This window comes from Neoarius graeffei, chromosome 7, assembly GCF_027579695.1.
Source record: "Neoarius graeffei isolate fNeoGra1 chromosome 7, fNeoGra1.pri, whole genome shotgun sequence".
Taxonomy (NCBI): domain Eukaryota; kingdom Metazoa; phylum Chordata; class Actinopteri; order Siluriformes; family Ariidae; genus Neoarius; species Neoarius graeffei.
Window position 1 is genome coordinate 45,596,465 of NC_083575.1, and position 144,179 is coordinate 45,740,643.

Sequence of the window (144,179 nt, forward strand, 5' to 3'; positions counted from 1 at the left end):
CGCATACAAGTCTCATATAATTGGTAATGTGACCGGCCTAACAAAAAAATCGGATTTCACAACAAATCGGATATGGGTCGTTTCAGGTTGCAGTCTGAACGTAGTCTATGACAACAACCCAAACAAAACAAAGCCAAACAAAGCAAAACAAACAAAACAAAGCAGCAGTGGCAGGCTCAGCAGGGGTTGAAATGGTCTTGTTAATATCCGCCGGCCAATGTTAAAAACATGAAGGTGACACCAGCAGCATTGTCTCGAACCAGAGCCTGAACAGCAAGCTGCAAAGCCCGGAAGTGTAGCAGTAGTTATACAACACGCTGATACCTGCCTTTATACTCCAATATTAATAAGGTAACTCCTACAGCTGCCACACCAGAAATAAAGGGTAAGACTGACTTCGCCTGCTGGTTACACTTGCATTTGTGGATGCAGTGATGAACTGTCTTCACAGATGATGGTTTTCAAAAGTGTTCCTGAGCCCATGGACTGATTTCCACTAGAGACTCATACCTGTTTTTAATGCAGTGTCACCTGAGGGCCTGAAGATTATGGGCATCCAATGTTGGTTTTCAGCCGTGTCTCTTGCATACAGAGATTTATCTGGATTCTCTTAATCTCTTAATAATATTGTAGAACTTGCTTTGTGAAAGTGAGAGAGCACAGACAAACCCAGATTTCAATGCAAAAACGTGAGATTTTAATGAAAAGCAGGGAGTGGGGAAGTGCTGGAGAAGTGAGAGGTGAAATAATGTGCAGTCAGTGCAGACAGTGGGGAGTCCAACTGGCCTAGGGCGAGGTCGCTGGTAGGGGCTGGTTGCGCTGTTTGTTGGAAGTGATCTGGTGATAATGCGGGCTGCCAGCATGACATCTGTGGAGCTCGAGCTCATAGGGAGGGAACATAATCTCATCGCCCCCTACTGGATGCATTCCAACCTCTATGACAAAATGAATGGGAATATCTTTTCAAAAAATTACATTTCGGGTTACACTTCAAAGTTGAGACAATGGCTTCCATATGTTGTGCATGTCGGGCAGCTCTATCGATCCTGGTGATCATACTTTATTTTTTCCACCAATTTGAATTGTTTTGAATATTTTTTAATAAGCTGATCAAAGACTACACGGACCCGACGTCGCGTATGTGACGTCACAAGAAATGCATCCCTTGTGGGGATAACCATTACAGATCAGGGCATGTAGTCAACTGCCGCTATTCACAGGGAGAGCTGTCAGCACTCATAAGGGCTAGTATGAAGAACAAAACTTATCAAGCCTACTGCTGACGTAATATGAGCGACTCTGACTAGAGAGTTTGGTTGTAGTCCGTTTCTGACAGGTTAGGCACAATTTCAATCTTTTAAAAGACAGCAAAATTTTATGGAATCAGTTTTGTGCCAAAATGTTCATACAATACTTTTGAAATATCAAACAAAAATGACAAATCAAAATACAAAAAAACAAAAAAAAGTAAATTTTCTTAGACTGGCAAACAAATTATTTGTGTAATCGTGCAAAATATCAGTCTATTACTCTTCAGAAACCTTTTATTTTTGTTCCGCGTCTTTCTCAGTTTTGTTTGACATAATTTATTTTGGTTGCGATTCCAGCTTTCTCATTTGCGCTCCCTGACTTTTTGCTTGCGGTTTTGGCACAAACTTCACGTGTGTGGGCTGTCCAGGAATGCATTCCCATTGGGTAACTTGTGTTTGACTGACAGCTACACTCAGCCATTCCCCGGAGGCTGTTGCGGCCATTTCCTACTCGGATTCTGGAAGACTGTTTGACGAGTGACCGATCCATTGACGGTAAACAAGGATCAAGTGGACTTCAGTGGCGACTATGATATTGAATTAATTCAACAAAGTGTAAATTCAATATTATAGTCGCCACTGAAGTCCACTCGATCCTTGTTTACCATCAATGGATCGGTCACTCGTCAAACAGTCCGCCAGAATCCGAGTAGGGAATGGCTGAGCATAGCTGTCAGTCAAACACAAGTTACCCAATGGGAATGCATTCCTGGACAGCCTACCCACACGGGAATTTTGTGCCAAAACCGCAAGCAAAAAGTCAGGGAGCGCAAACAAGAAAGCTGGAATCGCAACCAAAATAAATTACGTCAAACAAAACTGAGAAAGACGCGGAACAAAAATAAAAGGTTTCTGAAGAGTAATAGACTGATATTTTGCACGATTACATGAATAATTTGTCTGCCAGTCTAAAAAAATTGACTTTTTTTTTTATTTTTTTGTATTTTGATTTGTCGTTTTTGTTTGATATTTCAAAAGTATTGCATGAACATTTTGGCACAAAATTGATTCCATAAAATTTCACCTGATACTTTCACAGTTAGTAGATAATCCCAACATATACAACATATTTTGGGGGGGTGTACAAGTTCCACATCATAACTTCGTGGGATTTTTTTAAAAATCGGGTCTATGGGATTTTCAATAGTATGGCTCTCGGCTTAGGAACGCTACCACTAGGATTGCTGTGTTTCACTTTCCCTCCCTATTGTCTTCATCTTCCGTCTTTGTGTAGTGGCCTGGGCACAGTGAGACAGAGAGAGAGAGAGCACATGAATTCTCAGCACGGAGCATGCTGACTAACCTGTGCTTAAATCACATTAACACTAACCTCTACCAAAGTGATGGAAAGGCCTAAGTATGGAGAAATAAAGGATCTACTCATGATTCAAAATCACACTAATGGTACATGGAATCAGCCATATAGAATAAATAGCACAGTATCTAATTTTATTTGTTTTTAATTTGTAAGCGTATCCATTTACTAGAAACTAGAAATATTAAATTCCTTTGTTCCATAATTTGTGAGTATCCAGATAAGGTATAATATATGAATGCTTTTTGCCTAATTTAGTCCGCCTTAAAATGCTTGAAGTGTTGTATACCCTGAAATATAAAATAGCAAACTGGACGTGTTTGATTGCCTCTTTAAAAATGAAAAATTTAATCTTAAAACGCTAGGTTATTTTATATATTTCTCATACATTCATGCTTTCAGAGCCTTTATTCCTGTCCTCCGTGTTTGAGACACTGAGCAGGAACTAATTATGGAAACGGACACTTTCCAGTGGAATACAATATCTCCTTACAGAAAGATCCTGAGACTATCCATCATCTGCACAGCTTTTTGCTACACTCATATAATATCTTTGTGCAGCTTGTACTTGTCAAAAACATCATCTTAAAAGCTCTTTCTGAATCTCTGACAGAATATCTAAGAGAAGCCAGAATTGTGGATGAGTGTTATTTATAGAGGAGTAAGGAGAGAGAAGCAGTAGCTGTTGTTCACTACTGCAAGAAGAAATGTGTTGAGAGGGAGGCACAGTGACACCCCACTCCAGCCTGCAGCTGTTACTGCATTCCACTGGGCTACTGAAGCATCACGTGAGCCTTCGCCTCAAACCCAGTTTCCTATTATTTACCTCACTTGAACTTCTATTCCCTGGTTGACATTATATGGAGGTGGAAAACTACCCAATATTAGGATGTTTTTTGTTGGTTCATTGCATTATCATTGTGTATTATTCTCAATATCAAAAACTGTTGATATGATTTATAGGTTTTGACCTCATCTGCTTTAAGTTGTCAGTATTTGTGAATCACATAGGAGCAGATCTAGACAGAGGCATATTTTGTTTGTTTTAACGTGACTTATTCTACAGACCAGGTGCAGCTGTTTGTTTCACATAAGATTATACTGGCTGAGTGCACTTCCAAAAATTCTCCACCCAAGCACTGTTTTAGGGCGGTGTTGGTTGAAGACCCTATCAGCAGTAAGGACATGGGCTCCACCTACTTATGATAACAATTGCAATCAGGCATTGGCTGGTTTAAAACACTCATCTGCAAGCTTGGCAGAATAACACATTGGCAGGATACATGCAAAGGAGGGAGGAAGCCAAGACCCTGTTGTTTTGCCACAGCAGGAGTCTAGGAGTTAAGGAGTAAAGTACAGAAGATTTATATGTGATATAAAACACAGAAATTATATTAGTTCAAAGTCCCCTTTCCAGTGACCAAGAACACTTTCATAATCTCATGATAAACAGTAATATATGGCATTACACTGGGCTGGGAAAGATTACTAACATTTTCAGTCAGTAAATATGTACATGTGATGCAACACAGCATTGAACTTTAGAAAACGGGGGACAGCTACCCATGTGTTCATTTGTCTATTCTGTTTTGCCAACATTGTAGTGCACTGAGATTGCTGTTAGATACCACCATGACCTCAGAGATCACTAATGGCTTTAGGCTTTACTGAAACTAGTAAAATTATATAAATTTCCTTGTAACGTTTGTAATCTACCAAAAATATTTGTTGTGTTCAGGGAGCAATATTCAAAAATATAACATAGTTAGATGAGAGTTTATCCTATTCTTATCTAAGAAATGTTGTACTTTGTATCATCTTCCAGCCTCATCATGCTTGCTGAGCATAGGTAAGGTCATAGTTTAAAGTTTAGATCAGTTTAAATCTAATGTAACATGACCATAGTTTGTGCAAGTGGAAATTTTGATGCCAATTATTCATATACAGTACAAACAATACAGTGTATCCATATGAAGGGATCATGGAAAAGTGTACTGTTTTTTAATTCTCTATGCTGACACCTAACCAGGTGAAATATTAACAAGCCCTTAGCATTGATATAGTTATCTTTCAATTCTGTATGTTCTGACTCTGTCTGTTCTGGAAAAAAAAATATTCAATTCAGTTAACGATCAGTTATTAACTTCCTGTTTTAGTGTTTGCATTCTCACATATTATTGTCCAAAGCATATGTTACTCAGGGTAGAGATGAGTGTTGTATATACAGTCCCCTCCAAAAGTATTGAAATGGCAAGGTTAATTCTCTCTCTCTCTCTCTCTCTCTCTCTAGCTCGACACTGAAAACATTTGGGTTTGAGATTTAAAAAAATGAATATGAAACAATAGATCAGAATTTCAGCCTTTATTTCCTGATATTTACATCTAGATGCGTTTAAAAATTTAGAACATGGGACCCAATATTATATATTTATATATGTACAATGTTTGAATCTACACATCTTCGAGTGATCAAAAATATTGGAACACGTGCTTGACATATTTCTTGTTGTTGCCCAGGTGTGCCCTGCTAGATTGATTGTTTAAAAAATAATACCTCTGGATGTCTACTCTTGGGCTGTTCTATGGGTTTTGCCTGTGAAGACTGCATTTGTTGTTGAAAAGGGTAAACTAACATGAAGATAAGAGAGCTGTTTATAGACCCTTCCCACGTGACGTCACGACAAACGCAGCCGCCATTTTGGACATGAACTACCAGTAGTCTACCACAGCCAACAACGAGGAACGACGGCGAAGCATCGAAAGGAATATAGCCATCAAAGAAAGTTTTTACTTTCAGCAAGACTTCCATCATGCCATTATATTGTTGTGCACCTGGATGTAGTAACCATCAACACACAAGGCAAGATTTATCATTTTATCGGATCCCGACAGATGCTGACCGACGGAGAAGATGGATGGTCTCTAAAATATTGGCAAAATGATGTTTATTGACATAGCAATCGTGTGTAACGGGAAGCATTTGCATATCCGAAGTGTTGTGTTTACATCAAAGATAAAATAAACCGATATGACAACGACTGCTGCTGCCAGGTTGGGGACACAAACTAGTAGAAAGGAAGTGTGCCAACACACTTCCTTTGTGGTCGATTCTGCTTTAAGGTAAGATGCATTTAATTATTCGTCTGCTGTGGGTTTGGAATCGGTAGCCTGACCGATTCGTTCATGTTTGTGGTGCCATTTGTTTGTTGACGCGTGTTGAAATGGAAGATTGGTTGTTGACATGATTTCCAGTGATGCTTTGGTGCTGCTGTGGATCAGATGTGTTGAGTAGCCTGACTGTTTTTTTTTCTTGCGTGTGGTATCATTGTTGACGCGAGGTTGTTTTTTGAACATGCCAATGCGGACACGATTTCCCCTGATGAGTTATGACTTCAGACGCGATGCGTGTGTGGAGGTGTGGAGTCCGCGTGATATGTGCGTAAGATAGGCTTCTCATGTGTTTGGAGATCCGTGCTCTGAGACAAGCGCAAGCACACACACACACACACACACACACACCCAGGGAAAAAAGGGACCCCCCCCCGAAAATATCGGCATAGTTCGAACATTGGGTTGGAGAAAGTAATGGCAAATAGTGAGTGCACAAACCATAGAAGGTAAACTGTACACAGCGCCAGGGCAGTGTGATGGTATGTCTACTTTTAGATTGTGTTAGCTTATCAATGAACACACTCGTCACTCGACGAGTTTCACGTCTTTACGACGGATACTTAAATGTGTGTTAGGTATTATTGTTGCAGTCTAAGCAGTCATTGTAGCAGCTAGATGAGTGAGAACCGAAAGGGTCTGTGCCATAAACCGTTATTTCTTCATGTCCAAAATGGCGGTCGCGTTTACGAAGGTCACGTGAGTGAAAAGGGTCTATAGGAGAAAGCCAAAGCTACTTTGAGGCTGATAAAAGAAGAACAATTAATTATAGTCGTTGCACAAGTATTGGGCATAGTCAATACAACAATTTGGAATGTACTGAAAAAGAAACAAACACCTGGTGCACTAATAAACAGATATCGAACAGGTTGGCCAAGGAACACAACAGCAGTTGATGACAAAGATTATGAGTACTGTGAAGAAAAACCAAAATACAATAGTCAGTGATATCCCCAACAACCTCCACAGGGCAAGGGTGAAGGTATCACAATCCACTATTTGAAGAAGACTTCAAGAGCAAAAATATAGAGGCCATACTACAAGATGCAAAGCATTCATCAAGGCTGTTTTGGAATTTACTAAGAAATATAGAGATAAAAGCCATAAAATTCTGGAGCCAAGATTAACCTCTCCCAAAGTGATGGAAAGGCCAAAGTGTGGAGAAAGAAAGGATCTGCTCATGATCAATAACATACAAGTTCATTAGTCATGCACGGTGGCGAAGGAATGTCAGGTTTTGGGCTTGCATGGCTGTTCCTGGAAAGGGCTCACTTATCTTTACTGATGATGCAGCTCATGATGGTAGCAGCAGAATTGATTCAGAGGTTTACAGAAATGTTCTGTCTGCTGATTTATAAAGAAAACTTTTTGTCAATTTATTTGAGAGGAAATTCACCATGCAGCAAGACAATGACCCAAAACACAGTCAAGACAACGAAAGATTTCATCAAGGGGAAAAAAGTGGAGCAGCATTTTACCTCCTGAAGAGGAGACTGAAGGAAGTATCCCCCTCCCCCGCCTAAAAAAAACAACAAAAAAAACCCTACAACTGAAAGAAGCTGCAGTATAAGCCTGGAAATATATCAGAAAAGAATAATGCAACAATTTAGTGATGTCAGTGGGTCATCGGCTTGATGTGTTTTTTGCATGCAAGAGATAGGCAACCAATATATGATGTCTCATCTCATCTCATTATCTCTAGCCACTTTATCCTGTTCTACAGGGTCGCAGGCAAGCTGGAGCCTATCCCAGCTGACTACGGGAGAAAGGCGGGGTACACCCTGGACAAGTCGCCAGGTCATTGCAGGGCTGACACATAGACACAGACAACCATTCACACTCACATTCACACCTACGATCAATTTAGAGTCACCAGTTAACCTAACCTGCATGTCTTTGGACTGTGGGGGAAACCGGAGCACCCGGAGGAAACCCACGCGGACACGGGGAGAACATGCAAACTCCGCACAGAAAGGCCCTCGCCGGCCACAGGGCTCAAACCCGGACCTTCTTGCTGTGAGGCGACAGCGCTAACCACTACACCACCGTGCCGCCCCAATATACGATGTATTTACTTTAATTTACTTTGACTATCTGTTCCTATACTTTTGCTCACCTAAAATTTGGGTGGGCTGCTACCAAAGGTGTCATGTTCATGTCTGAAATTCTCATCTATTGTCTCACATTTTGATTTCAAACATAAATGTTTTCAGTGCATAGTAAAAGCAAAATAACTGGCCTTACTGTTCCACTACTTTCTGAATGGACTGTATGAGTCTATAGCCAAATCAAATAGTGATGTCTTATTCAAAGCAGCAGAGCAGCAGAAAAAGCTTATTTAGCTTGGCAGGCTGACCAGTAACATACAGGATTTTATGCTCTGCAGTTTTCAACCAGTTTTTCACCACCAAAATAAATCTTGCTAAAGGATCAAGGTGTGTGCCAAAAGCTTTTAAAACCATTTGACACATAGCCACACCGTAGCATGACGTTCCTGTAACATAATCAATATTACATTTACCCCTGCCCCAGTTCAGTCTCATTTACCATCAAACGTATGTATTGTATAAATAGTCTTCAGGTAAAGATAAAACTGAGGACACCAGTGTGCAGCATTATCCTCGTCCTGCACTGTGACTACCTCAGGCCATTTCTCCAGCAGCTCAATGTCAGTCCGTCCATGAGCACTTTCAGCTGCCAGGTGGTCTGCAGTATGTAGGGCATGATTGGTGCTCTGGACATCAGCACCCTCTTCCAGGAGCATTTTCTTTTCTTCCCTGTCGACAGGTGGCCATCCTGACTCTCTAGGTGAAAGGAGGTGTAGATCTGAGCTGTGCATTGTTGGGTATTAGCATCATGGTTCAGCAGCAGGTGTACAGTGCATGTGTGGCATGTCAGGGTCATATCATTCATTGGCAAGCAAAAGTCTGGACCGATCTGCTGCATGGTGGTATCCAGCTCCACCAGCCCATGCACCGCCCCATCCTGGCCCATCCGAAACGCCAGATGTAGCAACATGCACCAGCAGCCGCCCCATGCCCACACCAGTGCCCACCCGCCAAGCTATCAGCCAGGAGACAGCAGAGTGTCAGCTCAATTGACACCACAGTTGTTAAGAGAAGGGAAATAATAATAATAATAATAATAATAGTTTTTTATTTTAAATTTTATATATATATATATATATATATATATATATATATATATATATATATATATACACACACACACACACACACACACACACACAAAATATAGACAGACACAGTATGATATTGTAATAGACACATTATATGGATAGATAGTGAGAATAGTGACGACAGCAATGGTACTAACACTGGGAGTTTATTAAGCTAATTTTTTAATATATCTGTGTGTGCATATAAGAAGATTTTTGTGTTTGAGTGGATGAGGACATGTGTATTGCATGATATATTTGTGTATGGTTAAGAAGGGGGTTGGGGAGAGGACACGTTTTCTGTATGCTGCTGCGCAATCAGTATGGTTGTGTGTGTGTGTGTGTGTGTATGGTTATGGGGTTGTATTATTGTTGGGGTACTTCTATGAAGGGATTTCAGATTTCTGTAAAAATTGCTATATTTTCCTTATGTATCACAATTTCTTTTTCAAGTGAAAAAGAGGGGAAAAAAGGAAAAGAGAGAGAGAGAAAAAGATAAATTCATGAATTGTGGTAATAAAGTAAGAATATGTTATTGTATTTGTGCATCTATATGTGTATGGAGCTTAGGGTGTGTTTATGTGTATTCTATGGGGTGTATGGGGTGTCAGGGAGGGGTAGCACCTCTGGTGGAGGACTCGTTGTGTCCTTTTTTGGATGGTTCTCTCACCCTTGGTCTCCACCTGATGCTCAGCTCTCACCAGTGGCTTCGAGTAGCTGTCAGCATGCAACACCGGCCACACCCCGGGCAACAGCCTCGACAGCCTGGCAAAACCTGGTGAGGGTAACTGTTGGGTGAAATATCCCTCAGTGAATCTTGGGAAATGCTCATCCCTGCATGCGAAGACTGTTCCGGCAGACTGGGTGGACAAAATCTCAATAGATTCAATGGCCAGAAAGATGGTTCAGCAGTACACTGTGGAGTGTAGAGGGCACATCAGAGCACTATAGAAGATGTGGCCATCCACTGCAGCCAAGGAGGTCTCCAGCCGTAACAACTCTTTGTACCACTGGATCTTGACTTCTGCGGTGGAGAGGGTGGGGTTGCTCCAGTGCAACAGCTTCTCCACCATAAACCAATTCAAGCACAGGTTTATTGTGCAGTTCTTCCAAGAGTCCTGTGGTGATGGGTGAGGGGCAAAGTGACAGGTAGAGGTTACTACTGGAAGCCATAGTTCCGAGCCTGCACGTAGGCAGCCTGTGGACCAGGGGTCGCTCTTCATTGCATCTGGGCGGCGATGGAGTTCGGCAGCATCCCAGGCAACTGAGCAGCCCTATTCAGGATGGCACTGCTCACCCTAGTAAGGGAGGGGACTAGAAAAGGTGTCCCAAAAATTGCCTGCCCTATAAAGTAACTGGCCAGCATGCCACTGCTGGCAGTTAACCCCACTCATGCGGTCAAAAATGCAGTAGAAAGAAGTTAACATTTGGTACGTGGAATGTACGGATGATACTTAATAGAGCGGACACATCAAGGCCTCATCGGAGAACGGCACTGATTGCCATGGAATTGGCATGCTACAATATCAATACTGCAACTCTTAGCGAGACAAGAGTTGCCGAGGAGGGATCGTTATGCGAACCCAAAGGCACGTTCTTCTGGAAAGGCAAAGCAGACCATGAAGACAGGATACATGGAGTAGGATTCACTATTCGCACTGCACTTCTTTGCCAGATGCCTGATCTCCCTACTGGCATAAACGAACGCCTCATGAAGCTTCGTTTTCCTATTGGCCAGTCTGGACATATGACAATCATCAGCGCCTATGCATCAACACTGACCAATAGTGAAGACGAAAAGGAGCAGTTCTACAAGAACCTTGACTCCATTGTGAAGTCAACTCCTTCAAATGACAAGCTCATTGCCCTTGGTGACTTCAATGCAAGAGTAGGCAGAGATCACAGTAGCTGGAAAGGCGTGCTGGGTACACAAGGCATTGGTAAGATGAATAGCAATGGTTTACTTCTGCTGACGTTCTGTGCTGAGAACATGCTCACCATCACCAATGCTTCCTTCAGAATGGCCAACAAGTATAAAACCACATCCCAGGTCCAAGCAGTGGCATCTCATTGACTATGTCATCATTCGTCAGCGAGACATCAGAGATGTTCAAATCACCAGGGCCATGCGAGGAGCCGAATGTTGGACCGATCACTGACTGGTCAGATCTATTCTTAGGCTCAATATCGTGCCTTCTCATATCAAGAAACCAAAACAGAAGAGGTTGAAGTTCAATATATCTAAGTTGAATCTCCCCCATGTAAAAGAGGAGTTCCAGTTCCATCTGGATGAAACCCTGACCGCAAGAGGACCATTGACTGGTGACCCAACTGAGAAGTGGAGCCAGCTCAAACAGGCTATGACAGAAACAGCAAAAACCATCCTCAGTAGAGTGGAACGGGTGCATCAAGACTGGTTTGATGAGAACAATGAAGATATTGACAGGCTGATGAAGGAAAAATGTCAAGCTTTTCTTGAATATCAGAATGATCCTTCCTCTACATCAAAGAGAGACCACTTCAAGCATCTACAAAGCAGGGCCTAGAACTACGTACAATACAAGACAAGGTGGGACAACAAAGCAGAAGAGGTCCAAGGCTATGCTGATACCAACAACTCCAAGGACTTTTACAGATCTCTGAAGTCTGTTTATGGTCCTCTAAAACCTAGCACTGCCCCTCTGCTATCCTCTGATGGAGCCACCCTGCTCAAGGACAAGAATGGCATTATTGAGCCTTGGAAAGAGCACTTCTCTGATCTCCTCAATTGACCGTCCTCAGTCGACCCTGCAGTTCTGAGACTCATTGAGCAGAGACCAACCCTGAATGACCTTGATCTTGCTCCTTCACTAGAAGAAGTTAAAAGAGCAATTAAGCAGACCAGCATTGGCAAAGCCTCTGGGATGGATGGTATACCATCGGAATTGTACAAGGCAGCAGGACCCGCAACCCTCAGCACTCTGCATGAGATAGTGACCAGCATCTGGGAAGAGGAAATTATGCTACAGGACTTTCAAGATGCCACTATTGTTCCCTTGTTCAAAAATAAAGGAAGCAAAGCTGACTGTGGTAATTACCGGGGCATCTTCCTTCTCTCAATCGCTGGCAAAATCCTTGCTAGAGTGATTCTAAATTGCCTTATCACAGCCGTCTCAGAGAACTCACTGCCAGAGTCCCAGTGTGGGTTCAGACCAGGGTGTAGCACCATCGACATGGTTTTCTCAGTGAGACAAGTGCAGGAGAAGTGTATTGAACAGAATATGGATCTCTACGCTGTCTTCATTCATCTAACAAAGGCCTTTGACACTGTTAACAGAGAGGCACTCTGGGTCATCCGTGATAAACTTGGATGTCCCAGCAAGTTCATCAGGATCATCTGCCTCTTCCATGACAGTATGACTGGGCTAGTCCTAGCCAGTGGTGATACCTCTACCCCATTTGACATCTCTAACGGAGTTAAACAGGGGCGCAGCCTGGCTCCCGTTCTCTTTAACCTGTTTTTCACTTGTGTACTGAATCATGCCCTTTGTGATCTTGATCGAGGAGTCTTCCTTAAGTACAGACTGGATGGATCCCTGTTTGACCTACACAGACTGAATGCCAGAACCAAAGTCATTGAGAGACTCATCACTGAGGCACTCTTTGCTGATGACTGTGCACTAATGGCCCACACTGAGTCTGACCTCCAAACGATTGTTGGCAGGTTTGCTGAAGCCTCTCATAACTTCAGGCTGACCATCAGTCTAGGGAAAACTGAAATCCTTTTCCAGCCTTTCCCAGGTGATGCAGCCCCTCCTCCTTGCATCACGATTGACAACACACAGCTGAAAACAGTGGAGCACTTCAAGTACCTCGGAAGCACCATCTCTTCAGATGGCTCTCTTGACAAGGAAATTGCCTCTCGAATCAGCAACGCCAGTCAGTCCCTTGGTTGTCTTCGCACCTGTATGCTGAACCATAAGAACATCAAGCTGTCTACAAAGATCAAAGTCTACAAGGCAGTCACTCTCACAAGCCTCTTGTATGGATGTGAGATGTGGACACTATACAAGAGACATATAAAGCAGCTTGAGCACTTCCACATGAGAGCACTATGGTCGATCATGGGCATCAAATGGCAGGACAGAGTGACCAACCTAGAAGTCCTCGACAGGGCAGGTCTAGTCAGTATCGAGGCCATGGTCATGAAAGCTCAGCTCCGATGGACAGGCCACATCATCCGCATGGACCCATGCAGAATTCCTCAACAGCTCCTCTATGGTGCACTGTCACAAGGCCACAAAAATCTTAGGCACCCTAAAAAGTGCTACAAGGATAACATAAAGGAAAGCCTTAAACATTGCGACCTCCCTGCCAAAGACCTAGAAGCCTGTGCTAGAGACAGAATCAAGTGGCACTCCAAGACAAAAGAGGCTTGTATGAACTTTGAATGGTTTAGACATGATAGAGTCCTAGGCACTAGAAAACGCAGGAAAGCCTCCACATCTGCAAGCCCTGCCACGTCATTCCAGTGCCCTCAGTGTCCCACTGTGTGTTATTCCAGAATTGGCCTCAGTAGCTATGCTTGTGCCCATCAACGAAGACTGCGCAACTGACATCATCAATACCGATGGTCAACCGAGGAAGAAGGATGTGTATCTATATGTGCCAAGAGTACAACCCCATTTCCAGAAAAGTTGGGATATTTTCCAAAATTCAATAAAAACAAAAATATGTGATTTATTAATTCAAGTGAACTTTTATTTAACTGACAAAAGTACAAAGAAAAGATTTTCAATAGTTTTACTGTCCAACTTAATTGTATTTTGTAAACATAAAGTTAGAATTTGATGACTCACTCAAAAAAAGTTGGGACAGAGGCATTATTATCATTGTGTTTCATCACCTTTCCTTTAATAAAATTTTTTAATCATATGGGATCTGAGGATACTAATTGTTGATGCTTTGCAATTGGAATTTTTGTCTATTCTTGTTTGATACAGGACTTCAGCTGCTCAACAGTCTGTGGTTGCCATTGTCTGATTCTCCTCTTCATGATGCTCTACATCCATCTACATTCTCAATAGGAGACAGCTCTAGACTGGCAGCAGGCCAGCCAAGCACACGCGCTCTGTGTCTACGAAGTCACACTGTTGTAGCCTGTGCAGAATGAGGCCTGGCATTGTCCTGCTGAAATAAACATGGACTTCCCAGGAAGAGACATTGCCTTGATGAATATGTCTCTCTAAAATCCCAGTATATTCCCCAATATACAGTTAGGTCCATAAATATTTGGACAGAGACAACATTTTTCTAATTTTGGTTCTGTACATTACCACAATGAATTTTGAACAGAACAATTCAGATGCGGTGGCACGGTGGTGTAGTGGTTAGCGCTGTCGCCTCACAGCAAGAAGGTCCTGGGTTCGAGCCCCGGGGCCGGCGAGGGCCTTTCTGTGTGGAGTTTGCATGTTCTCCCCGTGTCCGCGTGGGTTTCCTCCGGGTGCTCCGGTTTCCCCCACAGTCCAAAGACATGCAGGTTAGGTTAACTGGTGACTCTAAATTGACCATAGGTGTGAATGTGAGTGTGAATGGTTGTCTGTGTCTATGTGTCAGCCCTGTGATGACCTGGCGACTTGTCCAGGGTGTACCCCGCCTTTCGCCCGTAGTCAGCTGGGATAGACTCCAGCTTGCCTGCGACCCTGTAGAAGGATAAAGCGGCTAGAGATAATGAGATGAGATGAGACAATTCAGATGCAGTTGAAGTTCAGACTTTCAGCTTTAAGTCAGTGGGTTGAACAAAATGATTGCATAAAAATGTGAGGAACTAAAGCATTTTTTTAAACACAATCCCTTCATTTCAGGGGCTCAAAAGTAATTGGACAAATTAAATAATTGTAAATAAAATGTTCATTTCTAATACTTGGTTGAAAACCCTTTGTTGGCAATGACTGCCTGAAGTCTTGAACTCATGGACATCATCAGACGCTATGTTTCCTCCTTTTTAATGCTCTGCCAGGCCTTTACTGCAGTGGTTTTCAGTTGCTGTTTGTTTGTGGGCCTTTCTGTCTGAAGTTTAGTCTTTAACAAGTGAAATGCATGCTCAATTGGGTTGAGATCAGGTGACTGACTTGGCCATTCAAGAATATTCCACTTCTTTGCTTTAATAAACTCCTGGGTTGCTTTGGCTTTATGTTCTGGGTCATTGTCCATCTGTATTATGAAATGCCGACCAATCAGTTTGGCTGCATTTGGCTGGATTCGAGCACACAGTATGTCTCTGAATACCTCAGAATTCATCCGGCTGCTTCTGTCCTGTGTCACATCATCAATAAACACTAGTGACCCAGTGCCACTGGCAGCCATGCATGCCCAAGCCATCACACTGCTTCCGCCGTGTTTTACAGATGATGTGGTATGCTTTGGATCATGAGCTGTACCACGCCTTTGCCATACTTTTTTCTTTTTATCATTCTGGTAGAGGTTGATCTTGGTTTCATCTGTCCAAAGAATGTTCTTCCAGAACTGTGCTGGCTTTTTTAGATTTTTTTTTAGCAAAGTCCAATCTAGCCTTTTTATTCTTGAGGCTTATGAGTGGCTTGCACCATGCAGTGAACCCTCTGTATTTACTTTCATGCAGTCTTCTCTTTATGGTAGATTTGGATATTGATACGCCTACCTCCTGGAGAGTGTTGTTCACTTGGTTGGCTGTTGTGAAGGGGTTTCTCTTCACCATGGAAATTATTCTGCGATCATCCACCACTGTTGACTTCTGCTGGTGTCCAGGTCTTTTTGCATTGATGAGTTCACCAGTGCTTTCTTTCTTTCTCAGGATGTACCAAACTGTAGATTTTGCCACTCCTAATATTATAGCAATTTCTCGGATGGGTTTTTTTCTGTTTTCGCAGCTTAAGGATGGCTTGTTTCACCTGCATGGAGAGCTCCTTTGACCGCATGTTTTCTTCACAGCAAAATCTTCCAAATGCAAGCACCACACCTCAAATCAACTCCAGGCCTTTTATCTGCTTAATTGAGAATGACATAATGAAGGAATTGCCCACACCTGCCCATGAAATAGCCTTTGAGTCAATTGTCCAATTACTTTTGGTCCCTTTAAAAACAGGGTGGCACATGTTAAGGAGCTGAAACTCCTAAACCTTTCATCCAATTTCAATGTGGATACCCTCAAATGAAAGCTGAAAGTCTGGACTTTATGTCCATGTCCATTACTGTATATAACTATAACTTGAATATGTTTCAGTAAACAGGTTAAAAAAAAACAAAATTTGTGTCAGTGTCCAAATATATATGGACCTAACTGTATCAATGGTACCTTCACACACATGCAACTAACCCATGCCGTGGGCAGTGATGCTCTCCATACCATCACACCTTTTGTGATAACAAACTGGATGGTCCTGTTCACTTTTGGCACACGTTTCCACTGTCTTTTGGTCCATCTGAGATGAGTTTGGGCCCAGAGAAATCAGCATTTTTCTGCATAGAATTGATGAATGGCTTCCTCCTCACGTAATACAGTTTCAGGTTGCATTTCTGGACGCAACAACAGACTGTGTTAAGTTGCAATGATTTTCTGAGGTACTCCCGAGCCCATATGGCTATATTTGTCACATTAGCATGACGGTTTCTCAGGCAGTGCTGCCTGAGGGCTTGAAGGTCATGCACATTCAACAGTGTTTTCCGATCTTGCCCTTATTGCACTGAGATGTCTCTGAATTTCCTGAATCTTTTCACAATATTATAAATTGTAGACTTTGAAAGACCTAAAATCTTGCAATGAGAAATGTTCTTTTTGACTTAGCTAACAATTCTCTCCTGAATTTTGGCACAATGGAGTGACCCACAACCCATGTTTGCTTGCAAAGACTGAGCCTTTGGTGCATGCTCCTTTTATACCCAATCATGATAGCAATTAACCTGTTTATTGTGGAGTCTTCTAAAATGGTGTTATTTAAATATCCTATGAACTTTTTAGTCTTATTTTGCCTCTGTCCCAACTTTTTTTGAGTGTGTTGCAGGCATCAAATTCTAACTTTGTTTATATTTACAAAATACAATTAAGTTGGTCAGTAAAACGATTGAAATCTTTTCTTTGTACTTTTGTCAGTTAAATAAAGGTTCACACAAATTAACAAATCACATATTTTTGTTTTTATTGCATTTTGGAAAATATCCCAAGCTTTCTGGAAATGGGGTTGTATGTAAGAGTATGTAAGAGTGATGTTTGCTCACAGGCAAATTTAGAAAAGAAGTAATTGGTTTCCAGGTTTGCAAAAAGTACTCAGATTGTTTTTTTTTTAAGGAGGCTGTCATTTTTTTTCATGTAATATGTGTTCTGTAATTAAGTGAGCAGTGATAACATGTCAGAGGTATTGAAGCCCATTTTGTGCATTTTATGTTGAGTAAGACGTGCTCTGTGTAGTACTTTGTACTGTATTAATTGTATATTTGTAGATGAAGTCATTGTAAAAGTGTTAGAGCAGATTTATTCCCAAATGTTGGTATCAATAGATATGGATAAGTCATCTTCCCATTTGTTTTTGGATATGACAATGATTGGATCTATAGTAGATAGCAGTTTATATATATTTGAGAGCTGTTTCTTAGAGTCAGATATTGTAATCAATTCTTTGAGTAAAGGAGGTTGTTGGAGATTATTACAAGCAATGTTTATTTTTGTCTCATTCATAATCATGGCATTATTATAAATATAACCATAATGGTATGTGGTGTTATGTAAATTATCCATTCATCTATTATCTATACTGCTTATCTGTCACGGGTATGGGGGAAGCTGGAGTCAATCACAACTGACTTTGGGTGAGATGTGGGGTACACCCTGGATAGGTAGACAATCTATCGCAGGGCTAACACAGAGACAAACAGTCATTCCCACTCACATTCATACCTATGAGCAATTTAGAGTAGCCAGTTGACTTAATCCACATGTTTTTGGACTGCGAAAAGAAAACTGGAGCACCCAGAGGAAACCCAGGCAGACACTGGGAGAACATGCAAACATCACACAGTGTGGCCCCAGTCAGCCATGAGGTTTGAACACAGAACCTCCTTGGAGTGAGGTGACAGTGCTTTAACCACTGCACCACCTGGTTATGTAAACTGAAAAAGTAAATCTTCTCTTGTGCATATACTATCTGTGTGTGATTTGAATTGCAGTACAAGGGAGATTATAGCTGTCCTTGGATGCTGTGCCATGGATTAAACTCCATATGCATGGCAGGAGACTTGCTGATAAGCAGAATTTTTGAGTACTGTTCACTAGTTATATAGATAACATTGTCATGTGTAACTGAATAGTGAGGAAATCTCTCTCTGTTTTCTACCTCTGTCTGACTCTCTCTGTCGAGTTACATGTCAATCCTGAGATACCAGTGATGCTGGCCTCTCCTACTCTTCAGACCTGCCTGATCCATCCTGTTGTCCTACTTCTGGCTGGAGTCTCATCACATCACTCCTGTGGAGGATGGTCCCATATGGACAGTTGAAAGATACACTTAGAAGATGGCCCTGAACATTTACAGTTTTGCCACGATAGTTTATGACTGCAAATGACATGATAACTTTATGACTGCAGTTGTCATGAACAGTTTTGCACTCAAGTCTCCATCAATGAACAGTTGATAACTTCAACAGCATAGCTAAAACTACATTACATTAATGACATTTAGCAGATACTCTTATCCAGAGCGATGTACAACATATCCAGAGCAGTTAGGGGTTAGGTGCCTTGCTCAAGGGTACTTCACCCATTCCTGGTGGTTCAGGGAACCGGCAACCTTTTGGTCCCAAAGCTGCTTCTCTAACCATTATTAGGCCATGGCTTCCCCTCAAACTCATCTCATCTCATTATCTCTAGCCGCTTTATCCTTCTACAGGGTCGCAGGCAAGCTGGAGCCTATCCCAGCTGACTACGGGCGAAAGGCGGGGTACACCCTGGACAAGTCGCCAGGTCATCACAGGGCTGACACAGACACAGACAACCATTCACACTCACATTCACACCTACGGTCAATTTAGAGTCACCGGTTAACCTAACCTGCATGTCTTTGGACTGTGGGGGAAAACGGCGCACCTGGAGGAAACCCACGCGGACACGGGGAGAACATGCAAACTCCGCACAGAAAGGTCCTCGCCGGCCATGGGGCTCGAACCCGGACCTTCTTGCTGTGAGGCAACAGCGCTAACCACTACACCACCGTGCCGCCCCTCCCCTCAAACTATAAAACTATAATGAACTTCCTGGTTACACAATTGTATTTTGTGACTATATAGGACAGTTATAGAAGCAAGTTAAAGTGGTGCTTAAAAGTTTGTGAACCCTTTAGTATTTTCTATATTTCTGCATAAATATGACCTAAAACATCATCAGATTTTCACACAAGTCCTGAAAGTAGATAAAGAGAACCCAGTTAAACAAATGAGACAAAAATATTATACTTGGTCATTTATTTATTGAGGAAAATGATCCAATATTACATATCTATGAGTGGCAAAAGTATGCAAACCTCTAGGATTAGCAGTTAATTTGAAGGTGAAATTAGAGTCAGGTGTTTTCAATCAATGGGATGACAATCAGGTCTATTAAAGTCTGATCTTTACAACACATGTTTGTGGAAGTGTACCATGGCATAAACAAAGGAGATTTCTGAGAACTTCAGAAAAAGCGTTGTTGATGCTCATCAGGCTGAAAAAGGTTACAAAACTATCTCTAAAGAGTTTGGACTCCAGTCAGACAGATTGTGTACAAATGGAGGAAATTCAAAACCATTGTTACTCTCTCCAGGAGTGGTCGATCAACAAAGATCACTCCAAGAGCAAGGCGTGTAATAGTCAGCAAGGTCACAAAGGACCCCAGGGTAACTTCTAAGCAACTGAAGGCCTCTCTCACATTGGCTAATGTTAATGTTCATGAGTCCACCATCAGAACACTGAACAACAATGGTGTGCATGGCAGGGTTGCAAGGAGAAAGCCACTGCTCTCCAAAAAGAACATTGCTGCTCGTCTGCAGTTTGCTAAAGATCATGTGAACAAGCCAGAAGGCTATTAGAAAAATGTTTTGTGGATGGATGAGACCAAAATAGAACTTTTTGGTTTAAATGAGCAGTGTTATGTTTGGAGAAAGGAAAACACTGCATTCCAGCATAATAACCTTTTCCCATCTGTGAAACATGGTGGTGGTAGTATCATGGTTTGGGTCTGTTTTGCTGCATCTGGGCCAGTACAGCTTGCCATCATTTATGGAACAATGAATTCAGAATTATACCAGTGAATTCTAAAGGAAAATGTCAGGACATCTGTCCATGAACTGAATTGCAAGAGAAGGTGGGTCATGCAGCAAGACAATGACCCTAAGCACAAAAGTTGTTCTACCAAAGAATGGTTAAAGAAGAATAAAGTTAATGTTTTGGAATGGCCAAGTCAAAGTCCTGACCTTAATCCAATTGAAATGTTGTGGAAGGACCTGAAGCGAGCAGTTCATGTGAGGAAACCCACCAACATCCCAGAGTTGAAGCTGTTCTGTATGGCGGAATGAGCTAAAATTCCTCCAAGCCAGTGTGCAGGACTGATCAACAGTTACCAGAAATGTTTAGCTGCAGTTATTGCTGCACAAGGGGGTCACACCAGATACTGAAAGCAAAGGTTCACATACTTTTGCCACTCACAGATATGTAATATTGTATCATTTTCCTCAATAAATAAATGACCAAGTATGATATTTTTGTCTCATTTGTTTAACTGGGTTCTCTTTACCTACTTTTAGGACTTGTGTGAAAATCTGATGTTGTTTTAGATCATATTTATGTAGAAATATAGAAAATTCTAAAGGGTTCACAAACTTTCAGGCACCACTGTATTTACAATCACACTATCTATTATCACCCAAATGAGGATGGGTTCCCTTTTGAGTCAGGTTCCTCTCAAGATTTCTTCCTCATCTCTTCTAAGGGAGTTTTTCCTTCCCACCATCACCGCAGGTTTCCTCATCAGAGATAAATTAATTTATTAGAGTTAAAATAAAGGGTGGCATGGTTGTGTAGTGGTTAGCACTGTTGCCTCACGGCAAGAAGGTTCTGGGTTCGAACCCCAGGGCTGACGGGGCCTTTCTGTGTGGGGTTTGTATGTTCTCCCCATGTCTGCATAGGTTTCCTCCTGGTGCTCTGATTTCCCCCACAGTCCAAAGACATGCAGGTTAGGTTAACTGGTGGCTCTAAATTGACCGTAGGTGTGAATGTGTGTGCGAATGGTTGTTTGTCTCTATGTGTCTGCCCTGTGATGACCTGGCGACTTGTCCAGGGTGTACCCCGCCTCTCGCCCATAATCAGCTGGGATAGGCTCCAGCTTGCCTGCGACCCTGTAGAACAGGATAAGCGGCTACAGATAATGGATGGGGTTAAAATAAGTTCATATGTTTAAAGTCTTTATTTTTCTATAAAACTGCTATGTGACAATGTCTGTTGCTAAAACCGCAATACAAATAAACTGACTTGACCTGAAATATGTGGTAGCCATATTTTAGCATAGTAGAAATAGCAGTTCATGATAAATATGTTGCAAACCATTGGTACTGAAATACCACATATTTAAGAATGAATGAAAATCACAGAAGAGCTGCACTGATCATACCTGTTGTTTAAAACACTTGTGCTTAGTGCACAGTGCATGTCTGCATGCTATCAAGACAAAACCTCATGATGCCGGTAAATGTTACTGTGTAAGTTATTTTAAAAATGCAGTTATATTTACTTTGTAAAGGATGTATTACCTTTTCTCATTCTAAACAACTCAGTTTATAACATTAAAATACAGCAATGCTATTTTGAGATCGTCAGGAACCTGATCACAGGGCAAGGAATCCAACCATATAATGATATCCCACTGGTCTCCTTTCTACACTCTAGTTGGACAACAAAGGGTTAACAGAGTGCCATTGAACTCTGAATCCCTCCCACCAGCAACTCCCCCTGAAACATCATTCAACCTCACTGATTCATATATATAAAATGTGGGTGGGCGGGTGTGGGTGTGCGTTCATTCATTCGTTCATGTTCTCCTGGCCATAAATAGGAGCATGCTTACTTAGAGATATTCAGTGATTTGTATGTAGGCTCTGAGATCCTAAAATCTGAATGATATAAAGAATACATTTCAGCTGCACTTGGAAACCCTTTAAAAAGCTCTTATAGATATTGCTTTCTAGTTTATTTCTGAAGTTTTTAGATTTAGACTCCAAACACGGAAAAATGAATGACTTCACAGCTGATGGTTCTTTCATGTTCACGTCAGAGTCAGTGGGAGAAGGGCATCCAGGTGAGGCTTTCATTTCGCAATACATCTGTATTTTGTACTCATTTATTTGTGCAGTGATAATGGCTATTAAATGTCTTTTCTACACTGTTCTTTAAAATCGTGCTGTAATTTCCTAAACTGTGTAGCCCCACACATTCAAACAGACCAACAGCCACTTGCTGACACAGCAGTATACGTGCTTCAACAAATGCTCATTGAGAGGACTGGGTATTGCTTGCTAATCTCCCTCACATAACAGAAGAAAATGCAAAGAAAATACAGATTAGATTGCATATGGTGCTGTAATGTAGACTTTTAACTACTAACACTGACCATTTATGTCACTGTGTTTAAAATAGGATTTGTGCAAAAGGATTAAGCATGTGGTTAGTTTCAGGAGTTGCCTCAATTAAATGTACTTATCTGGTATTTTATTCAGTGAATACTTACTAAGCTGTTGCTTACAAACAGCTCACTTTTAGCACCTGGTGCATTTATTGCCACCTGAGAGGAGTACCTGAAAGTACTGTACTACTAAACTACTAAACATAATTCAACTTTTATCCACAATACACAGAATCTGCAAATTTGCATAATGCATTAAAATATGAGGTCCATCAGGTTTATAAGCAATTGTTCACAAGGTTCACAAAATTGACCTTGGCATTGACTGTGTTCATTTTTTTTTACTAAGAAAACACCTTTCTGAACTCTTGTGTGGGAATTAGCCAGACCTACAATTTATTATCAGTACAAGGGACTGTTCTTGGCTCATATCGTGTGTTCAGAATGACTGAAAGATATTACTGGATTGGACTTAATTACTCCAAAGAATTTTAAATATCAAATGCCAACTCGAATATGTAATAGAGTGAGTGATACATCTCTCATGAAGCCCCTGGGCCTCTTAGACAACCTTTGAAAATAAATAAGTAAAACGCAATGTGGGTTACTGATGTGGAGAAAAAAAACAGAATCTATGCATGATCTTTCTGGTTCACCCTAAAGCACACAGCATAGACATGACTCCATTGGTTCAGGTCTCAGGAAGCTTCAGAGTTGGTTTGCCGTCATTGTTTATGATGTAATGCATATAAGCTCTTGCCTCAGTGTAGAAAGGGATGACATGCAGCTGAAAGCTAGCCTGGGCCCGCTCATCCTAAGTGTGACGCAACACGAGGGCCTGTTGTGAGCTCAATAGCTCGTAGAGCTTTGAAGTCGCGTTAGCGAGGCTAGCTGAAAGCAGAGAAAGCATGAAAGTAGGAATGCATTCTCCTGCTCTTACTGGGACATTTTTCTGCAGTATTCTACACTCCATTAGTGTGTGTGCGTGTGTGTGTGTGTGTGGTGGTGGGGGGGACAGGAAATGTTTAACTGCCCAGAATAAGGGCATATAAAGCACAGATTAAGACATATGAAAGGGGTATAGCATTATGGAATGCCATTTAAGTCAGTCAGTCAGTCAGTCAGTCAATAAACAAACAAACAAACAAACAAACAAACAAACAAACAAGCAAGCAAGCAAGCAAATAAGCAAGCTTAAGAAATAAATATATATGAAATAAATATATGAATGAATCAGTATTGTTAAATAAATAAATGGGTTTTTATTTCAAAATGATGTTTTTAAGGATTTACTTAAAATTATTTCAGGGGACTTTTATTTAATAATTCAACATTTATTTATTTATTTCAGGGAACTTTTCTTTCATTATGCCACATCTATTTCCCAAATTTTTCCATCTGTTATTTTCCAATGAATGGAGCGTGGTTATCTCAGACATTTAGCCCAAAGCAATAGTACCAAAACAGCACTGAATCAGTGCAGGCCATCCAGTTGAGGCACTTGGCAGTGTCTCTCAATAATAATGAGATACTTTTCTCAGAGTCAGACATCGCACACAGTTGAAAAATGAGCAACAACCATGTAGACTATTGACCTTTGATTTACCAGAATTTTTCAAGGCCTTCTTGTATATTCAGTGCTACTGAATATATAGTGATTTGGTGCTGTTCTGGTGCTGTTGCTTTGGTTTGAATCTGTGAGATAACTACACTGCATTCATTTGAATATCCATCCATCCATTATCTGTAGCCGCTTATCCTGTGCTACAGGGTCGCAGGCAAGCTGGAGCCTATCCCAGCTGACTATGGGCGAAAGGCGGGGTACACCCTGGACAAGTTGCCAGATCATCGCAGGGCCTCATTTGAATATAACAGATGAAAATAAAAGAGCTGGGAAATAAATACGGATCGGCGCTGGCGTGAGAGATCTGTAATCTCCGGAGTGGATGTCCGGGGCGGAGCATGACAAACATGTTCAGTTAAATTTCAGTTAATTTCACAGGGCCTTAATAATAATTTGAAAACATTAAAACTACTTTTCTCTTACACATGGCTGTTCTTTAGTTTCTTTGTTTTATGTTCTATTGATTCAAATCATTCATGTGGCGAAAATGAAAACATTGCAAGTGATACAGACTCTGGAAGAAAATCCTGACTGCTAGTTTAAAATAGGCTTTATTTATTATTCTGTTTCTGCTTTCTGCAGACAAGATATGTGACCAGATCAGCGATGCTGTCCTTGATGCACATTTGAAGCAGGACCCTAATGCCAAAGTGGCCTGCGGTAAGTACATCAAAGGAATAAACTCTTGTTTCCTGCCTGTTACACAGTACTATTCTCTCTCAGTTCTAATAATAGTCACCAATGATTAGCCTTCTAATGTAAAACACAAACACCGGTCTTCATTCTGCTCCAGTGATTTTTTTCATTATTGTTGTAAATCATGGTATATTTTGTAGATTATGTCGTTTATCTTATATAATATATTAGAAACTGCTGTCAAGACCGGTATGGTGCTTCTGTGTGGTGAGATCACATCCAAGGCCAATGTGGACTACCAGAAAGTTGTGAGGGATGCCATCAAACACATTGGTTATGATAACTCTGATAAAGGTAAGAATACCCAGACAAATAGAGTTTCAGTCATTTGGAAAAATATTTTTATATTGTTTGTGCATAAGTTCTATCTGATCTTAGGTTTTGACTATAAGACCTGCAATGTACTGGTGGCTCTTGAGCAGCAATCTCCTGATATTGCAAAGGGTGTACACATTGATCGGAAGGAAGAGGACATTGGAGCTGGAGACCAGGTAAAAAACTGGAAGGGGAATATCATTGTGAATTAACTATAACTACAATGGATGACCACTCTACAACTGTTTTGGCAGGGTCTGATGTTTGGTTATGCCACTGATGAGACAGAGGAATGCATGCCTCTAAGCATTGTCCTTGCCCACAAACTTAATGCCAAGATGGCTGAACTGCGTCGTGCTGGCACTATTCCTTGGCTCCGTCCAGATTCCAAAACACAGGTTAGAATAAACTCTTGCATGCCCTCCAAGTGAATATTATACTACCTTTGTAGATGATTACTAAGAGTCCAGCTGAGCCAGGGACTGTATTTAGACTTAGACTAGTGCATCTCAAACAATTAGAATATCATGAAAATGTTCTCTTTTTTTGCAATTTAATTCAAAAAGGTAAACTTTCATATATTCTATATTCATTACATGTAAAGTGAAATATTTCAATTTTTTATTATTATGGCTTATAGCTCATGAAAATCAGAAATCCAGTATCTCAATTTATTAGAATATTTCTTAAGATCAATCAAAAAAGGATTTACAATACAGAAATGTCCAACTTCTGAAAAGTATGTTCAATTATACACTCAATACTTGGTTGAGGCTCCTTTACCATGAAATATTGCATCAGTGTGGCATGGCATGGAGGTGATCAGCCTGTGGTTCTGCTGAGATATTACTGAAGCCCAGGTTGCTTTGATAGCGGCCTTCAGCTTGTCTGTATTTTTGAATCAGGTGTTTCTCATCTTCCTCTTGACAATACCCCATAGACTATCTGTGGGGTTCAGGTCAGGTGAGTTGGCTGGCCAATCAAGCACAATAATATCATGGTCAGCAAACCATTTGGTAGTATTTTTGGCACTGTGGGCAGGTGCTAAGTCCTGCTGGAAAAGGAAATCAGCATCTCCATAAAGCTTGTGAGCAGATGGAAGCATGAAGTGCTCCAAAATCTCCTGGTAGACAGCTGCATTGACTTTGGACTTGATAAAACACACTGGAGCAACACCAGCAGATGACATGGCACCCCAAATCATTACAGACTGCAGAAACTTCACACTGGACTTGAAACACCTTGAATTCTGTGCTTCTCCACTCTTCCTCCAGACTCTAGGACCTTGGTTTCCAAATGAAATGCAACATTTACTTTCATCTGAAAAGAGAACTTTGGACCACTGAGCAACAGTCCAGTTCTTTCTCTCCTTAGCTCAGGTAAGATGCTTCTGATGTTGTCTCTGGTTCAGGAGTGGCTTGATATTAGGAATGTGACAGTCATGGCCACTTTCCTGAAGACGTCTGTGCGTGGTGACTCTTGATGCACTGACACCAGCCTCAGTCCACTCTTTGTGAAGCTCTCCCAAGTTCCTGAATTGACTTTTCTTGACAATCCTCTCAAGGCTACGGTCATCCCTGTTGCTTGTGCACCTTTTCCTGCCAGCCTTTTCAGCAATGACCTTCTGTGGCTTACCCTCCTTGTGGAGGGTGTCGATGATCGTCTTCTGAACAACCGTCAAGTCAGCAGTCTTCCCCATGATTGTGGTTGCATGTACTGAACTAGACCGAGAAATACACGGTATTTCTACTATTTCTATTTTACTCAAATAGAATACATGGTATAGAGATACATGATATTTCTATTTACTCAAACTCAAAATGAAATATTCTAATATTTTGAGATTTTTTTGAGAAATTAAAACAGAAAAATGCTTGAAATGTTTTAGTTTACATGTAATGAGTTTAGAATACATTACTTTTTCACTTTCTTAAATAGCTGATCGAAAATGTTCATGATATTCTAATTGCTTGAGATGCACTAGTTCATACACCGATCAGCCATAAAATTAAAAACACTGACAAGTGAAGTGAATTACATTGATTATGTTGTTACAATGGTACCTGTCAAGGAGTGGAATATATTAGACAAGCAAGAGAACAGTCAGTTCTCAAAGTTGATGTGTTGGAAGCTGGAAAAATGGGCAAGCAGAAAGATCTGAGCAACTCTGACAAAGACCAAATTGTGATGGCTAGATGACTGGGTCTGAGCATCTCCAAAATAGCATATCTTGTGGGGTGTTCCCGGTATGCAGTGGTTAGTACCTACCAAAAGTAGTCCAAGGAAGGGCAACCGGTGAACCGACGACAGGGTCATGGGTGGCCGAAGCTCATTGGTTCACCTGGGGCACAAAGGCTAGCCCATATGATCCAATCCCACAGAAGAGCTACTGTGGCACAAAAAAAAAAAAAGCTGCTGAAAAAGTTAATGCTGGTTAAACCAGAAAGGTGTCATGTGGACTAGCCTTCATGCCCCAGGCAAATCACTCTATATCCCACCCCTTGACAGGTGTCAGTGTAACAACATAATCAGTGTAATTCACTTTACCTGTCAGTGTTTTTAATTTTATGGATGATTGGTGTAGACCTATATTTAAACTTTTAGAACTTTCTGCAATAATGTGTAGTACACCGAGAGAACTCTTTTCATGAGAAAGATACACAGTGAATGTTCCTATAATATGCTTGGGGTTCTCTATACCTGCAGGTGACTGTAATTTACAAGGAAGAGAAGGGAGCCATGATTCCTCTGCGCGTGCACACTGTGGTCATTTCAGTCCAGCATGATGATGTCATCTCACTGGAGGAGCAGAGGAAGATTCTGAAGGAGAAGGTCATCAAGGCTGTAGTTCCAGCTAAGTATCTCGATGACAAGACCATATACCATCTACAGCCCAGTGGCCGCTTTGTCATTGGAGGACCTCAGGTGAGTTTCTTCATGACACATTCTTGTTTTTTTATTTCATGCTTACATTCACACAAGTGCATTAATGGCAGTGGGTTGACTGCTAATTTGGTTGAATCTCAGGGGGATGCTGGACTCACTGGGAGAAAGATCATTGTGGATACATATGGTGGATGGGGTGCCCATGGGGGTGGAGCCTTCTCTGGAAAGGACTGCACCAAGGTGGACCGGTCTGGAGCTTATGCTGCACGCTGGGTGGCCAAGTCTCTGGTTAAAGCTAAACTTTGCAAGAGAGTTCTGGTACAGGTGAGATAACACATTATCTGTGGAAAGGTTCTCCTTGAAACACAAATGCAACATATTTCAGTAATAGAAGGCACAGTGCATCAAACTGTGGTCTTGTATTCAGGATGAAAATAAATTATAAACCAGTTATAAACAATTATATAAAATATACAAATGAAGGCACTTTTTGTCTTTCTGTCCAGGTGTCTTATGCTATTGGAGTGAGTCACCCACTGTCTATCTCACTCTTTACCTATGGTTCATCTGAGAAGACAGAGAAAGAACTGCTTCAAATTGTTAACAAAAACTTTGACCTTCGGCCTGGTGTTATTGTTAGGTAAGCTGTCGTCTTCTACATGGTACTTTCTGGCCCAAACATTTATGTTAAATATAAGTAGCAGAAAAGACAAATGAAAGAGTAAGAGTTGATAGCATGATTTACAAGGCATTCAAAAAAAAAGCTACATTCACACAATATCGCACAATAATTCCAATATATAAGAAAAAAACTCACCAACACCCCCTGCACATGCTAATTTCATGCTGATGCATATTTTTCTTCCTATCATAAAATTGTACTGTAATATAGTTTCACTACCTTGCTTGAAATAGATTTAATAAGGTAAAATAACATTATTTTACTTTTCAGAACAACAATTTTTTTTACAAGAAATTAAAATGAAATGTTTTTTCTATCCACACTGTTAAAAAAAGAATATACAGATAGCAGAAGAGGCTATACTTAATTTTTAGCTTAACAAATTAAACATGTCAGTTTGGATTACAGATACTAACATTTAGAAGCCTTTGAATGTAGTGACGGTTCACTCTGTTGTTGGGAGATTGTGAGTTTGAATGATGCAACAGCCATCTGTTCCCCTGTTGATTAGAGTGATTCTAGCTTTGGTTTGTCTCTTCCCAGCATTTGTGGTTATAAGAATAATAAATTACTTCTGTTGACAGGGACCTGAATCTGAAGAGACCCATTTACCAGGAGACTGCCTGCTATGGTCACTTTGGCCGGTCTGGATTTACCTGGGAAGTTCCCAAGATCCTGGAATTTTAAGCTGAGCAAGGCTCAAGAGATGCTTCCAGAGCACAACCAGAAAAAGAAAGAAAAGCCATGTAAATCATATAACACTCCCATGGGTGCTGAACCAAAAGTAGTATATGTTGTGGCACATTAAATGAATGGAATGATCCAAACACCAAAATAAGCTCCCAATGAGAAGTTTCTGGCCAAAGTGATGTTTCAAGTCTCTGGACTCTTCCTCAGACTTATAGGGTTAACAGAGAGTCACCAATATTAATATAAAAATATATATAGACATAGACACATTCCAATAAAACCTCTGTCCAAATATATATATATATATATATATATATATATATATATATATATATATATATATATATATATATACACACACACACAGTTAGGTCCATATATATTTGGACACTGACACAAATTTTGTTTTGTTTTTTTTACCTGTTTACTGAAACATATTCAAGTTATAGTTATATAATGGACATGGACATAAAGTCCAGACTTTCAGCTTTCATTTGAGGGTATCCACATTAAAATTGGATGAAGGGTTTAGGAGTTTCAGCTCCTTAACATGTGCCACCCTGTTTTTAAAGGGACCAAAAGTAATTGGACAATTGACTCAAAGGCTATTTCTTGGGCAGGTGTGGGCAATTCCTTCATTATGTCATTCTCAATTAAGCAGATAAAAGGCATGGAGTTGATTTGAGGTGTGGTGCTTGCATTTGGAAGATTTTGCTGTGAAGAAAACATGCGGTCAAAGGAGCTCTCCATGCAGGTGAAACAAGCCATCCTTAAGCTGCGAAAACAGAAAAAAAAATCATCCGAGAAATTGCTACAATATTAGGAGTGGCAAAATCTACAGTTTGGTACATCCTGAGAAAGAAAGAAAGAAAGCACTGGTGAACTCATCAATGCAAAAAGACCTGGACACCAACAGAAGTCAACAGTGGTGGATGACCGCAGAATAATTTCCATGGTGAAGAGAAACCCCTTCACAACAGCCAACCAAGTGAACAACACTCTCCAGGAGGTAGGCGTATCAATATCCAAATCTACCATAAAGAGAAGACTGCATGAAAGTAAATACAGAGGGTTCACTGCATGGTGCAAGCCACTCATAAGCCTCAAGAATAAAAAGGCTAGATTGGACTTTGCTAAAAAACATCTAAAAAAGCCAGCACAGTTCTGGAAGAACATTCTTTGGACAGATGAAACCAAGATCAACCTCTACCAGAATGATAGAAAGAAAAAAGTATGGTGAAGGCGTGGTACAGCTCATGATCCAAAGCATACCACATCATCTGTAAAACATGGCAGAGGCAATGTAATGGCTTGGGCATGCATGGCTGCCAGTGGCACTGGGTCACTAGTGTTTATTGATGATGTGACACAGGACAGAAGCAGCCGGATGAATTCTGAGGTATTCAGAGACATACTGTGTGCTCAAATCCAGCCAAATGCAGCCAAACTGATTGGTCGGCGTTTCATAATACAGATAGACAATGACCCAGAACATAAAGCCAAAGCAACCCAGGAGTTTATTAAAGCAAAGAAGTGGAATATTCTTGAATGGCCAAGTCAGTCACCTGATCTCAACCCAATTGAGCATGCATTTCACTTGTTAAAGACTAAACTTCAGACAGAAAGGCCCACAAACAAACAGCAACTGAAAACCGCTGCAGTAAAGGCCTGGCAGAGCATTAAAAAGGAGGAAACACAGCGTCTGGTGATGTCCATGAGTTCAAGACTTCAGGCAGTCATTGCCAACAAAGGGTTTTCAACCAAGTATTAGAAATGAACATTTTATTTACAATTAGTTAATTTGTCCAATTACTTTTGAGCCCCTGAAATGAAGGGATTATGTTTAAAAAAATGCTTTAGTTCCTCACATTTTTATGCAATCATTTTGTTCAACCCACTGAATTAAAGCTGAAAGTCTGAACTTCAACTGCATCTGAATTGTTTTGTTCAAAATTCATTGTGGTAATGTACAGAACCAAAATTAGACAAATGTTGTCTCTGTCCAAATATTTATGGACCTAACTGTGTGTGTGTGTATATATATATATCCAACAAAGTCATTGCCAACAATGTCATTTCACATACAAAACTAAATAGGTTCATCATCTCCATATGGGACGAAAATACAATAGGCTATATAGAGCAGAATTACATGTTCCAATACAAATGTCATATATATGCTCAAATATCCATGCGGATTGTCATATACTGGTAAGACCACCAGAGCTTTAAAAACTAGGCTTTTTGAACACCGCTGTGCTATCAGAAACTACTTCACAACTAGTCTGGTGAATGTACACTTTTCTAAGGCCAGCACAACATTTCCACTCTTCGATACATGGGAATTGAGAGAATAAAACATCCTTGCAGAGGGGGAGACATCAACTCTATGCTTCTAAGAATTGAATTCTTCTAGATATATACATTCAGCACTTAAGACTTTGAAATTAGACCTTTTTTGTGATAAGTTACAAACTGTTTTTTCCTATTTTCCTATTTTCTCAGGCTGTATCCTCTTAGGCAGTGTTTTTCTTCTGTGAAGGTTCATATTTTCATACTTACCTATGGTGTTACTTTTTCCCTCAAGATAACTGTACTAAATATTATCTAAATAGATAATATTTATGATGGCTATTTAGCCTGAGTCCTGAATGGAACTATTGGGGTATTTGATTTGTAAAATGTGAACATATTGTAAATCTTGCATCTGTGTCTATATGCATATTGGATATTTTTTGAACTCACTATATCGGGATTGGAATGTACCAAGATATATTTTTATATTACTATTGAGGATTGTCTACAGGTGTCACGTTATGTGTAATGGGTATTTAAAATGGTGACTTTCTGTTATTCTCATAAGTCTGAGGAAGCGTCAAGAGACTCTAAATGTTACACTGGTAATACACTTCTCTGGGAGCCTATGTTGGTGTGCGGATCATTCCATTCATTTAATCTTTTCTGTGGGACAACTATAAATACTTCTAACAGAATAATTGAAAGCAATCCTGCCCTGTCCCATCCCGCTATCTGTCTTTACTCATCTCACCGTCTGAATTTCAATATATTCATCTGAAACAAGGCTCAATAGTGAATGAAAATTGTCTGATCCAGTGTAGGAGTCTGCTTTTTTAGAAGGAGCTGTCAATATAAAATCGACTATATGCCAAAATTTTGGGGACACCTGACCATCACACCATGTGCTTTTTGAAGATCACATTCCAGATTTTGTCCCACTTTGGTATTTTAGTAACTTCTGAGAAGGATTTCCACTAAATTTTAGAGCATGACCATGGGGATTTGTGCCCATTCAGCCACAAGAGCATTAGTGAGGTCAGGTCCTGATGGTGAGCGAGGAGGCTCGGGGCACAGATGCCATTCCAAATCATCCCAAAGGTGTTCAGTGGGATTAAGATCAGTGCTCTGTGCAGGCCGCTCAAGTTCTTCCCCTCCAATCTTGGCAAACCATGTCTTTATGAACTTCACTTTGTGCACAGTGGCATTTTTATGCTGGATCAGGTTTGGGCCTCTTAGTTCCAGTAAGGCTACAGTATACAAAGACATCCTATTCAGTTGTGTGCTTCTAATTTTGTAGCAACAGTTTGAAGAAGATCCACATGTACTGTAGATGTGATGGTCAGGTGTCCACAAACATTTTTGCCATATGGTGTATTTTCCGATTTTCCATATCTGTAGAAAATGAAGCATTTTTGTTCATCCCTGTTTTATTTTGACATGCAGAGTTAAGACTGTTGTGAAGTGCAATGGCAAGGATTTCCACAACTGCCTTTTAACAAATCCACCACATTGGAATTTGTGCTGCTCAGGGAATGAATGTAGTACCAGCTCTAATTCAGAGCCATTCATATCTTAATTGTCAGTGCAATATATAAGTAGTGTGGAATCACTTCACTGAGTGTGAGACATTACGTGTAATTGCAATATGGTATTCTGTTCATGTTGTGCAGCTCTATTTTATAAACCTGATACATGAGAAGTGCTTTTTACTTTTCTGTTGGTTTCAAGTGAAGCATAGGTATGAACTGGTGGACCATTACAGTATAATATTTAAAGTAAAATAAGTCTGGTGTGAATCAACTATTGATCTCAAAATATTACAGGCATCATATGTCTTAAGATATAAACTATGCATCTTATTTATTATGAAAAAAAAAGTTTTTAAACATGTGCTTCTTAAAAACAAATCCCTGAGTACGACGTGAAAAATGTAAAACAGTGTTATATGCAATAATATATCAACGTCTGCCTGTTTACAGATTCACTGTGGTATACAGTAAGAACATTGTTGACCAACAACTAGTGAATGAGTGTGTCAGTGTAATCAGCTAAAACCCAAATCATGCTGTATGACTGAGGTGTGCGAATTCTCCATTGTCCAAGCTACTCCGTTTTGTAACAAGCATTATAAGTCCTGCCTGTTCTCATCAGACAAGTTCTGTTCAAATGTGACCTGCCTTTGTCATGTCATTTTATCTGTGTGAATAATTGTGAATAATAATTTTTTTTTAAACCTGAAACAGCCATTTAATCAAAACTTCTATTATGCATGGCTATTCCATTCAAAAATGTCTATCTGATGGATTGCTAATGCAGAAATACCTACGTTCTTCAGAACTGTTAACAAACTCCTTCAGCCTCCTGTACTAACATGTCCTAATACAGCTAAGCAACGTGAGGAATTTTTACATTATCTTAATAACAAAACTGACCAAATCTTTTGCTCTTTTCCTTCTACTTCCCATTCATTCTTATCCAGTGATGTTCTTACTCTGCTTACAAAACTCTCTTTCTGTTACTAAGTTCATTAAGTCTAATCCTTCCTCCTGTCTGCTTGACCCCGCCCCCACCCTGCTACTTAAAATATGTTCATCTATAATTAATACTCCTATTGCCATACGTCTTTCTTCTGGCTCTATCCCTACTAACCTCAGAACTGCTGCAGTTACCCCTGTCCTGAAGAAACCTGAGTTAGATCCAATGTCTCTTTCCATTTATAGACCCATCTCAAATCTTCCCTTTCTAGTGAAAGTGATGGAAAGAGTGGTAGCTATGCAACTCCATACCTTTCCTATGAGCCCTTTCAATCTGGTTTTCGTACACATCACAGCACTGAGACAGGTCTTCTGCATGTTGTTCATGATCTCCACTGGTCTGCTGATGGTGGTCTTCTCAACATTCTTCTCCTCCTTAAGTGCTGCTTTTGATACTATTAACAACGATGTACTCATTTCTCATCTCTCTTCGACTGGTATCGCTGACATAGCCCTTCAGTTATTCAGGTCATATCTCACAGACAGACAACAGTTTATCAAACTAGGTTCACACAAGTCCACCACCTCTCCTGTTAAGTGTGGGGTCCTTCAGGGATTAGTTCTTGGACCTCTTCTCTTTTTAGTTTACATCCTACCTCTTGGTCAAATAATCTGTAGCCATGGCCTTAACTTTCACTGCTATGCTGATGACATTCAGCTCTATCTCAGTATAGACTCCCCTTCCAGTACACTGACTGCATCTCAGATATAAAACTTTGGTTGCAGGAAAACTTTAATACTGATAAAACTGAAATCCTACTGGTTGGTCCCAAATGCCTACTAAGTGAATCATCAAACTTTTCTATTAGTACTGATGGCGTGCTTGTTAAGCCTGCTCCTTTTGTCAGAAATCTTGGAGTACTGTTTGAGCCATCACTCAATTTTGATTTTCATATTAAGTTACTCACCAAACTTGCGTTCTTTTATCTCCGTAACATTGCTCATCTGTGTCTCCTTCTGACCAGTAATGTTGCACAAACTCTGGTTCATGCTTTCATTTCATCCTGTTTAGATTACTGTCATTCACTCTTCATAAGCCTTCCTGCAGTCTTTACAAAAGCTACAATATATTCAGAACTATGCATCTTGAGTTCTAACCCATACTAAACGCTCTGCTTACATCACCCCATCCTCTCTCAGCTACACTGGCTACCGGTTCTGGCCTGTATTAAATTTAAGATCTTGCTTCTCACTTTCAAAGCCTTGCATAATCTTGCTCTGACATAACTTAGGGAACTACTGACCCCCTACACCCCCACTTGCCCACTTAGGTCTTCTAGCAACAATTTACTTACTGTCCCATGCACCAGACTTTCCACCACAAGGGCAGGTCCTTCAGTGCCATTGCCCCCAAACTCTTAAATTTTCTTCCTCAATCTCTCCATGACTGCTCTTCTTTCTCTACTTTCAAATCTCAGTTGAAAACTTATCTTTTCCATGATCATTTCTGTTCCTCTCTTACTAGTCTTTTTTTCTCCCATCCCTTCTGTAAAGCGACCTGAGAACTATGAAAGGCACTATAGAAATTTAACATTATTATTATTAATTACATTTAGGCACAAATGCACCAAATATACACTGGAGTATAAAGTCTGAGACCAGTAGTGAAAATACTTCTATGTTGCCTTCTTTTCTAATTATTTTCATTACAGGCTATATTAAACTAGAGACAACAGTTCCCCTGGGGGAAACTGTGAGTGTGCTGCAGCGCGCTTAGCCAGGCCCTGTGAGCAGGGGCGCAGATAGGATTTTTGAACTGGGGGGGACTGAGCTGTCAGCAAATGATTCCATTTTGTGTGTATATATATATATATATATATATATATATATATATTTTTTTTTTTTTTTTTGTACATATATATATACACACACACACACTACTGTTGAAAAGTTTGGGGTCACTTCACTTTGAAATGTCCTTATTTTTGAAAGAAAAGCACTGTTCTTTTCAATGAAGATCACTTTAAACTAATCAGAAATCCACTCTATACATTGCTAATGTGGTAAATGACTATTCTAGCTGCAAATGTCTGGTTTTTGGTGCAATATCTCCATAGGTGTATAGAGGCCCATTTCTAGCAACTCTCACTCCAGTGTTCTAATGGTACAATGTGTTTGCTCATTGCCTCAGAAGGCTAATGGATGATTAGAAAACCCTTGTACAATCATGTTAGCACAGCTGAAAACAGTTGAGCTCTTTAGAGAAGCTATAAAACTGACCTTCCTTTGAGCAGATTGAGTTTCTGGAGCATCACATTTGTGGGGTCGATTAAATGCTCAAAATGGCCAGAAAAATGTCTTGACTATATTTTCTATTCATTTTACAACTTATGGTGGTAAATAAAAGTGTGACTTTTCATGGAAAACACAAAACTGTCTGGGTGACCCCAAACTTTTGAACGGTAGTGTGTATACATGTTATTTCACCTCCCTCACTGCCATCACCAGGAACTACCTGCAGGCCAGGACAATGATCACATTTTAACATAGCCTATGGAAATCCAAAGTTTACACATTATCATCACGCACAGAAATTGCAAAACTGCAAAACTAGTTTTAAAACCGCTAAGTTCCAACTGTTAACCATAGCGAGAGGCTGGGCTACGTGTGTGTGTGTGTGTGTGTGTGTGTAAAGTGTAAACCAGTGCATCCTGACTTTCTAACTATGCCTGTGTGTTGCGTGAGCGGCAGTCAGTCAACAACTCTTCGCAAAGTTTCCTTATGAAACAATATGCTCGCTGAAATTATGGCAGGGAACGCCAGATTAAACATTAAAACTGCCTTCTGAGCACTGTATCTACAGGCTACCACCGAAAGAAGGAGGCTACCAGAAAGGCTTCTCTACTCCGTACGATTTTACTTTCACTACGACATTACTTTGAACAGACTATCAAAAAATTGCAAGGTGATATGATAAAGTAAGGCACAGTTTACTTACAGTCTTTTTTTTTTTTTAAACGATGCAATTGTTTTCTGCCTTTTGGCACCCTTCATCATGCCGTGTTGGGGTCCTGAACTAGGAGGCGCTGTCCCCGATATGCCTGTCAAACTTGTGGGTAACCATAGCAACCAAGCTCGAGCTCGCAACCTGTGCAGTCTGCGCAGTTGCAACTGTCTGTACTGCTGTGCACCTCAATAAACCGAATGGTAATTAGTCTTTTGATTTTTCCGTGAGGTTTGCCTTATGCAAAGAAAGACAGCATAGACGTTTTTTCCTCCCTATAAGTGGGGGGGACCGAACGAGGTGAATTTAAATCTGGGTGGGACGAATCCCCCCCGTCCCCCCCCTCTATCTGCGCCCGTGCCTGTGAGGAGACGCCAAAAAATCACACAAAGATTCCCTGTGGAACTGAAGTTGAGAGGCTCAGTATTATTGCTTGTGTTTTGGCGCCATCTGCAGGCGAGATCTCACGTATATCCAAAAAATCCCATAGGAATGGATGGGGAAATCCGGGTCGTACAAAGTAATAGCACACCGAGTCCGATCGAGCCGCACGTTTTGATGTATAGCTTGCCCGTGTGCGATCCACGGTTACTGAGTTATTCGCAATCAAAATTTGTACGGAAGATGAATAATAAGAATAAGAAACGCATAGTAGAACAATAGTGATGCGTGCTCTGCACTGCATCACTAATTACAGACTCTTTACATTAACTACTTGCATGAATTTCAGATTTCCTCAGGGTTCTTCTTCTTTTGGCTGCTCCTGATTAGGGGTCACCACAGCAGATCTTTCGTCTCCATTGCTCCCTGTCTTCTGCATCCTTCTCTACCACACCTGCCACTTTCATGTCCTCTCTCACCACATCCATGTATCTCCTCTTTGGCCTTCCTCGTTTTCGTGTGCCTGGCAGCTCCATCCTCAGCATTCTCCTTCCAACATGCTCTGCATCTCTTCTCAGGATGTGCCCATACCATCTCAGTCTCATCTCTCTTAGCTTAATTCCCAAGCTCTTTACATGTGCCGTCCCTCTGATGTGCTCGTTCCTTATCCTGTCCAACCTTGTCACTCCCAACACAAACCTTAACATCCTCAACTCCGCCACCTCCAACTTTGCCTCCTGTCTTTTCATTAAGGGTACGGTCTCCAATCCATATCACAGCTGGTCTCACTACTGTCTTATACATCTTACTTTTCACTTACTTTCAGATTTTCTCAGTATTTGTACTTTATTGACTGCTTGCACTTGAGGTAGCATAAACTCAAGTTTGTGTAAAACCTGATGATCCATGATTGATCAGGTCAATTAGCATATCACCTGAACATATGCATCCATGGAAGAGATCCGGCTCAAATAATCTTGAAAATTTGCACAAAGGCGTTAACAGTCTCATCTCATCTCATTATCTCTAGCCGCTTTATCCTTCTACAGGGTCGCAGGCAAGCTGGAGCCTATCCCAGCTGACTACAGGCGAAAGGCGGGGTACACCCTGGACAAGTCGCCAGGTCATCACAGGGCTGACACATAGACACAGACAACCATTCACACTCACATTCACACCTACGCTCAATTTAGGGTCACCAGTTAACCTAACCTGCATGTCTTTGGACTGTGGGGGAAACCGGAGCACTCGGAGGAAACCCACGCGGACACGGGGAGAACATGCAAACTCCACACAGAAAGGCCCTCGCCGGCCCCGGGGCTCGAACCCAGGACCTTCTTGCTGTGAGGCGACAGCGCTAACCACTACACCACCGTGCCGCCCGCGTTAACAGTCAATATCACAAATTTGCTTAATAAATAGTGACCTAGACATAGTGCAAGACCCTGAATATTTCCTTAGTTTCATCTTTTTATTCTAAAATTTTATTTCCAGATAAATAGAAAAAAAAACAAACTGATTTTAAGTGCGATCGAGTGTGTCCCACAATGTACATCTACAGCATTAAATGTGATCAAGCCACAAATGTGCTAAATTCTATAACGTGCACAGAGCCAGACCCATTTTACAGCTGTGCCAAAATGTTATTGCATGAAATGGCAATATCTGCATCTCAGTTTTAAGATAGATGGTACAGCAAATTCATCATATTTAGCATTTTAAACACAGAAGCCTTGGTCAGCAGCTTTATTTATATTTGCTTTATTTTTGCTCAGCTTGAGGCAAATATACAGTACAATAAAACATATCTTCAATTTATCCAAAATCCTTTCAGTCTTTGGTTCAACAGAGGTACAGGAAGGCACCCTTTAAGAGCCAGCATATCAGTTATTTTACCCAATGTTTGTTTTCTGCAATGTGTTTTTGCACATGTGCACTGAGGTTGTATATTTGTACTTGCTGTCTGTATTAGTGGATTTTGAATGCATTATCACTCTTTGCGCTGCAAAAAATCTCTGTGACTGCCTTGAAGCAATAACTCAAAGTGGATCAAGTTAAGCAACAGCCAGTCATGTCCTCAAAAAGTCATCATTGGCAAATCATGGTAAAGGATCCTCCTGAATTTCTCCCTGTACTGGACAGAGTAATGCTAAGCAATAATGTCTTAGCAGTGCTGCATGTTCAAAGCCATTAACAGGGAAATGGTTAACATGGAACACAGACCACAAAAGTGTAAATATTTTTGCAAATAAAATTGTAAATACTTAGAGTCCACTTGTAACATGACAAATGTTTCAAGTGTATGCCAGTTCCACTGTAAAATGTTCAGTTATCAATTAATACTTAATCAATTGAACTTTATTAAAAGCACAGACTCCAAGCTGGTGTAACAGATCTTCCTGAGGATTGGACTAGAAACTAAAACAAGCAGAACAGGAAACAATTATTTAAATTTTTAGACTTGCCTTTGCTTGATAAAGGCATATAGAGCAAAATTATACATATTCTATGAATGTATCTAGAGAATGGAGCAACAGGATCTCTGTTTAAGGGCACTTAAATCAGCATCTAACAAAGAAAAATGGCTTTTTATGTAACAGACTTACAGTCCTGCTGTAAGTCATACTGTCAAAACAGATCACATTTTTGTGACAACTATGTGCACTTAGGATCATATTTCCAAGGTTAAGTCAAATTAAGCTGACAACTAAAACCACAATTAACCAAATACAAAATTCAAAGAAAAATATGGCCAAGTGATGAAGCACAAATCTTTCACAACCAGAGTAATGTATACAAAACAGAATCTGGTGTATCTTGTAAGTGGGATCTAAACTGTTCCTCTTAAAATGGAATTGGTTCAGAACCAAACTGGCAGGAAAATGTAAACAGATCTTCAATCAAATCAAATAACAATTAAAACATCTCAGTCTACACCTATCAATTTACTGGCCTCAGGCACAGAGATGAGCAAGAATACACTCACATTTACCAACCAACAAGTCAAATACGCAGCGAATATGGGAATGCTCTACATTAGTGTAAAGTTAACTTTGCTGGCCTAGTTGGCATTCATCTGGCATTTATAGTACAAAACAAAGCACACTTTTGAAATCTTGGACTTTGTCCCGGACAGTATGATAAACACAGAATTAGAGATTAACGGCGTCCATTAGACAGCTTTGCTTGGCCCCGTTTCATAAGGCACAATGGTAATAATAGTCACCCTGAACTGAATATGCAATGAGCAAAAAGCAAAAAGCACCTCTGTTTAAGATCAACCATAACTAAAAGGCAATGTGGTTGAATATAAAAGGCAAAAATAAACTCCATAATTCAATAAACATTTTTCTGGTTTTATCATGAAACCTCTACACAATTGGCACAGAATTGTCTCAGTGCCCAGCTGAACTTGCAGGGTTGCGTTATTGACTGCTATCGCCGTTACATATTAACAACTCCAATGATATGAACATTCACAAAGCCTCAACACATACCACATCCATCCATAGAACACTGCTTCTTTAAGTATTACAGCTACTTTGTTGGTGGACTATAAAGAAGGGGACACTGAAGATAGACAATTATTTGGTCTCAACAATGTGCAAAAATGTGTGCAAAATCCTTTGGCAAAAGTTAGCTCAGATTAAGAATAGAAGTAGGGCAGATTTCCTCTGCTGAACTAGTTTTCCTCTGCACCCTACTGTACATGAATGTGTATAAGAAACAGGGAAAGAGAGAGTAGCATGGGCAGGCCTGTGCCAACTCTCTCTCCATGAGGTTAAAGCATGGACATGTTCTCCGGCTGGTGCTGACTTGTTCCACTGAGGGACTCCACTTTGTGATCCTGGCTGTTGCTACTTAAAGATCCTCCTCTGGCCAGGACCATCATGGTGTTGCTGGAGATATTGGCAAATTCAAAGGCAAACGTGCCATAAAACAGCATGATGATGACACAGAAGACCCACTCGAAGATGGCGGAGGCGTGCTGCAGGACAAAACTCTCTTGGACGAAAAAAACTCCACCTTGGGAAAAGCGGAGTTAAGGAATTCTCACAAAGACGAGCAATCCCACACATCTTAAATAATATACAGTATAATGTGTCATCACTAGAATCTCTTTATCTATACTTTTACACAGACTGTCCATGTTATTAGGAACACCTGAACATTCATGCAGTAATCTAAATCAGCCAATCATGTAGCAGCACTGCAATGTAAGGATCCTGCAGATACAGGTCAAGAGCTTCAGTGAATGTTCACATCAAACATCAGAATGAAAGAAAAAGTATGATCTCTCACTTGGATCGTGTCATGGTTGTGGTACCAGAAAGGCTACTATTTCAAAAATTGCTGATCTCTTGGGGTTTTTACACACAGTCTCTGGAGTTCACACAGAATGGTGCGAAAAGCAAAAAAAAAAACATTGAGGGAGCAACAGTTCCGTGAGTGGAAACACCTTGTTGATAAGAGAGATTAGAGGAAAATGGCCAGATTGGTTTGAGCTGCCAGAAAGAATATAGTAACTCATACAAATCACTCTTTACAACTGTGATGAGCAGGAAAGCATCTCAAAATACACAACAAATCTTGAGGTGAATGGGCTACAACAACAGAAGACCACATTGGGTTCCACTCCCGTCAGCCAAGAACAGGAAACTAAGGACAGTTGAAGATTAGTTGAAATCACCTGGTCTTTTTCCACTCTTCAACTGTCCCAGTTCAGTGGGTCTGTGCCCATGATAGCCACAGATTCTTGTTCTTGGCTGACATGAGTGGAACCTGACTTGGTCTGCTTCTGTTTTTAGTCCATTCACCTCAAGGTTTGAGGTGCTGTGCATGCTGAGATGCTTTTCTGATCACCGCTATTTTCTGAAACCAGCCCGTCTGGTAGTAACAACCATGCCAAGGTTAAAGTCACAGATCACATTTTTTCACCCCAATTCTGATGTTCGATGTGAAATTAACTGAATTTTAAGCATTGTGCTGCTTTAACTGAATAAATGAGCAAGTGTAAAAGTTTCTGGACACCTGATCATCACACCCACATGCGAGCCTTCCCTAAACTGCTGCTACAAAGTAGAAAAGGACAAAATTGTATAGAATGTCTGTGTACTGTAGCATTATAATTTTCCTTCACTGTAATCAGTGGGCCAAAAGCTACTTATGGACTTATGGACAAAGCAAGCTCCATATACACATGGTTTGCCAAGGTTGGAGTGGAAGACCTTGAGTGCCTTACACAGAGCCCTGACCTCAACCTCACTGAACACCTTTCAGATGAAGTGGAATGCTGTGTGTACACCAAGCCTTCTCACTCAAAATCAATACCTGAGCACACTCTTGTGGCTGAATGGGCACAAGTCCCCACAGCCATGTTTCAAGGTGGAAAGGCTTCCCAGAAGAGTGCAGGTCATTTTAGCAACTTTAGAATTGGATTTTCAACACACACGAGCATGATAGTCAGATGTCCACAGACCTTCAGCCATATAGTGTATTAGGGCAGCATGGTGGTGTAGTGGTTAGCACTGTTGCCTCACAGAACCAACACAGCAAGAAGGTTCTGGGCTTGAGCCCAGTGGCCGACAGGGGGCCTTTCTGTGTGGAGTTTATGTGTTCTCCCCATATCTGCATGGGTTTCCCCCACAGTCTGTTGGGTTAGGTTAACATGAGACAGCCATGGTCTGAAAGTTGGGCTGAAGTGCTCTTGAGCAAGGCACCTAACCCCCAACTGCTCCCCAGGCACTGTAGCATAGCCGCCCACTGCTCTGGGCATGTACTCACTGCTCACTTGTGTGTGCGTGCATGTGTGTTTACTGCTTCAGATGGGTTAAATGCAGAGGAGTGCTTGAGTGTACATGTGATAAAGGATTTTTGTCTTCTTGTCTTGTCTATTACATTAATTATATAGTTCCGCAGACATTTCGATCACAGAGAAGGATACTGAGCACCAGGGCTACGAAGGCCAGCAAGGTCATGATGAGACGCAGATGGCCCATATTGTACTCCCCCTGAGTCTTGGCCAGTTTATAAGTGAGTGCAGACTGCACACTCACAAACAGCACGCTGGTGGGAAAGGCCACGCCAGCCCCAACGTAGTGCAACACCTTTGCGTTATCTACCTGGAACACAAGATCATACATTTCAGAACTTTCCTTTACCAATTTGCTTCAGTTACAAACAAGTACTTCCTAAATAAATAAATAAATGCCTGGTCCATGTACATATCAGATACCCAGCCAGCCCTGTTAAATACAATATCTAGAGTATTGTGTACATCCAAAACTGAGTGCATGTGCATTATGAATTGTACTTCAGTTACTTAACTGTCAATCATGCCTGTGTTTAGCAGTACTAAACAAACAACAAAATTCAAAGAGAAATTTAGAGAAATGTAGCCTGCTTCTCTACAAGATACATGGCAAGAGTACCTTAACTACATTACAGCTCCATTCATGACCAATGTCAATACCCTTGCTAATTTTAAATAACTCCAAAAAGCTGTTCAAGATTTTACCAGGATAAAGTGGTTACAGAAGATAAACAAATGAATAATTAAAAGTAGATAAATTGCTAGTTGTATGTTAGCACCCCCAATTTTAAGTCATTGTCACTGTATTGAGTTCAGCGATGAAAGTGTTAAATTACTCCAAAAATCATTACCCAGTCAGCCGACAGCTATACCATAACACTTGTGTATTTGTACATGTGCTTTGATGAGAAATATAATGCTAACATTTAAAACCCATATAAAAACGCACTGCATACTCATCTCATCTAATTATCTGTAGCCGCTTTATCCTGTTCTACAGGGTCGCAGGCAAGCTGGAGCCTATCCCAGCTGACTACGGGTGAAAGGCGGGGTACACCCTGGACAAGTTGCCAGGTCATCACAGGGCTGACACATAGACACAGACAACCATTCACACTCACATTCACACCTACGGTCAATTTAGAGTCACCAGTTAACCTAACCTGCATGTCTTTGGACTGTGGGGGAAACCGGAGCACCCGGAGGAAACCCACGCGGACATGGGGAGAACATGCAAACTCCGCACAGAAAGGCCCTCGTCGGCCACGGGGCTCGAACCCAGGACCTTCTTGCTGTGAGGCGACAGCGCTAACCACTACACCACTGTGCCGCCCACACTGCATACTACTAAAGTCAAATAAAGTCTCTCCTACATTTGCATTCATCTCATACAATCCACAAAATATTATTTCCAGTCCAGGTTTTCTTTTTTTCCCTCTGCTGTCAAGGTGAGAGAAAGTGGACTTGCTAGCAAACAATAAAACTTACTCCTTGCTTCCAACCAACAAGAAACACTTGACTGACTGAAAACATGCAGCATACATTAAGAAAATAAAATGATGTAGCATTTATCAATGCAACTCTGCTACTTACTACACTGATAGAACAGCTTACCTGCTTACAAGCTACTTCATCTAAAATGCCCCCTCTCTCACTACTAGAAAACATTGGATTAGTTGAACTGATACCCCTGCCCAACAGTGCACCACAATATAACCCTCACCCAACACACACAAAAAATAGACCCTTAGTAGTATTTTCCACTGAAGCACGTGTGTCATGACAGCATCAAACACAGTTCCTCTATGTTCGCTTTCAACGTCGTTTAGGTTGCGTGGTTTATGCTAGACAGAAGGTTGAACCAGCCGTTAGAGACAAACTTCATGTATAGTTCCCAAGTGAGACGCAAACAGTTTTCCCAAAAAGCACCATGTGGCGCAAGAGGTAATTACAGAGTGCATGAACTATATTTTCAGTGCCCAGTACACAGAGCTGTGGTATGGAGCGCTGAAGCCTGAGGAAAACAAACTCAGTCAATACGTTTCAAACAGGTACATATGATGCTGACTGTAAAAGTTCCCCTATAGAACATGTACTGTTGCTCTGAACTATGTTTTAGTGTGGAAATATCCAGCTTGTGAAGGTGATGCCTTTGAGGCAGAGAAATAAGGGATTAACTTGAAGTTAACGATCTCTGCTCAGATTTGCTATGAGCTTGAAATAAACAAACTGCTTGTTAACCTCACCAGCAGAGAGCAGCAAAGCTCACCTATTCCTTGAATTTCCCTGCTACATAACTTGGCTCATGCTGGTAGTTTTAGAGAGGAACTACTCCTACGGTTTATGCTCAAAATGCTTTATCTCTCAACTGTAAATGGTGCCAAATTCCACAAGGAGCATGTACGTCCTTAGCATTTCTTTACACATTATTAACAATCCTCTGCTATAGAGTGCTTCGAGATCAGCGCGAACCCAGCGACGGCCATATTGGAAGTCAAACGTCGCTGTGTCAGTGCATTGTTGTTGCTCAGCGAAGCAAAATGCCGAATACATGTATCATTGTTGGCTGTAGTAGCCGGGGGGAAAAGGGTGGCAAAAGCTTCCACAGACTCCCTAAAGTCGTGACTAACCCAGGAATTGCAGCACAGGAGAAAAGCGAGCGGAGGAGACGACAGTGGCTGGCTGCCATTAACCGATCAAATTTAGGACAACTTGACTGAATCCGGATTTGTTCTGATCACTTTGTGACAGGTAGGTTAAATTGTCTTGAATTTCATAGTTACTAAAATAAATGTGATACAAACTATTATCTTTTCTATGTACTTTCAGCAATGATTAATGGATATATTTGTCACATTAGGTAGCTTATGTCTACTGCAGTGCATTGTTGCATCAAATGGCATTTAAGATCTAGGCCTAGTAATGTTTATGTACACATGCTGTTAGTACAAGTTACATACTAGGCCTATATTTTATTCACTGACTAAAATAATTGATAATAATTATGCGGCAACAAGCTGGGGTCAGCTTTCCATTCCTTCTCACCAACAGTGTATGGATCTACATTCCCAATGAAACGTACCTTCTCAGCATAACGCTCCCGTGCCTGCTTATCCAAACTTTCACAGTAGTGCTCCATCACTTCAGATGTCTAAATTCTTAAAGAATCCAAGCTTCTAAGCCCTCTAACGCGGAAACGAATCGGTGAATGTTTACTCTATGATGTGTACTCTATGTGCGCTCTGGACCGAGTGACTTCCAAGATGGCTGCGCCGACCGCATGGTTACTATTTTTAGCATCATCTCGGAGCACTCTATTGGGTGTGCAGCAAGTTCAAGAGTAGATTTAATTGTCTCCATGTTCTATGGGTTCCATCCCAATGTACAAGACATGAGAAGACCTAACCATGCACAAGTTCCTCCCACAAACGTTGTACTGATCAGACCTGAAAGACTGGTGGTCAGTGAGCCATTACACAGCCAGTCTATCAACAGTTTCATTTTAACATGAAAGGAAGTGACTCATGAGTAAACTGCCTTAATGTCTAACCATAGGAAGGCTGGTATTGCTTTGTACACTGCTAAATAACATCTGGACAGTTTCATCCCTGAAATATCATATCATAACTGAAATGCCATGCTGCAGAACAAGTTAAATTAAATTTGCTGGATTTATTGAAAGTGGATCCTTTAACACCTGGAGAGAAAGTGAAAAAGAAAAAAAACTATTGCTTTACACTGAAATCCTGTCATGAAAATATGCTTTACTTTGTGATATTTTATACATACACACAAACGTCAAAAGTTGACGCACCTAATTCCGTATAATGCAATTTAAGCCGTGTTTCTATTAGACTAAGAAAAGTAAGGCTGTAGTCCCTGAATGAATCATGTACAAACACCGGTGTCAGATGTGTTAAGAAAACCCAACTGGAATTTAAAGATGCTACCTACGGATTCTGGCAATGCTTTTTATTAGATTGACTGTGTTAATGTTACAATGTTGTCTCCAGTTTGAGGACAAAGTATTAGCCGGCTTATCCTAGTTTGAATAGGAAAAGGATTCTGTGTGCACTCATCCAGACATCAGTAGCACTGAGACCAGGTGTAACATACAGTAACAGTCAAAAGTTTGTACACACCTAATTAAATTGTTTAATTAATAAAAATAAAGACACTTAAAGTAATGATGGACTGTCGTTTCTCTTTACTTAGTTAATCAGTTATTGACATAATATGGATTACTACAGTTGTGGAATAGGACTATTTATTGTATTTTTATTATCTCATCTCATTATCTCTAGCCGCTTTATCCTGTTCTACAGGGTCGCAGGCAAGCTGGAGCCTATCCCAGCTGACTACGGGCAAAAGGCAGGGTACACCCTGGCCAAGTCGCCAGGTCTTCACATTCACACCTACAGTCAATTTAGAGCCACCTAAATTGACCAGAGTCAATTTAGTTAACCTAACCTGCATGTCTTCGGACTGTAGGGGAAACCCACGCAGACAACATGCAAACTCTGCACAGAAAGGCCCTCGTCGGCCACGGGGCTCGAACCCGGACCTTCTTGCTGTGAGGTGACAGCGCTAACCACTACACCACCGTGCTGCCCCTATTTTTATTATTTACTATTTAATTATCTCAAAAACACATTAGGAAGGCAAGGAATTCCACTAATTAAGGTTTGACAAGACACACCTGTTAACTGAAAAGCATTCCAGGACACCACGTCATGAAGCTGGGTAAGATAATACTGATAGTGTGCAAAGCGTCATCAAGGTAAACAGTGGCTATTTTGAAGACTCTAAAATATCAAGCACTGTTTTTTTGTTGTTTTGTTTTTTAAAACACTTTTGTTTACCGCATAATTCCATATAATGTTCTCGTAGTGTTGATGTTTTCAGTATTGTTATACAATGGAGAAAATAGTCAAACTACAGAAAAATCCTATGAATGAGTAGGGGTGTCCAAACTTTTGACTGGTACTGTATTTTTTTCCCCCCTACTGGAATGAAAAAGAAAAATCTGCAGTATATTTTGAAAAGCTATAAATGTAATCATTAGGGGAGAGAATGTACAACGTGGCACTGCCTTCCTAACATGCACAGACAGGTTTGTTAAGGAACTGCAGCTCCTCACATCTTGCACACCTGTACTTACACAGCCCTCCTCTTCCCAGTTCCTTTTTCATGGGTGATTGAGAAATGTCTATTTATACATTTCTGGTCACAACAAAAAGTAGTCAAAAGGATCCATTACATAACTTTCCCTGAAGAAATAATGTGCATCACACGTGTTTGATGGCTGAAGGCAGTGAGTTGGCTATACAGATATCCTGCATGGTGAGCATCTCAGTGGAATGCTCTAGAAGTACAGGCAGGCTGGCTGATGAGGTGCAGATGTGGTGTCCAGAATTCGTTTTCCCGCTCTGGCCCGCCTGCCTGTTTGATGTTTCTCATTCCAAACTCAACACACACGCACAATGAGTCACTCAGGCAAATTCCCCTGTTTCGTAACAAACGACACGAACAAGAAAAATCACTTTTGTTTGTTCCCAAAGATGGCAGTTTCATACCAGAAGTTCTCATAGTAAAGACTCACCAAATTATGAGGACACAATACATCAATCCTTCAAACTAAATTCTGATGGGACCTGTATAGGACTTTAGTGAAAAATTTTACAGCTCAACTCCCCAAATAAATGTTTTGTCAAAAACATTATGAAAGCCAAAGTTTTCACTGGCATCAGCTTCCCCTCCATGAAGTGTCTAGGGGGTGAGGGCTTATTGGGCAGCAGTAATCTCCACTCATATTTCAGACCTTGCACTGGATCACTATAGGGCAAGTAGTAGCGCTGTGAACAGATGAGCATCAGGAGACTGGTTGTGTACACATATCCGTCCTAAAAGGCTCTGTGTGGGAGAGTTCCCACACACACGCTCCAACCAAACATAGAACTCTTGTGCTTGGCACTCAGTGCGGCTTTCCACACAGCAATATCAATAAGTGATTTTAACGTCCTGCAGACATGAGACAACAGGAAATCATTCCCAAAATGACATACAGCCTTTAAAAAAACACTTCAAGTACTATAACTGCAGAATCTCCAAATATTTCAATAAGACCAAATTAGCACCGCGGTATCAAACACAGCAAGGTAAACGAAAGACTGACTGATGAACTGTATGTACCAGCGCGTCTCTTCCTACATAGAGAGAAATACACTCAGACTTTCAATCAGCATACTCTCTTAGATATCCAGGTGATGAATTTGTATAGTTAAGAAGTGGACAGTTATACTATGAGAAAGAGAACTTGCTCTCCCCCTCTGTATCTATGGCAACTGGCCCATAAAAATGTCTGTCTGTTGCCCTATTGGCCGACCTCCCTGCATTGCTTGCAAGCTGGGCGCTCAGCCAAGTGTCCAAACATTACAGCTGCCTAAAACCCTGTCCCTAAAACCAACAGTGAATCATAAATAAAGGTAAAAAAAAATTCAATTCCACAGAGTAAACCAGTGCTCTTTGCTTGGTGATTTTCTATGGGTCCAAGAGGATTACAACCTCTTATAAATCTGTGAGCTACAGCTTTGATACAACGGCCCTGGAGAAAAGGAGAAATAAATAAACAAACAAACAAACGCAACAAAGAGAGAAAAACAGTAAGGCAGAGTAGACCTCCATCTCAGCTGAGTGAGAGACCAATAGCTACAGGGGTACAGTATAAGAAGGTCAATTCATCAACCACTTTCTTTCACACACACACACACACACACACGCGCGCGCGCATGTGTACACACAAACTAAAACACAGCAACACAGCGCTAATTCCACAGTAATGGATTAAAGCGCAACACATTAAACAGGACAGTTGCATTCATCTAAACCAATTAGGTGTATTTCTTCAACTGGGTTGATTTCTTCTTCTAGTAGCACAAACCTGGAGCCACATTCAGCCCAATATGTACAGTTCACAATGGGGGCATGCAGAGACCTTTAGATGAGCAGGTGCACAAAGTTAAACAGGGCCACATACAGTAGATGAATTTAAAAACACCAACTACACCTCTTCTGCTTTAAGGCCCACCTATTCATACTTGTAACAAGTCGGGGCCCATTAAAAGAGATTCCCAATTATTTTGGCTCATCTATTCTATTAGAATCTAATAATCTATTTTAAAGTGTATTAATGGGATGCAACATTACAGACGGGAGCCCAGGAATTAAATAAAATGCAATAAAAACAAACTGTTTTTAATTGTAGGTATTGTATTTAAAACTGTATGGATGTGCCAGAAGCCAACATAAAACCCTGCATGCAGGGCATTCTCACTCAAAAGGGATTAATGATCCAAAAGTGGAGTCTGGTCGATTAACACAAGAACTTTTTGCCATGTTTGTGTTCAACAAACAAGCAAGTTATTAAAACCAAAAAGTACACTCAGAAGAAGCGGATAGAGAAACCACTCAATGAGATTAGATCCTTACACTCTAACAAAGAAGGATTTTTCCAATGAGTTGGAAAATTATCCATCTGTTGAGTTTCCCAACATCTCGAACTACCTGGACAAACAGATGAAAACCTGGAGCATGGAGGCGTACAACTTTTTAAATGTGGCTGGGTTAAAGATCTGGGGATCAGGACACTACAAGATAAATCCTGTATCATTTATGCCCAGGTAAGGAGTCGTTTTTGGGCTTTATTTACATCTTTTCGATGGTTGCTAAGATGCTACAAGTTTTAGCATCAGGTGTAAACAAACCGCAGCTGCTTGATTCTCAATCCTCCCTGTTCTTCTCTTTCAGCAGGCATCACAGATCCATATAATTTACCCACAAACGTATGTTTATTCTGCTTGCTCTCGCTCTCCCTCTGTGCGTGCATGTGTGCGCGCACGTGGCGCAGGTTAAATGCAGGAGGAATGTGACAAAAATAAAGCCTTGTTCATAACGTCCCCACAAATGTATTTATTCCACTTGAAGTGTTCGGCAAACCAGCGATCAGATTTGGGACACTATGACATCCTGAACTATTTAGTATTTGGACTTCTAAATACACTGGAGATGATAAAGGCAGACAAAAGTAAAGATGCTTACCGATATTTTGAGGCAGGTTTCGTGCCGGAATGTTATGGGAAATTCCAGATAAAGAAAAATGCTTTATTATGACAAAAGGTAAGCTCAAACGTGGACTTCTAATTGTAATAAAACAAGCCAGGGCTGTGATCTAGCATATTTTATGGTGTTTAGCAGAGTCTACGCTATAAGTACACTTGTGCCGGTCGCTAGCAAACACAAAGCTCATCAGGCAACATGACCACGTAAACAAATACACAGTTATGATGACGTCACATGAAAGTCCTCTGTACCGGACTAAAAATTAACTTCAACTTTGGGGTGGGGGGGAGGAGTTTGCGGCTCACTAGATGGCGCTTCACAGATCCAGGGGTTGAGAAACACTGAACTACACCATAACTTGCAGCATAATCAAAATTCTAGCTACAAACTCATAGCATGGGATGCATTTTGTTGCTAAAAGGCACAGCACACACAAATTAGCAATCAATTGAAAATGAGATGATCAATTTCGACAAGATCCAACAATAAATATTCACATTCAGGCCATAAATATTTGGACACTGACCAAGTCATCATCTTAACTGTCTACCACTGAATATAGGAGTTGAAGTTAAACATGAAAGTACAGACTTTCAGCTTGACTTTGAGGGCATTTATATTCAAACTGGGATAGCAGTATAAAAATGGTAGCACTTTTTATACATTTAATTCAACTGCAAATTACTGTGGTGGACAGTTAACAAATGTACATTTTATAACAATGACTTCATCCATCCATTATCTGTAGCCACTTATCCTGTACAGGGTCGCAGGCAAGCTGGAGCCTATCCCAGCTGACTACGGGCGAAAGGCGGGGTACACCCTGGACAAGTCGCCAGGTCATCACAGGGCTGACACACAGACACAGACAACCATTCACACTCACATTCACACCTACGGTCAATTTAGAGTCACCAGTTAACCTAACCTGCATGTCTTTGGACTGTGGAGGAAACCGGAGCACCCGGAGGAAACCCACACAGACACGGGGAGAACATGCAAACACCACACAGAAAGGCCCCCGTAAGCTACTGGGCTCGAACCCAGAACCTTCTTGCTGTGAGGTGACAGTGCTAACCACTACACCACCATAACACCTACAATGATTTCATCAGTGTCCAAATATTTATAGACCTAATGGTGTATACAGATTTTAGTTGAAGTTTTAGAGATGGGGTACATCCTAATCTTTGAGGTTTTATAGTTGCCCCAACTGACAGATTGACGATGTTGACCAGCAGGGAACAGCTGTGTAACTAGGTGCATGAATGGATGATTGTTCCTGCTAAGACTGGCAGAAACAAGTTAGTGTCTATGGCTCTTATTACCGATGATGAGCATAAGAGCGATCATTATTGCAACAGTACAGATATACAGTATCAGTCAAAAGTTTGGACACACTGACTCATTCATAGGTTTTTCTGTATTTTGACTATTTTCTACATTGTAGAACACTAAAGACATTAAAACTATGATGTAACACATGGAACATGTATGGACTTGTATGGTAAATATAAGAAGTGTTAAACAAGTTTAATATTTTCGACTCTTCAAAGCAACAACCGTTTACCTTGATGACGTTTTGCACACTATTGGCATCATCTTAACCAGCTTCATGAGGTCGTCACCTGGAATGCTTTTCAATTAACAGGTGTGCCTCGTGAAAAGCTAATTAATGCAATTTCTTGCCTTCTTAATGTGTTTGAGATCAAACTGTAAATAGTAAATAATAAAAACACAGTAAATAGTCCTATTCCACAACTGCAGTAATCCATATTATGACAAGCACCACCTCAGCTAAGTAAAGAGAAATGATATCCATCATTTTGTATTAATTAAGACAAAATAAAGAAAAATGACTGAATTAGGTGTACACAAACTTTTGACTGGTACTGTATGTTACACCTGGTCTCAGTGCTACTGATGTCTGGATGAGTGCACACAGAATCCTTTTCCTATTCAAACTAGGATAAGCCGGCTAATACTTTGTCCTCAAACTGGAGACAACATTGTAACATTAACACAGTCAATCTAATAAAAAGCATTGCCAGAATCCGTAGGTAGCATCTTTAAATTCCAGTTGGGTTTTCTTAAAGGGCATATTCTGGACCAATTTCGTTTTTTTTTTAATATGAAAGCATGTCCCTTTACACACTCATCCAGAAAGGTAATTTTGCACAAGGCCATCTGTCTACAGCAGAAAAACATAAAATAACAAAACGCGTCTGGAAAAATCCCAAGGGAGTCTGGAGCCAGATTCGTGACGTCACCTGCGGAAGCGCCAGCAGGCTGTGCGAGCTTTGCAGTTTCAGTGCACAGCCTGTGTAGACCAAGCGCTCCCATTTCTCTCTCGTTGTCCAGTCTTTTGGGAAACGATGAGTACTAATCCCATCAAGATTGGTGTTGCTACACCCTCCTACGATACATCTGTTAACCATTTTAATAATTACGCGATAACGTTGAAGAAATTTGCAGAAAACCACCAGGTTGTTTTCTCATAAACAAACCAGCGCTGACGTAGGATTCAGAGGGAGGCGTCCCGCATGCGACGTCAAGAAAATCAATGTTTGCCAGGAAATCCAAATGCCAAGTTTTTTCAGAGGCGGACCAATTCGCCTCAAATGGCTTGATTTCAACTGAATTTTTCTGGTATTGCGCAAGGTAAAAAAATTGCAGAGAATGCAGAATGTGACAGATATTTGACCAAAGTTTAATATAAAATAGGAGAATTACATTGATCTTGCTCCTGAATTTACCTGTGATATGCCCTTTAACTAGAGCCTCCTATTTTCCATTTAAAAAAAACATTAAATTCCGTTTCAGAGAATGGCTAATTCCGTTTTAATTCCGTTTCAGACCATTTGTTTCAGTTATATGCTCAAATGACAACTAAATTGGCATTTTTAGATTTTCAACATATAAAATACATAATTCAGAATCAGAATTCTTAAGTACATGTAATAAATGCATGAAATTTTATGTTTCAGGTAACTGGTGTTGGGAGGCATCTGCATGTTTGTTGTCCTTGTGCATCTATCCCTGTAATCCTGCTTTACTGGCCTGCTGTAGTACAACTTCATATAAAGCTTTAAACTTTCTGTACACAGTCTAATATCTTAATGCACCTTAGAATCAACACTAAATTTCACTTCACTGAAAATGTGTTTCTTTCATTTATTTAAGACTGTAGTTAATTAGTGCTGTATTTTCTCTAAAACTTTATATTGTATATTAATACTTTTATGGTTATCCTTACTCTTTATACATGTACATTTAAATAAAACAATCTCAGTTATTTTATCCATGTTTTTAAAACTTTTATTTGTTGTTATGCTTACAATGTTTTCAGTGCAACAATAGGTCTAACAGTGTGTGACAGTGTCCATTTAATATAGACTTTAAATGATTCAAATTATTTAACAGTTAACGCTATTATTAGTTTAATTTACATTTTGCCTGTAAATTATTCATTTAATAAATGCACAAGTTTTCAAACTCTTTATATAGAAAATCATTCTTCAGAACATAACTTCTTATTTAAGAACATAAACCATTAAATCATGAAAATAATCAGTTGCTATTACTATATAATGTTAAACTGAAAAGCCTTGGTGCAAACTACTAATGGAAATCTGACTGTTCAAAATCTGCCTTCAAGATCACCATTATAAAACAGCATTAGGAGTCCCTTTGTGCTTGAAAATATTCCGTGGCCACGCGTTAATAACGCGTGGGAACGAGATCCTATTCCGTGGCCACGACTTGTTTAATGCGTGGGAACGAGATGATTATTAGGTGGCCACGAATTAATAATGCGTGGCCACAAGAAGTGTTAGTCATTTCATCACTGAGACTGTTGACTTTCTGGCATCAATAGCTTCAGCCGCAAATATGGACAAGTTTGATCTGGTTTCGTTTTATTTTAATCTAGGAATTAATTATAATGATATCCTTAAATCACTTGCAGTTAGACATGGAGTAATTCTGAGCAAGAGACACTTAATTCAGCTGCTCAAAAAGCACGGGCTCAAACGTAGACAATATGCTGACCTCGGGGAAGTTATAGATTTCATCATACAGGATAAATCCTGTATTTATTGCACAATTGACGGCCGCTCAAAAACTGGACATCATCCCATCAGGCTGGAACTTGAATCATCTCATGGCCATGCATTATTAATTCGTGGCCACCCAATAATCATCTCGTTCCCACGCATTAAACAAGTCATGGCCACGGAATAGGATCTCGTTCCCACGCGTTATTAACTCGTGGCCACGGAATTTTTTTTTTTTTCACCCATGTCACCAGAGGGGCTCCATAGATTCCGTTTCTGAGCACTAATTCCGTTTCTGACCCCAATTTCCACGATTGCGGAAAATCGGAGGCCCTATTTAACATACCTGACTCCAGTGTTTGTACATGATTCATTCAGGGACTACAGCCTTACTTTTCTTAGCCTAATAGAAACACGGCTTAAATTGCATTATGGTTCTCTTTTTTAATGAATGCACTTTGTCTGAATCTATAAACAAAGCAGAAGTGTTGCAACCACTTATTACAAGGTATTTATCATGACAAAAGTAACACTACTAAATAAGGGGTTTTTTTTGCTGGTCAGAAAACAAAATTTATTCACAAATGCTACAATTTATAGATCTCCTGCACTGTAGAAGAATAAAGGATGTGCTTTGTATATGTGCATACCCCACTGCTCTCACCTGGAAGTTGCCAACCATGATGAGTCCCGCAGAGCAAATCCAGCCAGTGGAGAGGCTTGCTGTGTTTAACACGCAGTTCTGGCATCTTTCGATCACATAAGCATAATGCAGCAAAACTATCACCATCACTGAAAGAGGAAAAAAAAAAAAGTATAAACAGAGAACAAAGGAGAGATTATGTATATGGGTGCAACTCTCTTATAAAGATATAGCCAGTCCCTGTTTTAATAATGCCTATACACAATTATGTTATCACATTCTAATAGCATTTTAAGACATAATCCTCAGATTTAAATCCCCTGAATGTGTCGGTTTTGATTACGAATCGTGGTCTTCCAGGGACGTGCGCACTCTGTTTCTGCCAGGTCTGAGTTGCCTGTGCAAGTATTCCCCCCCAGAACCTATTCATTTTTTCCTGGAAGGCTGAAGATATGAGGTGGCAGGAAGTGAAAGGAGGCCTGTGGCAGGGGTAACAAGGTTGACTGTTATGTGCTCAGAGCTCTTATATGGGCCCAGCAACTCTGATCTGCTCTGTTGTTTACTTTGTTGAGTTAATACTTAACGAGAGGGTTAACTGGAGCTGGTTGGCTATGGAAAACCATGGGGACGAAACTGCCCCACATGTCTTAATGCCAGTAACAGCCTCATTAATCTCACAGTCCAAAGGAAACAGATCCAAAATGATCACAGATAAAGAACCCTGCCAGCAGATGTCTCATATAAATGATACTCCATGGGAGAAGTGCCATAAAAACAAATTCTGAGAACGTGTGTGGGCAACGCACTTTCCTGACAGGACCTGAATAATTTAAGAGAAGTTAGGCAAGTTACAAGCACGGAAAAAGAAACAACATGTCCGGGCAAAGGAAATTAGCTTTTTTTCTTTTAACAAAGCCCAGCTGTAGAAAAAAAATGCTTGTTTACACCATTAGATTACAATGTTGGTTGGAGAGAGATCTCAAGAGCATTGTTCTCAACAGACATGGTGATAAACATAAGCTGGGGCTTTGCCCACTGAAGAGGACACGTAGTGAATAAAGCAACAGGACACAATTGTAAATCTAGCACACCTCACAATTCACAGCAAGCTAAAAATATCCATGGAAGGATGGTATAGCAAAACACATGTGCAAATCTAACCAACATGAGGCCAACCACTGCACTACAGATCATCAAAGGTCAATATCTTGAAGAGGCAAGGGTGTGCGCACATTTCCTGGAGCTGAATTCTTATCCTGAGAAAGCCGGACGGGGGGTTGTGTTTCTCTTTGGCATATGCTGCTGTTGGCCATCATTTTCCTGTGTAGCTCAAACCACACCTCAAGAGACAAATAACCATGCGTTTGACTCTAAACAAATGCAGCATTCTTGCTTTCTCCTGGTTTCCTCCCACATGACAGAGGTTGGGTCAGAGCCAGAGCCAGTGAATGAAGCAGTCAGATAGGAAAAAGGCCACCAAGGTTTATTCACTAGGCATCTCTCCTTCACTAGCCTACACTTTGAAGCCAATCCTTCAAATTATTATATTATTACCTGCCATTTATATACTAACAAATGTATCAGCCAAAATCATGGAACTCAAGCAATGTTGGTGTGTCTTAAAACGTTTTATTAGAAACTCATTCATTTACGTAATACTATTTTAACAGCAGCAATTAATCATACCATTGATTGCTAGAAGGCACTTATAACTTACAAAATGGGATGGTTTTGTATGTGAACACAGTTCTTTTGTGCAGTTATGCCCTGACTGATTCCTTTCATGGATGGCTATGGCATCGTTAGGAATCAAAAGTTGTGACTAGCACAAGCACAGAAAGAAAGAAAGCACAACTTTTATTCATCACATACTTGTGAAATTTCCTCTCTGCATTTAACCCATCTGAAGCAGTGAACACACACATGCACACACACATACATACCCAGAGCAGTGGGCAGCCATGCTAACAGCGCTCGGGGAGCAGTTGGGAGTTAGGGGCCTCGCTCAAGGGCACCTCAGCCCAAGGCCGTCCCGTATTAACCTAACCGCATGTCTTTAGACTGTTCGAACCCAGAACCTTCTTGCTGTGAGGCGACCGTGCTAACCACTACACCACCGTGCCGCCCATGAGACGATACGCTAAAGCCATGAAACAAGACATATCCCCAATAGAGGCTTTACAAGATAATACGATGGTGAGTCAAAAAGTTCTAAGATAGATGTTATAATTTCAAAAGGAATGCAAAAGAATTTTAAAAAAAAAGGAATACAAAGAAGGAATTCTCCGATGGAAACATCACTTGCAGAAGTGTTTAGACTTAAATGGAGAATATGTAGAGAAATAGCTTTGTTATTTTCATAAATAAAGATTTTTTTCATTTGTCTTAGAACTTTTTGACTTACCCTCATACTGACATATGAGATAATACATTTTAAGTAGGCATGCATGGTGCCCACACACAAACTTCGTGCCCTGTATGCTATTACCTCTCAGGCTGCTGCCTCATGTGTAAGAAGAGATGGAGCTCATAATTAATATTCAAACCAATATGAAACCTCAGAGAAGCAAATTCACCTTGTCAGTATTTTGTTAGGATAAGAAGCCATGGTCTAATGGTTAGAGAAGCAGCTTGGGGACCAAAAGGTCACCGGTTTGATTCCCTGGATCAGCAGGAATGGCTGCAGTGCCCTTGAGCAAGGCACCTAACCCCCAATAGCTCCTCAGGCTGCTCTGGGTATGTTGTATGTCACTCTGAATAAGAGTGCCTGCTAAATGCCATAAATGAAATGTGTCACGATATTCAAGAAAACAAAAATTCTGTCCCATGCCTAGCTATGACTTTTGCATCACTGTATCAAACACTTTGACAGCTGTGCCAAATTGTGCATGCAGAACATTGTGAAAGTAATATTATTGAGTTATGTAAATATATTAACTATTCATTATTATGTATTATAATCATTCGCTCACTCACTCTCCCACACTACAATTATAATGTGATGGCCTAGCACCCCATTCAAAGTATATTCCAAGTATTACAAGGTTGCATGAGTCACATTATGCAGATCTCCTTTTAGCAATTCCACACTAAACATAAAAGAGCTGGCAACATCTCTTCATCTTTCCAGCATCTCTGGTAGTCACAGCTGATGTCATCTAACGGAGTGAACAAGGTTTAATCAACATGTGAACAAACCACAACACGAGTGTTAATAAAGCTGTGGTTACCACCCACTTGGCACATTAACTAGCCTGTTAATGTTGAGACAACATTTGTGGGTGGTGCCGTTACATGGCTATAACAGAGAGTAGGCCTTAGTTATTTAACAATGGAAAATTTTTTCATTTGTGGAATAACAAAACATTCTAGTTTAATTCACAGTCTACAATGGCTATGCAAAGTATTCAGACTCCTTCAGATTTTGCATACTTTACTGTTATATATATTTAATTTAAAATGGATTACAGTTTTGGCCATTAATCTACACACTATAATCCATAAAGGAAGAATAGGAGAAACTGCTCAATCCCAGAAGACTCAAAGCTGGAAGTAACCTGAAGTTCTGAATAAAGGGTCTGAACAAGTATCTAAATGAGAGAGATTTCAGTTTTTGTTTCTTTAATACATTTGTCGATATCTCTAAAAACATGTTTGCTTGGTCATAATGGAATATTGTGTGTAGATTAATAGCCAGAAATTTCATTTAATCAAATAAAATAGTGTGGAAAAAGTAAAGGGGACTGTAGACACACTGGCCAAAAGTATGTGGACACATGACAATCACAACCATATATGTCGGTTTTCCCCCCCAAACTTTTGCCACAAAGTTGGAAGCAGACAACTGTACAGAACATCTCTGTATGCAATAGCATTACACGTTCCCTTCACTGCAACCAAGAGGCCCAAATGCAGCATGACAATGCGCCTGTGCACAAAGCGAGGCCCTGCACAGAGGCCTGGTGAAAAGCTTTGGAATGAATTGGAAAGCTGACTGTACCCCAGGCCTCCTCGACCAACATCAGAACTCAGTAATGGCTGAATGAACACAAATCCCCAGTCATTCTCCAAGTCTAATGGAAAGCCTTCCCGGTAGAGTGGAGGTTATCATAACAGCAAAGGGGGCAAAAAATAAGGGATGTTCAAAAAACACCTATGGGGTGAACATCAGGTGTCCACAAACTTTTGGCTATATAGTGTACTTTCTGGGCGGCACGGTGGTGTAGTGGTTAGCGCTGTCGCCTCACAGCAAGAAGGTCCTGGGTTCGAGCCCCGGGGCCGGCGAGGGCCTTTCTGTGTGGAGTTTGCATGTTCTCCCCGTGTCCGCGTGGGTTTCCTCCGGGTGCTCCGGTTTCCCCCACAGTCCAAAGACATGCAGGTTAGGTTAACTGGTGACTCTAAATTGACCGTAGGTGTGAATGTGAGTGTGAATGGTTGTCTGTGTCTATGTGTCAGCCCTGTGATGACCTGGCGACTTGTCCAGGGTGTACCCCGCCTTTCGCCCGTAGTCAGCTGGGATAGGCTCCAGCTTGCCTGCGACCCTGTAGAAGGATAAAGCGGCTAGAGATAATGAGATGAGATGAGTGTACTTTCTGAAGCCACTGTATAAAATGGCTTGGGAATTGCCAACAACACTGAGGATATATATGTGCAATATGTAAAATGCTAAGAAAGTCATGGCAATTTAGGGGTTCCACATCTTTGTGTCTCTCTGGACTCTGCCCAACTACAGTCAGTGATCATGCAAAATAAGGCAAAGGAGGGAGAGATGCAGTATTTTTATGCCATGATGATAGGTTGCCTGGGTGTCTCCAGAGGCCTAGGTCTGCTCCTGCAGTTCTTTGTTATTGTGTTCTAATGTTGATGGATGTTTCCTCCTGTGCTCCACTCGTTTCAGGGAGCGCTCCACCACAGAGTGAAAAACAATGATTATTATGTAACCTGCAACGAAGGGAGCACAAGCAGCTCCTCCGAGGAAGTCCTACTAGATATCTATACAAAAAGTGACAGGATTAAGTCTGCTAGTGCTTACTGTGGTGCACTGCGAGTTAAAGAAGCAGCTTTGGGACCAAAAGGTCACCAGTTCGATTTCCTGGACCAGCAGGAATGGCTGAAGCGCCCTTGAGCAAGGTACCTAAACCCCAACTGCTTTGGGTATGTTGTATGTCCCTCTGGATAACCACTCCTACAGGTCTTCTTTGCACAATGTAAGCAAGAACACAAATTTGTTTAGGTTGACCTTTAGTGGTGATAAGCTGGATGGAGGACTGGACAAACCACTCCAAAACCCAAAATAGAGAAAAGAGTGAGCTTCAAGATACTTACTAACATCTTAAGCAACAATGACATTTCAATATCTCTGCACTGGCAGATATCAGCCTGAAACGTGCTTTCCCCACATACCATCATCAACTTTGTCAGAACATGCGGCTTACCAAAACATGACAAGTCTAATTTTCCCAGGCAACCAGCAATGACACTGCATTTTACTGTAATTGGTATGAGATCCAAGAACTCTATAATGTAATCATAGAATTTCATTGCCTAGGATAAGGGTTCGTGCTTAGCGAACTTGCCTACTCTTTATTTATTTAAAAAAAAAAAAACAACCATTATAGGTTAAGTGCATACAACAGAGACAAATACTTGCCACTCACATTATACAAGTTATTACAATAAAGGAAGGACTCACATGTACATCTATTAACAACATGTTAGCAAATATACCTCTTGTCTGTGCATGTAAAAGACATGGCTTTGTCAACATGGATGTACTTCCAAACCAGCATGGATAGACACGTGGCTGGGCGATATTGTAATTTAGTACAAATACGCAGGTGATTATAGGAAATCGCGCATGCAGATTGGTCAAGAAATTTGGACTGTTTTTCGATAATCACCTCGAGCAATTCGGCAAAACGATGGCCAATTGGTTTGTCACGGTAAGTGAGGAAGAATTACACATTATGAAAGAAAATGCTGTTCTTAAAAAGCACTAAAGATGCTACGAAGTTTGGTCTAAAACTATTCAAAGCTAAGGTGGAACTGTGATTTATCCATTTCAAAACAAAAAGTACATTATGCGAGTCGGCACAGATAACTGACAAGCCCGCGTACATTTGCATGCCGCTTTTTAAGTTTGAAAAATTATTTTTTTTTTAAATACGATTTTTTTAAAATCATCACCTGTGTATTTATATTAAAACAGTTATCTACCTCAGACTCAATGAATATTGGTGAATAATAACCTTGACTTCGCCTCAGTTATTATTCACAGATATTCACCTCGCCTTTGGCGAATAATTGTTAAATAATACTGACAATGAAAAATTGCTGTTTTTGTCTATGGACAAAAATACCACCTAGGTTCTCCTTCTGAAACTCTCTGGCCTTGTGGTAAAAAGCTCTGCCCTTCCAACACAGAAATAGCATGCCCATGTCATGTTGCAATGGAACCCATTTTACTGAGCCACAAGTTGGCTGACTAGATATAAATCAGTAACCACACTGGCCTCCATATCTTAGCAAACACATGACTTCCAGGCTAAACTGCGTAGGTCAAAAGTCATATTCACCAGCAACACAACACTTCTTTGTCCTGCAGAAAAATACACACCTGGCTACTCCAGGCTCCGGGTATGTTAAATACTACTTTCCATGCAATACTGGACCTACACCCTGTTCTGTAGCTTGCACTGTTCTCAAATTTAGCAAGTCACAATACGACCGGTGTCATGTACAAATCAAGGCTCACATTTTCACTCTTTGGACTGAAAAGCTACATTCACGCTGCAGGAAGATTTGACTCAAATATGATCCTGTTCCTTATACATGCATTTGTTTTTGTTTTCACAACAGCGTGAACAGAAAAACCTCACATCAGCCCTTTATTCATCAAAGTAGCAGATTGAACACAGAACAAACACTTAAATTCTACCAACAGCTTCCTTATTCACTGATTTCATTTTTGGCGTATCTGTACAAATAAGGTAAGATACGAGGTGTGCATTAATGTCAACATGTAATTTAGAAATATAAGACCGTATGCTTAGATTTGGATCTTTATCATCCCTTTACATTCGGTCAACTGAATAATGGGCAAATTTACAGTGAGAAGAAATAAGTATTCAGACACTTGTGTTTGTTATTTAATGAACTTCCAGTGCATATATACACTTTAAATTTATACACATACTGTACCAATACTTCCCTGTGGACCATTCTCAGGCTCATATGTGAAACCCTTCTTTTCCGAACATGATGAGCTGATTTACTATTTTTGTTTCATCTTTTGTTCTGTACTTCTTTATTAGCAGACGAGTTCCACATGGGGTGTAGGAACAGAGATGATTGTGGCGCAGTTCACTGCGTATTGTTCTCTGTGTAACTCCGGTTCCTGTTTCAGATCATCCTGCAACTCTTTTTCAAGTGACTGCTGTCTTCTCACTCATCTTTATCTTTAGTTTGAAAGCATGTTGTGTAACCTTACATGGCGCACCTGTCCATGGTTCCATGAACATCTAACCTATAGATTACTGAACCAATTGTACTGACAATTGGATTGTAGCTTTTTCCATTTGAGGGTTGTTTAATAATGTTGTCCCTGAAAACTTAAGGTCCTTCGCCTTCACCATGATTGCTGCTTGTGAAGTGTAAGCTTCCCAATCAATGGCAAAATCTTTTATAAATGACACCAGGTGCAATTTGAACAAGAATATTTTTGCAGCATTTACATCTAGAACTTGAATTTTTTTTAATGCAACCTTTACACTTAAAGTAAACAAAAAATTCTATACAACCCTGTTAAAATGGAAGGTTATGATGCAAAAAATGAAACCTAGATAAATTCAAATCTTTTTCCACCTTTAATGTTAATGTAGGAAAGAACAAAAATATAGGTGAAAAACTAAAAGAAATGTTTTATGGAAAAATGAATAAAGGGAAAAAAAAAGTACAACCTGGTTACACAAATGTGTCTTCCCTTTTATAACGGGGCAATGAGAATGAATGACAAGGACATTCACACTTGTCATCAATGAACCCATCATCAATGAAGATTTTTTTTTTTTTTTTTTTAAACACCGTATGCCTTTCCTGACACAGCAATCTCCAATCTATCCAGGCTTGGGACCAGCACCAAATATGCACTGGCTTGTACAACCCCAGTGGCTGGTATTTTAATGAAGTGATCCTTATTAATCTCAAATAAAGATCAGCCGATTCTATAGGATTTTACTGGCATCTTGATGCTTTCATCCAATTGCTGAAGCCGTGGTTTGAAAAAAGCTTACAAAGCATGTACGGGATCTCAATGTCAAAATAGTACCACCCAGGAGAGGGATACAAAAGAAATTGCCAAAACATTACAGTGCTAGGCAAAAATTCAGACACACCTTCTAATTCAATGCTTTTATTTGTATTAATTTAAAAATTTAAAAAAAAAATTCATGTCTTAAAATAATGATGGTCATTTCAGTTTACTTAGTTGTTCGGTTCTTGACACAATCTGGATTACTACAGTTGTGGAATAAGGCTATTTACTGTATTTTTATTATTTACTGTTTGATCTCAAATGCATTAAGCAGGCAAGAAACTGCACTAATTAAATTAACACACCTGTTAATTGAAAAGCATTCCAGGTGACTACCTCATGAAGCTGGTTAAGATAATGCCAATAGTGTGTAAAGCATCATCAACGTAAATGGGGACTACTTGGAATAATCTAAAAAAATGAAACACGATTTGTTTAACACCTTTTGCTTGCTACATACAGTGGTGCGTGAAAGTTTGTGAACCCTTTAGAATTTTCTATATTTCTGCATAAATATGACCTAAAACGTCATCAGATTTCACACACGTCCTAAAAGTAGATAAAGAGAACCCAGTTAAACAAATGAGACAAAAATATTATACTTGGTCATTTATTTATTGAGGAAAATTATCCAATATTGCATATCTGTGAGTGGCAAAAGTATGTGAACCTCTAGGATTAAGGCCTCTGCATGCTCTTGTGACAAGGCTTTCGCAGACAGCTTTTCGCAGACAGTTGTAATTTATCGTTGAGCGGGGAGTAATAGGCGTGCGCGATGTTATTCACCGGCACAACGCAAGGGGGCGCGAAGTCGCTAGGAGTAGTTGGTGGGTGTGGTTAGTGGAGTGTTTATCCTCCGGTTACTTATAATGACTAGAACTGGAGTCGTATAGATGTACGTACTTCCTCAATCAACCGCTCTTCGTGCTGCTCCATCTTCGCTCGTGTTTTTAAAAATGCCGGTCGTGAAAACAAACCAAACCGGGAAAGTAGGGAACCGGAAGTGCGTGTACAGCGGATGTAAAGTGGACCAATCAGAGCCCTCTTGTCTGCGGCGCTGTCTGCGAGGCTTCTGCGGTGGTCACAATTTTTGGGAGGTGCGCGCAGAGCATCTGCGAAGGTGGGGGGGCTACGCAGACACCGTCTGCGACGCCATCTGCGAGGACTGGGTTATCAGCATAAATTGGCCTTTAGTAGTTAATTTGAAAGTGAAATTAGAGTCAGTTGTTTTCAATCAATGGGATGACAATCAGGTGTGAGTGGGCACCCTGTTTTATTTAAAGAACAGGGATCTATCAAAGTCTGATCTTCACAACACATGTTTGTGGAAGTGAATCATGGCACAAACAAAAGAGATTTCTGAGGACCTCAGAAAAAGCGTTGCTGATGCTCATCAGGCTGGAAAAGGTTACAAAACCATCTCAAAAGAGTTTGGACTCCACCAATCCACAGTCAGACAGATTGTGTACGAATGAAGGAAATTCAAGACCATTGTTACCCTCCCTAGGAGTGGTCGATCAACAAAGATCACTCCAAGAGCAAAGCATGTGATAGTCAGCGAGGTCACAAAGGACCCCAGGGTAACTTCTAAGCAACTGAAGGCCTCTCTCACATTGGCTAATGTTCATGAGTCCACCATCAGGAGAACACTGAACAACAATGGTGTGCATGGCAGGGTTGCAAGGAGAAAGCCACTGCCCTCCAAAAAGAACATTGCTGATTGTCAGGAGTTTGCTAAAGATCACACAGACAAGCCAGGCCATTGGAAAAATGTTTTGTGGACAGATGAGACCAAAATAGAACTTTTTGGTTTAAATGAGAAGGATTGTGTTTGGAGAAAGGAAAAACACTGCATTCAGCATAAGAACCTTATCCCATCTGTGAAACATAGTGGTGGTAGTATCATGGTTTGGGCCTGTTTTGCTGCATCTTGGCCAGGACGGCTTGCCATCATTGATGGAACAATGAATTCCGAATTATACCAGCGAATTCTAAAGGAAAATGTCAGAACATCTGTCCATGAACTAAATCTCAAGAGAAGGTGGGTCATGCAGCAAGACAACAATCCTAAGCACACAAGTCATTCTACCAAAGAATGGTTAAAGAAGAATAAAGTTAATGTTTTGGAATGGCCAAGTCAAAGTCCTGACCTTAATCCAATGGAAATGTTGTGCAAGGACCTGAAGCGAGCAGTTCATGTGAGGAAACCCACCAACATCCCAGAGTTGAAGCTGTTCTGTACAGAGGAATGGGCTAAAATTCCTCCAAGCCAGTGTGCAGGACTGATCAACAGTTACTGGAAACATTTAGTTGCAGTTATTGCTGTACAAGGGGGTCACACCAGATACTGAAAGCAAAGGTTCACATACTTTTGCCACTCACAGATATGCAATATTGGATCATTTTCCTCAATAAATAAAATGACCAAGTGTAATATTTTCGTCTCATTTGTTTAACTGGGTTCTCTTTATCTACTTTTAGGACTTGTGTGAAAATCTGATGATGTTTTAGGCCATATTTATGCAGAAATATAGAAAATTCTAAAGGGTTCACAAACTTTCAAGCACCACTGTAATTAGTGATGCCGTGCAAAGCACGGCATCACTATTGTTCTTCTATGTGTCTCTTCTTCTTCTTCTGAAACTTATTCCTACGCAATTTCGATTTGTAATAATAACCGTACATCGCACACAGACAAGCAATATATCAAAACGTGCAGCTCGATCGGACTCGCTATGCTATTACTTTGTTCATGAGAATACGATTTTTTCGCGACATAGTCGCGAAAAAATCGTCCAAAATTTCCCATTCATTTCTATGGAATTATTTGATAAACTTTGCCGGCCCCAGAACCGTCTGGTGAAAAGTTGTGAAATTTTGCACACTGATTCTTGGCTGCCTCAAGGTTCTTCTCAGCAAGTTTCAAGTCACCACCCTAAACTCTCTAGCGCCACCAGCAGCTCAAAGTCGCAGGTACATTTCTGCTTGTAACTTTTGAACCGTTGGTCCGATTTTCAAAAACTTAGTATCGCTGGAATCCTTGGGCCAAGACGAATCCAGCACACCCTCTAACAAAATGTTCAACCTCGGAAAGTTTTTGCGCTATTTTGAATTTTGTGAAAAACAATTAAAATGCTTCTCCTCCCTCAATTTTTGACCAATTTCTCCCAAACTTGGTACATGCCAACTTTGGACTAGGCTGCACAAGAGCCTCAACCGGTGTTTAGAATTTCATAGGCGTTTGGCCATGGCAGCCAATCAAAACTGCCTTCACGGACGCGCAACAGGAGGTGCGCTCATATCTCGGCCGCCCTTTGGCGTATCTTAATGAAACTTGGTGGCAGTATGCCGCACCCCACCAGAAAGGCCCACAAAAAAAATGGAGCAAATTGGCCGCTAGGGGGCGCTATACCTAGGAAAAATGGGATTTTTTGGAAAAACTACACACATTTTCAGACATCCGCTGCTCTGGCATGCTTTCACCTAGAGGCGTGGCTATGCGCACTGCATCACTCTCACAATTTCCCCTGGGGAATTGTCAACTCTAGTTCCATATGCTATTTCCTAGTTTTGATGTCTTCAGTATTGTTTTACAATGTAGAAAATAGTCAAAATACAGAAAAATCTATGAATGAGTAGGGGTGTCTAAACTTTTGACTGGTACTATACAGTGGGGTAAAAAAGTATTTAGTCAGTCAGTCACCAATTGTGCAAGTTCTCCCACTTAAAAAGATGAGAGAGGCCTGTAATTTTCATCATAGGTATACCTCAACTATGAGAGACAAAATGAGAAAAAAAAAACCCAGAAAATTACATTGTCTGATTTTTAAAGAATTTATTTGCAAATTATGGTGGAAAATAAAGTATTTGGTCAATAACAAAAGTTCATCTCAATACTTTGTTATATACCCTTTGTTGGCAATGACAGAGGTCAAACGTTTTCTGTAAGTCTTCACAAGACACACTGTTGCTGGTATTTTGGCCCATTCCTCCATGCAGATCTCCTCTAGAGCAGTGATGTTTTGGGGCTGTCGCTGGGCAACACGGACTTTCAACTCCCTCCAAAGATTTTCTATGGGGTTGAGATCTGGAGACTGGCTAGGCCACTCCAGGACCTTGAAATGCTTCTTACGAAGCCACTCCTTCGTTGCCCGGGCGGTGTGTTTGGGATCATGGTCATGCTGAAAGACCCAGCCACGTTTCATCTTCAATGCCCTTGCTGATGGAAGGAGGTTTTCACTCAAAATCTCACGATACATGGCCCCATTCATTCTTTCCTTTACACGGATCAGTCGTCCTGGTCTCTTTGCAGAAAAACAGCCTCAAAGCATGATGTTTCCACCCCCATGCTTCACAGTAGGTATGGTGTTCTTTGGATGCAACTCAGCATTCTTTCTCCTCCAAACACGACAAGTTGAGTTTTTACCAAAAAAAGTTCTATTTTGGTTTCATCTGACCATATGACATTCTCCCAATCCTCTTCTGGATCATCCAAATGCTCTCTAGCAAACTTCAGACGGGCCTGGACATGTACTGGCTTAAGCAGGGGGACACGTCTGGCACTGCACGATTTGAGTCCCTGGCGGCGTAGTGTGTTACTGATGGTAGCCTTTGTTACTTTGGTCCCAGCTCTCTGTAGGTCATTCACTAGGTCCCCCCGTGTGGTTCTGGGATTTTTGCTCACCGTTCTTGTGATCATTTTGACCCCACGGGGTGAGATCTTGTGTGGAGCCCCAGATTGAGGGAGATTATCAGTGGTCTTGTATGTCTTCCATTTTCTATGTTGATTTCTTCACACCAAGCTGCTTGCCTATTGCAGATTCAGTCTTCCCAGCCTGGTGCAGGTCTACAATTTTGTTTCTGGTGTCCTTTGACAGCTCTTTGGTCTTGGCTATAGTGGAGTTTGGAGTGTGACTGTTTGAGGTTGTGGACAGGTGTCTTTTATACTGATAACGAGTTCAAACAGGTGCCATTAATACAGGTAACGAGTGGAGGACAGAGGAGCCTCTTAAAAGAACTTGTCACAGGTCTGAGAGAGCCAGAAATCTTGCTTGTTTGTAGGTGACCAAATACTTATTTTACCAAGGAATTTACCAATTAATTCATTAAAAATCCTACAATGTGATTTCCTGGATTCTTTCCCCCCATTCTGTCTCTCATAGTTGAAGTGTACCTATGATGAAAATTACAGGCCTCTCTAATCTTTTTAAGTGGGAGAACTTGCACAATTGGTGGCTGACTAAATATTTTTTTGCCCCACTGTATATAAATGTACCATGGAACACTGAAGGCCTTCATCAAGTGGAGAAAAATGGGACACTACAGTGACATTTCCAAGAACAATGTCTTTCCAAAATCAATGAAAAGATAAGAAGAAGAAACTTATCAGGCAGGCTCCCAAGAGACTGACGGCAACAGTAAAAGAGCTTCAGGAATATTTGGGCAAGTACTGGTCACTCCCTACATGTGAGAACAATCTCTTGTATTCTTCACACGTCTGGGCTATGTGGTAGGATGGCTAGACAGAAGCCCTTTCACACACATCAAAAGAAAAAAAAAAAAAACACCCCAAGGATCACTACTAAATACCAATCTATTTTGGCACAAAACCTGCAGGCCTCAGTTAGACAGCTGAAACAAGATTCACATTCCAGCATGACAACAACCCAAAGCATAAATCTGAGTCAACAAAGGAATTGCTTCAGAAGGAAGATCAACATTTTGAAATGGCCCAGTCAGAGCACAGATCTAAGTCCTAGTGAAAACCTGTGGAATGACCTGAAGAGGGCTGTGCACTTGAAATCCTCTCATAATTTGATAGATCTGGAGCATTTTTTGCAAGTAAGAGTGGAATAAAATTGCCAGATCAAGATGTGCCAAGTTGGTAGACTTTTACCCAAAATATTGAGTGGTGTATTACGAATGAAAGGTGCTTTAATGAGGTATTAGTTAAGGGGTGTGCACATTTATGCAACCAGGTTAAGTAAAAATTTACAGTTTGCTTTTTTCCCCCAAAACATTTCTATTTGTTTTTCACTTGAATTTTGTTGGTTGCTGTACCATGTTAAAGCATATACGCAGAACCATGGCCTCACTTTCGTTTATAAATGCCTTGAGACCTCAAGAATGGCACAGGAATAGTTAAGCGTTAACAATAAATCTAATAGTAATTTTTACGATTAAAGTGATTCATATAGGTAGCAGTCTGAGTGAATAACCTTGACGTCCGTAACGTCACAGCAGGAAGTCTATCGGTCTCTTCGCCATTTCCGCTACACTAAAATACAGAGCTGACTGCAACGCCGATCCTCCATTTTGAGCCAATTTATCACCATGCCACGTAGATGTGTTGCTGGCAGGTGCAGCAACACGACAGAAGGTGGATTTATGTTGCTTTCATGGCCCAAGAATGTTCAAACTGCAAAGATTTGGACGTGTTTTGCGAGAAGTTGACGGGCACATTGGGCGCCTACGAAGTGGTCTCTCCTCTGCTCATTTTACTGAAGACTCGTACGAAACCTCTGATCTGTTGAGGAGCATTGGCTATAAGCCCGTATTGAAAGAGGGTGCAGTACCAACAATTAAAGGAAAAGAAAACAAGAAAAGGAAAGTATTTATTTTTTAAAGGAAAGTAAGTTCAGTTGTACCAGTTCTCCTGGAGTGAGCCAAGGGTTGTTGGTAAAACCCAGGACGGGACATATCACTCAGGCAGTGACCTCCCCGTGGTTGTTGCAAAAACCGGTGACATCCCGTTCTGTCCCGGGTTTTAGTAATTGGCTGAGCCGAGCAGTAATGGCGGAGTACTCAGTATGGAGAAAATAGAGAATGAGTGGACCAGCCGTCTTATTTCTGTGCTGGATATTGCTGCCATCTTGCCCTTATGTGGAAGAAGCAAATGAACGGAGAACTGAACAAACAACTGAAAGTCAGACTGTTTCAAAACAAATTGGCCACAAGATCGGCCTTCAAGAAGCGAGAACACAGACGGGTAAGCTCTAACTCTTCTTTGAATACAAAACAACACTCATTGTTTACCTGCATTTAGATTAATACATATAAACTGTATTGTGTTTAAGTTACCGGTATAAGATTATTTGCTTCAGAATGTGATCGTCTCAGTTCATCAGATTATTTAATTAGCCTTTTACGTTTTATCAGTGAAAATGCATGCATGTACATGTATGTTGCATAAGTTATAACACCCATCCTGTTTTAATGAGAGTCAACCCGCAATCAATGAAGTCAAATCAGTCTTAGTTGAGCAAGTTGGTAACGGTATTTCTTACTTTCACCATAAATTTTTATTTATATGACTTTGGTCTATAGCTGTAAAAGGCCTCAGCCTTAAAACCGGTTCCTGCTGTGATGTCACGCACTCAGGGTTGGCTGGCTCAGCAGGGCAGCTCGAATGCCAACTATGCGGTTGATTTTAATTCTCAAAAATATATATTTTTTTAAATTCCCATTTATGCAGCATACAAGAGTCAAGGATGGAGATACTATCCACTCAAATTTATTTAAAAATAAAGGCTCTGTGTATCTGCTTTAAAGTTGGAAAACGATGACATCTTGGTTTAATTTTTTTCACATCACAAAAACCTGCAAAGTTCAACAAAATTAATGTACCTTCATTGTTTTATTTTGTTTTTTAAACATGTTTATGTATACATACTTTTTTGTTCATATTTACTAGTACAACTCAAGACATTATCAGCATATATTTTAAGTGTAGAGACACAAGTGGAGCAAAGAAAAAAATCCTGAACTTTTGAAAGTCAAACTAAGATTTGGGGGGGGCACCGTGCCCCGAAAATATTTTAATAACATAACACGCAAAACCCTGCATTCTAGTGCATTTTAGTACTTATTTTCACTAAAACACGTTATAACTTAAGCCTTTTTCTTTCATGTACATTAATGATTAACATGTCAAAAATATCAAATTGAATTCCCCTAGTTAATGAGTAATTTTCAGGAGTAAACGCGGTGATTTTCCTGGCTACACAGTTCATTACTTTGGAAAAAAAAAAATCAGACAGCTGAAGGTAAACTCAGCAAAATCCCAAAACAGTACTGTTAAAAAGTAAAGGTCTGTTAGAGTTTCTAAAGCTTTCAGGTTTCAATGTTGGGGACATTGAGCCTCGTTTATCAATCTTTTAGAGTTGTGCGTTTGCAGAAGCTAAAGTGAACTAAACATTTCCAATTCATATTTATGCGAGTTGAAGCAAATTGTTTACATTAGTTCGTATTGTCTGTCAATTTAAACACACCAGTGAATACCAAATTTCTCATGTAAATCAGGGGCGTAGCTAGGATTTTTTTTTTTTTTTTTTTTTTGGGGGGGGGGGGGGGGGGGGTCGTCACACTGACTGGCAGCCTGAGTACATTATGTAACAAAAAAATAATTGCCATTGCTAGTTTTAGGCAGCTTAGAAACCGGCTCTTCCATTATTGCTGTTTCTTCCACGTTTTCTTGATGTTGTGTTCTAAAATGGCACACTAAAATTTAGCTCCGAAGCCACAAAATGCAACTTTGATGGAAAAAATATATAATAAATTGCTTACCTCTCTTCACGTCGAAAGAAGGAGGAAAGTTTTGCTTGTTTTGACATGGTGAATTATTAACACGAGGAAATACTTGTAATTCACAACTAAAAACACTGTCACACTGGCAGCTTGAACATGCTTTCTAGTGCAATTGTGTTGCGCTTGCGCAGAACGTTGTCAGTCCTGCACGCCTTAGCGCGTGCACCTGAAGGTGTGCCTCGGGCGCGCGCGCCTAACGAGCTCCGCCACGCGCGCCGTTAACAAAGAACACCCGTCTTTAATCAATGAACTATGTTTGGGCTATTTAAGGACTGCGCCCATGCAAGAACGATGCGAAGTATTACGCCGCGTCTAGGAACGTGAAAAATCCGAAAAATACATTTCTCCATTCGGAAAACCAGAGATTTTCAAGAGCTTTGTCAAATATCCGGATTTCCGGGTAAATCCGGAAGACTTTCATCTATACAAGTGGAAAAAATGCAAGTACTATATTAATGAAATGCATATGAAGCAATTTTTTTTCTTCATTTTTATCTACCGCGCAATAAGCAAATAAAACACTTGTAAAATACATAAAAACAAATGAAAATCCTTTTAAAATTTTTGTTGAAAACCCCAGCTATAACCAAAAAAAAAAAAACCCCGGCCCGTCCGGAAGACTGGGCTGTTTTATTGCGGGATGCACTTTGCTGGCATCACGTTGGTTGCCAAGTGCTTACGTGTCATGAAGCTTTGTTTATGGTAGTCTGTAGATTGTACGCTATCAGCCTTTTAATAACAATTAAAAAGATGTCTAGCGATTCTGAGTGAAATGAAATCAACAGTCTCTAGCGCTCAAGGTAGCTCAAATGAAGCAGACTATGAAGTTTTTAAACAGCCAGTATGCTCCATAGGAAAATGAGCCACTTGCTGATGTAGGTGCATTTGATTGAGTGATCAATCTCATTAAATCTGAAGGTTAATAATTAAAATTGAATCAGTCTCATTTGAATCGTTTTCAGTGAATCATTTTCATTGAATCAGTCTCATATCATTAAATCACTCATGGAATCAGTCTCATTAATTAATACCATTAATTTTGGTGCTTAATAATAAATTACCAAACAGCTAAATTATGGTATATTCCAAACTATTATGATCACTTACCATATTACATAAATCATATGCACCTTTTAGAATTCTTTGGAGATTGGGGACTTCAGAGATATTGAAACACAAATAAAACACACAGTTTCAATAATAAATGAATTTATTATAAAGATAAAAATGAATAATGGCAGTTGAAATATATACAAGAGTGTGTGTGTGTGTGTGTGTGTGTGTGTGTGTGTGTGTGTGTGTGAGAGAGAGTGTGGGTGTGTTGTGGTGAAAACAAAAGATTAGCTTTGTGTGCTAATTAAGATGTGTTTGTGTGTGTCAGGCCTGGTGAGGCCTAGCTTGGTTGCTAGCTAAGACAAAGAAATGTTATCTAAGTAGAAAAAAAGGATTAGCTCTGGTAGCTAACTCCACGTGTGTTTGTGGGGGAGCAGTTGACCACGTGGCTAGGCCTATGGCCTAGCAAAAGAAAGAAGCTAGCGTGGGATGCTAACTGAGGTGTGTTTGAGCACGTGGTGAGGCCTAGATTAGCTTTGTGTTGCTAAGTGGACAAAAGAATTAGCCGTGTGGCTAGCTAAGGCCCAAGGACCCTACCTCGTGGAGTTAAAACAAAAGGTATGTATGTGAGTGGGGGGAAGGACCGCCACGTGTTGGAAACAAAAGATTAGCTCTGTGTAGCTAACTCCACGTGGTGGAGGCCTTGTGATCCCTTGAGACAATACAGTTAGCCCTGGAGGCTAATGGAACAAAAGAATTAGCCGTGTGTTTAGCTAAGGTGTTTGTGAGGCCTGTGACCACGTGTTCCTAAGTAACAAAGGACTAGCCGGTAGTTAACCCACTAGCTCATAATACTGAATCCACTGAAATCTTGATGCGGTCAAGATGTATAAGGAAATTAAGTATGTTAGTACGGAATAAAGAGAAGCATGCACAGCCTATCTATTAAACAATTGAGAGATTAAAACAAAAGAAAAAAAATCAATTCAACACGCCGCGTGTCTATAGTGTAACAATTAAACGCAAGTTTAAATTCACACTACTTCAATAAAAGCTAATTCCTAAGACTAGGTTTTGCCCAAATGCCAAGTCTTACTCAGTATCTTGCCTCTAGCAAGATTATGAAGAGATGTTCCGAGACTTTGGAGTTTTGCCGATGTGGAGGTCTCCGTGAATCGATTCCGTGGAGCAGAGAACTTCTTGATCCGACTCGTGATGAAAAGAAAGTCTCTGATTAAACAATGTGCACAGCTTTTGAGTTAAAAAGGATCCAGTGGCTTCTTAACTTTTAATTAACTGCTTTGAGCTGCAGTCGTACGTACTGATAATGAATAAACCGGTTGTAAACTCAAGCTGAGTTTAAAATCGCGCGATCTTAGAGTCTACCGTGGCCAAAGGTAAAAGAAAAGCGTGAAACTCTGATTCTTGCAAGAAAGAAAAGACGTCTTTTTGGGTTTGCTTGCGGAGTGAGCGATTCCTCCTTGTGTCCGTGTTGAATCACGGCGCCAAAAGAAGAGGAGCTAGGAGTTCCCGGGTTTCTTATGCTTTCCTGGAGGATGTGACGTAGATGATCCCGCCCACGCGTGACGTAGGTCAACGCAGAAGTTGGCTGATGGGAAATGTAGTTTCTTAAAGAGACGGACTGAATGTACCTACACTGATGTCCAAGACAACAAATAGCAAGACCAAGACAACAACATGGATGAACAAGCTGATATTGTTGGTCTTACTCAAACAGTTTTAGAAGCATGTTATGAAACACTGGTAGCAGTTGAGGCTTGGGAAGTTTTAAACTACATTATTTGAAGAAAATGATTCCTTGAAGGAAAGGAAAAGCAAAACAATGTGTGTGTTGTATGCAGCGCCATCTGCATGACTGATAGACTGATCTCTATATGGAGATCTGCACTGTAATATGATCAGGAGTTTTAGCACTAGCATAATACAACCCCAATTCCAAAAAAGTTGGGACGCTGTGTAAAGCATGAATAAAAACAGAATGAGATAATCTGCAAATCATGGAAACTCTATATTTCTTTGAAAATAGTACAAAGACAACATATCAAATGTTGAAACTGAGAAATTTTGTTGTTTTTTGAAAAAATATATGCTCATTTTGAATTTAATGTCAGCAACAAGTTTCGGGCAACAAAAGACTGAAAAAGTTGCATAATGGTAAAAATAATAATAATAATTTGGTTAATTGGCAACAGGTCAGTAAGATGATTGGGTATAAAAAAAAGAGCATCCCAGAGAGGCGGAGTCTCTCAGAAGTTAAGATGGGGCGGGGTTCACCGCTCTATGAAAGACTGCGTGGGCAAACAGTGCAACAATTTAAGAATAACGTTCCTCAATGTAAAACCACAAAGAATTTGTGGAACACAACCTATGGTCCATAATATCATTAAAAGATTCAGAGAGTCTGGAGAAATCTCTGTATGCAAGAGACAAGGCTGAACACTGACAGTGGACGCCTGTGATCTGGCCCTCAGGAGACACTGCATTAAAAAGCAGACACGTGTCTGTAGTGGAAATCACTGTATGGGCTCAGGAACACTTCAGAAAACCATCGTCTGTGAAAACACTTAATTACTGCATCCACAAATGCAAGTTAAAACCAGATATAAACAATATCCAGAAAAACAGCCCCCTTCTCTGGGCCCGAGCTCTTTTATGATGGACTGAGGCGAAGTGGAAAACTGTCCCAAGGTCTGACGAATCAAAAGTAGAAATTATTTTTAGAAATCACGGACACCACGTTCTCCAGGCTAAAGAGGAGAGGGACCATCCGGCTTATCATCAGTGCACAGTTCAAAAGCAGCATCTGTGATGGTATGAGGGAGCATTAGTGCACATAATATGGGTAGCTTGTACATCTGGGAAGGCATCATTAATGCTGAATGATATATACACATTTCAGAGCAATATGCTGCCATCCAGACTAAATCTTTTTCAGGGAAGGCCTTCCTTCTTTCAGCAAGATAACGACAAACTGCTTTCTGCACATATTACAACTGCATGGCTCCGTAGTAAAAAAGAGTACGGGTGCTAAACTGGCCTGCTGCAGTCCAGACCTGTCTCCCAGTTAAAAAATTTGGCGCATTATGAAGTGCAAAATACAACAAAGGAGACCCCGAACTGTTGAGCAGCTGAAACTGTACATCAGAAAAGAACGGGACAACATTTCTCTTTCAGATCTACAGCGATTGGTCTCCTCAGTTCCCAAACATTTACAGAGTGTTGTTAAAAGTAGAGGTGATACAACACAGTAGTAAACACGCCCCTGTCCCAACTTTTCTGAAATGTGTTGCTGACATCAAATTCAAAATGAGCATATATTTTTCAAAAAAACAATAAAATTTCTCAGTTTCAACACTTATGTTGTCTTTGTACTATTTTCAATGAACTATAGGGTTTTCATGATTTGCAAGTTACCGCATTCTGTTTTTATTTACAGTTTACACAGCGTCCCAACATTTTTGGAATTGGGGTTGTAGCATGAAATACAACATGAAACCTAGCCTTTAATTTTCATTTTACCTTTAGTGGTATTGAGGCTCTTTACGAAGCAATACCTAGTTTTGTTGCATTACGAATAATAAATAGGCAAGGCTGAATGTTTATTCATTATTCCATCTCTACAAAAGTAGTCTTACTTGCAACGAAGGTCCGTGAAACAAACAATAATAAAATCATGCGACACAAATTGTTCACTCGCTACTGATAGAAAATATAACATCTTGGTGTATAAACTTGTCTTTTTTGGCATTCACGGATGAAATATGGTGGTTTTATTGTGACGGAGTCTCTGGTTGGTACTGCATGGACCCTTTTTGCAGGATGGCCTATAGTTTTTTTTCCACCAACAATCAGTACCTTCTTTCATAACAGCTATCTTTGAAATGTTCTAAGCATTGTGAAGTATATTTACTCAGAGGTTTGTGAAAGTTTGGGCGATGCCGCTGCACAAATGTGACCCAGTTTAGTCTCAGAGCCGGATCAGATGGGAACTGATGTATCCTTATATCGGGGTAAAAGTTGTGTTCCTACAACTCACATTATTTGGTGCTCCAGCAACATGATGATTGACCTTTTTTTTTTTTTTAAGTTTACTGTCCGCCATAGTGAAGCACAATAGGTGATAGTAAGTTTGCAACAAACATGACGTTGCGGTGATGTTGTATGATGTGTTTTGGCCACGAGTTCCAAACTAGGGATGGCGAAAACTAAAAAAAAAAATCTTGACCGACCACCGAGCCTCATTAGCCAGGTAAAGTCAGTTAACCTACGAGTTTAACAGGGATACAAACGGCGCGCCTTTTGGCGGATGCCGCCTTTTTCACCGCTGAATCGTGCAGATCCGATTTTTTTTTGGGGGGGGGGGGGGGGGGGGGCGTTGGAGTGTCTGAATAATTTCAACGGCATTTGCTTATTTAGTAATTTTAATACAGAATTTACTCTGATGAAATTATTCAGACACTCCAACGCCCCCCCTAAAAAAAAAATTTTAAAAAAATTATAAATCGGATCTGCACGATTCAGCCGTGAAAAAGTCGGCATCTGCGCCTTTAGTTTGTGTGGAGAGATATGATCTGCAATAACATGCATTGTTGGCTACAGACCGAAACATACTTTCAGAATGCACTGGCCAAGGCAGGACTAAACTCGATGTGCCTTCTAATAATAATTAAAAAAAAAAAAAACAATAGTCATTTGTAAGCTAAAAAGCCTGTGCCTACACTTTTCCCTCGCAGAGTGGCAGCTGTTTTCAACTGGGGCGGGACATGACTGAATGGGTGTTTCTGATTTGTCAGCTGTCGTCCTTACACCGCATGGCATGCCCCAAGCGTTTACAACACAGAATCCCAAGTTCTCTGCTCCAAAATCGGCAGCTTCAAAACGATTGATTTTTTTTTTTTTAACCGACAACCAAAAAAAAAAAAAAATTAACCGGGTGACATTGATTCGGTCAACCACCGGTCAAACGGTCATCAGTTAACATCCCTATTCCAAACAGACAATTATTTAGTAACCCCATGAAACTTCTTTGCCTCATAAAAGCATCAGTTTTTAATTATTGTCGTTTCAAACTCTGCAGTTGTACATTTCAACAGTATATTTATTTAAATATATCCAAAATTTTTGCTTCATATGTAGTTTAAATGACAAACGCAAATGTGCCTGAATTATTTCCCCTTGTTTATATCCAGGAGGTACCATGAAGTGCTAACATGGATGCGAAGACTTGTGTACGTAAGCTAATTTAAAAAAATAATAAATAAATAGTTGTATTCATATTGGGTGTCTGATTTTCAGGTGTCTGATTAATTCCTTTAGTATGACTGAGTAGGCCTCACCCTCCCATAGTCATACAGTACACTAACAAACACACACACGTACGTTCAGATATTGCTTTTCATTTTTGGTATTAAGAAAAGTCCTAAATATAAAGTACAAGATGCCCCATTTATTGCAAAAATAAAATACTTTTTTTGCATGTGGCCTGTCCATGTCTTTAAGGGCTAAATTAAATAAAATCCTAACTGTGATAAGGGTAAAATGAGACATAATATTTGTAAATGACCTCCACATGATGTCCTGCATGATAAAACACATACTCACCCATGAAGGATCCTGTGCTGCAGATAAGGCTGAAGAAGCAGCTCTCTGGAGGTAGTGTGCCACACTTACTGCAAATAAGCACATACCAATGCAGAGGTTAAACACTGAGGCTCTCAAATGCAGGCTCGGATCTGTCCCTGAATCATTTATTTGCAGTCAGTGCAGAATCAAAGTATTATTAGCTCCTCATATATTTAAAAATACTCCAATGAAAAAGTTAAGGGCTAAAAACACACAAATGGTCACACAGACACACAAAAACAGAATCCAGGGAGAAGTGCATCAACAAGCAGTAGGAGGAAGAGTAGAAAGGAGATAAGTCTCATCCAGCTATCAGCTCACACACCACAAGACAAACAGTACAGCACTAAAAGAGGAGGATAAAAGTCAGGTAACAAACTGCTGTCAAAAGGCAGACTTATCACATAATTAATTAATAAATAAATAAATAAATAAATAAAAATAAATAAAGTGTTCTACAGTCACAGTAATACCATAATAGATGTTAAAGAAATCCACTGTAAATTATCCACCTAGTGTCTTCATTTTCACGATACATGACACTGTTCACATCAAACTCTCACCAATTACTTTTGCATATATAGGTTAAACAAAGCACACGTAATATGGGTTTTATAAATGTCTTTTGCAGACTCTAGGGTCTTTCACAGAGTCTGACCCTTTACCCACTTCACTACAACTCAGTGCCAGGAGGAGGGGATGTTGGGATTCTAGTATAAACACCCACCCAGCCTCTTATACACACACACACACACACACACACACCTCGTACCAGCAGGTCTTAAGATACACGCTGGAATTTTTTGGCCTGGCAAAGACCATCACTAAAATTCCTGGTTTTAAATTTTACTTCCTTAAAAACTGATAAAAAAGGTATTCAAATATTAATGAGTTTATACTACCACAGATAGAATAAAGAGCAGTTGTGCTACATTATACACTCACTGGCCATTTTAATAGGGACAGGAATATTGGCTTAAATCACTTTCAGCAGTACTCCACACCATCCACTTTATGAGGTACACATGCTCATTGTGAACATACAGGCCAAGAGCTTCTAATGTACTGAAACAACCAGGAGATGTTTTTACAATCTTCAACTGTCCAGTTTTGGTAAAGGTTTTAGCTACTATAGCCTCAGAAGTACTTTGCTGACACAACTAATGAAGGGATTTTATTTAAAAAGTCCTAGTTATCCAATTATATATTTACTTCAGTGAAAGGTACAATGTAGGATTTTCAGAACCTTTTTACCATGGGTGCCAATCATTCTAGAGCGGCTTGTATGTGTTCACTATATTCTGGATTAACATAATATTAATTCATAGTTCACAACATGACAAACAGAACAGCATTTACAACGCTGCAAATCAGTCACAGCAAGTTCCTGTAAATTGTTAAATAAACTTATAATAATTGTTATACTTATTATTTAACTAGATAAGAAATGAATAATTGAAAAAAAAAATTTGACTCCAGAGTCTCAGGCGGCACACTAACCATGACGCCAAGGTGCCAGAAAACAATCACACTAAACAATATACCAGACTATTCCTGTGTTCCTGTTCTTTCTAGCTCTCATGCTCATGCTCTCATTCCCTCCCTCTTACACATTTTTTTGTTACAAGGCAGATTCTACCAGGGGCGTCACTAGACCCAAGACCATACTGGGGCACAAAAGGGGCACAGGAAATGTATGCGAGCGCGCGAAGCGCGCGAGCTAAAAATTTTGCACTATATTTATATTTATATTTTTTATATAATATATATTACATTTTATGTAATATATATTATATTTTATGTAATATATATTTATATATTGATATTTATATTTAGAAACGGCCTGCTTAAAACTAGTCACTAGAGCTGTAAAACTCAAAATGATTACGAGGACACTGAATCCAGGTCAATCATTTAATAATAACAGTATGAATATTTGCAACATTTGTGATAATAGCAATGTAATACTTATACTGTTGGTAATATTGTAAAAGAACATATTAACATACAATACAACACCGCCGAGTTTTTAAACTCAACCAAGAGTACTTAATGGCCAACAGTATTCACACTTGATACCTTTTAAATCACCAAACATATCTTTGTAAGCACACGCATTTTCAGCATTGAACATCTCTAAACACAATCCAAAAGCCTCTAAAAGCACCACTGTGTGTGTGTGTGTGTGTGTGTGTGTGTGTGTGTGTGTTACAAAAATGACAGTGGAATTACTGTCTACTAACCTGTAAACAGTTGAAAAACACGGAGAGATGGTTTCCCCTGCTCTGAATTTCATTGCATCTGAGGGCTGCTGGAGTCTGCGGTCCCCATAGCAACCAAGATGTTACTCATGTCACGCGCACACTTTTTTCACATTGCTTAGTGTGCGCGAGGCCAGCCAAAACTACCAATGTAAAAGCATTGTAGATGGTCTTCTTCGCGCATCGGTTAGCCTACCCCACGTTATGAATTAATTAAATTGCAGCTATTCCCAAGTTTAAAATTCAGAGCGTTTCGTCACTGGATTTTTTTTACTGGGGCACTACAGATCTATACTGGGGCACGTGCCCCAGTAAAATACCCCTGGCGACGCCGATGGATTCTACCATAACAGAGGCCAGTTAAGTCCCATCTCCTTAAATTGCTGAATTGATTATTTTGATCATTCTATTAAGTTTTTCTAGTAGCATTTGGGGTCTTGGACATTCACAGTAAATTTTAGGACAGTAGTCCTGGTAACTAATTAATAAAAGCCTGACATGACAGACATGCTAAATGACAATAGAAACACATCGGTTTCTATCATCAAAATCTGACAGACAAACGAACGTCTACCATCATATTCTGACAGACACTCTAGATGACAATAGCAACAAAACTGTTTCTTACATTATTAATCTGACAAATTTAGTAATAATATTTAAATACCTCATCACTAGAACCAAATAATAAAATATTGAAATAAAGATAAAATTTATTTTCAAAATTGAAATATCAACAATAATTGTCAGAACAGTGACGATAGACACGACTGTGTCACTTTCGCGGGGAAATAACACATTGAAATGGCCTGTCGGCTGAAAGGGTCGCAAGTGGCTCTGATTTATCTCAACTTACGATAGTTTTCCTCCAGAAAAATTTAAATATGAATGCACAAATATATTCTCAATGTTTCTATCGTCAAAAATTTCTATCATCAGGATAGCTGACTGAAAATCTTACCTTGATTTATTTGATGAAATCTAGCTGTCAGAACTCCAAGTCTTGCCCGGAAGTAAATGTCTGCTGTCACAAAAATCATGCGCAGTAGAATTTCCTCTTTGCGTCAGTCAACATGTGCGTGGTGAGGGCTTGAATTTTGCTATCGTCAGGTGCATTTGACTGACAGACTGACGATAGCATTTTTTAAAAATAATTGTGGGCTTCTCTCGTGAACGAAATAGTTTTTTCGCTGTTAATCTATTTCAACTCTATCTGTTGACACCCAAAAATTATAAAGCCTGCTTCCACACGATAACTACCAAAGATCCATAATGGCTGAGTCTATTGTCAGGTCATCTGACAGAAATTCACTGACGACAGCAACAGGGATAATGAAAGGGATTTTTAAAATGGGAGTTATGTCTGTCAGATATGTCAAAGAAATAGAACTTTATTCTTTAAAAATATTTTGATATACTCGGTGTATTTTTAAATGATGTGCTGTTTTAGAAGACCAAATACCATATTTTCAATCTTGAAAATATTACCTCACTGAAAAAAGGACAAGAAAAATTTCTTATTTTGTGGGCAAGTGGTTAATGGATCCAGTTACGGTAGAATCTGCCACAAGAGACCATTATGGCAGGAAACGATACCAGAGACACGTTAGGAAAAAAGGGAAGACAAACAGCATAAAACCAGAAATATATTTAAAAAAAAAAGACATGGTGTAGAAAGACTGTGCATGTTATGCAAACTTTTATATTACATTCTTTTAAGAACAACCCAAGACCTCTGACGTGGGAACCTATCACCACCTGTTAGCATACTGGACCAGAAAGTAATATGCAAATGTATCTGTGAAGATACTCAGTCATCCAGGTACATAGTAATCTGTGCTCTCTTCTACCAACCACAGATTACTATGTACCTGGATGACTGAGTATCTTCACAGATATGTTTCTACACACTTTGGGATGAGTTCCATTCAACTGGTGCGGGAGTATGAGAGGACTTCTAGAAAACTGGCAGACATCTTAGCCAGAGAGGATCGTTCATTTTTGTCAACCTGGAACGACCATCACTGAACAGAGGTGGGTGTCTATGACATCTTTTAGCCACCTACAATGCAGCCATCAGCATTCTGATTCTATGATGATCCATGAGAGGATAAATACTTGATACTCCCTATTAGACAGACAGAACTGAGGATGCCTTTCGGACGAGAGGCGAAACGTCTTCAAGACTTTTCAAGCAAGTCCAGTTGCTCTCTTCTACCAACCACTAATATGCAAATGCCTTCAAGTTAAAAAGTACACCTTTCCTTTGCACAAGTAGCTGACTAGAATAGAATAAGGCAAATGCACATGGTTCTTACAAAGATCTGCCTTAACTGGTTAGCTTTTAGGAAGGGGTTCTCTGTACTCAAATCTCACAGGACACAAAGGAGATAAAAATCTTACTATTGCTGTGTGGTGGGAGCAGAAATAGATAAATGGAACTTTAAAAAAAAGCCCACAACAGTACTATATACAGGCCTACACTGTACATTCATGTTGAATGTTAGCAAAATTTGCCACTTATCAAAAACTATAATTTTTACAGTATTTGTTCCTTATGGTAACCAGGACCAATGCAAGATCTTGTCCTTATGGAGGAATGTAAAATCCCCTCACAACAGACTTCCTATTCACTACGTATGCTCGCTACATTTTGGATAACAATGGTGTAGAACCTCCACAGCTCACTACATGACAACTAGCACATCACCTGAAAATCAGTCACAGCAAGTTCCAGTTGGAGGTTGTTAAATGTACATACATGTTAGTTTTACAACCCAGAGTTTGTTCAATGTGCATTATTTAATGAGATAATAGATACATAATTGTAGAAACATGTGGTAAATATGCCATAAATTATACACATTTATAGAATGCTCCTTGCTGTAAAGAAGAGAGAGAGCTTTTAATAATATCGAGGCTTGGCCAGACAGACCTGATGAGTGGCACATTGTCCAGAGTACAGCATAGTGTTGGTCCCCTCTGCATGGGTAAATCGTCCTCACATGACTGATTATATAACCTGAAACACATGCACAGAAATGCAAAATCAAAGACGTCTAAAACGTGCTGATTAAACTATTGCATTAGCCATAATGAGCTCCTTTAAGATCCATTCCTCATACAGCACAAACCTACACCAAGCAGGTCAACCACTTTTTATCAGATAAGGCCATTTATTTGGTACAATACAGAGCTGTGATGAATATATTTTTATAGCCATGTTAGCAAAACAAACCAAATGCACTGCAACCCCGCTATAACGAACTCTTTTACTATGAACTTTCACATGAAACAAAGTTTATGTCCCTGCCTTTAATGACAGAGTCGAAGTCTTCCAAAAAAAATAAAAATATCATCGTCACGTCCACGCACGTTGACACTGTGTGCTCTGAGCGCCATTAGGACTAATTACTATGCACCTGTTCCAGATTAGAGTGCAATCACAGCGTGCACTTATAAGGACTCTCTAAACACACAGACTTAGCGAGGTATAGATGCTGTACCTAGTGTCTCACATTACCAAGTCTCGTATCTGTGTACTGCCTTTCTGGTTTTGACTTTGTTTTGTGCACTTAGACTCTGCCTTTCGTCTTTGTTCCTCGCATGATCAGTGTCAGTTTCATGACCCTGCCTTTGTCTTAAGTTTCTGAACTGTTTGCCTGCCTGTTTGTAAATGTTCTCTTCCTGCAATTACATCCATCATTTGCCTGCTTACATTACACAATCACTACGTTTACATGCACATAGAGAGAATCGAATTTCTGCCGTTGCTCGACTGAAATCGAAGTTCAAAATGCCATGTATACACCTTAATTCGGCTGAAATTGAACCGAACTTGATTTCTCGGAATCGAGCTACACGACCTAGTTTATGCGATTTCTGCCGAGCTACTTTGTGCATGTATACCCTATCGAGCTACTTGTCGAGCTACTTCCGGAAGTGACGAGTGACGAGACCACAAGCGGGAAACACAACAGCCTCGGTCGGCATGACAACGAATCATGACAACGGCATGAATCTTTTCTTTTTGTGGCATTGTTTGCACTGTTAAAATTTAGCTCACTTACTGTATCACCAAATACATCTGTACAGCTGTTGCATAGCTGTGAACTGTGTACATAAACAAGTCATTGTATTTGTGTGTTTTATATATTATATATATATATATATATATATATATATATATATATATATATATATATATATATATATATAAATAAATAAAATGTCCAACATCTGAAGAATGTCAATAAAAACAAAACAACTGACCTTTTTGTGTGTTTATTAAGACATGAGTTAAATTGTAAGCAAAAAAAAATATTTTTTTGTAAGCAAAAAATGGACTTTAGAAAAATATTATTGTGCAAAATAAGTTTTCTTACAAAACAGTGGTCTGCGCCGGACAGTTTGTAGCCATAGTCTGTTAGAGCAAGCCTAACAGCTTGAACACGGAACTCTAGTGTTGCCAGATTGGGGGTTTTAAGTGCATTTTAGCGGATTTGAACATGTTTTGGGCTGGAAAACGTCAGCAGTATCTGGCAACACTATAGCTCTTCTTCATGACGACAACCGGAAGTGTACCAACACGATGGGGCGTGTAGCGCCACGTGTGGCTCGGGTGCACAATGCACCTTGCACAATAGCCCGATTTCACTTGTGCATGTAGGATTGGATTTCTCTGGCACCCCTGCTGGGACCCTTTGCTCGATTACCAACAGCAGCTCGATTTGGACGTGCATGTAAACGTACTGACTGAGTTATGCAATCCTCTTCCCACCAGAGACAAACAATAAGTAATCAAGTCCACAGTCAAATTAACTATGTGTTAACACTATAAAAGAAAGGTTTAACTGGCCTTGCTTAGGGTGTCGATCACTAACAATTATCGAGAATGGTGATCAAAGGACAGATAAAAGGATGAAATGACTGCCAATACTACTAAACTTAATATCTAGTTAAAGCGTACCAGTGGTGTTTTTATACCCCCCCAATCCCCGTATTGTGACATAAACGACATCGGTGATTTGCAACACATGAATGAACTGAATGAAGATTTAGAAAATATAGCGAGTCAGCGGGTGGACATTGACAACGATACACCGGTAACCATCATTTCCATAACAGACAAAGAACTCTTTGCCTCTGCTCATGATCCTTTAACTCAGGCAATGAATGTCGATAATGACGCATAAGGAAAATGTGCCTAAAATTTTGCATATATTGAGAGTGTTTGGTGCGACATGTGGGTTCATTTCAGTATTATGAACTACTTGGATGTCTCCCAACGAGTTTGTTATTGTCGAGCTGCAGTGTAGTTAGTTCTACCAAATTTACAGCCACAACAAATCACATGAGCTTTTTTTCTGCATAATTAACAATTTACAGTGAAAAGCAGCAAAATTCAGAAAATATGAAATAGTGCTCTATACTCTAATGCAGGGGTTTTCAAAGTGTGGGAGAGTGAGCCCCCCCTTGGAGAGCACATAAACAACAGCGCCCCCCCTTACAATTTTTGTTGTTGCTATACTTAATGTTCCATTCGTATTTTTAAAAAATGGTTGTTGTACACATTTTTATTTTTTTATTTTTCACATTTTAAACATCTGTGCTTTTTAAAACATCTTGTTTTACACATTTTAAACATCTCATAGCATCGTTAGCGAGCACCTCTTGGCAGACAACACACTGTGGCAGTGGAGCATCTTCAGATCCAGTCCATGAAAATCCAAACTTTAAATAATCGTGGTCATACTTCCTTCTTTTTCCAGTCCCCCCAGGATTTCGCGGGCCTTTTTTGTGATTGTTGCGGGCTAAAATGTCTGATGTTGCGGGGGTTTTCCAAAAAAATTGCGATGAAAGTTGCGGTGTTTAGGTTTTTGTTGCGATTACATTGCGGGAGGAAGTGAAAGTTGCGAGAAATTGTTGCGATTTTCTCTTTTTGTGATTAAAATTGAGTGATATGTTAAATATTAAGTTATTACTGAAAAACTATTGATTAAAAAAAACAAAAAGACACTGAGAAATGGTCCTATAAACCACTTTACCAATATAAAAGATGACCAGGACTACAAAAATGCAGAAAAATAGGCTTTACTTATCCAAATGCTCCTGTTGGTTCAAAAGTTAAAAGTGCAGAGAACCTCACAGCACAACATGAAGTTACCTTAAGATATAATATAAATGCCTCAGCTTTCATGTAAGAAAAAAAACTATTAATACTAGTAGTGTGTGCAGGCAGTCTCTCCTGAAGACTAAATTAAACAATAATTATAAACTAATAAAATAAATGGCTCAGGCTTCATAGAAGAAAAAAAACAATTTGAACAGAATCTCACAGTATGATGCTGAAGCTGCCTAAACAATGGAAAATAAAATACCATTTTGGCAAAAATGTTGGCATCCATTAATTTCTTGTATTAAGTAAAAATAAAAATAAAGTGCACACAGTCCTTCACTGTAAACATAACACACTTTCAGTAACAGAATTTAAGCCTATATAAAACACTGACTCGCACATCATGCAATGTTGCCAGATACTGTTGACGTTTTCCAGTCCAAAATATGTTCAAAACCTGCCAAAATGCACTTGAAACCGCCCAATCTGGCAACACTGCGCGCATGCTGCTTCTCTTGAACGTATACACGGATGTAAGGCGGAAGGTAGTTTGTCGACGTCACCTCAAGACGACACCAACGATTGGTCAAATTTGCGGGAAAGTTGCGGTGATTGGATATAATTGCAACACCGCCCTGAATTCGCGGGGATTGGTTGAATTTGCGTTGAAGTTGCAAATCGCAACATCCTGGAGGCTCTGTTTTTTTGCTTGGCCCAGACTTTGTCTCCTCACTCACTGTAGCTTTAGGTACTAAAAATCGATCCATTTTGTCTCTGGTAAAGGCTAGCTGAAGTTCGCTAAATGTCCGCAATAGTAACTTATTCTGGTTCATTTTTCCTCACGTTGCGCCCCCCCCCGAAGAACTCTGGCGCCCCACACTTTGAAAAGCCCTGCTCTAATGCAATCTGACACTTTGGATCAAGCAACGCATTTAAGTGTCTAAAATTATTTGGTTAGCGGTGGTCCCAATAGCCAAATACCTGAGATAGAATCCTAACCAAGGGTGGAACAGGGGCTTCTGGTGTTCGAGCTCTAAACGTTCTCTCAAAAGCCCTGAATCTTTTTTTAGGTTTTTAAAATGACTTCAACTGTCTCATTTCTCCTCAGCCACCATCCACAGAAAGTGGTTCAGCTTCAGGATTATCAGCATCGACCAACGAACGGTGTTTCAGGTTTGTGAATCCACAGCTGTAACACTGAGGCTCATAGAAGTGAGTTGCTGAGGTGACTAGCCTAATATATTGCTGCTAGCAAGCTAGATAATAATAGTTGCAGTTGGCTCGTTAGCTAACATTAGCTGATTTGACAGTGTTTGAGCAGAGATATATACAGTAGATGCCATATTGGGGCTTGTGAGACGCATCTCTGCCGCTACTGTCTTGCAGAGGCATTCTGACCTGTTCAAATAGTAGAAAATGCCAGACTTTTGTGCTGTTTTTGAATGTTCTAACAAAAGAAATGTCAAACCAAGCAATAGGGAATAATTTCACAGGAATTAGGTTATTTTAGAATAATAATTTGACTGTCATGAACATGATGAATTTGATTTTGTCCTGACACCAAGTTAAACTAGATGTCGTCAGATAAAAATGATGAATATTTTTATTAAAAAGTTATGTATTAGTAAAATGGTGAAAATGATATTTTTCTCAATCATCAACCACCTTTTTATAAAATTTACACAAGATTTAAGTTAAATTTGTATTGCTCATCTTTGTGTAAACATGCAGCCCGGGTCCTTTCCTTTTGTACATTGGACACACTGCAACCCTGCTTATTCATACACTGGCTGGATCTCTCTTTTTTTTGTGCAATGAGCAAAATGTGAAGATTTCAATAAATGCTTTTTTTTTTTAACAGAATTGTGGAGCCTACCAGGAATGTACTTACTTTAATCTTACTTTAGTTAAGTATGTTTAATCATTTATTTAAAATTTGGTGGTGTTGTAATATCTTTATGAATTAAATTTTCACTTTTCCCCCAAAATTATATTATGAATTAGAAACTAATTACATGGGATAAATTCAGTTTAAATATTATATTATGGATCTATTAACCTACTGTTACCATCTACAGTGGATATATATATTTAAAAAAAAAAAAAGTGTACACACCCCGTTAAAATGTGTTTTTACATCAGAAAAACCTAAGACCATGATAAATAATTTCAAAACTTTTCCCACTTTTAATAATGACCTATAACCTGTACAATTCAATTGAAAAACATCTGTTCGGGGGGAAAATATAAAAAACATACAATAAGCTGGTTGCATAAGTGTGCACACCCTTAAACTAATACTTTATTGGAGCACCTTTTGATTTAATTACAGCATGCAGTCTTTTTGGGTCGGAGTCTATCAGCCTGCCACATCTAGACTTGGTAACATTTGCCCACTCTTCCTTGAAAAATGCTCCAAATCTGTCAGATTGCGAGGACCTCTCTTGTGCACAGCCCTCTTCAGGTCACCCCACAGATTTTCAATTGGATTTAGGTCTGGGCTCTGGCTGGGCCATTCCAAAACTTTTTGGGGTCGCTGTCAAGCTGAAATTCCTCTTCATCTTCAGCTTTCTAGCAGACACCTGAAGGTTTTGGGCCAAAATTGACTGGTATTTAGAACTGTTCATAATTCCCTCCACCTTGACTAAAGCCCCTGTTCCAGCTGAAGAAAAACAACCCCAAAACATGATGCTGCCACCACCATGCTTCACCGTGGGTATGGGGTTCTTTTGGTGACGCGCAGTGTTGTTTTTGCATCAAACATACCTTTTGGAATTGTGGCCAAAAAGTTCAACCTTGGTTTCATCAGACCATAACACATTTTCCCACATGCTTTTGGGAGAGTTGATGTATTTTTTTTTTTTTTTTGCAAAATTTAGCCGGGCCTGGATGTTTTTCTTTGACCCTACCTCATAGTCCAGACATATGGAGAATACAGGAGAGATTGTTGTCACATGTAGTACACAACCAGTACTTGCCAGAAATTCCTGCAGCTCCTTCAGTGTTGCTGTAGGCCTCTTAGCAGCCTCCCTGACCAGTTTTCATCTTGTCTTTTTATCGATTTTGGAGGAACGTCCAGTTCTCGGTAATGTCACTGTTGTCCCATATTTTCTCCACTTCTTGAGGACTGTCTTCACTGTGCTCCATGGTCTATCTAATGCCGTGGAAATGTTTTTGTACCCTTCTCCTGACTGATACCTTTCAACAGCGAGATCCCTCTGATGCTTTGTAAGCTCTCTGTGAACCCTGGCTTTTGCTGGAGGATGCAACTGAGGAAATGTCTGAACTTTATTTGGGGTTAATCAGTCATTTTAACTGATGGCAGGCGTGAACCCAAAAAGACAACGCTGTAATTAAATTAAAAAGGTGCTTCAACAAGGTATTAAAGGGCGTGCACACTTATGCAACCGGCTTATTGTATGCTTTTTTATTTACGTTTTTCCCCCCTAACAGATTTGTTTGTTTTTCAATTGAATTGTACAGGTTATAGGTCACATTAAAAGGTGTGAAAGGTTTTTCTGATGTAAAAAAAATAAGACCACAATAAATAATTTCAAAACTTATTTTAACAGGGTGTGTACACTTTTTTATACCCACTGTACATAACATTACGTATTTGATATGAAGACCTGCATTTTTTTTTTATTTAACCAAGTATCCTGCAGTTTGCAGCAAGACAGACTTATGAGTTTGGGCTAAACCCCAAATGTTTACAACATCTAGCTCCGCCCCGATCCTAATACACAAGTCACACATCTAAAGTAGATAACTTTAGATAGAGTTAAATGAAATGTATAACAGATTCCTGTAATAAATGGAGCATAGGATTCACTGCAGTTGTGCAGATAATCAATCACAAGGTCAGACTCTTACCAGTTATCCACAGGACAAACATGCTGGTTATACAGGGCCATGGCATACCTGATATAAAAGATATAACAAATTCATGAAACAGGGGTGTTAGTAATGCTGTTTCCCAATGGTAACATGTAAATTCAAAAGTGAAACTACTTTCATCTCAAATACTTATAGTATAATTACAAATGTTGACTAAAATAAAGAAAAAAAAACAAAACACAAATGAAAAACGATTACCACAAACGGTGTTCAAGAGTACAGTAATTAAAATTGATAATTTGCTTGCTATATTCATAAAATGTATTTTTTAATAAAATGCAAGTCATCTCCAGGATTTCAACTGATTTTACCTTTCACCAGCACTGTGATAATATTTAAATCTTTCTTGCTTCTCTCAGCAAGGTCAAACAATGTGCAATCCTGAGGCATAATGACTCTAGTGATCATGTGAGTGAACAAAAGGGCATCAGATGGCAGTCAGTTCTTGGCTCTTGAATAAATGTCTACATTCTCACATTCATAAATCTTGCAAGAAAATAGACAAAATAGAGGACGAGTGTATACGCCCTCGTCACCAAGCCGTCAGTGCAGGTCTCATGTACCCAGCTCAGGCAATTTACATTTGTCCAGTACAACCACATCTGACAGATGGCAAGGTCAGAAATGGGCTAAATGCCAGTTACAGCTGGTTTCATCCCTCACTGTATCGGTGTACGTGTATAGTATATATGCATGTCAGACCCCACTACCATTAAACACAGAGTGAAATAGCACTGGGCAAGTAAACAAGAGCAGATCTGCCTTAACTGCTGTTGTGAATAATCACACAAACCATTACCAGGTCATCACTGACACCAATACCACTAGCCAGCCATATTGAGGTTTTTCACCCACGTGACCAAGTCATGTGATGCATCGTTAGGCTGCCATCTTGGACGTCACGGCTCGAATCAGTTTGAATGCGAGGAAGGCGACAAACGAAAAACATAAAAGAAAAAGGAGCGAGATGCAGAAAACACCTTCACTATCCAGCGACGTAGGGCATTTACAGGGCGAGCAGAGGGAGAGGTATTTGCAAAAATTGAGGTTAGCACGCTTAGAGAACGACGTTTACCTGCTTCCACCAGGATTGTTCACTGACGTACGGAAGTACACGAAGCCCTCGTCTTTACCTGACTTCGGCCCACATGATCTGTATACCTATGTCATTAAAAACCCATCGCCATACACAGGTATTGATCTGAAAGCGTACAAGAGTTTGGATGCCTACAAATATTTTGTGTCAGGCTGGGTAACATGCCTACATCAGTGGGTCGTCCCTGGAGCCGGTGGTCGCCATCTTATTACAGCTAAGGTTTGTTCACATTTTCATTTACTTTCGGTCCTCAGGATAAACAAAATGTTATTAAATGTCATTGAAATAACTTCTTAGTCTGTTGAGACATGGCCCGTTATAAATTTGCTGTTACCAGGCAATGACCAAGAACTGTATTATTAGGGTCGGTGTCTGTGTTGTAGCAGTGTACTAGCAGCTAGCTGTTAGCACTAGCTAATGTCAACAACATAGTAGCTAGTATGTTACTGTAGCAATGTTTACGTTCAGTCATTTGGATGACTGTTAAAAACTTTCAGTCTCAAGTTTTTCCTTTACTGGATTTACTAGTTTACTGTAATTATGATCCAGCAGCTATTTACACCGGATCCAGTGTAAATAGCTGCCGGAGCGCGCTGCTTAATTTGAGGGGGAGCAAGCCGGAGCGCGCTCCAGAACCTCGGCCGGAGCACTCCGGGAGCAAGCCGGAGCGTGCTGCTTAATTTGAGGGGGAGCAAGCCGGAACGCTCCGGAACCTCGGCTGGAGCACTCCGGGAGCAAGCCGGAGCGCGCTGCTTAATTTGAGGGGGAGCAAGCCGTAGCGCGCTCCAGAACCTCGGCCGGAGCACTCCGGGAGCAAGCCGGAGCGTGCTGCTTAATTTGAGGGGGAGCAAGCCGGAGCATGCTCCGGAACCTCGGCTGGAGCACTCCGGGAGCAAGCCAGAGCGCGCTGCTTAATTTGAGGGGGAGCAAGCCGAAGCGCGCTCTGGCAGCTATTTACACTGGATCCGGTGTCTGTAACACGTTTTTTTTTCAAGCTGGTTCTCCCTCTCTGTCTGCAGCGTTAGTATGTAGCTTGACCTTCAAAATGGCGGACACCGGGGCGTCACGTGACCCTGTGACGTCAGGTGAAAAACCTCAATACCACAAACCCTGTGGTATTGAAAGCAGATGGCATAGTGTGATTTCTTCAAGATCCCATTTCCTCTTACATAATGAAGTAGCAACACATGGACAAAAACCTTACCTTGTGTTGCGAGTGAAAACCATAGATTTAAACATGTTAAACATCAACCTAACCTTACACCTCAGAGCAGTCCCACCTGCATCACATACTATAGACAAAACGCATGCACTACTTTGAAGATGGTGTGGGGGTAAAGCTAGAAAAACAACTCTGTTTTTAGTTCCTTTACATAATTATCTACATACATAATCATAGGCCTAATCAGTTCCTCTGTCACAACAAAAAACAATGAAAACCTGATAAGGTCACGTGTGTCCCCTCCTTCTGAAGGCCAGCCCAAATGTCTGTGGTTCTGGGACACCACATGTCAAAGATTCACATCTAAATCCCAAAGAAAGCATGAACAGAAACATTAATGTGTAAATGTAATCAAAATAAAAGGTTACAATTAATTTCCAATTATGCAAACTAACAAAAACCATTCGGTGGAATAACTAGTAGGTGAACGCTGAAGAGTATGTGGACCAAATACAACTGCAATCTAAAATTAGCAAAACAGTGTTGTAGCTGTATCTGAAGAACTGGTGTTTTCAGTAAATCCTTCCGTAAGACCGTAATTTCAGTTGCCTTTTTACCAGTCAACAGGAGTCATGGAAGCAGCTATTTAGGGCACAGCACAAGTTAGTCCATGTTCACTAGGAACCGTCCCTCAGTACTGGAGACGTGGAAAGCTCTGCCTGAGCTCGTCTGACAGCCAATAAGAAGTGGCTGGCGTATTTTGGAAAGTGTGGGTAAGTGCTCCGCTCCATGTTGTATTCCTTCTCATGTGCTTTATGTAACCATCCCTGTCTCGCTGAATGAAGGAGATAGGGGATTCCTGAATGCATTTAGAAACAACACACCAATCACAAATCCACTATAAGTAACTAGAGAAAATTCCAGTGGCCAGATAATTGTATACCATAATCATAACTTCAAAGGAAAAGAGAAAACCGCGTGTAGGGTTTACCTCCTAGATCTGTATTGCAAGTGATGAGAAGCTCTAGCTCAGAACTCATAACATTCTGCTGCCCTCTCAACTTTACCCAAACTCTTTATTACTGCTGTGGTCTCTTCTTCCTCACAGTGCGTGCATCTCCTCCTTCCTCCGAGACTGTGACTCACAAAGCCAAGGCAGCCTTATATATAAATATCTACAAGTCTGGGATTGTATCAACTTTGTTATCCACAAGGATGTCTCTTTTCACATTCTGACCGCCTGAGTAAGCTAGAGTTACAGTATTACATCTATATCAACCTCCAGCAACAATATTACTAACAGCGTAATATCTCACATTAAAACTGTCAAACAGCATGCCCTGGGCTGCATAAAACTCGTCATCCAAAAGTGATTTATTTACAAGAGTTCCTGTGTCAGGACATCTCAAAACACACTGATACAGAGGCTACATTCACAATTTGGATTTAATGCTCAAACCCAATTTTTTGTTTAGCTGATCACGTTATTTATTTATTTAAAATGCAGCCAACATCAGATTCCAGCACAAACTGATCATAGTTCTGAACTGACCAGTATGTGCAAAAGAACAATAATACAGCCCAGTGTTGTACGGACGGAAACATGGAGGCCACTGAAGTTAGTGGTTATAGTTTGATTTATAAGTTGATGTGCAGTGGAAATCAGCGAATTTGTGAGCAGACGCTAACGAGGATAAGGAGAAAAGAACCAAATTTTAATTACGGCTTTTGTGGAGCAATAGCTGCTATTTCTGTATGGAGATGCATGTGGAGTCGGTGGGATCATGACATAAATGGCTTCACTGAAACGGATTTCATCCAAAAGTTTAGGATGTCAAAGGATTTAGGAGGTTTTTTTTAACTCCATCTATCAACACCTCTCCACAAGTGACTCTCGCCAGCATAGAAATGCAAATGCACTACGTGTCAGTCTAGTGACGTAAAAGTTGCATGAATGCTGATATATGACTGTTCAGACTGAGGACGCAATAAATAAATAGGACAAATAATATAAAGTTCATTTTTCCATGATACATGCAGAAAACATGCTAGTTTGTTGGTGCAGGAAATCAAGCAGAGCACGCAAGCTCCTCAGTATCTGACAGGGTCTCATTATTTTGATAAAACACATGCCATAGCTTCACACTGCTATGTGGTAAATAAGCAAGTCCATTTCATTGTCCTCCATTTTGGTTTGTTTAAGCAGACTACTTCTACTTCCAGAAGCAACGTCATGACTATAGCAACCAATGTGAAATGAGTACTGCCAAAAGAACACACAGATCGGATCTGATCACTTGCGATTTTAATATGACCGGTCAATCGGAAGATCAGATTCAGATCACCTCTGCAAAAAAACGAAATTTGGACTGACAGTCTGAACATAGCCAAAGTGACCTAAATCAGAATTGCAAAGATCAGATTCCATGTGATGTGATGTGCTGTTGACACTGTTATGGGGGGAGAGAAAGAAAAAAAGTGAAAGTCACACTGAGCAAAACAATCAGATTTGGGTCACTTTTGCCTACCCTGTGAACACGCCATATAATGGTGACTGCGTCAACACCGTGTCAACAAGAGGTCACCTTGACACAATTGTAAAATTACTCAATATGGATCACACATTCCTGACAAGCCATTTACAAACTCGTCTCTAGGTTGCATCTTGTAACCTAATCACAGTGGCTTCTTAGATTAAATTTGAGCCATAAGCGTTATAGCAGCTTTACAGCAGGAATCATACACCGCCTTTATTCAAACAGATATCCAAGAACAGGTCAACAGGGCTGTAAACCTCTCAAACTGAATCAAGCTGTGGGTCAGACATGGGCCAACAGCAACCCGTTTGCTCCACTCAAGCGTCCTGCATGCAGAAGCAGGATAAAGTGCCAATATCTGGACAGCAGATGTGTGTGTTTGGGTCACAGGGACACTCACACAACCCAGATGCCGGTGATGGTCAAGACGGGCAGGCTGATGGGCAGAATCATCCACCCTGACATTACCATCATGTCCTCTGCCTGAGTCTCCTCTCCAGCCTCGCACCTCACCTCCGCCTCACCAACACTCACATTTCACTTCATGGCTGTTTTCATCACCGACACCACGAACCTGTAATCAGGAGGAAAACCAGTTCACACACCAAGCGAGCGGAAAACACACCACACGACTAGCGTCTTCCCAACATGATTGTGTTTAGCCGTTACACTTGCAACACAGAAAAGAAAAAGGTCTCAAAGGGACACACAGGGACAGAGAAGCCGCCAACTTCTCAAAATACTTTCCACACACAGAGAGAGAGAGAGAGAGAGAGAGAGAGAGAGAGAGGAGGATTTAACCCGCTAACCGACATACAGCAGCCATACAAGCGAAGTGTGTGTTGTGTAATTTCATTATCTTACCCTGTCCCTCTCGGTGAGGTACTGCAGCTGTTTCCCTTCCACTTTTTCACTCCTAAATCTTACGACCACAAGTAGCAGCGAGTTAAAGTCAACCACTGAGGAATTCAGTGCCTTTGTAAACCGTTTTTCGACACGTACATCCCGCAGCCTGTAGCGCTTCAGTCAGAGCGTCACTAGCTCGCTTTCAGGCAGCAGCAGCGGGTCGCTGCTCTCTTGGCTCCTCCCCCCCGGCGCTGGAACGTTACCAGCTCTGCTCTCGTGTTACTCTTCGCCTCATCTCATTATCTCTAGCCGCTTTATCCTGTTCTACAGGGTCGCAGGCAAGCTGGAGCCTATCCCAGCTGACTACAGGCGAAAGGCGGGGTACACCCTGGACAAGTCGCCAGCTCATCACAGGGCTGACACATAGACACAGACAACCATTCGCACTCACATTCACACCTACGGTCAATTTAGAGTCACCAGTTAACCTAACCTGCATGTCTTTGGACTGTGGGGGAAACCGGAGCACCCGGAGGAAACCCACGCGGACACGGAGAGAACATGCAAACTCCGCATAGAAAGGCCCTCGCCGGCCACAGGGCTCGAACCCGGACCTTCTTGCTGTGAGGCGACAGCGCTAACCACTACACCACTGTGCCGCCGTTACTCTTCGTTACTGTTTTATTGTGTGTAATGGTTACCACTGTCGCCTCACAGCAAGAAAGTTCTGGGTTTGATGCCAGTGGCAGGCTGGGGTCTTTCTGTGTTGAGTTTCCATATTCTCCTCATGTCTGCGTGGGTCTGCTCCAGGTGCATCCATCCATCCATTATCTCTAGCCGCTTATCCTGTTCTACAGGGTCGCAGGCAAGCTCAAGCCTATCCCAGCTGACTACGGGCGAGAGGCGGGGTACACCCTGGACAAGTCGCCAGGTCATCACAGGGCTGACACATAGAGACACACCAATTTGCCTAACCTGCATGTCTTTGGACCGTGGGGGAAACCGGAGCACCCGGAGGAAACCCACACGGACACGGGGAGAACATGCAAACTCCGCACAGAAAGGCCCTCACCGGCCACGGGGCTCGAACCCGGACCTTCTTGCTGTGAGGCGACAGCGCTAACCACTACACCACTGTGCCGCCGTTACTCTTCGTTACTGTTTTATTGTGTGTAATGGTTACCACTGTCGCCTCACAGCAAGAAAGTTCTGGGTTTGATGCCAGTGGCAGGCTGGGGTCTTTCTGTGTTGAGTTTCCATATTCTCCTCATGTCTGCGTGGGTCTGCTCCAGGTGCATCCATCCATCCATTATCTCTAGCCGCTTATCCTGTTCTACAGGGTCGCAGGCAAGCTCAAGCCTATCCCAGCTGACTACGGGCGAGAGGCGGGGTACACCCTGGACAAGTCGCCAGGTCATCACAGGGCTGACACATAGAGACACACCAATTTGCCTAACCTGCATGTCTTTGGACCATGGGGGAAACCGGAGCACCCGGAGGAAACCCACACGGACACGGGGAGAACATGCAAACTCCGCACAGAAAGGCCCTCACCGGCCACGGGGCTCGAACCCGGACCTTCTTGCTGTGAGGCGACAGCGCTAACCACTACACCACTGTGCCGCCGTTACTCTTCGTTACTGTTTTATTGTGTGTAATGGTTACCACTGTCGCCTCACAGCAAGAAAGTTCTGGGTTTGATGCCAGTGGCAGGCTGGGGTCTTTCTGTGTTGAGTTTCCATATTCTCCTCATGTCTGCGTGGGTCTGCTCCAGGTGCATCCATCCATCCATTATCTCTAGCCGCTTATCCTGTTCTACAGGGTCGCAGGCAAGCTCAAGCCTATCCCAGCTGACTACGGGCGAGAGGCGGGGTACACCCTGGACAAGTCGCCAGGTCATCACAGGGCTGACACATAGAGACACACCAATTTGCCTAACCTGCATGTCTTTGGACCGTGGGGGAAACCGGAGCACCCGGAGGAAACCCACACGGACACGGAGAGAACATGCAAACTCCGCATAGAAAGGCCCTCGCCGGCCACGGGGCTCGAACCCGGACCTTCTTGCTGTGAGGCGACAGCGCTAACCACTACACCACCGTGCCGCCGTTACTCTTCGTTACTGTTTTATTGTGTGTAATGGTTACCACTGTCGCCTCACAGCAAGAAAGTTCTGGGTTTGATGCCAGTGGCAGGCTGGGGTCTTTCTGTGTGGAGTTTCCATATTCTCCTCATGTCTGCGTGGGTCTGCTCCAGGTGCATCCATCCATGCATTATCTCTAGCCGCTTATCCTGTTCTACAGGGTCGCAGGCAAGCTCAAGCCTATCCCAGCTGACTACGGGCGAGAGGCGGGGTACACCCTGGACAAGTCGCCAGGTCATCACAGGGCTGACACATAGAGACACACCAATTTGCCTAACCTGCATGTCTTTGGACTGTGGGGGAAACCGGAGCACCCGGAGGAAACCCACGCGGACACGGGGAGAACATGCAAACTCCTCACAGAAAGGCCCTCGCCGGCCACGGGGCTCGAACCCGGACCTTCTTGCTGTGAGGCGACAGTGTTAACCACTATACCACCGTGCTCCAGGTGCATTACACACAGTAAAACAGTAACAAAGAGTAACACGAGAGCAGAGCTGGTAACATTACAGCGCCGGGGAGAGGAGCCAAGAGAGCAGCGACACACAGCTGCTGCTGCTGCCTGAAAGCGAGCTTTAGCTCAGTGAAGCTCTCACTGAAACACTACTTGAGTGGAGCAAGAAAACAAACGGGTTGCTGTTGGCCCATCTCTGAACCACAGCTTGATTCAGTTTGAGAGGTTTACAGCCCTGTTGACCTGTTCTTGGATATCTGTTTGAATAAAGGCAGTGTATGATTCCTGCTGTAAAGCTGTTATAATGCTTATGGTTCAAATTTAATCCAAAAAGCCATTGTGATTAGGTTATGAGATACACTGAGCTAAAGCTCGCTTTCAGGCAGCAGCAGCAGCTGTGTGTCGCTGCTCTCTTGGCTCCTCCCCCCGGCGCTGTAACGTTACCAGCTCTGCTCTCGTGTTACTGTTTTATTGTGTGTAATAGTGTGAGGGGGGCGGTGTAATGGTTACCACTGTCACCTCATAGCAAGAAGGTTCTGGGTTTGATGCCAGTTGCAGGCTGGGGCCTTTCTGTGTGGAGTTTGCATGTTCTCCCCGTGTCTGCTCCAGGTGCTCCAGTTTCCCCCACAGTCCAAAGATTTGCATTTAGGTTAACTGGCTACTCTAAATTCACACTCAATACAGGGGTGTAGCTGGGGGGTCCTGGGGTGCCCGTGAACCCCCCCCCCTTGTCGGACCATACATTTTTTCAGTAGCCGCATATGAATATTGGAAAAGTGCCCACTGTAAATTTTCTAACTTTTTTTTTTAACTAGATTGTCACCTGGGCGGCACGGTGGTGTACTGGTTAGCGCTGTCGCCTCACAGCAAGAAGGTCCGGGTTCGAGCCCCGTGGCCGGCGAGGGCCTTTCTGTGCGGAGTTTGCATGTTCTCCCCGTGTCCGCGTGGGTTTCCTCCGGGTGCTCCGGTTTCCCCCACAGTCTAAAGACATGCAGGTTAGGTTAACTGGTGACTCTAAACTGACCGTAGGTGTGAATGTGAGTGTGAATGGTTGTCTGTGTCTATGTGTCAGCCCTGTGATGACCTGGCGACTTGTCCAGGGTGTACCCCGCCTTTCGCCCGTAGTCAGCTGGGATAGGCTCCAGCTTGCCTGCGACCCTGTAGAAGGATAAAGCGGCTAGAGATGATGAGATGAGATGAGATGAAATTGTCACCTCAGCCTCATTAGGATTTCTATAACCTTGCTTCCTCTGGTTTGGGCGCGAACACCCAGTTCTGCGCAAGCAGAACACGATCGCACTAGAAAGCATGGTCAAGCTGCCAGTGTAACTGCAGTCTTTTTAGTTGTGAATTACAAGTATTTCCTCTTGTGTTAATAATTTGCTTGTTTTAACAGGCAAATTATTAACACACAAAAAAAATTATTAACGCACAAAAAAACCTTTCCTCCTTTCGACGTGATCGAGGTAAGCAATTTATTTTTTTTTTCCCATCAAAGTTGCATTTTGTGGTTTCAAAGCTAAGTTTTAGTGCCGTTTCTAGAACACAACATCAAGAAAACGTGGAAGAAACAGCAATAATGGAAGAGCCGGTTTCTAAGCTACCTAAAATTAGCAATGGTAATTATTTTTTGTTGCATATTTTTCATGGTTCTATTCTAGTACTAAGTCAATTTTTTTTTATGATAAAACAGACTCAAAACAAGATGCATCACTGCCTTCGGCAGACCAAGAAACACCGGCCCAAGCAGCAGTTGCCGGTGAGTGAGCTTGGTTTGCTTATGCTATGGTCGCTGTTGTTTGGTTTGATAGAATTAGCCCAAAACATTTGTATGATCAGTAAGCTTAACCATTCATTTTGGTCGATGTAGGCTTTCTTGATTTGCTGGATAAAGCTGATTTGGCCTAATCATTGTCCAACATCTCAACAGCTCGCAACATGAAATGAAAGAATGATGCAAAGGCCGCGTTATTTTCTCAAATGTATTCAATGTATTTTTTCATTTACAAACCTGCAGGTATGTACTCAGGCTGCCAGTCAATGTGTGACCCCCCTTGAAAAATCCTAGCTACGCCCCTGCAATAGGTGTGAATGTGTGTGTGAGTGCACAAAAAGGAACTGGCCACCCTACTGCTGCAACACGGTGTAGTGGTTACTGTACCACTGTCGCCTCACAGCAAGAAGGTTCCAGGTTTGAACTCTACAGCTGACGGGACCTTTGCATGTTCTCTCCTCCGGGTGCTCTGGTTTCCCCCCACAGTTCAAAGACTTGCAGATTAGGTAAAATACCCAGCCACTAGGGTTGTATTTAGTGCCTTTCCAAGTCCAGATAGATTGAAAGCCCAGTGTAAGATTAGTGTGAGTTAAACTGGTTATGAACCTTCTGAAAATAAAGTCTCAAGCCAACCAAACATGGTTTGCCTCAAGTCTGTACCAGGTTCGGTATTGATGATGACAACACATAGTGTAAGGGATGATGGTATTAGAAGTTTTAATACTCTGTTTTTTGCACCATTGCTGTTATTGTGCTCATTCTATGCCTTTTATGCAGCACTTTGGCTCCACACCTATTGTTTTAAATGTGCTTTATAAATAAATTTGACTTGATGACTTTTCAGGGGAGCCTTGCGATGGCCTGGTGACTTGTCCAGGGTGTACCCCGCCTCTCGCCCATAGTCAGCTGGGATAGGCTCCAGCTTGCTTGCGACCCTGCATAGGATAAGCAGCTACAGATAATGGATGGATGGACTTTTCAGGGGAAAGTAGCTAAAGCCAGCTCAGAAAGTTGCTAGGTGATGTCACTGGCTAAATTGCATACTAGTTATTCATCATGATCAGTGGCATATCAAATTGCAAATAAGGATACCTAAATAAGGAAGATGTTCACTTAGAATATAATAGTTTGAGCAGAATGATTATTGTTTCTTTCTTAATTTATTTCTTATAAAAATAAATCATCTTTGGTCATGGCACGATGAGCTATGCGTTTACAGGATATTAAACTTTCTGTCAAAAATGCAGACAAAATGAAGCCATGACAGTGAGTACACTGATGGAAAATGTTTACTCACATTTAGTACTTATAAAATGTAATACAGTGCCTTGAAAAAGTATTTATACCCCTTGAACTTTTTCACATTTTTCCACCTTACAACCACGAACTTAAAAGTTTTTTATTGAGATTTTATGTGATAGACCAACACAGAGTAGCACATAATTGTGAAGTGAAACAAAAATGATAAATGGTCTTCAAAATTTTAAACAAATAAAAATGTGAAAAATGTGGTGTGCATTAGTATTCAGCCCCCCTGTACTCTGATACCTCTAAATACAATCCAATGCAATTAATTGCCTTCAGAAGTCATCTAATTAGTTAATAGAGTCCTACTGTGTGTAATTTACTCTCAGCATAAATACACTTGTTCTGTGAAGGCCTCAGTGGTTTGTTAGAGAACACTGAAGAACAAACAGCATCATGAAGACCAAAGAACTCACCAGACAGGTCAGGGATAAAGTTCTGGAGAAGTTTAAAGCAGGGTTAGATTATAAAAAAATATCCCAAGCTCTGAACATCTCAAGAAGCACTGTTCAATCCATCATTTAAAAATGGAAAAAGTATGGCACAACTGCAAACCTACCAAGACATGGCCGTCCACCTAAACTGACAGAGCGAGCAAGGAGAGCACTGGTCAGAGAAGCAGCCAAGAGGCCCATGATCACTCTGGAGGAGCTGCAGAAATCCACAGCTCAGGTGGGAGAATCTGTGCACAGGACAACTATAAGTCGTACACTCCACAAATCTGGCCTTTTTGGAAGAGTGGCAAGAAGAAAGCCATTGTTGAAAGACAGGCATAAGAAGTCCCGTTTGCAGTTTGCCAGAAGCCATGTAGGGGACACAGCAAACATGTGTGTAGAATGTCCCTTAGGTGTGGGTGGAGCACAGAGGACGGCAGGACAGAGATTCAGGTGATTAGAAGGCTTTATTGCCACACTTTTCAGTCTAACAATAACCACTGGAGAGAAACACACACACACTCTGTGTTCTCGTCCGGGGAAGAGCGTTCCCTCTGCTCTCCCTCTGTCTCCTTAAATAGGGCGCGGTTACTGGGAAGACACACAAACACAGGTTAATTACCGTCAGGTGTAGTGATTCTGCCACTCACCTTCCCTGGCTCCGCCCTCCTGTCACAGACCGGCGCTTGACCACGCCCCCACTGCCACAATGTGGAAGAAGGTGCTTTGGTCAGATGAGAACAAAGTTGAACTTTTTGGCCTAAATGCAAAGCGCTATGTGTGGCGGAAAACTAACACTGCTCATCACCCTGCACACACCATCCCCACTGTGAAACATGGTGGTGGCAGCATCATGCTATGGGGATGCTTTTCTTCAGCAGGGACAGGGAAGCTGGTCAGAGTTGATGGGAAGATGGATGGAGCTAAATACAGGGCAATCCTGGAAGAAAACCTGGTGGAGGCTGCAAAAGACTTGAGACTGGGAAGGAGATTCACCTTCCAGCAAGACAATGACCCTAAACATACAGCCAGACCCTTGTCAAAATGTTTTTTAGAATTCTATACAAACTCTATAGAAAATCCTATAGAAACCCCTCTTTCTATACAGTCTCTATAGAACGCTATAGAACTAATACTCTATAGAAAATAGTTTCTATAGAAGTTGTATAGAAATAGTATAAATTCTATAGAAGTTGTACTCTTCTATAGTTGTACTCTTCTATAGAATCTCAACAGAATTCTATATAAATAGTAGTCTATAGAAAACGATTTCTATAGAATTGATACAGAGTTCTATAGAAGCTCTACTTTATTAGGGCCAACAGAATTTTATAAATTTCATAATGGTTATTTCCATAAAAACACAATTTGGTGGATTTTAAAGACCCTACAGAAATTCCAGTCTGAGACAAAAGGCCTTGCATCCAAAGAACAACTTTAGTACTTATCTCCACTAAAAATGTTCTTTATTTCATTTACTTTATCTCACATAATAACACTTCTGATCAACAACTCAATTGATCCAAATGTAAATTACAGTTTAAGACATAATTTAATAAATGTACTTCCAAAATAAACGCTGATATACGCTATACATTAATTTTCAGTCAAGCTCAATGGCATTTGGAAGAAGTGAAACAAACGTCTTTCTTTGTATTTTCATGTAAATATACTTATTTGCTATATCAGATAAATTGCATGCTATCAATTCATTAGTGATTTCAACCTCTCTAATTTGATGCCCCTTAACTTTATATATACCTGTATTTAATTGAAACATTATTAGAGTAGATGTTAAACATCGAAATATACAGTACAATTCTTTTTTACAGTTACATATATCATCTTCACATTCATTTTTACACACTGCAACCACTAACTGCCTTTGATAGCTTTTTCTCAAGATGAATTTGGAGATGAATCTGTCCAATTTTTATAATTTGGTATTCTCTCGTGTTACTGTTATGATTATTTGTTATACGATCCAGTATTCAGGTGGTGGACACAGTTTTAGTTGCTCACTGTATTTTCATGGGTAGGTCTTCGAGTATCTATTATGTAGGTGACTTCAATAACTATAGCAATCTCTATAGAAATTGCTATAGTTTCTATAGAAATTGCTGTAGAGATTTTCACAGTACTCTATAAAGAATTCTATAGAAACTTAATTAAATTCTGTTGACTTCCTATAGGAATTCTATAAGATTTCTATGTATAATCTCTATAACATTTCTATTAAAACTCTATAACATTTCTATTAAAACTCTATAAAGTTTCTATTAAAACTCTATAAAGTTTCTACAAAAAGTCTAAAAAAATTCTATAAAATTTCATTTAGAAATTTTATAGAATTTTTTATAGATTTTTTTTCTATAGAAATCTATAGAAAATTTTACCAAGGGGAGCTACAATGGAATGGTTTAGATCAAAGAATATTCATGTGTTAGAATGGCCCAGTCAAAGTCCAGACCTAAATCCCATTGAGCATCTGTGGCAAGACTTGAAATTTGCTGTTCACAGACGCTCTCCATCCAATCTGGCTGAGCTTGAGCTATTTTGCAAAGAAGAATGGGCAAAAATTTCAGTGTCTAGATGTGCAAAGCTGGTAGAGACATACCACAAAAGACTTGCAGCTGTAATTGCAGCAAAAGGTGGCTCTACAAAGTATTGACGCAGGGGGGCTGAATACTAATGCATATCACATTTTACAGATTTTTGTTTGTTTAAAATTTTGAAGACCATTTATCATTTTCATTTCACTTCACAATTATGTGCTACTCTGTGTTGGTCTATCACATAAAATCTCAATAAAAAACTTTTAAGTTCGTGGTTGTAAGGTAGAAAAATGTGAAAAAGTTCAAGAGCTATGAATACTTTTTCAAGGCACTGTATCTCCAAAAAAAAAACAGTTTAAAATGAAGAACAACGAGAAACAAAAAAGAGAGGACAAAGGTGGTGATCAGTGATTGGTCATTGGGGCACAATGGTTAGTTAGGGGAGCTCACAGTGTTCTCTTCACCTCTATCTTTTTTAAGGGTTACTAATATCATTTTAAAACAGGGCAGAAAACCATCGAACCTATTCTTCAGGACATAGCCGGTCATGGGGAGAACATGCAAGTTGTATTTTAATTTCACTTCATTTGTGGGATTGTATATGTTATGAACTTTTGCCTACAAATGGCAGAGTTGATGGTGATGTTGTAAGACATATCTGTTCTTCATGTACCACATGTGAAAAACATAAAAACCACACTGTTCAAAATGATGGGTGACTTCAGGCTGAGAGAACACAGTCTCACGTGACTGTGGAAGTGTGTGTTTCTCTGTGCTTTCACTCCCTGTTATGACCACTGCTTTTGTGCCTTCTCTGCCACGCCAAACATTCTGTCAGAAATCTAAATACAATTCACTGACTTTAGTTTCTGCCCACAGAGTCTCAAGTTGCTAAATCAAGACTCAGCACACTGTCCATGTTTTATTAGGGTTTCATAAAAGAAAAAGATCTGACAATGTGAACATACATGCAAAGTGTTATTCCATGTGCAGTGATACATAATTAGTTAAATCTATGCATGACTTGATCTGTACAACCTTACCTTCACAAGCATCCGTTGTACTCACGGTTATCCTCATATGTTCTCATATGATCATATCATAACGAGTCATATTCATCAGCAGCACGGTGGTGTAAGTGGTTAGCACGGTTGCATCACAGCAAGAAGGTTCTGGGTTTGAACCCAGCAGCCGGCGAGGGTCTTTCTGTGTGGAGTTTGCATGTTTTCCCCGTGTCTGCGTGGGTTTCCTCCGGGTGCTCCGGTTTCCCCCACAGTTCAAAGACATGCGGTTAGGTTAATATGGGACGGCCTTGGGCTGAGGTGCCCTTGAGCGAGGCACCTAACTCCCGACTGCTCTCCGGGCGCCGTTAGCATGGCTGCCCACTGCTCTGGGTATGTGTGTGTGCTCATTGCTCACATGTGTGCATGTGTGTGTTCACTGCTTCAGATGGGTTAAATGCAGAGAGGAAATTTCACAAGTGTGTGATGAATAAAGTTGTGCTTTCTTTTTCTTTCAGCATTAGCGAGATTGAATGTAAATGATGATGGTTAAGCAGTGCTATAATTAAGGGTTATTAGTCTGTATCTTAAGATGGAATTAAGTATGGCTCCAAATAAGTGCTCACATATCCACTTGTAGAAAATACAAAGTATATGTAATATTTACATTGTTTTACAAAGATATAGACATGTCTACTGTACTTTACAGTTTACAGACTTCACTTGAGGAGATTTTGAGGTTTGTGCATACTTTAACTTCAACAATACATTCATTAAGAAATGTTCTCATTTTCCTCTTATGCATACATATTTATGCATGCAGGCCAAGTTCAAAAAAGCCTTCTATGATACCTGTAATTAGGAAAATTGCAGGAGGAGTTCTGCTGAGTTGCAATGGTGGACTTGTAAACACTGATGTTGAATTTGTAAAGAAGGTAAATAAACAAATCTGATTAAACTTCTGAATAACTGACTGGGACATGTCATTTATTCGATTTATATTTAAATTTTTTGTAAGGTAAATTATGTGTATATGATACCTAATGTAAGGAGAAAATATACCAGACAATTTGCTAAACAGTAGGTAAAAATACCTACTAGTAAGTTTAATTAGAATAGATCTCCCAGAAAAAGTGCACTAGTATTGCAGTGTGTTCAATATCACAATCAGAAATGCATTAATTTATTTCACCTTAATGTGACTTTTAAAATCAGTAACAAAGAGATCAAATAACACCATCTAGTGGTTTTCATGTAGTAGCTGTGGTGTCTTCGTTCCTGTTAGGCCTGCAACTGAAATACAGTAGTTAAACCTGTAAGAAGATACATATTTAAAATAGGAATGTCCTTTGAATGAGAAGGTCTAACAAAGAAAAACTTAAAGCCTTTAATAAAATATTCCCTGTGCCTTTGAAATATATAAAACATTTTTACAATATATTTATAGTACTCCCATAGCCCCAGACTCCAAACCCTGCATAGAGTGGCTGAGTGAATGAGGTATGTACTCTGTGGAGGAGAGTCATTGTGTCTGAGATGCTATAAAATGCCAGTGTTCCAGCCTTGTGGTCTAAATACACTCCTATTTTTGAAGACCTGGGCACTGGTAGGGAGGTACGCTTACTCTGGTGCGTGAAGCTGCACTTCGACTCAGAGCAGTACAGACTCCAGGATTTGTCATTCCAGCCAAAGCTGCAATCATTATCTTTACCCTTCCTTCTTATTTCCTTGCAAGTTACAGCTATGTCCACTTCTGTACCACTCCATTCAATCTCCCAGTAATAGCGGCTGCCGGTCATACCCTCCGTGCACAGCACTTGCTGCCAGTAGTCGAACCTCTCTGGGTGCTCAGGGTATGATTTTTGTTCACTGCTCATCTGCACCACTGTGTTTCCCTTAGACAGGTATAAGTTTGTGTGAGCTGTTAGAGGATCCAGGAAAAGTCGACAGTAATCTGCACAGAAACCAGAACAGCAAGTGACAGCTCATATCTAACATTTTACAGTGTTGTTATAAATGCACATGAATAAATGCTTGATAAATTTATAAATGCTTACATACATGTGTGCAAATACAATTTGGCTCCCCCCCCCCCAAAAAAAAAAAAACCTGCTTACAACATGAATTTAGGTATATATATTTTAGTTTCCTAACTAAGTTCATAGTTTCCTTTGCCCTGACCTGTTGAGTGCTGTGAATAAATTTGAGCCATTCAGCCATTGTTTGGCCATGTTGCACAACAGCACGAGTGACGTTTTATGTGGAATCTGTGGAATTTTGTTGAATAGGATCTTCTGTCTGCAAATCTGCTCTGCAAAACTAACTTGTAACCTTAACCATGAATAATCTGTAAATCACATTGACTAATTAAATGTAATAAAAGACCACATTCAAGAATGTGATGCCATTTCGAACAAGCACCAAACTATAGACTGTTAGAGGGCACTAATAACCAACAAAACATGGTTTTATGTAGACCCTATATAACTGGGGTTTGCAGTTATTTTAGATGTCTGTAACTTTGCCAAGACTCTTAACATGTCACAAAACAAAATCTTAGGTGTTTGTGCCACTTGAGCACAAGATGTGGAGTAACAAGAACACGGTTGTTCACTGGTAAACATGTTAGGGATACTAATCAGAAGGTCTTCAGTTTGAATCCCAGTGCCAGGTTGCTTGAGCAAGGCCCATAACAATCAGCTGCTCTGGGGCTGACCATGTGCTCTGAGGCCATCTTCCTAACAAGCTATTTATGCAAAGAATTCACTGCGCTGTAGTATGTTTATGTGACAACAAAAGGCTTTCTTTGTTTCTTTCTTTCAAACATAAATGTTTCTCATTTTTCTATTCCCAAGGCCATTGAAATTGCCCCCACCTGCCTGTCTCCCCTGTGACTCCCGTGTTTCACACTTTGACTTGTTTTAGTTACATTACAAATACTTATAAATAACTTGGTTTTGAATGTATTTGGGTGTATGTACTAGTTACTTGCATTTGTGAACCTAATATCACTTAAGCTGTGTTCAACTGAACTACTGGTGTCTGTTTTATTTTCAGATTTTTTAAAAAATTCTTTAGGCTGTGCTCTAGTATGTAGTATATTTAGCCCGTTGCGAATAAAACAACTTACGCTGTAAAAAGTCCTCCCTCGTTTTTGGTTCTAGAGTCTGCAAAATTTGAACTTCTTTTGCTGTAAAGAAAGCGCAAAGTCATGATTTTTTTATACTATAAATCACTCTTACTCTTAAACCACTGAAAAGAAAGAATTTACATAAATTGTATTGTATTTCACCAACCTGCAGATGAGATTTTGTTCAGTTCTCCCTTGCTTACATCTTCTACTTGCATCTTAAACTCAGAGATGGCTTTCTTAACTTTATCAAAAGAGTGAAATGGCGCCAGTGTCACTTTGGACAAGTCCTCATATCCTGAGGGTGCAGAAAGAGACTGCCAACTCTGTGGCCAGAATAAAGAGTTGATTTAATGATAATGACTATTTAATTAAATCTCATGCATATCTCATAACACAAAAAAACGTGCAAGCATATTTTCTGACTGATATGTAGGAACCCATACCTGTAAGAAATGAATGTGATCTTCAGAGTGAGAAAGCCTCTCCAGGTCATTGTGTTTCATCTTCAATAGTGTGATTTCCTCCTCCATTCGACTCAGGTGTCTCTCAGCCTGAGTCAATAGGAGTGTTTCTTGGACTCGGATCATCTCTTTCACATCAGTGTACCTCCTCTCCAGAGCTTGCATCAACTCAGTGAATATTCTCTCATTCTCTTCCAACACACTCTGAGATGAGTGCTGTGGAGAATCAGGAAAGGAGAGTTTAGTTGGGGTAATGAAGGTGAGATTATTTGAACACAGTATGGCAGAGGTAAGAAAAAACAGGTTCAAGTTCAAGTTTATTCAAGTTTTAACTAAATGAGTACAATAAATTACGCACCCGCATATAGATAAGTAGCTAATCTAGACGGGCTTGTAAATATAAATATCTCATCTCATCTCATCTCATTATCTCTAGCCGCTTTATCCTGTTCTACAGGGTCGCAGGCAAGCTGGAGCCTATCCCAGCTGACTACGGGCGAAAGGCGGGGTACACCCTGGACAAGTCGCCAGGTCATCACAGGGCTGACACATAGACACAGACGACCATTCACACTCACATTCACACCTACGGTCAATTTAGAGTCACCAGTTAACCTAACCTGCATGTCTTTGGACTGTGGGGGAAACTGGAGCACCCGGAGGAAACCCACGCGGACAACATGCAAACTCCGCACAGAAAGGCCCTCGCCGGCCACGGGGCTCGAACCCGGACCTTCTTGCTGTGAGGCGACAGCGCTAACCACTACACCACCGTGCCGCCCATAAATACAAATATCTAAATATAATATCTAAAACAAAGCTTCTACAGATTTTTTTTTACAAACAACAGATTTTTCCTTTTTTTCTTTACAAAAAGACAAACTCTCTTTTCTTTACAAAAACAGATTTTATTTTACAAAACAGATTTTCCAACAAGATATAGATTTTGACAAAATCTAGATCTATAAATACGTATAAGATGAATATTTAAGATATTTATATTATTAAGAACTAAAACAGGTTATTAAGGTCAATTTTGTATCCTGACTTGGTTATGCAACTTAAGAGAAGTTGCCTAATATTTACAAAAGTTCTTTTTAGGTTCTGTTCTAATATGGTCAAGTATTCTGTTCCATATGCAAACACCAATGCGAGAAAAATAATTTTTTTGGATGTCTGTTCTTGAATATTGGAAATAGAGATTTTTAGAGGTTGATGACCTTGATGAATCAACAAAAGAGAATAAGTTATGGATATTTGAAAGAACATGGTTGAAAACTACATCATACATTAATTTCGCAATAAAACTTGATGTAATAGGAAGGACATTTGCTCTCATAAATAAAGGTATAGCACTTTATATATACATATAAAGTGCTATACCTTTATTTATGAGAGTGCCCTCACACGCCCCGTGGTATACCTCACAGGGTAGAGAGCATTCCACTGGTTACTATTAAACCTCTACCTGTAGTGACACCGTAGCCTGCATCAGATCTTCCCATTTCTTCACTTTGTCATCAATCTTCTGCTGAGAGGTCGTCAGTTTAACACCAAGCTGTTTCTGCAGGAGTAAAACATAGGTTATGTTTATTGAGCACCATCATATGAGGATCATGTGTGTCTTAGCAATGATAAGGTTGAAATAGCTAAAGAAGCACTGTTACAATATTATTTTTAAAAATTGACATTAAACTTTAAATATCAGGCTACATTTTCAATATGTACAGTTGTGGTCAGAAGTTTACATACACAGCCGTCATCATGGACATGAATGTCATGCAGTATTGGGCTTTCAATGATTTCTTCAAACTGTTATTTTACATCTTTAAAGGTAGACTGCTTTTCAGATTTTTCAAGTGTAGGTCATAAAAAGAATTTTCCCTGACACCTAATTATTTTTGTTTAGTTTGACTGAAAGCTACTGAATTCAAATCACAGACTTCCAATTTTATTAGGTTTTTTTTTTTAATAGAATAAGTAATGAATTTAGGGCCACGTGGTCCTAAATTCTCCGCTATTTTTTCCTGCTTCACCATGACCCAATTCAAAATACTACGTCATGCATCACGTGGTGGGCTTTCCCCGTTCACACAAGGCAACGTGGGATACATATTTGAAACCGGAAAGAAAAATGGAGGACATGAGCATGCGAATGAAATGTGAAAGACCAACAACAGTGACAGAATGCAAGAAGAAAAGATGTTCTGTTGTGAAGGAAAGGAAACGCAGGACCAAACTAATAAATATCGGCGGCCAGCGAGCACCTCGGTGTGATCAGCTGTTCGTTTAGTGGCAGAATGATGTAACTTTCAGTGCATGGTCAAGGTAAACCTGTAGATGATGGTGATGCAACACTGTGAATGCAAGCTGCCGTAAAACCCAAAAGAAGAAGAAGATAAACCTGCACATGCGTACACAGACTTTCTCTGTTTGCTTGACTGTGGGAAACAAGTGATTTCATGCACATTATTTGCGAGGGAATCCCCTCAAATTAAATAACTTCCCAGCCACAGAATGGCCTGATATTTTGTGAGATATTGCAGAAGTAAACGTATATCACAATGACCAATTTTATGAAATCAAAAGGCTGTCTAGCTTTAATACATTTTTAATAAGAAAAAAAACCCAATAATTTGGTGCACAAGTTTTAATTTATTTGGGATTTTCAGAAGTCAGCACAGGGTCAAAATTATACATACATGGTCAAAAGTTACATAAGCCCACTTAGATTATTGATTCAGTGGTGCTGAAAGTTCCCCAATGTCTTTTATCTTGCCAAGGCCAAGGCCTCTTTTCCTGTTAGTGATCATGATTGACTACAGCTGGTAGCTTCTCTGTGCCAACATAAAAGGGTTTCTTTGACAGCACTCATTGGATTGACCAACACACAGTACAATGGTAAAGTCCAAGGAGCGCAGTGCAGACCTGAGAAAGAGGATAATAGTTTTACACAACTCATGTACGGGTATGTCTCTTGGAGCCATTTCTAAACAACTACAGATTCCAAGATCATCAGTTTAAACAATTTTATGTAAGTACACATTATTGGGTGGTGTAGCCACTTTGCCAAGTCACTTTGTTGGAAGAAGTTCCAAACTGTCACCTTCAGCTGAGGGGAAATTGGTTCAGATGCTCAGGAGCAACCCAGGAACCACCAAGGCACAGGACTGACATGAACTGCTGCTGGAGTTGCTGGAACACTGTCTGCTGTCAAGTAAGATTTATATCACCATGGATTGAGAGGCTGCTATCCAAGAAAGAAGCCCTTGCTTCAAAATCGATCCCTTCAAGCTCAACTAAAGTCTTCTGGAGAAAGGTTTTATGGTCAAATGAGAAAGATTGAGTTGTTTGGCCACAATGACCAGAGGTATAGTGGAACACTGTACCAACTGTTAAGCATGATGGTGGTAGCATCATGATCGGGGCTGTTTTGCTGCCAGTGGAACTGGTGCATTGTATAAAGTGGATGGAATCATGAAGAAGGAGGACTACCTCAGAATTCTTCAGCATAACCTCAGACCATCAGAAACATGGATATAATTGGATGTTCCAACAGAATAATGACCCCAAATACACATGGTTGTGTAATAGATAAAGCAGGCTAACATTAAGCTGAAACATTAAGTCCTGATCTCAACCCGACTGAAATTTTGTGAACTATGCTTATATGTCAGGTCTGTGCCAGGAAACATGCAAATTTAATTGAACTGTACCAATTCTGCCAAGAAGAGTGGTCAAATATCTAACCAGAATTCTGCCAGAAGCTTGTTGATGGCTTCCAAAAGTGTCTAGTCAAGGTGTTAACTTGCTAAGGGACATTTAACCAAATATTAGGTGTGCTGTATGTATATATTTTTTGACAGTGTATGTATAATTCTGACACTGTGTTGATTTCAGAAAACCCAAACTAAATTAAAACTTGTACATCATTTTTTTTAAATTAAAGATATATATTTTATAACTATTCTACCACAGAAAAAGTTATGTTCAAAGAACTCAATGAAAGCCCAATATTGCAGTGACATTCATGTCCATGTGTGTAAATCTATTAGTAGCATATTGTAAACGAAATACTCACCTGTTTCTCTGTCCTCTCTGCTGCAGCTGAGACAATGTCGTGTTTTTTGTGCTCATCCATGAGACACAGAACACAGACACACATCTGATCAGAGCGGCAGAAGACCTCCAATAGTTTGTCATGTTCAGCGCAAATCTTTTCCTTCAACTGCCCTGTTGCTGCCACCAACTTATGCTTCATCAGTGCTGGGTATTCATAGTGAGTTTGCAGATGAGTCTCACAGAATGATGTTAGGCATGTTAGACAGGACTTCACAGCCTTCACCTTTTTTGCCAGGCAGAAATCACAGAGTACATTTCGTTGGCTTTTCTGGCTGCTGCTTCTGGGGTTGCTGTATTTTCCATAGGACTCAGATCCCTGGGACTTTCCGAGAGAACTGTAACGACTCTGATCAGCCACACTGCTACGTCGAGACATTCTGATTCCTCTGTGGAAATGCACAGGCTAGATCTCTGCGTGTGGTGTAGTTTCAGTGAAACTGTTGTATGACAGGTTTCATATAGGAGAATGTGAACAATGAAGTATGTCTGGGGTAAACCAGTATGCCTTGTTGGAGTTTCAAACCTAGAGGGTGTGTCGTGACGAAAGATGGTTCTGACACAAACAAAATGTTTAGAGAAGGAAAATGTCAGTTGTAAATGTTCAGATATTTAATTATAAATGCATTCCAAAGGTATTTGGTTCTTATTAAAGGGAAGTAAAATGTGGTTTCGCATTTTCAAACTATTATCGCAAAAGCTAGGACTAAAGCAATTTTAGGCTGTACAAGAAGTGTGTGTGTGTGTGGGGGGGAATTTTAGTTTGTTTGTTTGAAAACTTTATTAACACAGAGGAAATGTCTTTCTACTCAGCATTACCTTGACTGAGTAATGTGTTCAAAAACAGGCAAAGTCCATTTCTAACAGTAGGAAATAATCTGTGTTGCATTCACACATTCTGTACTCTAAACATCTATATCACCAGTTGGAACCATTACTGCTAACAAAAGCAGATTTGTGTACACTGATTACAAAGCAAGAATGTATGAGTGTGATGGGTTTGTAAAATTTTTATTAAAGTATTAAGTGTTTTTTAGGCTTAAAAATAAATGAAAGCATAAAATATGTTAAATCATAGAATAAAAACGACTATTTTCTTGTGATCACAGCTTTCCTCAGGCGAATCCAGAATCTCATGTTATTTATTGGGTTTCCACTCCACTTTAGATACGTATTGTTTTTCAGGTGCTTATGAAGCCCAAACACCTTCTTTGACTTCTCCTCTTCCACATCTTCTAGAATGATGATGATGATGTTAGCATTACCTTGCATCACCAGCCAAGACTGTGCCACTTCAAATTCAAAGCGACACCAGGAACTCTCAATGAAGTGTTTAGATACAACCACAATAATTTTACGACTACCCATGATGCCTTCATCTATAATGTTGGAGGTAATGGCCTTGCCAGCTTCAAAGTCCCGCACATGAAGACAAAGCTGAATGGGCGGACTCCCATTTTCCAGATTTTCCACCAGTTCATTCATTACCCATGGTTCATCTTTGCTGGAGTAGATAACAAAGGCATCATAAGAACATTCCTGTTCTCTGGAAGCCCTATAACCTCTTAACAGGATATAGCCATATCGCAGATAGAACTGAAATTTGTAGGTCAAAATTGATATGAAAACAACAAAAGTGACAGCACATATGCATAACACAATTGTTAGTCTTCTGATGTGTACACAGCCTTCAATGTCAAAGTCAATAACTCTAATTTTTGAATCTGACAATAGTGTTTTACATAAAATATTAGAATACTGAGGAAATATTTTTTGATGTTTCATTATCCACAAAATAAAATCTGTTTGATTGCAGAAGCACCTGATTGGATTAGAAGATATGTCAAAAACAGAGAGGTTTGCTGGTAAATTTTGGAGTGTATTAAGTTTGATAAGAGAAATACTATTTTGGTCTACAGCAAGCCGTGTTAGACTTTGTAGATTGGGACATGTCAAAAAATCCAAAACCATCAAGTTGTTGTGACTAAGAAGTATCTGGCTAAGCTTCTGGAGGTTTATGAAAGCTTTACAGGGAATTTGATCAATACCACAGTGTGACATATCAAGAACCTCCAAAGCTGTAAGATTTTCAAATAGATAAGACAGTATATTTCCCTGGAAAGTATTACCTGCTATTTTCAGAATTTTAAGACTCCTAAGCCCATGAAAAGATAAGTAGCTACTAAAAGTAATTCTAGTGTATGAAAGGTCTAAATATTTTAAATTCTTTAAGTTTTCTAAGATTCCAAATTGTCCAATTGTATTTAGATTTGTGTGATGAAAATCTAATTCCTCAATCAATTCATTACCAGAAAATGGTTTTACATTCAACCCTATATTTGCGTTAAGACTTAGATTGATGTGGCGAACATTTGGCACGCCTCCAAAATACCGGTAACAACAATCTCGAAATGTCATTTGGTTTCTACTCAGGTCCACATGCTGGAGTTTGGGCGTGTCATGGAGGCCACGAAATAATGCTGCCTTATTATCAACCACCACTAGTTTTTCTAATGAATGGACATGTGAAAGGTCTGGGATTTCTGATAAAATATGGGAACCTATGTATAGTTCTTTAAGTTGATGAAAAGGGACATATTGTATGCTTCTCATACATCCTTTTTTTAGAAATATTTTTGTTGCATTGGCCATGCAACGGAACAAATTGGTTTGAAAATTTGAACATTCTCTTTGCCATAAATATATTTCTTTAAAGTTGATCAAACAAAGACCAGCAAGATGATCAGCATCTGATACAGTTATCAGTTTAACTAGTCTGTAGCTTCCCATCATGAGTTTTTCAACATTAAGACCATTGAGAGCTTGTAGACCATACCTCATTGCATCAAATGAAACAAAAGCACCCTGTATGTTAAGCTCTTTTAGGTACATGTCCTTAAATACTCCTGGTTCAATATGTAATATTGGGTTGCTGGAGAGTATTAGCGTGATATTTCCCTTCATCTGTCGCAGTACAGCTGTGTGATTTACTTGTAAGCTGGAAATGTTATTTGCATGCAGGTCCAATACACGGAAGTCTTTAAAGTTGATCATGAATGGTGGAAGAGCAATTGTTTGAATCTTGTTAGTTCCAGCTTTTAGTTCCTGAAGCTTGGTGAGATTGTTGAACTGGATATTTAAAGACAGCAGGCCAATGTCCACAATGACTAATGTCTGTAATTTATATAATGTGTTCAAGCTGTCAGGGGCTGTATACGAAATGGGGTTTCCAGTAAGAATTAGAGTCGTCACATTCTTCACATTGTGGAAAGCATCATCAGCAATGTGCTGGATTTGGCATCTGAAAGGCCAAAATATGCAAAATATTAAAAATATATATATTTTATCATGTATAATACATTTATAATTTTATGTATTTAATATAAAAGTAAGAGGAAACATTAGTGTTAAGCAATGATTATTACAACCCCAATTCCAAAAAAGTTGAGACAAAGTACAAATTGTAAATAAAAACGGAATACAATAATTTACAAATCTCAAGAACTGATATTGTATTCACAATAGAACATAGACAACATATCAAATGTTGAAAGTGAGACATTTTGAAATTTCATGCCAAATATTGGCTCATTTGAAATTTCATGACAGCAACACATCTCAAAAAAGTTGGGACAGCGGCAATAAGAGGCTGGAAAAGTTAAAGGTACAAAAAAGGAACAGCTGGAGGACCAAACTGCAACTCATTAGGTCAATTGGCAATAGGTCATTAACATGGCTGGGTATAAAAAGAGCATCTTGGAGTGGCAGCGGCTCTCAGAAGTAAAGATGGGAAGAGGATCACCAATCCCCCTAATTCTGTGCCGACAAATAGTGGAGCAATATCAGAAAGGAGTTCGACAATGTAAAATTGCAAAGAGTTTGAACATAGCATCATCTACAGTGCATAATATCATCATCTACAGTGCATAATATCATCAAAAGATTCAGAGAATCTGGAAGAATCTCTGTGCATAAGGGTCAAGGCCGGAAAACTATACTGGGTGTCCGTGATCTTCGGGCCCTTAGACGGCACTGCATCACATACAGGCATGCTTCTGTATTGGAAATCACAAAATGGGCTCAGGAATATTTCCAGAGAACATTATCTGTGAACACAATTCACCGTGCCATCTGCCGTTGCCAGCTAAAACTTTATAGTTCAAAGAAGAAGCCGTATCTAAACATGATCCAGAAGCGCAAACATCTTCTCTGGGCCAAGGCTAATTTAAAATGGACTGTGGCAAAGTGGAAAACTGTTCTGTGGTCAGACGAATCAAAATTTGAAGTTCTTTATGGAAATCAGGGACGCCGTGTCATTCGGACTAAAGAGGAGAAGGACGACCCAAGTTGTTATCAGCGCTCAGTTCAGAAGCCTGCATCTCTGATGGTATGGGGTTGCATTAGTGCGTGTGGCATGGGCAGCTTACACATCTGGAAAGACATCATCAATGCTGAAAGGTATATCCAGGTTCTAGAGCAACATATGCTCCCATCCAGACGACGTCTCTTTCAGGGAAGACCTTGCATTTTCCAACATGACAATGCCAAACCACATACTGCATCAATTACAGCATCATGGCTGCATAGAAGAAGGGTCCGGGTGCTGAACTGGCCAGCCTGCAGTCCAGATCTTTCACCCATAGAAAACATTTGGCGCACCATAAAACGGAAGATACGACAAAAAAGACCTAAGACAGTTGAGCAATTAGAATCCTACATTAGACAAGAATGGGTTAACATTCCTATCCCTAAACTTGAGCAACTTGTCTCCTCAGTCCCCAGACGTTTACAGACTGTTGTAAAGAGAAAAGGGGATGTCTCACAGTGGTAAACATGGCCTTGTCCCAACTTTGAGATGTGTTGTTGTCATGAAATTTAAAATCACCTAATTTTTCTCTTTAAATGATACATTTTCTCAGTTTAAACATTTGATATGTCATCTATGTTCTATTCTGAATAAAATATGGAATTTTGAAACTTCCACATCATTGCATTCCGTTTTTATTGACAATTTGTACTTTGTCCCAACTTTTTTGGAATTGGGGTTGTACATGGACAGAACTCTTTACCTTGTGAGGTCCAGAACCTGCAAATCATACAGTGGAGGAAATAAATCCTTTTGTAAAGAAGGCAACCAGTTAAAACTGAAGTCCAGCATCTCTACAGAGGAAGGAATGCTGGTAGGTATATAGGTGAGATTTCTTCCTTCACATGAATAGTGTTGATTGTTTATAACCTACATGAGTCAAAATAATACGAGTTTGATAAGACTCACTCTTAAGTTCATTGCACTTTCTTTTTTTTAAATAAATGAATGAATGAACCCTTTATTGTCACTTAGTAACAAGTACCAGCGAAATTAGCCGTCAACCCATCCGTACATATACACATACATACAATTGACACAGGGGGAGTAGACAGGACAGGAAGACAGGGATGAAAAATACAGAGTAACATGAGGGGAGGGGAGGAGAAAAAAAAGCAACCCCCACACTATGCTTCTGTGGGGAGTACAGTGTGGGAACATTAAAAAAAACACCTCAGCACATAAGCACAAAAATAACACAGTACACTTTACACTAGGGTGCATCAGTTGCCCTCACTTTCATAAAATCTGATGCATTTTTGTTTGGGTGTTCTTTTTCAACAATAAAGACATCCTGTAAAATTTTTTGACCATATTCAAAAGTCTAATGGTGGCACCATGAGGTTCATTTTTTGCCAAAAAACCCCACTTATTTTATGTTTTCGCGTAAGGTTTGAATCACAATGTTGGACTCCATTTATTGATTCCTTGTGACCCAGAGATCATGTTAAGAACCTTTGCAAGGGATTGAGAAGCATTAATGTGATTCATAATACATTTGTATTGTTTAAAAGTAGTTGAACAATTGATTCAATGAACAGCTAAAACTCAAACTGTGCTTGATAATATATTTAGAATATGTACTAAAAATGTGTATCTAAGATATTTGGTATACTCTATAAGGTGCCATAATGTTTCATGAAAGTGATCGAAATTTTGTCATAAAAGTCATAAAATAGCAGCTTTTTCCATAACTTTGAGCTCCTGGTGCCACCATTAAACTTTTGAATTTTGTCAAAATATTTCACCCAGTGTGTTTTCTTACCAAAAGGAACATAAAAACAAAAATGCATCATGATCGGAGGAACTTTTCATTTTTAGGGGGCAACTGATGCACCCTACTTTACACATGACTCGGGAATCGAGGGGGAAGGGGGCGATCATGGGAGAGGAGTAAGGGGGAGGGGCAGAGGTATAGGTAACCCAGCGCAAACAAGCAGTCCGGTCTTGTAGCCAAAGACGGCGCTTACCCACTTGTCACACTGGGGGTAAAAGCGGCGACCGTGGGAAGTGGGGGAAGGAATACGAGAGTCTAACAGCAGTGATCTTCAGGGGGGGAGTTGTCCCAGCAACGGCCTTGGCCAAGGCCAGTGCTGTCTGAGGGAGCCAAAAGCAGATAAAATTGGGATTGCTTGGTCTTGGGGCAAGTAGACGCATTCCTTTACACGACTACTCTGTTTGTCCATTCTGGTCTCCGAATCGATCCATTTTCCTTTGCAAAGCCAAAAGCTTCTCCATGATGTTATCCATGTTGTGGTTCAAGTTCTGAATAGCCACAGTCCGAGTGCCGACAGCTCTGCCCACCGCTTCAATCATGTCGGGCAGCTTTATGGGGCTTTGGACAGCTGTCACCATTTTCTGATTTCCTCGATAAACCAGGGCAATGCCTAATCCAATCAGCAAAAGTCCTGTAATCATGGTTCCGAATAGGTAGATGTCTTCAATGTCCTCCACAGAAAGAACCACCAGGCACACGACCCGCCACCTCTCCCACGCGTCCATTGTGTAGCCAGCTGCGAACATTCCAGCAGGACAGGCTGGTTCCCCCGAACCCAGGCTTCTCGTCGAGAAGATTGTGTCAATTGCGTGAAGAGACCAGTTTATCAATTCCATGATTTTTAGTTTGGAGAGCAGTGCGGAGAGAGTCTCTCAAAAGTATAGACAATAGACAGACGAGACAGCAGAAGCAGAAGCAGGAAAGATAAGGGAAGGGAGAGGCAGAGAAATGCGACGCCTTCCGTGAGAGCCTTCCTAAATGGTCGCTTTAACAGTCATAGACAAATGAGCAAATACAGCAATCATTAAAATGACCAAAATTATAGAGTGATAAATTTATAACATACCTTTGTGCACTCCTCTCCATTTCCATTTTGTATGAGAATGAAGAACATAAGGGGTAAAATTCCTCCATATATACAAAAGACACTCATACTATTAAAGTGTTATACAGTTAAGAAAGTATGATCAAAATCTTTCTGTGACATGAAACTGTGTGAATCTTAGTTAAGGAAATTCACGTCACATGTGAAATGATGTATTTGGCAAGAAGTTTGAATAATGTCTTCCAACAAAAGGGAAGTGTATCACATGACGTTGGCCAAAAGAACGACACATGAAATTCCCTCATCTAAATAACAAATGCACACATTCTTCTTCTGCTGACTAGATTTGACATCAAACTAGCAAGTTCTCAGTTCTCCCTTGCCTTCTACAACATACTCAATCCTCTAAATCACTGACTTTATTTAATAGAAATGTGGTTTGATTTGTTTTAGTTGTAAATGGATTTTTTCCAAAATAAGTCTATGGTTGAGAGTGATGTCATAGTGCATGTAACTTATTTTATTTGTGCGGATTTGTATTATGCAAAATAATCTGTGCCTGTATAATTTTTTAAATAAATATTATTCTGGCAGCGGGGGCATGGTCAAGCGCCAGTTTGTAAATGGAGGGTGAGGATAGGGAAGGTCGGTGGCAGAGTGATCACATCTCTGTCTTATTAATGATGTGTGTGTGTGTGTGTGTGTGTGTGTGTGTGTGTGTGTGTGTGTGTGCAGGGCCGTCGACAGGGGGGGACAACCGGGTATTTTGTCCCGGGCCCAGGCATGAGGGGGGACCCAGAACTGGTCCCTCATGAAGATGCCATTAATCATTCTGTTTCATTTCAAAATGTGTTGATTTGGGGGAGAAAAATGTGCTATATTTGCATTCAATGAATGATTTCTGGTTCTTTTGCCTTTATTGTCTTCGAAAATAGATTCAAGAACCCACCTACCACCCCTAATGCAGAAATGGTTTGGTCTTTGATTAAGGCGCCAAATAACACGGCACTATTCCATCATAACGCTTCGACAATAAGCGTGCGAGCCCGTTTGCCAACATGCACAAGTCAGGAGCAAAGAAAAGAAAAGAGAAAAAGAGATGAAGAAGCCAAGAGCCTCAGGGGCTCACTGCATAGATATTTTAGAAAAGATTCAGATGATGCAGCTGAGCCAGGTAAGACACAGATAACTTTTTTCCAGCCCCGTAATGTAACCCCAGCACGCGCAACGCGCCATTCATAATTATAAAGTAGGGGATAGCAGGGTACACTGAGTGAACACTGAAATGCACAGGGCATTGAATTATTTCATAAACATATCGGTTTAATAACACTGTGTTGCATATATCTCAATGAAGCAAAGAATAGCACATTGGCCCGCAATCATATCCAAATGTTTTAGGCACGCTTGCTGAGCTGCGCTGAGCTGGACTCCGGTTAGCTGAAAGCCCGTGGAACGCTGCCTCTTGTTAATTAAACCTTATTTTGTTGGAAATCATCCCGTGTAGATACGACGGCATGTGAAATTGCCAGCTAGATAGAGTTTAATGTAACGAATGGGCTATAAATGGGTGTTTTGAGGTTAGTCTGTTGCAAAACATTAAACTTTCGCTTAGACTGGATACTCTTCAAACAATTCCCTTGCTCAAGTGAAAAATGATAGGCCTGTATGAAAAGCGCAATTAATGAAAGTAGCCTAATAAGCCCTAAATGAATAAAACAACCTCTGTTTTATTGTTGTTGCTTACACGTTAAGATTTTGAAATCTTCTCGGTCCAGTTCTATATCCAGGGAACATTGTAATCCTTTTGGTTTATCCGTAATAAACGTGTCAGCCCCCAGGTCAGATAGGCTAATGTTACGTGGTTGGGAGGGTGTCAATTTTTTTGTAACATTCTAAATCGAGTACGGAAAGGACGTTTATGAAAAACAAGACAAAAAAATACACTGAAAAACTCACTGTACACATCACTAGTGGTGATGCTTCTATGTTCAGATTTTGGGAAAGCCATAACTCCGTTCTCATTGAGGCCCAGTTCCATCCCGTAAACAATCATTTTGGTTTATCAACTACCTGCGCTCAAGCATGTCACAGGAGAGGCTCAATGGGCTGGCTATGCTCTCTATAGAGTGCGAACTTGCAAAGAAGCTGGACTTCAATGACCTTATTGACGACTTTGCCACAGCAAAAGTCCGGCGCATTGCATTTCGCACCTGAATAGTTGCAGACTAAGGAAATGTTCAAACTGTAAATATGTTGAAATGTTGAAATAAAATGGTTGACTGTTATAATGGGCTTGGAATACCTGTTATTTAAGGGTTGGAGTGAATGGAGACTGTGAAAAGAGGGGTTGGGTGTGGGTGGTTGCTGTGTGGTGATGTGTGTGCGCGCGTATGTGTGTGTGTGTGGGGGGGGGGGGGGGGGGGGGGCACTCAGATTATTTGGGGGGGGGGGCCCACTCAGATTATTTTGTCCCGGGCCCAGCCAAAGCTGTCAACGGCCCTGTGTGTGTGTGTGTGTGTGTGTGTGTGTGTTTCAGTGACGGCTAGGGTTTATATGGAGGGAGGAAGCAGAGAGGAGGAGAGCTTCCTTGCACATTGTGTGTGTGTGTGTGTGTGTGTGCTTTCACTATAAGCTGAAAAGCTAAAATAAAAAGTTACCAGAGTAAGTAACCCACCTGTCCCGGTGCTTCAGTATTCCACCACTCCCAACAAAGGTGCTACAATTATATATTCAAATCACTATGAAGTTATTTTAATCCACTGACTGAGACTGATTTATCTCTCTCTCTCTCTCACACACACACACACACACACACACACAAATATCTCAAAGAACACTGAAGCCCAACAATGTTTATAACAAATCAGCAAAAACACAGCACACACAAATGACGTTATTTTTTTCATATGGAGGACAACTCCACAGAGGTCAACATTTTCACTTTGTAAATGGATATAAGCGAGTCTCATTTCCTCTTCTTTTCTAAGACATTATTCCACACACAAATGTGGCTAAATATAATCTAAGTATTCCAGTAGAGAATTAGGTTAAAATCTTTGACTAAACTTAGCTGAATTCAAGTACAATTTATTTACTTTGGTATCATTTATTCAGTTTCAAAAGAAAGTGACACCACTTTACGAACCCGGTGTTGAGGGAAAACTCAGTTTCTTGTGATCACAGCTTTCCTCAGGCGAATCCAGAATCTCATGTTATTTATTGGGTTTCCACCCCACTTTAGATATGTATTGTTTTTCAGGTGCTTATGAAGCCCAAACACCTTCTTTGACTTCTCCTCTTCCACATCTTCTAGAATGATGATGATGATGTTAGCATTACCTTGCATCACTAGCCAAGACTGTGCCACTTCAAATTCAAAGCGACACCAGGAACTCTCAACGAAGTGTTTAGATACAACCACAATAATTTTACGACTACCCATGATGCCTTCATCTATAATGTTGGAGGTAATGGCCTTGCCAGCCTCAAAGTCCCGCACATGAAGACAAAGCTGAATGGGCGGACTCCCATTTTCCAGATTTTCCACCAGTTCATTCATTACCCATGGTTCATCTTTGCTGGAGTAGATAACAAAGGCATCATAAGAACATTCCTGCTCTCTGGAAGCCCTATAACCTCTTAACAGGATATAGCCATATCGCAGATAGAACTGAAATTTGTAGGTCAGAACTGATACGAAAACAACAAAAGTGACAGCACATACGCATAACACAATTGTTAGTCTTCTGATGTGTACACAGCCTTCAATGTCAAAGTCAATAACTCTAATTTTTGAGTCTTGTGACAATATTTTGCATAAAATGTTAGACGATTGTTGAAGTAATTGCTGATGGTTCACAATCCATATAATAAAATCTATCTGTGAACAGGAACATTCAATTGGATTAAAGGACAGGTCAATGTCTGAGAGATTTCTTGGTAGGTTTTGTAGGATATAAGGTGGGATGTTCAAAATACTGTTTGTTCTTACATCTAATAATGTTAAACTTCTTAGATTTGAATGGGTTACAAAATCCAAAACCGTCAACTTGTTTTGACTAAGAAACAAATGTCGTAGTCTTGAAAGACTTTGGAAATCTCTCCAGTCTATGTACTGAATGCCACAATTTGACATTTGAAGAACTTCCAAAGTGCTGACATTTTTAAATATATAACTTAGTGCATCTTCTTGGAAAACGTTCCCCGCTATATTAAGTACTTTTATATTACTTAGATAACTAAAAGTCATAGTCTTCAAAAATGTACTTTGTGAGTATGAAATGTCCAGATACTGTAAATACTTGAGACTTTTAAAAAACTTAAATTGTGTACGTAATCCCCTTAATTTTGTCCCCTGAATATCCAAAATCTTCATGGACTCAAGTCCAGAGAATGGATTTCTGCTCAGATATATTACTGTATTAAAGCTCAGGTTAAGACTATGAATGTTTGGCAATCCTGTGAAATAATTTGAACAACAGTCAGACAAATGCATTTGGTTTCTACTGAGATTCACATGCTGCAGTTTGGGCAAGTCATGCAAACCTTTAAAAAATGCTGGTCTATTATCAACCACCACTAGCCTTTCTAACAAGTGTAGATGTGAAAGTTCCAGTATGATGGGCAATTGACTTTTATATATGCCAAGTTCTTTAAGCTGATGGAATGAGTCCTGTTGTATGGCTCTTATGTAGCCTTGGTTCAAAGTGATCTTTGTTGCATTGGCCATGCAACGGAACACACTGATTTCAGAATCTGAAGATTCTCTTTGACAAAAATGTATTTCTTTAAAGCTGATCAAACAAAGACCAGCAAGATAATCAGCATCTGATATCTTTATCGTCTTTTGTACTATGTAGTTTCCTATGATGAGCTTTCCAACATTAAGACCATTGAGAGCTTTTAGACCATACCTCATTGCATCAAATGAAACAAAAGCACTCTGTATGTTAAGCTCTTTTAGGTACATGTCCTTAAATACTCCTGGTTCAATATGTAATATCGGGTTGCTGGAGAGTATTAGCGTGATATTTCCCTTCATCTGTCGCAGTACAGCTGTGTGATTTACTTGTAAACTGGAAATGTTATTTGCATGCAGGTCCAATACATGGAAGTCTTTAAAGTTGATCATGAATGGTGGAAGAGCAATTGTTTGAATCTTGTTAGTTCCAGCTTTTAGTTCCTGAAGCTTGGTGAGATTGTTGAACTGGATATTTAAAGACAGCAGGCCAATGTCCACAATGAGTAATGTCTGTAATTTATGTAATGTGTTCAAGCTGCCAGGGGCTGTATACGAAATGGGGTTTCCAGTAAGAATTAGAGTCGTCACATTCTTCACATTGTGGAAAGCATCATCAGCAATGTACTGGATTTGACATCTGAAAGGCCAAAATATGCAAAATATTTAAAAATATATATATATTTTATCATGTATAATATATTTATAATTTTATTTATTTTTTTCATGGTCCAGTTTCCATCAAATCCTGCGCTCTGATTGGCTGGCGAGCGGGTCCGTATCCTACGGTACAGACCCCAGTTACAGACCTCTGGCGACTCGCTCATTCACAACAACAAACATAGTAGAATTTTTTGTCAACATTTATCTTTTTTTATATAAGATTTATTTATAAGATTATCAAAAATCTTATAAATTTTTGCCAGCATTTCTCAGGAGAATAGTATTAATTTTACATCATGGATAGCGATAACGACAGTGTTCACAGCGAAAGCGAGTTTTACTACCCTGAAGAAGAAGAAATAAAAGAAAACATTTCAGGAGAAAGCTAAAAACTTCTAACTTGCTAATGCCAAGCAAAAAGATGGCTGAATCCTGAATGACTCCTATTTGTATAAATAGGGGACTACATAGGCAGCAAAATGTAATTTTTTCCTGCCATGGAAGTGCACTTGTATACTGAGGAGGAAGCAATTTGCATTACAGCCGTGAATGAGGATTCAAAATAGCATTAATTTAACATCATGGATAGTGATAACGACAGTGTTCACAGCAAAAGCGAGTTTTACTACCCTGAGGAAGACAAAATAAAAGAAAACATTTCGGGAGAAAGCTAAAAACCTCTAACTTGCTAACGCCGAGCAAAAACATGGCTGAATCCTGAATGACTCAATTTTGTATAAATAGGGGACTACATAGGCAGCAAAATGTAGTTTCTTTCCTGCCATGGAAGTGCACTTATATACTGAGGAGGAAGAAATTTGCATTACAGCCCTGAATGAGGATTCAAAATGGCGGCTCGGCTCGGTTTTCCCTTTCGGGTGCTCTCGTTTTCTGTTAGAATTTGGTAAAGAAAAAATTAATATATTATTTACCAGCTTAAGGTCGGTCTGTATGGTGAAATACCGTGACCTCGGCCTTGAATACTGACCTCGGCCCAGAGGGCCTCGGTCACGGTATTTCACCATATGGACCTCCCAGCTGGTAAATAACATATATGTATTTAATATAAAAGTAAGAGGAAACATTAGTGTTAAGCAATGATTATTACATGGACAGAACTCTTTACCTTGTGAGGTCCAGAACCTGCAAATCATACAGTGGAGGAAATAAATCCTTTTGTAAAGAAGGCAACCAGTTAAAACTGAAGTCCAGCATCTCTACAGAGGAAGGAATGCTGGTAGGTATATAGGTGAGATTCCTTCCTTCACATGAATAGTGTCGATCGTTTATAACCTGTATGAGTCAAAATAATACGAGTTTGGTAAGACTCACTTGATACATTATACAAATGATCAAACTCTTAAATTTATCACTATATGACATACCTTTGTGCACTCCTCTCCATTTACATTTTGCATGAGAATGAAGACCATGAGGGGCAAAATTCCTCCATATATACAAAAGACAGTCATATTATTATAAAAGTATGATCAATGTCCAACAGTTACTTCAAACTAAGTGTGGAAATGCATCTGTGAGAAACTTGAACTATGCTCAGAACAGGGAAATAATGCCACCACAAAGAAGGAACATCACTTGTGAAATGACGTCTTTTAAATAACGCCTACGGAAAGGGGTTGAAAATCCCAATTTAATTTATTTTTTTATTCATCATCAGTAACTGTGTTTTTGCTGATCAGGGCCACAGTATTGCCTATTCCAGCAACACTGGGCACAGAGAAACAGAATGCACCAGAGTGGTATGACAGTCCATTGCAGAGAACCATTTGCATAGTCATTCATACAAATCTAGCACCTAAGTGTATTTGGACAGTGGAAGGAAAGCAGAAAACCCAGAAGAACCCCACACGAATATGGGGAGAACATGTGAAACTCCGCACAGACAGTAACTTGAGGTCAGGATTCAACCCCAAACCCGAGAGCTGTGAGGCAGCAATGTTACCCACATAGAGTTCGCACAACATTAGACAAAAAACCACCCAAGTGGCCTACATTTGTATTTTCTGAGTGTACACAAGCAACTCACTTCTGTTTCTTTTTTTAAAAGGGTATTGCATATACAAACTGACCAGCTAGTGGCCTAGTGGTAGCGTGTCTGCCTCTCAATTGGGAGATCGTGAGTTCTATTCATGGTCGGGTCATACCTAGGGTGACCAGACGTCCCAGTTTTACTGGGACAGTCCCGATTTGGGGTTGTGTGTCCGGAGTCCCGACAAAAGTCTGTTGGGACACGGATATGTCCCGGTTTTCGTCACTCGCGACGTCTGCGACTGAGCAGCGTGGGAATCATTAGCGGAGAAATGTCTGCATTTACTTTTTTGATGAATTGACAGGAATCGCAAACTTTCCTGGTTACTGCCCCCTGGCCCTGTGGCATGGGTGTTTATTTAGCCACATTATTCCAGACAACAGAACGTGTTGCCATGCAACAATAAAATAAACATTAACTGGCGCGAATGTTCTTTGTCGAGCAGCCAGCAGCAATTATGCCGAAAAGAAAATGTACCTTTTCCAAAGGTTTACAGGGCACCTACCCCTTCCTCCGAGAGATGCAGAACAATGCCCACAAAGCCTACTGCACACACTAAGTGTTTTGTTCTTGTACTGAGTTGGGTAGCCTATGTTGCAAATGATGTGCGCTCCTGTGGGGGCTTTCCTCGGGCTGTTGCCCCTCTCCTCCTTTATTCTGTATTACGGAAGCCGCGAGAGGCCCTTCATGTAATCTTTTTTTATTCACCTTGTTATCCCGAGATAACGACATAATTAATTCAGGATCTCGAGAAAACAAAACAACTAATTCGAGATCTCGAGAAAACAAAACCGTTATTCCGAGATAACGACATAATTAATTCAGGATCTCGAGAAAACAACACAACTAATTCGAGATCTCGAGAAAACAAAACCATTATTCTGTGATCTCAAGAAAACAAAACAATTATTTCATGATCTCAGCTGGATCACTGTATCTCCGTCAGTAGAGACGAAGCCGGGCCAGTCTTCTGCAGAGGTGCCGCGGACTAATTTTGAAATGATCCCTTATTAAAAGACTTAATGCAATCTCTCCCTGAGTCAACCCCTGATCAAAATATTGCCTTATTAGGTGATTGATTATTCCAGACATTCTAATGACCAAAGCTGCATCTATACAGAATGAGAAATAGCCCCAAAGTCAGCATATCACAAGTCTCTTGGTGCACCTGAATGAACCATTTCTCAGCTGTTTACTCAAGATCATGAAATAATTGTTTTGTTTTCTCGAGATCTCGAAATAATGGTTTTGTTTTCTCGAGATCTCGAATTAGCTGTGTTGTTTTCTCGAGATCCTGAATTAATTATGTTGTTATCTCGGGATAACAAGGTGAATAAAAAAAAGGATTATATGAAGGGCCTCTCTCGGTTTCTGTAGGGAGTATATATTCTCAAATCACTTGTCTCTTTTTTGTTTCTGTTTAACATACCATTCTGACAGTTTGGCCATATTGCTGTGTTGAACAGCTTGTTGCACCTTCCATTAAAGTGTTCACTTTTGTACACATCTTGCTTTATTCATTCAGTTGTGGGGAATGGTTAGTAAGGTTGATTCTGACCTAGGCTATGTTGAGGTCACATATCTACTTTTTAAGTTCATGCTATAGTGCATACAATTTTAGAGATATAGCCTACATGTGCATATGCATTCTTCTTGGTGTTCTCACAAACAGGTGAAATAAATCAGTTTAAATTTGGCCTATGGACATAGCCTGGCCTATTCTCAGCCATTACAAAATCTGTTGTCTGACCATAATTTAACTGATCTGTATACCACTATGCTACTAGATAACAAAATGCCTGTTTGTTTTATTTCATGCGAGATGTTGATAAATGGGCGGCACGGTGGTGTAGTGGCAGAGGTGGAAAGAGTACTAAAATATTATACTCAAGTACAAGTACTGTTACTCTGATGAAATTTTACTTAAGTACAAGTAAAGTTACCAGACAAAAAATCTACTCAAGTAAAAGTAAAAAGTAGATCATTTAAAATGTACTTTGAGTAAAAGTAAAACGTTACTTTTAACAATGGGTGTTTTCTGCCTCCATTGTGTTGTGCAAAAATGAAAAAGAAGAGGAAACAAGGATATATGTACATCTCAACCCAGATGTTTTATTTAAAGGAAGTGTATCAAACTGAATGCTTAGGATAATGCTGCATTAAAACTGAGACAAACAAAAAAGGTCAATACACACAGTCATGTCGTTTACATCGCCCTGACCACACACAAAGCATTGTACACGAAATATGAAAGTGAAATGTTGCACCGAAATCTCGTAGCTTGCCTGTGTGCACTGTGTGTTATTGAACAATTCAATTCAAACATTATTTGTTTTGCTTAGTATTCCTTTCTGGCCTGTTGGATGTAGAATGGTAGGAGGACTGATCACATCAGGTTGGCGAGCTAATTTGCTTGCATGATTAACCAACCAAATAACAGACTAGTTACCGTTATGTTACAGTACCAACAGGTTGCTACTTCAACATTAGCAATGCCATCCACTATTTTTGGAATATAACCAGCCTATTGTCGGTTTTACTATGGAAAGGAAACATTATGATCAGGGGTGCAGATACGTTTTTTGAACTGGGGGGGACAAAAAACTGGGGGGGACAAAGCTGCCAGCAAACCAACCCCAACCCCGATATGCCTGTCAAACTTGTTGTGGGTAACCATAGCAACCAAGCTCGAGCTCGCAACCTGTGCAGTCTGCGCAGCTCAACCAACCGAATATCAGTCTTTGTTTTGTTTTATGTGAGTTGTTGCAACTATGTATACACTGCTGTGCACCTCAATAAACCGAATGGTAATTAGTCTTTTGATTTTTCCGTGAGGTTTGCTTTATGCAAAGAAAGACAGCATAGACGTTTTTTCCTCCCTATAAGTGGGGGGGACCGAATGAGGTGAATTTAAATCTGGGTGGGACGAATCCCACCCGTCCCACCCTCTATCTGCGCCCGTGATTATGATGCCAATGACAATACTTACCTCAACATGCTTGCGCAGATTAGACGTCGAATTTTTGTATGCCGCAATGGTTGTCTTCTTGGACACACATAATCTGCATTGCATAATGAAACTGTCACCCCTTTTCTCTACGAAGCTGAAGTGATCACGTATGTAGGGCCAGGGGTGCACTTCATTACTGGAAGAAATTGCGTTTTCTGCAGGGTCGTCCACCACAGGTTCCTCGGTCTCCTCCATGTCCGCAGGGCCGCTTTATCAACACCCGTGGCCCAGGGGCTAGGCCCCTCATAGGCTACCTGTCAACCCTACCCTTACCGTTGGCCAGGAAAACACTCTTATTTTATTTGCAATACGTGTCAAGCATTTACAGTGTAAGCGCGTAATTAGCCTAGAAGCCTACGATAGGTTACGTTTGGCTCAGCGTAGCTGCACAAGGCCCACGCTCACATCGCTCAACACATCTGACCACAGAGGGAGAGAAGAACGCGCGCATTATCATTACAGAGCCGGTTCTGATTATTACCACGGACAGGACAGTGATACTGCGTAACTTTCACGCAGGGGCATGGCCAGAGATAACCACACAAGCGTGCGTGCGCTAATGTAGACCTATGTGTTGTAAACATAAAACACACACACCTACAGACAAGTCCTTTTAAAAAATAAAATACATAAAAATAGCTCGGCGGCATGAAAACAAACATTCACTGCAAGACAAGGTGCCCGAAGAATCGCCATCAGTTTTTAATATCTATATGGACTTTGTTGTCAGGATGGCACAGCATGAGATATCAAAACTGTACCCAGATACAGGCTTCAAGTTCAGATATTGCATTCCAAATGAGGTATCCACAAGAGAAATGCGTACGAAAGCACAAGCATCAGGAGAGGGTTGCATAACAGAGATTCTATACGCAGATGATCAGGCCATACTCACTGGATCCATCGAGGAGCTTCAGAATATTCTTCAGTTGTATGATAAGACCTACACCCGCTTTGGTTTACAAATATCATATGTCAAAACAGAAACAATGGCTTTTGACGTCAATGAGGATATCAAATGTAAACCAAGTATCATTTCCCTTGGCGGCACTAATATTAAAAACGTCCGCACCTTTAAATATCTTGGTTATAATGTCAGCAACTGTGATGAATCCTCACACTTCCTGCATGCTAGGATAAGTGCTGCATTCATGAAATGGAATGAACTGAAACACGTTCTAACCGACCACCGAATACTACTAAAAACCCGTATAAAGTTCCTAGTGGCATGCGTTCGATCTCGTCTCCTGTACAGCACACAGGCATGGCAACTATCATCCAGTGAAATTCACAAAATTGAGGTAGTGTGGCACAGCTTCCTAAGGAAAATGATTAAAGGTGGATATAAACGAAAGAATGCCCCTGACCAAAAGAACACTACAAATGAAGATATAGACTGGAGCTACAAGATGTCCAATTGCTGACCTCCGGAAACTGACAGGAACCCAGGATATAAAACTATCCTGCTACGTACAACAACTAAAATATATTGCTCACATTTGCTGGATGGGCAATAACCAAGTGCAAAAGCAGCTCCTGTTTGACAAAAATGGTTACAAATGGACGAAATGGGAAAATCTGCTGGGCATAGACACCCAACAGATAAGACGTATGATGATGGACAAATCAAACTTTGAGCAACTGCTGCAACTGTTACAGCAGAAGCACCCCTAGAGAGTTTAACTTTTGACAGGGGAACATGATGATGATGATGAAGGTACTTGGCTCGGCGGCCACATGAAACGTAAACACCATGGACAGCGGCCAAACTCATAACTCTACAGACCGAAATACACGAAACCAAGTCCTACTAGGGTCTATTTTACCGATCTATGTTCAAGCATCATGCAAGTCTTCCTTCTCCTTGAATAAGACCGTGCATTCAACTGCCTTTTTGACATGACTGCATAGAAATACCACTTGCAACAATATTTCACGCACTCCATCAAGAAAAAAGTTAAACATGATGAACACGGGCATACTGTTTTGAGCATACGATTTTTTTTAAAAAGAAACTAGCTACATCAAAGTCCTTCAATAAACCCATCCTTTAGCGCAAATGAGCTTAACCTAGTTCAAAGCATGACGCTAGCAGTAGCTGCATAAGGCACAATCATGTGGGCCTTTCGTCAACAACAAGCCACGGCGGGCAAACATTAATAATCAAGTGTCCTTACCTTAAAACGTTGTCTTGACCACAGAACTTCTCAAGTATTTCACTTAAATCCACACGGGTTAACAACACACCCAACACAGCTAGCGAGAAATGTGGATCTGCGCTAGCTTTGTATTGCTATTCCCCTCAGTATGCTTACTCTGTCTGCTGCCCGAACTGTGAACATTATAGGCTACAATCTTTTCATCAATTTCTTCAGTAGATGCCGTTTTAGACATTTTATTATCCCCATCGAAATATGCTATTACATAGTTTTTATATATATATATATATATATATATATATATATATATATATATATATATATATATATATAAAACACGTATTCAAAAGCTGATATTCTGAACAGATTGGTGATCCTTACCTTAAAAAAGTCTGTGACTTTAGGCAACGATTCTATCATTACCTGCATCTCTCTCTTTTTTCCTTTTATGCGCCCTGCTAACATGTGAACGCTTCATCTTTCAAAGCCTCTAAATTTGTGTCTCAGTAGTCTGCAGTCTTTGGCACGCTTTCGTGCGTGACGTTACATTTTGTTACATTTTATTCTGGTACAGTTGTGGGTGTTCGTTTCGCGAACCACATCCACCATGTCTCTTACAGAAGGCTACTGTGCGCTCATTTATTTCTAACCTTATTTCTATCCGTACATTAATGTAGGCCCACGATTCCGACAGTTTATTATTTTATTAATATTACAAGGCCCCTGATTGGCTGTGGCCCAGGGGCTTGAGCCCCCCGAAGCCCCCCCCCCCCCTTAAAGCGCCGGTGCATGTCCGCCATCGTCTGTGTGAGACTCGCGCGCGCGACAACTGTCCTTCTGGTGATTCATTTCCAGAACGCATTTCCCCTTCTCCGTTTTAGCCTTTTTTAATTTTTTATTTATTTATTTATTTTACTCAGTAACGGTTGTGATGTAAAATGTACCGAAGTACACTACTTAAAAGAAAACATACTTAAGTAAAAGTAAACTCTTTAAAAATTACTTGAAAAAGTATAAGTACACAAAAAAGCTACTCAAGTACAGTAACACGAGTAATGTAATTCGTTACTTTCCACCTCTGTGTAGTGGTTAGCGCTGTCGCCTCACAGCAAGAAGGTCCGGGTTCGAGCCCCGTGGCCGGCAAGGGCCTTTCTGTGCAGAGTTTGCATGTTCTCCCCGTGTCTGCGTGGGTTTCCTCCGGGTGCTCCGGTTTCCCCCACAGTCCAAAGACATGCAGGTTAGGTTAACTGGTGACTCTAAATTGAGCGTAGGTGTGAATGTGAGTGTGAATGGTTGTCTGTGTCTATGTGTCAGCCCTGTGATGACCTGGCGACTTGTCCAGGGTGTACCCCGCCTTTCGCCTGTAGTCAGCTGGGATAGGCTCCAGCTTGCCTGCGACCCTGTAGAACAGGATAAAGCGGCTAGAGATAATGAGATGAGATGTTGATAAATGTGAGCTTCAACAAAATGATAAGAGCACCTCTCTGAGTGTCACGTTTACATAAAAAAAAAGGTGTGCGTGCACGAGCATGGTCGCACGCAAAAGTGTCCCGGTTTCAGACTAGGGAAATCTGGTCACCCTAGTCATACCAAAGGACCATCATAAAAATGGTACCTACTACCATCTGGCAAGGCACGCTGCAATATGCAAGATGTGAGTGGGGAGTTAAACTCTCATGGTTACCAGAGGACTAGCCCCCCACTGTAACCCTAGCTATGTTATAGGCGAGAGGCCGAGGGCTGTGGAAACGGAGATCGGCACCGCCCGATGCGCCACATGGCGTGGGGAAGGAAGGAATATACAAACTGAAAGCTGGGCTTGGCATTACCATTGTGTCTATTTTACCATGCAGAGTATCCAATCAGCATTTTCACTACACTATAAAGAATTTCTAAATGTTTAAAATATATATATATTGTGTCCAACCCAATATAATTTTTTTTGTTAATTAATGGGTGGCATGGTGGTGTAGTGGTTAGTACTGTCGCCTCACAGCAAGAAGGTTCTGGGTTCGAGCCCAGCAGCTGACAAGGGCCTTTCTGTGTGGAGTCTGCATGTTCTCCCCGTGTCTGTGTGGGTTTCCTCCGGGTGCTCTGGTTTCCCCACAGTCCAAAGACATGCAGGTTAGATTAATTGGTGGCTCTAAATCAGTGGCGGCTGGTAGTCTTTCAAACAGGGGAGGCTGGTCGGTTATTTCCAGATTTTAAAAGAAAAAACACGTCAATTTTGCCCATACTCTTGCCTCTGATCTGGCTGATTGTTGGCAGGGTCACAAACTGTGAAATAACAGGTTCTTTTGGCCCATTAGCCTACTGTCCAATATACATGATGGTGGTGTGTGTGTGGGGGGGGGGGGTATATTTTAACATTTTATATTTTAAAATTGTGGCATGTTGTTTAAAAATTTATCATTATTGAAAGCAGCTCTTTGTCAGGAACCTCAGCAGTAACAGCAGAGTGTTCTGGAATAGGCACAAGCACTGACCTTGGGGAGCCAAACATAGAGCTGGGTGCCACACATTTCATTCAATGACACTTTCCCTATATTTTACTTATTTTGACTGAGAAATGTTTTATTGACAATTTTGATAACCCTTCACTTTTAATCCAGGTCTGGAGTGTGAAATGTTCTCGGCTGTGTTTTTGTTTAAAAATGTTTTCCAAATTGTAGCTGTGTTTAGTTCATATCCAGAAAAATATATATTCCAATATAATATACTCAGCATAAACATTTTAAATAAATTCTATATTTTTGGTCCATCCATGACATATTACTAAAGTAACCTATTTACTGTTGTTGATGTGGGTCACTTGCTGTTAGCCAATTCACTTTCTCGTACCAGGAGAGCTGAAAGGAACGAGTATTATTCCCTACCTTTTTCACCAAGTCAATTTGAGGCGTTGGTCTACCCTGCTCTTTAATTTTAATTTTTTCCTCGAAAGGAAGACTGGCAAATGGCTTCGCCAAAATTAAATCAGCAATGCTTGGCATCCGTGCGCAGCTTTCTTACTAGCTGACTAGCCCCCTCAAGTTCAAGTTCAGTCACTCAAATAAATGAAATTTCTGGAACTAAGATAGCCAACTTGACAACACTTTATTTACAATGAAAATATATACAAACTAAAAAAGCTGGTAGAAACCGTATGTAATGAATGAAATCGAAATGTAAGCTGATCTCTTACAATACACCACAGCACTTGCGAATCCGCATGGGACTGAACTGAAATTCACCGCTGCCTGTCTATAGTTGAAACGAGTTGTCAATCAAAGAAAATATCCGGCCGCTTTCACCAATCACCAGTCTCCTCGCGGAAACTGCCATGTCCCTCCCACTGTGAGGCTGGGAGTCCGTGGGCGGGCATTTTCGCAGTATTTGTCCAATAACCGTCTTGCATTTTGAGATTGACAAGCGCATAGCTCCCAAATGCCATTGAAGTCCACTGAGGCTGGGAGTCTGTGGGACTCCGTGGGCGGGCGTTTTCACAGTATTTGTCCAATAATCGTCTTGCATTTTGATATTGAAAGCGCATAGCTCCCAAATGCCATTGAAGTGCACTGAGGCTGGGCTGCATCGCGCTGTCACGAGGGGGAAAAACTCACGCACACATTAGGCGAACTCGAGAAAGTTATAACGGAATGATTTCGCACTGTAGTTGGGTTGAGCACATATATTTCTATGATTCTAGATCTGAAATAGCAATGTTATAAGGTCGGCTATAACATAAGCCTAGCGCAATTCATCCTACACGATGTTCGCCATTTTTAGAGGAGGTTGAGCCTCCCTCATTGTCTTAGAGCAATCGCCCGTGCTCTAAATTGACCGTAGGTGTGAATGTGAATGGTTGTTTGTCTCTATGTGTCAGCCCTGCGATGATCTGGCGACTTGTCCAGGGTGTACCCTGCCTCTCGCCCATAGTCAGCTGGGATAGGCTCCAGCTTGCCTGCAACCCTGCACAGGATAAGCGGCTACAGATAATGGATTGATGGGTGTTTTTTATTATATATAGTTTTATACTGTATTGTGGGAAAAGATGCGCAGTACTGACAAATGATATGGTACTAATGCTTCTTACTCTATAACTAATCATTCACTTTACTGAAAACTAGGCACCAAACCCAACTTCATCTGATTAATATTTTTCATTTCTCATTAATTTTTCATCTAAGAGGCCCAAACAAGTTCGAGCATAACAATACCCCTGGGCACAAAACAAGATTCATGAAGACATAGTTTGCCAAGATTGGTATGGAAGAGCTAGAGTGTCCTGCCCAGAACCCTGACCTCAACTCCACTGAACACCTTTGGTATAAACTGGAACGCTGACTGCACCAACATCAATGACTGGCTTCATTAATGCTCTTGTGGATGAATGAGCACAAATTCCCACAGCCACACTCTGAGTGGCTGTGTTTCAGTATCCATGTTTTGGAGGACCACCTGGAGAGTCTGCATGAGCTCATCTGCGTAATCCAGGTCAGTGATGTTAATCTGTCAATAGATAACATCACAAGCACTTTGGGCCACAGTTCTACCCATCACATAGTCTATTGCTGTTATATATGGTTGGAGCCAGGACACAACCCTGTCTGACACCACTATTGATGTTGAAGGTGGCAGACGTCTGGCCGTTGACCCTCACGCAGGAGACAGTGTCTGAGTAGAGAAGTGACAGCAGGTCCAGAAGTTTTGCAGGAACCCCCAGGGTCTTTAAGATTCTCCACAGAGCCGGCCTATCCACAGAGTCGAATGCCTGCTTCAGATCCACATAGGCTGTGTAGAAGGGCCTTCTGAATTCCCACCTCAGCTCTGCCAGCAGCCTGAATGTAAGCACTCGGCCCACAGTGGACCATCTTGGGGTGAAGCCACTCTGCTCAGGGCGCTGCTTTTGAAGGAGAAGGGGTCGGAGTCTTGTGAGAAGGATGTGAGCCATCACCTTCCCTGGGACGCTGAGGAGCGTGATTCCCCTGTAGTTGTTATAGTTGTCCTTGGCACCTTTCTTCCAGAAGGGAAGGATGATTCCATGCAGTCAATCTGTTGGGATTGTTTCGGTTTGCCAGATGCAGTGGATCAGGGAGTGTAGCCACTTGGCCACAGCTGGGCCACCCTTCAGCAGCAGCTCTGGGGAGATGCCCTCGGTGCCAGCAGCATGGCTGGCCATGAGCTTTCTCACAGCCTTCCCTAATTCTTCCAAGGTGGGGGGATCCACAGGAATGGAGTCATCTTCTGGGGCCAAGGCTGCCAGGGCTTCCAGCTCTGGGGTTGGTGGTGGTGGGTGGTTAAGGAGGTTCATGAAGTGCTCCTGCCATCGCTCCAGCTGTTATTCTGGGTTATCCAGGTCAGAGCCATCCTGGGCCTTAACGTTAGCTGTAGGTGTAGTGGATTTCCCAGAAATTACCCTAAGAGTTCTATAGAAGATTGCCTGGTTTCCTGTATGGGCTGCTGCTTCGGCTTCATTAGAAAGGGTGTCCAATCAGTTTTGTTTGTCTTGTCGGAGCAGTTTGTTGCGCTTGGCATTTAGGCATCTGTACTCGTTAAGGTGGCCTCTTAATCAGGCCTGTCTTCTTGCTTCCACAGCTCTGAGGGTCTCCTTGGATAGGAAAGCCTTTTTCTTTGATCTTCTATAGCTGAGCACTTTTGCAGCAACTTCCATGATGTTTTGCTTGAAGTTGTTCCAAGTTTTTTCAGGATCATTCTCATCGCTTAGACCTGAGAGTTCTGCGCAGTGATTGTGTAGGTCAAGTTGGAAGTGAGCGGTGACTTCCTGGGACTGTAGTCTTGCTACGTCAAATTTGCATTGGTGGGTTGCTGCCATGTTCCTTTGCAGGTAGAGGCTAACAGTCATGGCGGACAGTCTGTGGTCTGTGTTGCCAAACTGTGCACTACAGTACACACGACAGTCATAGGATGTGTGCCAGCGAAGGCTGGTCAGAATGTGGTCCACTTCTTTGATTGTGTGACCATCATTACTAATCCAAGTCATGGTATGAATGGTCTTGTAGGGGAAGAAGGAGCGCTCTGTACTGAGGAGATAACTGGAACAGAATTCCAAGAGTCGTCTACTGTTGTCATTGCAGGTGCCTGTACCATGGGGCCCGAGTGATCCTCCATGCCCACTTCTGTCAGAGCCAGTTGTAGTGTTGAAATCCCCAAGAACCCATATGATGTCATGCCTGGAGGTACCAACAGTCAAGGTTGACAGCTTGGAGTAAAAGTAGTCTTTGTCTTCGTCTGTAGCAACATCAATTGGGGCGTAGCCTACTATAAGTGTGATGTAGCCATGCTGGTGTCATAAGCAGGTAAGGAGTAGCCTGTTGCTCACTGGTTTCCAGAAGATGAGAGCACAGTGAGCTGAAGGGTCCAGGGTGATTGTCACGCCTTGGCAATGTAAGCCGTCCTCTCTTCCTGACCATAGGAAGGTGATGTCATTGGCTGTGTAGGTGCCTGATCCTGGCCAGCACACCTCAGTGAAACCTGCAATAATAATGTTCAGTCTAGACAGTTCATTGGCTACCAGTTGTGCTGAGCCATCTTTCCTCATAGACAGTATATTCCATGTTGCAATCCACATCACATTTCCTCTAGACTTCTTTCATAAGTCCATTCAGTCCTGGGTCAGTGATCCATTGAGGTCAGTCCTGTTTGAATTCCTTTTTTGTCGAGGTTTCCTTGCAGTGTTTTTTTTTACGTGGCAGGTCGTTGGCCCTATGCACAACCCCACAGATACTTGTATACTGCCCCCAGGGGGGTTGGGGCAGTGCAGGTGCTATTAGCCAGCAGCAGCTCCCCTGGGATCCATCCCACCATAGCTGAACTTGGCAGGAGCAGGGGGAACCTAGCAGGACTGGCACCTAGCAGAACCTAGGGGACCTAGCAGAAGCTGGACAGCTTCTATTCTACTACTGACTCCGGGTGGATGTGGCAAGGCCTGCAACATATCACAGACTACAGGACTACCACCAGCACCATCAGCTCCACAGACAGCCTGCCGGATGACCTCAACACTTTCTACACCCGCTTTGAGACCTCCAGCTACAGCACAGAGACGAGGCACACACACACCTGGACCACCCAACCCCCCTCCCCCCACCAACAGTCTCATCAGGCCAGGTACACAAAGCTCTGAGGAAGATCAACCCCAGGAATGCAGCAGGACTAAGGTATTAGGCAGAGACCCGTCCACCCGTAAATTTGACGGGCAATTGCCGATTTCAACGGGCAAGTATACACACAGACGGATACTGAAACGGACGATAATGCCGAAAATTTTCGCACATGAATACTCCCACATGTCATCCGATAAATCCAGTTATGTTCCGCCCACACACGGACTGGCCATCGGGAGTAGCGGGAGTTTTCCCGGTGGGCTGGTGGTTCAGCGTGGGCCGGCGGAGAAAAAAAAAAAAAAAACAGTTGCGCGCTGGCCTTTAATATGATAAGCAATGTTAACAGTTTCTTTAACAAACTGTTAACATTGCTTATTACAGTTGCGCGCTGGCCTTTAATATGATAAGCAATGTTAACAGTTTGTTAAAGAAACTGTTAACATTGCTTATCATATTAAAGGCCAGCGCGCAACTGTTTTTTTTTTTTTTTTTTTCTCCGCTGGCCCACGCTGAACCACCGGCCCACTGGGAAAACTCCCGCTACTCCCGATGGCCAGTCCGTGTGTGGTTCCGCCATCATTTACAAATCGTAAGAAACACAGTTTAATACGAAAAATACTGAAAACTTGAAATGAAAAATCAGAATATTTCATCGTTTCCGCCATTTTGGCCCGCACTGAATCTTGTAACATGCGGACTGAATAAATCGCGAATTCTGATTGGTCGAAAATTGCCAAACACCCTGCGTTGTAGTTTCCTCTTTCTTGGTGGGAGAACCGCATTTTTTTTTGCTGACTCACTCTTCTGGATCAAGATGAATCCCAACAAACGCCCCAAATTGAATGTGACAAAAACTGATTCGTTTTTCCACAAAAAGACAGAAAAGGTATGTGTGATACATTGATTAACAAGGGGGGTTCATTGGGGTATGGTAAAATAGAATACTGTTGGTTTTTTTTTTTATTAAATACTGTAACTAGATCAAAAGATTATATACAATTCATTGTTGTTTATTTTCTTTTCACTTTTGTTACCAAATCAAACACCATACATACATCTGATACATTCAGGAGTGAAACTGAAAAAAATACAAAGTAAAAATATGCAATATTTCTGATCAAAAATTACACGCCATTTCACCCTGAAAATGTCCTAGAATGCAGGAAATGAAGTCTAAATTTCAAAAATTTTCTGGGGGGGCATGCCCCCAGACCCCCCTAGAGGGACTTCGCGCCTGCGGCGCTTGTCTTCGCACCTGCGGCGCTTATCAGGATTATATAAAATATTATTTTTGACTGGTAAATTTCTTTTTCTGCCTAATACCCTAAGCAGGACCAGACATCATCCCTGGGCAGGCCCTCAGAGTATGTGCCAATGAGCTGGCTGATGTTTTCACTGCTATCTTCAACCTTTCCCTCAGCCAGAGCACTGTTCCCTCCTGCTTTAAGACCACAACCATCGTCCCTCTTCCCAAGAAGAGCCCACCCACCTGCCTGAATGATTACAGGCCAATAGCACTCACTCCAATCATTTCAAAGTGCTTTGAGAGATTAGTACTGGCCCACATTTAGAGCAGTATACCGGACCCCCTGGACCCCTGCAGTATGCCTACAGGCCCAACAGGTCCACCTCAGATGCCATCGCTGTTGCCCTCCATTATACCCTCTCCCACCTGGAAAACAAAGACTCCCATATCAGAATACTCTTTGTTGGCTACAGCTCTGCCTTCAACATGGTCATCCCCCACAAATTTACCCATAAACTGCCCACACTTGGTTTGCACCCCACCCTCTGTGACTGGCTCCTCGACTTCCTGACTGGCAGGCCCCAGACTGGCAGGATTGGTAATAGGACTTCAACCAGCATTATCACAAACATTGGCACCCCACAGGGATGCGTCCTCAGCCCCAGGCTGGCAGGATTGGTAATAGGACTTCAACCAGCATTATCACAAACATTGGCACCCCACAGGGATGCGTCCTCAGCCCCATCCTCTACACCCTGTTCACCCATGACTGTGTCGCCTCCCACAAGGACAACATCATCCTGAAGTTCATGGACAACACCACA

The 144,179-nt window shown here is 40.7% G+C and overlaps 5 protein-coding genes across 7 annotated transcripts; 1 reads left to right on the plus strand and 4 right to left on the minus strand.

Annotated features, from left to right (window-relative positions):
• The first annotated feature begins 22,079 nt into the window (after positions 1-22,079).
• On the plus strand, positions 22,080-29,798 carry mat1a (methionine adenosyltransferase 1A). 2 transcript variants are annotated; one of them, XM_060924695.1, is made up of 9 exons: positions 22,080-22,301; positions 24,832-24,909; positions 25,117-25,239; positions 25,324-25,436; positions 25,515-25,658; positions 27,967-28,185; positions 28,288-28,470; positions 28,653-28,786; positions 29,413-29,798. In XM_060924695.1, the coding sequence occupies exons 1-9, from the start codon at positions 22,235-22,237 to the stop codon at positions 29,513-29,515; spliced, it is 1,164 nt and encodes a 387-aa protein (XP_060780678.1). In that variant the 5' UTR covers positions 22,080-22,234; the 3' UTR covers positions 29,516-29,798. The 2 variants fall into 2 exon arrangements, with proteins under 2 accessions (XP_060780678.1, XP_060780679.1); XM_060924696.1 differs by lacking the exon at positions 29,413-29,798 and having other exon boundaries at positions 28,653-28,790.
• Positions 29,799-39,420: 9,622 nt separating this feature from the next.
• On the minus strand, positions 39,421-98,048 carry zgc:154058 (Transmembrane protein 150A-like). Of its 2 annotated transcripts, XM_060925762.1 has the most exons (8): positions 97,832-98,046; positions 97,368-97,541; positions 92,149-92,196; positions 85,093-85,179; positions 79,876-79,943; positions 56,325-56,452; positions 43,620-43,797; positions 39,421-41,701 (listed from the first exon to the last, which is right to left on the minus strand). In XM_060925762.1, the coding sequence occupies exons 2-8, from the start codon at positions 97,439-97,441 to the stop codon at positions 41,457-41,459; spliced, it is 828 nt and encodes a 275-aa protein (XP_060781745.1). In that variant the 5' UTR covers positions 97,442-97,541; positions 97,832-98,046; the 3' UTR covers positions 39,421-41,456. The 2 variants fall into 2 exon arrangements, with proteins under 2 accessions (XP_060781745.1, XP_060781746.1); XM_060925763.1 differs by lacking the exon at positions 92,149-92,196 and having other exon boundaries at positions 97,832-98,048.
• Positions 98,049-108,548: 10,500 nt separating this feature from the next.
• Positions 108,549-115,685, minus strand: ftr14l (finTRIM family, member 14-like). Its single transcript, XM_060925764.1, has 6 exons — positions 115,155-115,685; positions 112,542-112,637; positions 111,056-111,289; positions 110,776-110,935; positions 110,610-110,669; positions 108,549-109,433 (listed from the first exon to the last, which is right to left on the minus strand). Exons 1-6 carry the CDS (start codon positions 115,569-115,571, stop codon positions 108,910-108,912), a joined length of 1,491 nt encoding a protein of 496 aa, XP_060781747.1. The 5' UTR covers positions 115,572-115,685; the 3' UTR covers positions 108,549-108,909.
• A 596-nt stretch (positions 115,686-116,281) lies between these two features.
• Positions 116,282-122,569, minus strand: LOC132889361 (toll-like receptor 4). The gene is made up of 3 exons (XM_060925765.1): positions 122,402-122,569; positions 120,262-120,428; positions 116,282-118,493 (listed from the first exon to the last, which is right to left on the minus strand). Exons 1-3 carry the CDS (start codon positions 122,486-122,488, stop codon positions 116,282-116,284), a joined length of 2,466 nt encoding a protein of 821 aa, XP_060781748.1. The 5' UTR covers positions 122,489-122,569.
• A 2,977-nt stretch (positions 122,570-125,546) lies between these two features.
• On the minus strand, positions 125,547-129,256 carry LOC132888637 (toll-like receptor 4). The gene is made up of 3 exons (XM_060924697.1): positions 129,170-129,256; positions 128,911-129,077; positions 125,547-127,761 (listed from the first exon to the last, which is right to left on the minus strand). The coding sequence occupies exons 1-3, from the start codon at positions 129,254-129,256 to the stop codon at positions 125,547-125,549; spliced, it is 2,469 nt and encodes an 822-aa protein (XP_060780680.1).
• Between the last annotated feature and the right edge of the window lie 14,923 nt (positions 129,257-144,179).

What these genes read in the sequence shown, in the direction of transcription:
- mat1a (XM_060924695.1), top strand. Translation starts at nt 22,235, where the DNA reads ATGAATGACTTCACAGCTGATGGTTCTTTCATGTTCACGTCAGAGTCA. An exon ending in TTATGATAACTCTGATAAAG is followed by an intron (nt 25,240 to 25,323) that starts GTAAGAATACCC and finishes ATCTGATCTTAG; the next exon opens with GTTTTGACTATAAGACCTGC. An exon ending in GTCCAGATTCCAAAACACAG is followed by an intron (nt 25,659 to 27,966) that starts GTTAGAATAAAC and finishes CTATACCTGCAG; the next exon opens with GTGACTGTAATTTACAAGGA.
- ftr14l (XM_060925764.1), bottom strand. Translation starts at nt 115,571, where the DNA reads ATGTCTCGACGTAGCAGTGTGGCTGATCAGAGTCGTTACAGTTCTCTC. An exon ending in CAGAGAGGACAGAGAAACAG is followed by an intron (nt 112,638 to 115,154) that starts GTGAGTATTTCG and finishes TTACTCCTGCAG; the next exon opens with AAACAGCTTGGTGTTAAACT. An exon ending in GAACAAAATCTCATCTGCAG is followed by an intron (nt 110,670 to 110,775) that starts GTTGGTGAAATA and finishes CTTTCTTTACAG; the next exon opens with CAAAAGAAGTTCAAATTTTG.
- LOC132889361 (XM_060925765.1), bottom strand. Translation starts at nt 122,488, where the DNA reads ATGAGTGTCTTTTGTATATATGGAGGAATTTTACCCCTTATGTTCTTC. An exon ending in ATGGAGAGGAGTGCACAAAG is followed by an intron (nt 120,429 to 122,401) that starts GTATGTTATAAA and finishes TGACTCATGTAG; the next exon opens with GTTATAAACAATCAACACTA. An exon ending in CAGGTTCTGGACCTCACAAG is followed by an intron (nt 118,494 to 120,261) that starts GTAAAGAGTTCT and finishes TTGGCCTTTCAG; the next exon opens with ATGCCAAATCCAGCACATTG.
- LOC132888637 (XM_060924697.1), bottom strand. Translation starts at nt 129,256, where the DNA reads ATGACTGTCTTTTGTATATATGGAGGAATTTTGCCCCTCATGGTCTTC. An exon ending in ATGGAGAGGAGTGCACAAAG is followed by an intron (nt 129,078 to 129,169) that starts GTATGTCATATA and finishes TGACTCATACAG; the next exon opens with GTTATAAACGATCGACACTA. An exon ending in CAGGTTCTGGACCTCACAAG is followed by an intron (nt 127,762 to 128,910) that starts GTAAAGAGTTCT and finishes TTGGCCTTTCAG; the next exon opens with ATGTCAAATCCAGTACATTG.
- zgc:154058 (XM_060925762.1), bottom strand. Translation starts at nt 97,441, where the DNA reads ATGATGGTAATGTCAGGGTGGATGATTCTGCCCATCAGCCTGCCCGTC. An exon ending in TCATGGTTGGCAACTTCCAG is followed by an intron (nt 43,798 to 56,324) that starts GTGAGAGCAGTG and finishes CTTGTGTTCCAG; the next exon opens with GTAGATAACGCAAAGGTGTT. An exon ending in CTTCGTAGCCCTGGTGCTCA is followed by an intron (nt 41,702 to 43,619) that starts GTATCCTTCTCT and finishes GCTTTTCCCAAG; the next exon opens with GTGGAGTTTTTTTCGTCCAA.